Consider the following 144,179-nt stretch of genomic DNA (forward strand, 5'->3'; position numbering starts at 1 on the left):
ATTTTTCCTGTATGTTGTGATTTTAACTCATCTTGTGAGTTTTTACCACGTTTGTGATTTTAGCTTGTGATTTTAACTTATCTTGTAAGTTTTTACCATATCTATGATTTTAACTTGTCATTTTGAGTTTTTACCATATTTTGTGATTTTAATTCCTTTTTTGAGTTTTTACCACACTTATGATTTTCACTTGTCGTTCGAGCTTTTATCATACGTGTTCTTATCTCATTTGTGATTTGAACTTTTTGCTAGATTTCAAATACTTCCTTTTCATCATTAAACTTAGCTTTGACACTTTGTAAAAGGATGGCGGAACAAACCTTATTATTTCATGCATTCCTCATATACGAGGGAATTACAACGAAACAGAAAACTGAAAATAGCTTTAACAAAACACTTGAAGGAAAAGAAATACTTAGAAAAAACAACTAAATCTCGCTTATCTAATGTGTCATCGGGCGAGGTGCTCTTGCAAATGGAGCTTATTAGACCAGACAATTGCTTTTACTGATAGTACTTTTTGAGATGTTCCATGTTCCAAGGATGAGGAAGTAGATTGCCTTCCAAATCCTTCAAATAATAGCAGCCTCATTTGAAGTAATGAATGACCTTGTATGGACCTTCCCAAGTAGGCCCTAACTTCCCTTGTGTTGGATCCCTAGTAGCTTGGAGGACTTTTCGCAGCACCATGTCGTCGGGGTCGAACCTTCTGAGTTTTACCCTCTAATTGTAGTACTTTTTCTTTTTTTGTTGGTATCGAGCCATTCTCAAGGCTGCCTCATCTCTGACTTCAGCCAAACAATCCAAGTTGAGCCTTAGCTCGTCATTATTTGTACCTTCGTCGTAATGAGCTTGCCTAAGACTGGAGACTCGTATCTTGGCTGGAATAACTGCTTTAGTTCCAAAGGCCAACTTGAATGGAGTTACTCTTGTTGGCGTTCTTGCTGTTGTCCTGTAAGCACATAATACCTCAGGCAACTCTTCAGGCCATGCACCCTTTGCCCCTCAAGTCTTGCTTTGATGAGTTTAAGTAAAGTATGATTTGTTACTTCTGTTTGCCCATTACCTTATGGATGCCCAGGTGGCGAGTAGTGATTTTGTATCCCTAGCTCTGCGTAAAACTCTTTGAATTTTCGACTATCAAACTGATCACTATTATCAGATATAATCGTCCTAGGGATCCCAAACCTACAGATGATGTTCTTCCAAACGAAGGTCTGTATCTTGTCTTTGGTTATTACTGCTAGTGGTTCTACTTCGACCCATTTGGTGAAGTAGTCAATGGCTATGAGTAGAAACTTCACTTGCCTTTTTCCCAAAGGGAGTGGGCCGACGATGTCTATTCCTCATATAGAAAATGGCTAAGGTGAGGAGATGCTCATTAGTAATTCCCTAGGTATATGCTGCATGTTGCCGAACTGTTGAAATTTATCACATTTCTTCACAAGTTCAGTTGCATCCTTCTACATAGTTGGCCAAAAGTAGCTTGCCCTAATCGTCTTTCCCACTAGAGATCGAGGTTTGAAATGGTTACCATAGACAGCTTCGTGTATTTCTCGTAGCACATACGTCGCTTTGTCGGGGGCCAAACACTTTAGGTATGACATCGAGAATCCTCTTTTGTAGAGTTCTCCGTTCAAAACAATGAACCTTGCTGCTTGGACTCTGACCTTCTTTGCTTCTGATGAGTCTGATGGGAGTTAGCTGTTTTTGATGTAGGATATGAATTGTTCCATCTAGTTACATTTTTGCTGGATCGAAAGGGCTTGCAATCCATTAATACTAGGGGTTGTCTGAACTTCCATGAGCAAGCCTTCCGTTGCTGAAGCTTCTTCGGTTAAGGCAAGTCTAGCAATCTCGTCAGCAATAGAGTTTTCTTCCCTTGAGATTAGCTCGAGTTTAACGTTATCAAACTCGTCAATGAGTTGGCTCATCAGCTGTAGGTATTTCTTCATTCTTTCCTTCTTTGCTTCATATTCGTTGGTTATTTGTCCAACAATCAGTTTGGAATCAGACCTCAATCTCACATTCTTTACTCCCAAGGCTCTTGCAACCCTTAAGCTGGCAAGGATAGCTTCATACCTTGCCTTATTGTTTATTGCTAGAAATTGGAGCTGAACCCCATATTTAAGGACATTATTCTTTGGTGACATCATTATGACACCGACGCCTCCGAGTCCTGTTACAGACAAGCCATTTGAACAAACTGTCCAATATTTTGCTTCTTGATCAAGGTTTGGAAGAGTAAATTCCACAATGAAATCCGCTAAAGCTTGTGCCTTGATTGCTGTTCTTGGCTTGTATTTAATGTCAAATTGGCTTAACTCAACCACCCACTAGACCATACGACCTGTAGCATTTGGTTTGCTCATTGCTTTTCGGATTGGTCGGTCCATCATAACTACAATGGTATGAGCCTAAAAGTACGGACGAAGCTTTCTCGAAGCCACGATTAATGAAGAGGCCATCTTCTCCATGCGTGGTTACTTTGCTTTGGCACCCTGAAAGGCCTGACTTATGTAATACATTGGCCTTTGTATCTTGGATTCCTCGTGGATCAAAGCTAAACTGACGGTTGTTTATGATACAGCTAAGTATAAAAACAAATCTTCTCCTTCTACTAACGGGCTTAGTAATGGAGGCTTGGCCAGATACTCCTTGAGGTTTTGGAAGGCTGCTTCACACTCGTCCATCCACTGAAAAACCTATTTAAGAACTTTAAAGAAGGAAAGACACTTGTTAGTGGCCTTTGAGACAAACTTGTTTAATGCTGCTATGTGCCCCGTCAGTCTTTGCACTTAACTGTCTTGGGAGATGCCATGTCAAGTATGGCTTTGACCTTCTCTGGGTTCGCCTCAATTGCTCGCTGAGATACCATGCAGCTTAGGAATTTTCCTGAGGAGACTCCAAAAAGGCACTTCGTAGGGTTGAGCTTCATTTTATACCTTCTTAAAGTATCGAATGCCTCTTGAAGGTCTACAAGATGGGTTTTAGCTTCCCTGCTTTTCACAAGCATATTGTCTATATAGACTTCCATATTCCTCCCTATCTGCTTGTTGAACATCTAATTCACCAATCTTTGATAGGTGGCGCCTACGTTCTTCAGTCCGAACAACATGACTTTGTAGCAATACAAACCCTAGCTAGTGACGAATGCAGTTTTCTCCTAATCTTCTTCCTTCATTAGGATTTGGTTATAACCTAAAAAAGCATCCAAGAAGGTCAGTAGCTCATGGCCAGCTGTTGAATCAACAAGCTGGTCAATTCTAGGAAGGGGAAAACTGTCTTTGGGACATGTGTTGTTCAAATTAGTGAAGTCCACACACATTCTCTATTTTCCATTGGACTTCTTTACCATAACAATGCTAGCAAGCCATTTTGGATAGTAGACTTCTCTAATGAACCTAGCAGTTAAAAGCTTTTCCACTTCTTCCATGATTGCTTTATTCTGCTCTGGAGTGAATACTCTTCTTTTCTGTTAAACGAGCTTCTTTGTTGGGTCGACGTTAAGACTATGCTCTATCACTCGTCTGTCGATCCTTGGCACGTCCTCATGGATCCATGCAAAGACATCCAAGTTCTTTTTCATAAACTTCACCAACTCGTCCTTCAAAGTTTGTTGAAGTTCCTTTCCTACCTTAGTGGTTTTGGATGGATCTCCTTCTACTAGCACTACATTTTTTGCCTCTTCCATGGGTTTGGGTGGTTCTTCTTCTACCATCCAAGTGTGATTTTCTCTAGATGCTAAGACCTTTTGGTAACATTCCTGAGCCAAAAGTTGGTCCCCTATGATTTCTCCAGTTCTGTGGGGGGTCGGGAATTTCACTTTCAGGCAATATGTGGAAGTTACTGCCTTAAGGAAATTAAGGGTCGGTCGCCTAAGAATCACATTGTAAGACGAAGGGCAATCGACGATCAAGAAGTTTACCATTCTCATCACGTCAGCGGGATAGGTCCTTGCTGTAATCTGTAATGAAATGATGCCTTTTGGATATACACAGTCTTCATTGAAGCTAACTAACAGAGGTCCGAAAGGCTTGAGGCGTTTTGGATCCAACTTTAGTTACTAGAAAGCCGTCATATACATCACGTCTGCCGATCTCCCATTATCTACCAGTACTCTTTGAGTGTTGAACCCCTCAATGGCTAGCATAATGATTAGGGGTCATCATGGGGCTGCTTGATCCCCTTCACATCTTGCTCGGAGAAGAAAATGTCATCATTTCCAGTGCAACGATGTTTTTCCATTGGGTGGTTGACATGGATGCTGTTCACCTGCCTTTGCATTGCCTTCCTCAAGGACCTGTATGATCCTCCAATGACTAGTCCTCTAGTGATCGTCCTTATCTCTCCTACAATAGGTTTGAGATTGTCCCGATCTTCCTCTTTGTGGGTTTCTCCTCTGTTTGCTAGTGAGCTTGATAGTCTTTCTTAATAAACTTTTAGAGCTTTCCCCTTTGGATTAATTCTTCTATATGTTCTTTCAAATATCTGCATTTGTTTGTATAATGACCTTGGTCCTTATGGAAGCGGCAGTACTTCTTCGGATCTCTTCGCTTTGAGGACGAGCTCAATGGCTTAGGCCATTTCAAGGCAAGGTCATCCTTTATCTGCATGAGAATCTTGGCTACAGGCATTATCAATGGGGTGAAATTTAGCTTCTTCTTTGATGATGCCTTCAGACTACTTTTGCTAGCCTTAGCTTTCGTAAGACTATCTTTACGCTCCTTTTTCTTGCTTTAGGACTCTGTACCTTCGTCTTTCTTTCGTTTGCCCGTCAATCCCTTTGTTGTCAGTGCGTCTTCCCATTCATGTATTTTTACGCTTTAAATAGCAGATCTGTCGTCGAGGTTGGAGGAGTTTTCCCTAAGGAGAAAAAGAGGCTAGGGTTTATCAACCCGGCCTGGAAGGTCGTCATTATCACTTGTTCGCCAGCCTCATCAATTTCTAGGACTGCCTTGTTGATTTGCTTCACATATTCCCTCATGGTCTTTCCTTCTTGCTGTTTCATAGTTAGCAAATAGGAAGTGGGCCTTTTATAACATTGGCCTCCAATGAAGTGACAGATGAAGGAGTCACTTAGCTGGTCAAAGTTTGCAATGGACGTTACGGGCAGTTTACTGAACTATACCCGTGCTGCTCCCCTAAGGGTTGCTAGGAATGTCTTGCAATTAACATCATCTGAGGTCTACTGGAGACTCAGAATTGTTTTGAATGCTCCTATATGGTCCAAAGGGTCCTTAGTGCTATTGTAGACCTCTAACTGAGGGAGACAAAATTTGGGAGGCAAGGGGCACTCCAGAACACTAGTGGTGAAGGGTGAGTCCCTCTTGATCCTGCCATCCAAGTTCATTGTTGTCTTTCCCTTCATGGTGTTCTTGACCTCGTCCAACTCCTTTCTCATGTTTTTCATCATTTGATCACTACCACGAGTTGACAGTGCGGTATGTTCAGAAGTATCTTTTCTGCTATTCTCTAGACTATAGGCCTTGTCGTTGTTGTCATTGTGATTGCGTCAAGACTGCGACGTAGTTGGAGTCCCAAAGCGTGCCCTTCGCTTCAATTCTTCATTTTGTTTCATCAATTCTTGCACGTTAGTAGAGAATGCTTGAATCTTTTGGGCCATTATGGTTAGGTTCGTAGGAGGTGATGAAGTGGAAGTGTCCATGTGTCTCGAGGAACTTAGTTGGTAGAGATACGATGATTTCTTGAGAAAATTGCAACTCAGTCGTTTCCCACAGATGGCACCAAACTGATGAAGTAGAACACTACAATTCGTCAGTACGCTTCTCGTCAGTATGATGGACAATTTGTAAAACCTGTGTCACAAAAAGCACCCAATAGATAAGGGTATCGGTTTGGGGCCTGCCAAGGACCTTCCGATGCTTAAGTTAGCTTATTCTCTCTGGAAAAATTGTAATTTGTATAGAAGTTGTGTGTTTGTGTCCTTTTACTTGTTTTTCCTAGTTTTATATAGGCTTAGGCTGAGTTAATACTCAGTAAAACATTATGTTACAGCTGGGTAATCAATGCTTAATGATTGCAATTTAACTCCAACGTTTTCTATTCGTAATCGATCCTTATTGGACGATAGTAACGGTTTTCTGCTATTCATTACTCAGCTATTGATTGCTACCTGGAGTTAATAAATATACACTCGTCCATACCCTTACTCGTCACTATCACTGATAGTTTACAAGTAATGGATGACCATTTATATGCTACTCCTCAGGCACTATTGAAAACAATTCACTAGTGCCAATAGTTGCAATATATAATACATATGAAGCCCTTTAAATCTAATTTATGTACTCAAGCCCTTCAATCTCTTGCTAGCAACAAACTTTGAGAATCTTATCTCCACTCTAGCTACCGGATCCACAATTGAATACCAATTGCATCTTCAAGCCTCCATGGCTAATTTGTGGTAGTTCCAATTATTCCCAAAAACTTTAGTTAGCCCTCATAACACAATGGTAATGATGGGTGGGAAGGGTCTAATCTCATATCAAAGTATTTGCTTGATAAATACAAAAATTTTTTGACAAAGAGTATGCCAACACAAAATAAAGCCTAACAATTTTGATAGGTCCTACACAACATATACTTTTCACCTCCTTTGGTATCACACATTCTACAAATAAACAATCAGTAAAGTGTATCTAAATGCACTTTGCATCTAAATGCACTTTGCATCTAAATGCACTTTGTCGATTCAAACACTGTAATTTAGGCAAAAACTCTAGTTTTGAAAAAGGCTAGATATCTTAAATATTTTAAAACAGTACCTTTGAATTAAAAAAAAAGGTATTACTTGACGAAAATCCTAAATAAAATTATAAAATAAAGCAATTTTTTTTTTTTGGTATATTCTATTCTATGCACATCTATATTTATATAATATCTAAAAGTCGAAGTGTAACATTTAATGTTGTTACGCTCCTATTAAACCACATCATTAGCCATATTACCATTTTTTTTTTATTGATTTGTGAAAGCTCAAATGGTGTAAAACACTAAAGCCAATTTAGACCCCAATTTTAAATTACAGCTTAGTTGCTTTTACTCTAATTTAACTAAGTGCAGAACAAAAGTAAATGATACGCAATAAAACTGGAACACTACTCTAAGGCATAAGCAAGTACAATAAAAAATAAATGTAAAGCTTAAAGAGTAGGGAAAAGAGATACAAATACAAGATAACACCGAGATGTGTTATCGAAGAGGAAACCAAAGTACTCGGCGAAAAACCTCTCTATAACCCTCCAAGCTGAAATCGATCCACTAGTGAATAGAGTTGGAGAATCCACCCAATCACCTTAAATCTTCCAAGTTCCTACTACCAATGGGCTTCATGGAGCCATATCTTCACTAGTTGTTCGAATCCCATAATTAGCTCCAAATTGCATCTGCCACTCAATGGCTTTTTCCAATGCTTCCCATATGCATCAAAACTTCTCTCAACACTAAAAATGGGTAAGATAAGTGTTTGGGCTAAGAACCTCTCAAGAATGTGTAGATGGAGAGGCAAGAGTAAAGGAAATGGTGTAGATGATTGTGGGTGACAGGCGTGTTTTTTGCCACAAACATCAAGGCCGATAAAGTGGACGAGACCTAACAGGCAAAACTGATGGGTCCTAAGAAATTTTCAACCTCACAAGAACCTAGGGAAACCGACATCCCTGAAGATGGACTAGTGGTGAAGCTAACAGGCACGTCACCCATAAAAATCGATGGAAGACCATTAACTAACAGAAAGCACATCGGCAGATCCTGTGTGGCCTTACTTGATCCTCACGCATATTCATATATGAAAACATCTTGCATATCACGCACAAAAATCCTACTATGCACCCATATCTTCCTTGTATGGAAAGACACCCTAAAATCTCAGAAACCCTGATACTAGATCTTCCCTACAAGGAAAAAACCCCACTTTTAAGGGATCTTGGTTCACTACTCACCACTATATAAGAACCAAACCTCTTTTTTTCTTAGGTACACAGAAAAATCCCTAGCTCTCTCACTATAGAGTTCTTAGAGATTTTTCATTGACTAACTTAACTTTTAAAGGGTTTTGGTTGGTACCACGCTGGTACCTTTTGTTTGGTCCTTGTGTTCTTGTTTAATAGGTGCCCATTAGCGTGATTTGGAGCCAACAACTCATTGACGATTTTCATACATCATCAGTTAGCGTCGTCTGTGTGAAATGAGTGATTAGCCATATCATCACTTCTAAGACAAAGAGTTACATGGTCCAGACGCGTTTAATGGCTACCATCAACTAGGAAGCAAGGAATCCCTCCAACACCTTGGAAAGACAAGTGCAAACCTTGGCTGTGGCAGTAGAGCGGCTTACCTAGTGCAACTAGGAGTTGGAGCAACAGCTAAACCAAAGGAACGAGCGACGTCTAGAAGACCAACGCGACGAATAGGACAATGATGAGTAAAATGGTAGTCACTTGCCAACGGGAGACCGTCAGGAGAGGAAAGACTAGGAAGAAAGCAATGTCCCTAGTAGATGGGACGGGCTGGAGGACACTAGCCCCCCTTCCGAAATTGAGATTAGCATGATGCGTATGGCCCAAGATATATAGATGATGAAGGAGAAGATGGATGTGATGATAAACGCCATGAGGGGACGGGTATCCACCAATTTGGATGAGTTAGTCTAGCGGATGGACTCGCCCTTCATAGCCTAGGTGATGTCTTTCCCTCTCCCTATAAAATTTCGAATGCCACAAGTGGAAATGTACAATGGATCAAGGGACCTGCTCAGCCATTTAGAGTCATTCAAAACTCTCATGCTTTTGTAGGGGGTTCCAGATGAGATTATGTGCAGGACGTTTTCTACTACACTCAAAGGGCCAGCACAGGTATGGTTCAGCAAGCTGGCCCCCAACACGGTGTCCACCTTCAAGGAGTTAAGTGGGCATGTTAGTAGTCATACACTGTGATTCACAAGTTGTCATCAGACATATCAACAGTGACTACGAGACTAAGAGGGAACAGATGAGAGAATATCTGAGGATGATCAAAGGAAAGGTAAGCAAGGAATTCTTGGCCAAGTTTGTGCAAATCCTAAGGGAAGAGAATGAGTAGGCAGACCGTCTGGCCAAAGCTACATCTACAGAACATATGGTCGTCACTAATCAGGTACTATCCTTTGTTCAATATTCTCCTACCATTGACAAAGTAGATGTACATTTAATTCCCATGGGAATCGACTGGATGACATCAATCGTATCCTACCTTAAGAATAGGATGTTCCTAGAAGACCATAATGCTTCCCACAGGTTGAAGGGGTAGTCATCACGTTTCGTACTAATTGGAGATTTACTTTACAAGAGGGGTTTCTCCTGTCCATATCTTAGATGCCTAGTCCTTGCGGAAGCAGACTATGTCATGAGAGAAGTTCACAAAGGAGTATGTGAGAATCACTCATGAGTGCGCTTATTGGTCCACGAGCTGATACGTGTAGGATGCTATTGACCCACTGCGTAGAAGGACACCCAGTCCTATGTAAAGACGTGTGACAAGTGCCCACGCTTCAGTAACATCATACGGCAACCATCGGAGGAACTTACACCAATGAGTGCCCCCTAGTTGTTCATCTAGTGGGGGCTAGACATAGTAGGACCTTTCCCCATCGTGATGGGGAAACTCAAGTTCCTGATTGTAGGGATCGACTACTTTATCAAATGGGTAGAGGCAGAACCACTGGCCACTATTAAGGAGAAAAATATTCAAAGTAATTTGAAAAAGTATAATTTGCCACTTTGAAATCCATAGGGTCTTCGTCTCTAACAATGGAAGGCATTTCGACAATGACACATTTAGAGATTTCTGTCAACAGTTGGGGATAAAGAACCACTATTCCTCCCCCGCCCACCCTAAGGCCAATGGACAGGTTAAGGTTACAAATTGATACTTGCTCAAGATGATCAATACTTGGCTTAAAGGGGCAAAGGGTATATGGCCGGATGATTTACCCATTGTCCTTTGGGCATATAGGATGACGGCTCGCACACCTACAGGGGAGACACCTTTTCTCCTTGCGTTCGGAAGTGAGGCTGTCATCCTAGCAGAAGTTGGACTGACCAACTACTGGATATCCCACCATGATGAAGAAAGGAACAAAGAAGGGATGCGCCTACAGTTGGACCTTTTGGATGAAGTTAGAGAGACGATTAAGCAATGGATCGCTTGTTATCAGAACTTGATGGCAAAGCACTACAACACCAAAGTCAAGCCTTGACATTTTTAGGTCAGGGACCTAGTCTTGAGGAAAGTGACGATGACCACCAAAGACCTTGCATAGGGTAAATTGGGCCCTAACTGGGAAGGACCTTACAAGATTGACGACTACCAAAGAAAGGGGACCTAATACTTAGAGACCCTCGATGGACAAAGGCTCCATCACCCATGGAACACTAAGCACCTAAGGAAATACTACTAGTAGTAGACAAGTGTAGACTATGTTATTGCTTTCTTTTTTTATTTATGTTAAAATTGGATACTGAAAGATGTTGAAGTTTTAAGGATATTAGGTTTTTTTCTAAAGCTTTTTTTATTATTAATAAGACTTGGAAGGTTTACTAGATGTTCTACTTTATCATTCAGTAAATTATCCACAATTTTACATAGTCCTAACTACAAGGTTGATGGATGACCAAAGATACTAGTGGGTTCCTGGTCACAAATTTGACTAAGTCCTACCTATAAGGTGGACGGACGACCAAGGATACCAATGGGTACCTGGTCACAAAAATTTACTTAGTCCTACCTACGGGATGGATGGAGAACCAAGGATACTAACGAGTACTTGGTCACAAATTTTTACTAAGTCCTACCTATGGGCTGAACGGACGACCAAGGATAATGACAGGTACCTGGTCACAAAAATTTACTAAGTCCTGGGTGGATGGAGGACCAAGGATGCCGATGGGTACTTGGTCACAAAAATTTCTACTTACAGAGATGGAGGACCAAGGATATCGACGGGTGCCTGGTCACAAAAATTCTTAAAAAGTCCTTCCTATGAGGTGTACAGATGACCAAGGATACTAATGGGTACCTGGTCACAAAAGTTCTACCAAGTCCTACCTAAGGGGTGGATGGATGACCGAGGACCCTGACGGGAACCTAGTCACAAAAAATTCACTAAGTAAGCGCATAAATAATACTATAGGTAGACAGATGAAATAAAATACTAACGGCTAGCAAAGGCGCAAGCATGATTAAGTATTTATGACGGATAGAGGGCATGTCCACAATTACAATAAACATACAAAGCGATAAAATGACAAGTAAAAGAAACAAATAAAAAGCTATAGATATAAGTAAACCCAATGAGGTAAATGTTTTTACATAAGGCCCAAAAGAAGGGGTGTTTACCATTGTCTTACAATTAAACTTACAAAAATAAAGAAACATTAAGACAACCTAAAAAGAAGGGATATAATCAGGACGGGGGAGCGTTGAAGAGGGACTGACCCAAGGTAGACGGGCCATTAGCAGCAGACGGACCCTCAGGAGCTGCCTGGCCTTTAGGGGTAGACTTAACAATGACCTTGGCAGTAGGGTCCTTCACCTCGTCCTTAACAATGTGGACGGAGTCATTGGTTTCATCACTAGTAGTGTCGGCACCCCTAGGGGTCGGCGGGATAGTGTCATCTATGACCACTTGGGATAAGTCCAAGTCTAGGTGGACGACTGCCACTTGTTTCAAGCAATCATCTAACCCATTGCCACAGTAGCCACCGCACTCATCAAAATATGGCTACGAGGTATGGAACGCCGCCATAGCATCAGCTTTGGCCTTTTCCATCTATTCGTGAAGGGAAACCAACTTCGTCATCAGGTTGGTGGTCATTTTCTCCAACTCCTCATGATGACGGGTCTCCTTCTCCAGTAGAGTAAGCTTGGCTGTTAGCTCTATATTGAGAGTACAGACGACTTCCTTGTACTTGTCCCTCTCCTTGTTCTCAATCTCTTGATGTTTGCAAAACTAATGGATCACCCCCTTGTTGGCCACACACTTGTCTTGAAGGGCCCTTATCCACACCATCGCCTAAAATGAAAGAATGACAATTAGAATAAATAGATAGAAAATATGGAGTACTAAAACTAATAGATACATACCCTTGAAAGGTCATAAAGGCTAGAAGCCCCTAGATCCTCTGAGGCATGCTCACCACACACGTCCATATTCGTCTCCTTGCTGATCAAATTGACCATTTCGATGACATAGTCCTTGTGGGTTACCAACCATTAGACGGGGTCGGGGATGACGGGGACCTTCCCCGCCAATAAACCCTTTCCAGCCCCATGATGAGGAGGTGAAGGAGATTTCTATTGTTGATCCCCATGGTTAGCTCCAACAGATGGGCTCGTCGCTTTCTTGGACGGACGGTCATCCTTAATGTTACTTTTTCTTTTGGGGGCCACTTTGGAGGCCGATGCAGCAGCCGACTTCCTCACCATCGCTCTCTGACAGCTTGCATCCATCTCTGCAAAAGGTGACAGATGGAATTAGATAAAGAGAGACGAAAAAAAGGTAACTGACAAAAGGTAGATGGACAGAAAGAGAAAACTATGATTGTGTGAAAAGACATCAAGTTGTTAGGCTTCGGGTGTCAGTACTAGACCTCCGCAGAAAGTGTGGAGGGTATCAAGGGTCACAAGGTCCTTCCACTTCCTCTAATCAAAAGGGGTCACCCAACCTCGCCAAAAGAAACTCTCCTACTCGTCGGTTATCTGTGGTTGACTTGAGCTGAAAAACAAAGAGTAGAAAGTTAGATAAATGATTAAAACTGATGAGGTGACAAGAAATAGATACCGACAACTCATTAGACTCCCTGTAAACACTCCAAGTATTGTCAAACTCGTCGGTTATGCTATCCCACTCCTCCAGTCTGCAAACCTAGTTTGTCCCATTTACACAAAAAAAAAAAAAAAAAAAAAATCTGTTCTTCTAATTCCTATTAGAGTCAGGCATATTAGACACCAATTTAAGTGACGACTTCCTAGCTAAGAAGTGGTAGATGCCCTTTGATAAGGAAATCTATTAAGGCTTATAACAATAAAAAAAATTGGTTGAAGGTAAGCCAAAGGTTTCCCTCACTTAATTGACCCTATATCACTTTAGCACCAATAAAGATTTTACAGATGTTGGGGGCAAGTTGACTGACGGACAAGCCAAAATAGTAGGCAAGTTGACGATGCAGCTCCACAAACGGCAACCTCAATCTCATGGTGAACATGGCATCGTACATGCCTATGTTTGTCGTCTTTCCTGAGTAGAACCACTCAAACTTCCTTGGAAACTGAAGAGGGATATGTTCAAGGATTTGATAACGATCGCGAAGAGTGTTGAAAACTTTTGGAGACATAGTAAGGTAAATAATATTCATCGTCCATATTAGTGGAAGGAAAAACTTTCTATGGCCACTACCTTCTGTCTAGGCCACAGCCCTGTTGCCCTCCCTATGGCCTTCTTCACCACAGTTTCCCTCTCCCTCTTCCTCTTATTCTCCTTCTTCCTCTCTCTCTTCCTTATCCCCTTCTTCCTCCTCTTCCTTACCTTCTTCTCCATCTCCTTCGTCACTTATGTACTCTTCCTCCTCAATAGGGGAGTGAGCAGATGGTTCCCTTTTTGGGGACCAAGTAAAATCCTCCATGGGCTCGCATCCTGATAGGTAGATTTCGTTGTAACCCGCTCCCTCATGGACTAACGATGACTGTTAACTCGTTGCTTTTCTACCACTTGACATCTATTTACCTATAAGTGATGAAGGTATTCTAAGAACCTATTTGATGGGTCTTACAAAAGAAAAAAGAAAAGAATGATGATCAAACTAGAAAAACAATAAAATACAATAAGGGAGAAGAGACTTGCAAAAAAAGTCGATGGTTGATCAAGGTGATGGGTTACTTACTGATGAAGAGTGATGGACAAAAGTACAGACAGAATAACGCGGTAGCAAGGAGGCTTTAGATCACAATTCTTCAAAAAGCAAAGATAAAATAAATGGAACATTTGAGGAACTAAGAACTATTTACAGAATGGAGGGGCGCGATATATGAGGCGATGCTTATGATTAGAAACAAGGCCAACTAGCGAGTGCCACACGTTAACTAGCATTCATTCTCGAGGTGACATACGCCATAAAAGACACACTCCTCAATAGGGCATTTAATGCTCATAAAAACCCTTAATTACTTTGAGACCCATCGACCATAGATGACAAGACCACGAAGTTGGGGGTAGCTGATGGAGGTGTTTTTAGGCATAAACATCAAGGCCTATAAAGTGGACGAGACCTAACAGGAAAAATTGACGGGTCTAGAGGAATAATTAGCGTCACAAGAACCGATGGTTTCCGTAGGAAACCAACGACCTTGATGACGGACTAGTGGTGAAGCTGACAGGAACTTCACCCCTACAAATCGATGGAAGGCCATTAATTGATGGACATCACACTAATCAAAAAGGGTCACCCAAACTCGCAAAAAGAAACTCTCGTACTCGTTGGTTATATGTGGTTGACTTGAGCTGAAAAACAAAGAGTGGAAAGTGGGATAAATGATTAAAACTGACGAGGTGACAAGAAATAGATATCGACGACTCATCAGACTCCCTGTAAACACTCCAAGTATTGTTAAATCCGTTGGGCATGCTATCCCACTCCTCCGGTCTGCAAACCTAGTCTGTCCCATTTACAAAAAAAATATTTGTTCTTCCAATTCCTATTAGAGTCAGGCATATTAGACACCAATTTAAGCAACGACTTCCTAGCTAAGAAGTGGTAGATGCCCTTCGATGAGGAAATCTATTGAGGCTTATAACAATAAAAAAACTAGTCGAAGGTAAGCCGATGGTTTCCCCCACTCAATTTACCCTATATCACTTTAGCACCAATAAAGATTTTACAGACGTTGGGGCCAAGTTGGTTGATGGACAAACCTAAATAGTTGGCAAGTTGATGATGCAGTTCCACCAACGGCAACCTCAATCTCGTGGTGAACATGGCATTGTACATGCCTACGTCTGTCATCTTTCCTGAGTAGCACCTCTCAAACTTCCTTGGAAACTGTAGAGGAATATGTTCAGGGATTTGATAACGGTCGTGAAGAGTGTTGAAAACTTTTTGAGACATAGTAAGTTAGAAAATATTCACCGTCCATATCAGTGGAAGGATAAACTTTCTATGGCCACTACCTTCTGTCTAAGCCACAACCCCATTGCCCTCCCTATGGCCTTCCTCACCATAGTTTCCCTCTCCCTCTTCCTCTTATTCTCCTTCTTCCTCTCTCTCTTCCTTGTCCCCTTCTTCCTCCTCTTCCTCACCTTCTTCTCCATCTCCTTCGTCACCTATGTACTCTTCCTCCTCGGTAGGGGAGTGAGCAGATGGTTCCCTTTTTGAGGACCAAGTAAAATCCTCCGTGGGCTCGCGTCTTGACAGATAGATTTCGTTGTAACCCGTTCCTTCATGGACTGACGATGATTGTTTACTTGTTTCTTTTCTATCAATTGACATCTATTCACCTATAAGTGACGAAGGTATTCTAAGAACCTATTCGATGGGTCTTACAAAAGAAAAAAGAAAAGAATGATGATCAAGCTAGAAAAGCAATAAAATAGAATAAGGGAGAAGAGACTTGCAAAAAGAGTCGACGGTTGATCAAGGTGATGGGTTAACCGCTGATGAAGAGTGATGGACAAAAGTAATGACAAAATAACGCGGTAGCAAGGAGGATTTAGATCACAATTCTTCAAAAAGCAAAGATAAAATAAATGAAACATCTGAGGAACTAAGAACTATTTATAGAATAGAGGGGCTCGATATATGAAGTGATGCTTCTGATTAGAAACAAGGCCAACTAGCGAGTGCCACGCGTCAACTAGCATTCATTCTCGAGGTGACATACGCCATAAAAGGCACACTCCTCAATAGGGCATTTAATGCTCATAAAAACCCTTAATTACTTTGAGACCTATTGACCATAGATGACGGGACCACAAAGTTGGGGGTAGCTGATAGAGGTGTTTTTTGGCACAAACATCAAGGCCTATAAAGTGGACGAGACCTAATAGGAAAAATTGACGAGTTTAGTGGAATAGTTAGCGTCATAAGAACTGACGGTTTCTGTAGGAAACCAACAACCTTGATGACGGACTAGTGGTGAAGCGAACGGGAACTTCACCCCTGTAAACCGACGGAAGACCATTAATTGATGGAAATCACACTGATAGACCCTATGTGGGCTTACTTAATCCTCACGCATACTCATATATAGAAACATCTTGCATATCACATACAAAAACCCTACTACACACCCATATCTTTCTTGTTTGGAAGGACACTCTAAAATCTCAGAAACCTTAATGCTAGATTTTCCTTACAAGGAAAAATCCCCACTTTTGAAGGGATCTTGGTTCAATACTTGCCACTATATAAGGACCAGACCTCCTTTTTTCTCAAGTACGCAGAAAATTCCCTAGCTCTCTCACTATAGAGTTCTTATAGATTTCTCATTTACTAACTTGACCTTCAGAGGGTCTTTGGCCAATACTATGCTGGTGCCTTTTGTTTAGTCCTTGTGTTCTTGTTCTGCAGGGTAGCATGATTTGGAGCTAACAACTCACTAACGATTTTCGTGCATCATCAATGGGTAAATAATCTCTAACTCTTAAGTGTTTGGCTAGGGTTTTCTCTCTTAAATTTTCTTTGAAAAACTCCTTGTTTCAATTTTGTGGGTAATGAAGGTTGTTGGTACCATATTTTGTCCTCCCTCAATTTACGTGTCGAACCCCGAAAAATCTGGAAATATTATTTTCTCTTCATGGGGCCATGAGAACATCCAAAATGATGTGGCACAACTCATTCGGGCATCAGAGTACTTGAAGTGCCTTTTTCAGCTAAAATGACTAAAATGCCCCTAATCAACCCTAGGTTTGACCGAAGGTCAAATATGTCAAAATCCTCACAAAATAACTTTTTTTTTTTTAATAGTTTTACATCAAACTCGAGCTTGTTGGAGATTTTTAACAACTTTGACCAAGTTTGAGTTGAAGTTGATCTTGGGTGGGCCCAAAAACCCTAATTTTGATTCGACTATCAGAATAGGTTGAAACCAATGCCATTATGAAGATATCAAATTCTCATTTTTACTACTGTTCATGGGTCAAAATCAGAGTTAGGAATGCCGAAATATCATGAAAACCGGGATGACACACTAATTGATGCATCGTTAACTTCCGAGAGCCATAACTTTCGATCCAATCGTTGGATTTTCAAGGTCCACACCTTTTTAGAAACAAGAAGTCAAGATCTTTCCATGAGTGTCAAGATCAACCTGATCAGAGGAGGTTTGAGGTTGTAGGGCCACTGCCTCAAAAAGTGTGCCTAGGGCTATCAATAGCCCCAGACACTCCTCAAAACAGGAGAGACCATTTTTTTTTTTTTTGCTAAGTTTTGCTCTCTGCCTAGTTTTTCTACACGTTTGTCTCTCTTCCAAATACCAAAAAACACCCAAAAACACATCAAAGCTTCTTGATTATTCTCTCTTCATCAAAAATACAAGGTATTGTTTTTATACCTAATCATCATTTCCTTGGTTCTACACTTGGTATTTGGGGTTTAGGGGTGTGGATGAAGCTTTTTTAGCTACCATCCACACCCCTAACCTTCTAATTCTTTTCCTAGCATTTATTTTTCTCTTTTGCCTTAAAAACATGATTTATTGCTTTCTTTTGCATGTTTCTTGCTTAGATCTATGTCCTTACATTCTTATATGTTTAGATCTACATGCTTTAGGCTTTATGTTTTGTACCTCTTTTTGTTGTAGGTCGTTAGGGTTACATGCTCACATGCTTGTATGATGTTGTCAGCTATGCCTTGCTTGGATCTACGTGTTTTATGTGTTTATTTTCATGCTATGTGGTTAGATCCTTGTCTTCACATGCTTATATGCTTGGATTCATGTACTTCCATTTCTATGTGCTAAGTTTCTACATGTCTACTTGTATGTTTCTATGACTATATGTCTAGATCTATGTTTTCACATGCTTGTGTACTTGGATTTATGTTCTCTACACACTTTATGTTATCTTCCATGTGCTTGTGTGCTCCATGCCATGTTTGTACGCCTAGATCTAGGCTATGTTTGTCATGCCATGTGCTATTGTAGCCCTTTTGTTGATTTGTCTTTCGTTCTTGTGTTTTGACCTAATGGTTAGGACTCGATCTAGACCCTGTAGTCTTTGTCATCATCCATACACCAAGGCCCACATCAAAGGGTTTGGATCCCCCTTTTTGCATGTCTATGCTTGCTTGCTTCGATGTTTTATGCTTATGATAGCCTCTCTTGTTCTAGGCTTTGTCACGCTTGACGCCATTAGCAGGTTTGTGGTTGTGTGGTTACATTCGACGCCCATGAGGCCTTGTTTGGATGTAACAACTTAGGATGCATCACCATGATGTCGGTTGCTTCGTGCATACCTTTCCCCTTTTTCGCTTCGCACGATGCTTTCCTTACCATGCTTAGTTGTGCCACCTGTTGGCTTTCTATGCATCTTTACATGCTTGCTTACATGTCCATGCATGAGTCTAGCTTGCTAGTGTGTCCTCCATACTTCAATACAATGAAGCTATGGACATCCGATCCAAATCTACATTTGTCCCCCGTGGACACCACCTTTTGTTTGCTTTTTCCCTTGTTTGCCTTTTTGCTTGTTTGTTTGCTTTCTGGCTTCTTTGCTTACCATGCTTATCATGCTTATTCACTTTATGCCTTTTCATATGCTCTTTGCATCTTTTCCTTCCCTTGCTTGTTTGTTGGTTTCTTGTCTTTACCTTTGCATGTACACACATGAAGTGAGGACGCTTGGAGCTAGGGCATAGTCACCCAGGTGCAAGCAAAAAGGGCATGAATGCAAGCATGTGGAGATATGCCATGTAGCATGTTCAATAGATTTAGGATTTTAGCCTTTCCTTTTTGGTTATGTACTTTTCTATTAGGTATATCATGCCATGTACCATTCGTCCTCATCTCTAGAGTATGGCGACCCTTATTTATTTTCCTGCACCTATATTTTGGGCCATGCTCTAGGGATGTAGGCATTTAATTTCCTGCTCTATGTGCTTGCATTGTGCATGATGTATGTATATATATACCTGCTCACCCTTTTCGGTGTGATTGTCACAGTCCATGCCACCTAAGGCCAAGAAATTCCTAATTTCCGTAATGAAAGTAAGGTAACATGTTGCTGGATTTTCGCCGTGGAAATTTGGTATTTTTCCCGAATGCCTTAGGAAAGCATAGATTGGGACCACACCCATTCAAAGTTAAACCTCAAAGCCCCATGCATGCTAACCCTTGAAAGCCAATGCCAAAATCATGTTTTTTTACTACCAATCTCCGAAAATTAAGGTTTTATCAAAACAAAGGATTGTCCTTGGATAGGCGTTGTGGGGTGCCTAACACCTTCCTCACACGTAACCAAACTTCCGGACCTATGAATCAAGATTTTTTGCCATCTACATTAGATTAGGAAAAATGCCCTTTTTCTTAGCCTATGATTGGTAGTAAAATCAACTGAAAACAAGTGACCAATCACATCTTAGAAAAACCCAATGATTGGTGGCAACTCTACTTACCTTTGGTAATCTCTTAAAATTTGGCCCAGGTTCTTGCCATAACACTAAAGGTAGACCTACCTTCCTCCACTGAGAGAGAGAGAGCACCCGAAGCCCCGCAAAAACCACGCCACACACCACACACGCACACACTTGCAACATCATTCACTTGGGAGGGGCCTCCAACGGGCCCCCGCGTGCGTGGAAGCATTGCCACGGCGGGTGGTTGAACGAAGGCCCATGACGGAGGCGGTGGTTTTTTGCTACCATTTTTCGAGGCCGAGCATTGACAAGGGTTTATATAGTATTGGTAAAGGTATGTGAAAAGACATACTTAAAGTCATCAAGCAGGGAGTTTCACGGGTCATTGCAACTTGGCCTGAGTCACGAAATCTACCTTGGCAAAGACTCTTCAAATTCTAGCATGTGCTTCTCACATGGCCTTTTCGTGGGCTGGCACTTGCGAGCTAATCGTGAATTCTTCATCTTTACAGAATCTTCAACAATCTTTCACACACAGCCTTTACATTAAATCCGACAAAAATACAGGGAAGTGATTAAATAGAATTATAATCAAATTTGACACGGAATTATAGCCAACATAAAAATATAGTTGTAAATCACAACTTTACAATTTGTTCCTTTACTTTAATTTAATTTAATTTAATTTTTTTTAACAATTGTTATGATATTAATCAATTGACTTTATAGATTTATCTTGGATGGCTTTTTTCTCTAATTATATCTTGGACCGTCTAACTTTATATATACTTTGTTTTTACACATTCATCTTACTTTAATTTATAAAGAACTCCTTCCACACATTTTTTTTTCTTCATTACTCTTACTCAATTCATTGCTTCTCCCTTCCACATTGTTATATGGCACGGCAACCAAATAAGGGAAAAAAGAAAAGAAAAGAAAAGAAAAGAGAGGCTATAAATGGTTATTTGGGCTACATGGGGTGCTGGAAATACGCTGATGTATGAACCTTCACAAATCCAGTTTACCAGAATTTATGACTCGGTCATGAAGCTAGCTATTAACATATTACCAGTAAAACAATTTTGCATTTAAGATAAAGCTTCAATGGGTAAATATTTGTAGTACTTTCAATGCTTTGTAATGATTACTAAAAAAAAAAAGAAAAGAAAAATTACATACTAGATTCTTTCTCTCTCTCTCTCTCTCTCTCTCTCTATATATATATATATATATATGACGCTTTATTTTCAATCTTTTTTTATAATATTTCAATAAATTTCTATCACTCCCCCCCCCCCCCCCCCCAAAAAAGTATGGTCACATGTAAATTTGTCTGTAACTAAATTAAGGTATTGGATTGTTACTGATACGTGCTTTCAAATTTGGTCCATTTAGTCTACTTCAGTCTTGGTAACAATTTGGTCGGTTAATTTCGGTCCACGTCAGTCCATTTCAGTCTATTTGGATCACTTTGGTCCCTTTTAGTCCAAGATTACAAAAATAATAATATTATTTTAATTCAATGATTTGTGGTATTATCTTTCTTTACGTTCTCTCCCCCCCCCCCCCCCCCCCTCCCCCCACCCATTCCTAACTGATATTTGCATTTTAGTTTTTGAGTGAATTACATAATTTTAATGTTTTGATATGATATAATTTTAATTTGAAGACCAATTGAGGATATATTTTTAATTTTTAATTTTATAAAGGGATAGGAAATTTAAAGATTTATGATATTAAGTTCAGTATTATAATCTACAATCTTGCAATGTATAAGTTATTCAAGTTCAACATACCATGGTAGAAATTCATTTATTAATAAATTTATTTTCCTCTCCATTCTCTAATAGGAATTAATGATCATATACATTTTTATACTAGCACTCAAAATAGTTGATAAGATAAGACAAGGCTTCACGAAATAAGTTCTTTATGTTGATGGATTATGTTGCGTGGATAGAAGAACCAAACTTTTTGCTGAACTATATTGACACTAAAAATTGTAACTGTATGATGCATTGTGTGAACCCCCGGCTAGTAAAAATAATTTGCGTGACTATAGTCTTTTATTGAAAGAGCTCTTTATGTGGCATCATTTTATTAGCTAAACTAAACATGTGTGACAATTTTATTTGGTACTAAACTGAAAATATGGATGGAGGGACTATTAATGCAAGCGGAATAAAACTTTAAGAGGTAAAATCTAAATTCTAAAATTTCAAAGTTTGAAACCTAAACACTTCCAAACACATGACTATCATCTTTTACTAAAAAAAAAAAAAAAGGATACTAATGAGATTTATTTATTTATTTATTTTGGAGAGGATTTCAACCTATGGCGTTTGCATCTGTTAATAGCTATTTATCATCAAATCAAGACACCAATCGGTTTTTGGTGTAGGCGGGATTGAATTCTGATACTAATGAGATGAAACAATGGTTCTTGATGCTTCATATATATGGGCATTTGCATTAAGTTTTGAAAATAGTTCCTATGACAATTGGTAACGGATTGAATCTGTACAACTCTACTTTCCAACTCAACCAAAAACAATGTGTTGAATAAGTATTTGAAACTAGAATTTGATGTAGTAATTTCACATTGAAAGAAATGTGATTGGTTCTTTGAGGTAGTCTTGGCCAATCAATTTACGTAAGTCTTAAAAAGATGCTCCATTCCAACTTAACCAAAACATATACATATACCTTTTTTTTTTTTTTAGAGAGAGTTTCAACCTATAGCGTCTGCGGCTATAGGTCATATCCAATAAAAACGCAGTTAAAAACACTTATAAACGTGGCTATAGCTTGTGTTTTTTTATAGTGTGATGACTCTTTATCATCAGACTAAGACATCAATCAGTTTTTGGTGTAGGCGGGGATAGAATCCCAGATCTCTTATACAACCATCAGAGACTTTACCAATTGAGCTAATTGAAATTCACAACATATATGTATACCTTAAAGAGCAAACATAGAACGTAAATCAGAAATATTAAAGAGCAAAACAAAACCGTAAGCTTCACCACTGTATCGTGTTTGGCTTCACCACCAAACATAGAGCGCAATTCAGAAATATTCTTTATTATTCTTTATTCCCCAAAATACACTGTCCCAAAATGTCTAGGGAGCCTATTTGAGGGTGGCTCCCCAAACATTTTGGGATAGTGCATTTTGGAGAATAAAAAATATTTCTAATTTATGTTTTACGTTTGGTGGTGAAGCATTTGGTTTTGTTTGTACTTTAATATTTTGTTGTTCAACTTCATGTCCTACACTAAATCCATTCCGTTTGAATTGTGTGTGTTTGTTTCCATAGAAAATATGGGAAAATGAGTAATATTTGGGATGAACTCTTATTTTCGATCTATATTTTTTGGGCTTGTGCGTGTGTATTTGTTTCCTAAGAAAATCAAACGAAAAAGTGATGGTATGGATAAATAAAATATAGTATAAATAATATTTTTTATGGACGTGGACAAAGCCACATTGTTTAGAGCTGAAGGGCTTCTAATCAAAAGATTCAAAACGATAGGTAATGTTAGGGGACTAAATTAAAATTTTGCAAAACTCGATTTCGCCACCTAAGGGTTCTGGAAATCACCACCAAGTGAGGAATAACTCTAATAAGAAACTTCCTGTATTCAAAATGCACTGCCTCAAACATTTGAGAAGCCTCCTAATAGGCTGAGATTACAATCAGGCCTTAATACATCGTAAATTCCTCAATTGCAATAAAAGAAAGTATTTAAAACAAATGTCAATTTATAAAATGAGAAATAATTTGAAACAATAAGTTTGAAAAAAAGGGGTTGTAAATGACGTCCCCCACGTGGAAACTATGAAAAAAAAAAAAAAAAAAAACCTTGTGTCCTTGCTTTGGTGTTTGCACCAACTCCCTCTAGGTGGGAAAGACTCGACCCTGTCAAGTAAAATCCTGCGTGGTGCTGTAGCAAGTCACTCAATAGGAAATGAACTGCCATCGTACACCCCTAAGGTCATTGGGTGAATGCTACAACCCGTGTCTCCTGTAAACTCGCGTGATAGTTGGGCAAAATCCATGATTTAGTGGTGCATTTGTGCCACTCTGGTAGTGCTCAAATAAATCTGAATCAAATTGCTATTGGTCGTCTCTGGTAATCCAAGTTCAATCTAACTTTGGTCGTCCTTGCTAGAGAACCAAGAAGCTGTGAATCACTCAATCCCTATTGAAAACAACTTGCTTATCCATAATAGCATTAATGGATTCTTTATGCGCTTGTGGTATTTGTAGTGGGACAGGATCAGGTGTAGGGCTGGTGGTAGGGCTTGTGGGGGTTCAACAAATGGGTACTCAGGAATGGTTGTTGGACCTTTGCAGGGAAGTAAAAGTTGGTGTGGACACCAGAGCATGAATGCTAGTATATATGTTTTCATAGTTTCCATATGGGGATGTCATTCATTGCCCCTTTATTGTTTCGGATTTTTTCTCATTTTACCAGTAGAATTTTGTTTTTTATACTTGCTTTTATTGCAATTGAGGAATTTATAATGTATTAATTGATTGACTGTAATCTTTGGAGCTCCTTAAACATTTGAGGCAGTGCATTTTGAATAAAGAAAATTTCTGATTAGAGTGATTCCTTGCTTTGTGCTGGTTCTAAACACCCATAGGTAGTTAGGTGGTGAAACCTAGGGTTTTCATTTTCCTTTCTTATTTCCCATAACACATCCTACACCAACTTGGTATGAGATTGTCTGATGCACTCCACCTGCTTCAAAAATAGTCAACAAAAAATCAAAGCTCCCACACCTAGACCACACTTAAAAAAAAAAAAAAAAAAAAAAAAAAAACCAAAAACATATCTTAGAAAACCATGCAAAGCTCCTTTCAACTGTTGATGCCCAAGGAGAGTTGTGCTACTGCCAAAGCTGCCGCTGCAGCTGCTTAATCTGCCACTGCTCCCAAACCTATCAAGAATGCCACCACAAAACCCCAACCATTCCTGAGTCCCACAATCCTTACCTGCTTTGAATCCTAGAGTCCTGCCCTTTCAAAACAAGAAACCCAACTTTTAAAGCCAAAACTCAACCCACAAAAATTTCCTGCATCACTGCTCTGGTGTCCACACCAGAACACCTCTGCATTGATGCTGCTGTTCTGTGATGGCTGAACAATAGTGGGGCTTTCCTCTTTTTATTTTTCTTCTTTTTTTCCTAGGTTGAAAATCATCTTTGGCACAAAATGTCAAGGCGATTACCATTATACAATGTCTCATTTTGTTTGTAATTCCATCCAAAATCTGTAAAGGCGGATTGAACAATTAAAAGCAACTCCTAATTGAAGGTTCAACCCTTAGTTCATTTCTTTCCTTGTTGTCTAGGAAACGGCCAGGGATATTCTAAAGAATGCTCCAGGTGTTGTGGTTATTGATGATCGGGTATCCAATCACTTCCCTACTTCATTGGAGGTGTCAAACAAAGATGATGTTGCGGTTGGTAGGATCCGCCGTGACGTGTCCCAGGAGGGCAACAATGGGTCAGACTATTTTTTATTTTTTTTCTTTGATCGTTACTTTTCCACTTTGACAAATCTTAACACTAACAGAAAACTTTCATGCAGGTTGGACATATTTGTCTGTGGTGATCAAATACGCAAGGGAGCTGCGCTTAATGCTGTTCTGATTGCTGAGATGTTGCTATAGTCCATAATTGGTTTCGGAAATATGATTTGGTTTTATGGATTTATCAGTATGGTGAGATACGGCGCTTTTAAGTTATTTACTATCATGTAACCTTCATATGCGGCTGTTGCCCTTGTATTGAGTCTTTTAAAAATTGAGTATGTTCACATGGGTTAGATTTATGGTTAAGTGATTAAATTCACCATTTCCTAATAGTTTAAGCTTTTGGGATAATTGGTAGTTTAACAACATATATGTTTGGATTAGATTAGGTGCGTGTTTGGCAATCTGGAAAAAACAGAGTATGTTTTCAAAGTTTTTTGAGCTTATTTTGATGAGTTCTACACAACAAATACTTTTCCCCTTATTTTGTATCATACTTCCAACAAATAAAAAAGGTATTACTTCACCAAAAGCCTCAATAAACTTATTAACTAAAGCAGTTTTTTTTTTTTTTTTTTTCTTCTTCTTCTTCTAATTTTATGCACGACGCAATAAGGGTAATACTTATTGAATACAAGCTATTACACAGTTTTATACACACTTATTTTTAACTGAAAATGTGACTTGGAGTTAAGATTTTCAAGTTCAAACGATTTTCAAGTCATGATTTCAATTAAAAAATGGAGTGAGGGTAAAGTCGTGTAACAGTTTGAGTAATAAATACAACCTAAAAAATAATATGCATGGCTATCTTCTTTTACTGAAAAAAATGATACTCCTGAGATGAGATAATGGTTCTCGATGCTTCAGATATATGGGCATTTGTATTAAGTCTTGAAAATATTTCTCGTGACAATTGGTATCAGAATGATCAATCTGTTCAATTCTACTTTCAAACACAACCAAAACAACGTGTTGAATAAGTATTTGAAACTAGAATTTGATGTAGAAGTTTCACATTGAAAAAGAAATTTGATTGGTTATTTGAGGTAGTCTCTCGGCCAATCCATTTACGTAAGTCTTAAAAAGATGCTCCATTCCAACGCGTTAACAAGGTTCATGAGTGTAAAGTACTAAGTATTTAGTATAAAGTGGAATAAAGGTCAATTCACTCTCATCACCCTTTCGGTTCGATTAATTCTTGCATCGCAAGGAGGGATTTCCCATGGGGCACAAAACCTACTCCCTCTCTCTTGTTAGTTTCAGAGTAGGGAAATCTTGTAACTGATTGGTCTCACATCATTAAAGTTTTTGGCCTAACTAAAAAAAAGAGAGTTAATTGTAATGGTTTTAGAAATTAGAATCAGACTATCATGCCCTTTTGAGATCGAATTAGTTACTTAAAAAATAACCATATGAACCAATATGATTGAGCATTGTGTCTTTTAGTTGATATCTTTTGATATTTTCAAATGAGACATTTAGGATTTTTTTCAAAAAAAAGGTCCATAGTATTTATTATTATTATTATTTTTTTTTAAGAATAAAGACGTTGCAGATCAAATCATGAGTATGTACCTAGTTAATTGCGATTTGGCCAAAAAGCCATTGGCAGGTTTGCTTTATAGAAATAGAAATATATATATATATATAGAGAGAGAGAGAGAGAGAGACACACACACACACATACAGTGGCGGAGCTAGGATTCAACTCCAGAGAGGCAAAATTTTTATAAACATATATGCACATGCATGCGTGCGCACACACATAATACTTGAGACAAAAAGCAATCCAAGTTTATACTTAAGTGATTTCTAAGGTTCTATTAGTTTTTTATTTATTTTATATATATATATATATATATATATATATATATTACCTTTCAAAGGTAAGAGTAATAATAATGTTATTTTTTCCCATTTTGTTTAAATCTTATCGTCATTATAGAAAAACTAATATATCAATAAAAAAATACATTAGAGAAATTCACCCAAAAATAAGAACAGGAAAAAAATTATAATTGAGAGAAGGGGCAAAGCTATTATTATTATTGTTATTGTTTTGGATAAAATGTAAAAAACTTTTATTTCAATCTATATGTGTAATAAAGTACAAGCAGCCAAGTTATATCATGAGGGCTCCTACTTAAAAAGTTTTAAGACAAGGCCACGTTATGCTTAGAATAAGTGCAACGTTATAACATATACTTAAGTTTCAAATTGTTTGGGTTTGATGTTATGACTCAGTTGCCCTTTTTTTGATATTTTCAAATAAGACATGTAAATCTCTCACTTATTGTAGTCGAAAAAAAAAAGTCCATAGGATATATATATGTCTGGTTTGGACTGCTTTTGGACAATCTAACAGTAGAAGTAGAAAACAAAAATTTGTACGGTTGTGGTGATGGGTTCCACTCACCATCCAGCTTGTAGGCTCTTCACACTTAGCTGATTTCTCAGTCTGGGCTTTAGCTGGGTCAACAGACAGTCCCCTAAGAGTCCACATGTTGGTCCTACCCTCCAACTTCATCTCACATGAACTCCATAATACTTTACTCTTATTTATTTATTTATTTTCTTTTGCAATTTTTCATTTTTTAGATTTCTTTACGTTTTCCTTTTTTTGGGCACCTTAATGTGTAAAAAATCTTAAATACTAGATACTAAATTTTATATCCTAAATTCTAATTGAAAAAAATTAAAAAATCCTATAATACCATTGACACTTTTTAATATTTTTAACGAAGACATTAGGGTTCAAATCCTCCCTTATAATTTGGATGTACTTAGAAATATATATGGCAAAGAATGAATGACTTCAAAGCCAAGGAATTGTATTCGTTTTAATATACTTGCAGTAATTAAATAGTCTAGATTCTTCATTTCTATATAATCCCTTATATTTTAATAACACAAAGGAAAGAAGTAGAGCTTGTTTTTTAAGAATCTTCTATGCACATAAATAAGTGTTGGCCAATGTTGAAAATGCTCAAAGCCAAAGAAGCAAACAATATTCTCCTTCTTCCCAAAGTTTCCACTTTACAGAAGAAAATAATAAGTTATTAGAAAAGGGTTTGCAACAAAAGAATAAAAGTAATTTTGAGGAATCTGATGTATTAACGTTGTGATTCAGATTTTCTCCAACCTTGGTCTCTACGTTTCACAACAAAAGAATAAAAGTTAAAACAAAAGAACAACCTTTGACAATGTTCCACGGAAAGAAATCATATGCCGCCATGTGTCAATTACCTCAGATAATGTCTACGTCAGCTTCATATATCACGACAGTTCACTGCTCTCTACTCTGTCTATATATAGTTTGATCATTAGCCTTACTTCTTTCACCGCAACATATTTTCTCTACTTCTCTCTTTGCTTTGCTTTTTCACAGTCTTCTTCAATAATCAATACCAGTTTCTGTGCTCTAGATAATATACCATGTATAATATAGCATTGCACCTTGGTTATCAGACTTCAAGGGAAAGTTTTTCTGTGCTCTGGAAACAGGAAAATGTTTTTGTCGAATTTGACTCGAAGAAGAGAAATTTGTACTTCCATTTCCCTTATCTTTCTGAAAAGTACAAGCTTGAAATCTCTTACGAGAACATTTGGCAGATTCAGCACCATCAACCACGTGGTCAAGCTGAAAAGTTTCTTCTCATTCAGGTTAGATAGTTTAAACATTAATTATAATTTTTCACAATTTTCTGCTCATGCACCATGCTTTTTGTAGTTAGTTTACATTCTAACAAATTATTTTTCATTGCAATGTTAGTTACTTGGAGCTCCTCGGATTTATGTGAAAGATCATACTCGTCATTGGGTCCGAGAAGTTGATTTCACTCCGTCGTGCTGCATTGGCCAATCTTCTGCTCTATGTTTGGAGGTTCCACAGAAGGAACAGATTCCAAAATTTCATGGAGATTTTGTGTCTTATAAGAAAAATGAAGGCCCTTTTGTTTTGAAGCGAGGTTCTACTCTCTCTTGCAACTCCGGACTAGTCCCTATTGTGAGTCCTCCAGAAGGCTTTGACTTGCCTTATAAAATCTTGTTTAAGATCAACTCTTTAATTCAGCATGGTTGTCTTCCTGGCCAAGAAATTGATGCCAATTTTTATCGGTTGGTCGATCCTAAGAGAATATCAATTGTTGAGTACATAGAAAGTGCCTTGGACAAACTGTCTAATGTGAAAGAATGCTGCTTTGAACCTGCAAGCTGGGTGGAGGATCAGTATAAGAAATATGCCAGTTCGAAGCGACTTCCCAAACCTACTGCTAAGTCTTTAGATGATGGGTTTGTATATGTACACAGGGTTTTAATAACTCCATCTAAAGTATATTTCTGTGGTCCAGAGGTGAATCTCTCCAATCGTGTGTTACGCAATTATCATGAGTATATTGATGACTTTCTTCGTGTTTCGTTTGTTGATGAGGACTGGGATATACTGCACGCAACAGTTTTATCATCGTGTGCATCTTCGGCAAAAGGGGAGAGGCGAACTGGCATTTATGACAGGATACTGTCCATTTTACGAAATGGCATAGTTATTGGTGCTAAGAAGTTTGAGTTTCTTGCCTATTCAAACAGTCAATTACGAGAAAATTCTGTTTGGATGTTTGCTTCAAGAACTGGCCTGACTGCATCAGATATCAGAGAGTGGATGGGTGATTTTCGCGAGATTAGGAATGTGGCAAAATATGCTTCCAGATTGGGTCAATCTTTCGGCTCTTCAAGAGAAACAGTGAGCATTAGTAGGCAGGAAGTTGAAAATATTCCTGATGTAGAAGTTGTAAGGAATGGAATCCCATACTGTTTCTCTGATGGTATAGGCAAGATATCTGCAGAATTGGCTAGAGAGGTGGCTACAAAATGTGGCCTAGAAAATTCTGTTCCATCCGCATTTCAAATTCGATATGGTGGGTACAAAGGTGTCGTGGCAGTTGATCCAACTTCTTCAAAGAAGTTGTCATTGAGAAAGAGCATGTGTAAGTACAAATCAAAAAACAGAAAACTAGATGTCTTGGAATGGAGTAGGTATCGACCTTGTTTTCTTAATCGTCAGATAATCACTCTATTGTCCACCCTCGGGGTTAAGGATCGAGTTTTTGAAAAGAAGCAAAAGGAGGCTATAGATCAACTAGATGCCATGTTAACAGATCCGTTGAGCTCACAGGAAGCATTGGAATTGATATTCCCAGGAGAGAGGACAAAGGTTCTAAAGGAAATGCTTTTGTGTGGTTATCAGCCTGATACAGAACCATTTCTTTCAATGATGCTAGAAACACTTCGTGCATCTAAGTTGATAGAATTACGGCTCAAAAGTAGGATATTTATTCCAAATGGAAGATGTATGATGGGATGTCTAGATGAGACCGGGACATTGGAATATGGTGAAGTATTTGTCCAAATTTCTCGCTCTAGTAGGCAGCTCTCTAATGGTTTCTCCGATATGTTTCGCACTAGCAACTCAAACCCGAACAATTTAATTTTTGAGGGTAAGGTAGTTGTTGCTAAAAACCCATGTCTACATCCGGGAGATGTGCGTGTTCTAAAGGCTGTTGATGTGCCGGCTTTGCACCACCTGACAGATTGTGTTGTTTTTCCCCAGAAGGGCAAAAGGTAATAATGTGACATCCCATACTAGATAGGGTTTGACTTTCCTTAAGTATTTTTTAAAAGAAATCTCATTTTATTTTAATGAAAAATTATCACATCATCTATTAACTAAATAAACTGTGGGAATTAAAACTCATTACTACTTGTCATTGTATATTTAGAGTTTATACATAATCCTATGCTAGCATTAGTTTATACACGTTTATGTGTACCTTTACCTACTTACAGAGACATGCATATGTAAGATATATAATGATCCATTTGTACTTGTATGTTGCATGCATAGATATAATATGTATCTTATTTAAATGATATGTAACATATTCTCCTCCAGTAGGTTTATTACCATGATCATAGGTTGTCTGGTTATATGTCCATATATAATATTAGCCTCTGAGCATGTGCTCACATGCCTGTTATGAGACTCTTCTATTTTTTTGAGTAAAGGTTAATAATTTGTATCTATTTTAATTTAAAAATATATACATATTTTTTTATATTTAAAACAAATAAAAAGGTTAAACTTTAGAGATAAGTAGTAACTGTAATTTCTTTTTTAAACGAGAAGGGAGAAAAAAAATCCTAAATTTTAGGAGTTTTCTTTTTGAATTTAAAATAAAATTTTTTATTTAACATTTGTGACCCTGTTTCTAAATGAAGTTATCCTTCATTAATAAAGGTATTTTTGAACCTCAAAAAAGTCCAATTGAAAGAGGAGAATCCTCTTATATATATAGTATAGATATAGATGTTGCTATCTTAACTTAATTTTAAGTTTGTAGACATAAAATGTCATTTCACCACTTCTGGAATGGAAAAAATCAAACTTTTTAGGCATGCTTATCAAATAATTTTATATTGTACTTGCATACTGGGTTGTTGTGTTATTTGTCTTTATTTGTTCTCTTGCCTTGGCAAGACATCACCTAGTTAAATAAAAAAATTCTTTGGGAATACTCTATTCACTAACATTAGTTTGAACAATTGTATTAGACCTCATCCGAACGAATGCTCTGGGAGTGACTTGGATGGAGATCTATATTTCGTCTGTTGGGACCCTGATCTTATTCCTCCTCGACAAATTCAACCAATGGAGTATATCGGAGCAAAAACTATGCCAGTTGATCATGATGTTACAATAGAAGTAATCTCAATTTATATGTAGTAACAAGCCATGCATATTTTGAGCACAACACATTTTAATTTGATTCTGCAATTAATATATGCATAAAACTGCACTATAAAAGTAGGGTATAATAGCTCTTTCTGAACAAATGTCTATTCATTTGCTTATACCACTTGATGAGAAGACACCGTGTTTCCATCATCTAGCCTTTGCGATCTTGGGTTTTCTATATGTTAAAGACAATTAAAGCATTTAATTTATATGTGGCTGTGTATATTCTTGTGCATCTAATGAGCAGTCATTTACGAAACTGTTTCTGAACTTTTTTTATGTTAAGAGGGAAAAGTATTGTTTCCATACTCATAAACAATTATCTTTTCTGTTCATGTTATATTATTCGCCAATGCACTGTGTTCTTTATTTTATTAATATGAGTATGGAAACACATATGTACATATCACATATGCTTGATTGAAACACTCTTTTTTGGATATTTAGGATCATTGAGAAAAGTCTGCAATAAATATGTTTGATTTTGTTAAAGGCTCTGTCTTGCTATTCTGGAATTAGTTTGGAATCTGGAAATTCTAAGCAGAATTGCCTTATCATGATCAAATCTAGAAATCCCAGGCCTTGTGGTCATTCCATTTGTTCTTCTTGACAATTTGAGTGATAAAGAACTCTAGGCTGGTGTGAGATACTTTATGGTATTAATTCTCTCTACTAGGTAGTAATGCACCACACGTTCCACACTAATGCATTTAAAGATTTCATTGATTCCTCATATTTTCCATCCCATTTTTAACAACATCCTTTTATACCTTACATAACAAAGCATGTCACCCTTGTGCTACAGGAAGTTCAAGAGTATTTTGTCAACTACATACTCAACGACCGTCTGGGAATCATCGATAATGCCCACATTGTCTTTGCAGATAGTGAGCTCCGTAGGGCAATGAGTCCTGAATGTATTGAGCTTGCACAACTACACTCAATTGCTGTTGACTCCCCAAAAAGTGGTGTTGTTGCCAAAATTCCCCATTATTTGCGTGTTAAGAAATATCCAGATTTCATGGAAAAGTCTGATAAACGCACCTACAAATCAGAACGTGTGATTGGAAAGCTTTTTCGAGAGGTGAAAGACCTTGCATCGCTCACGAGCCCTATGACACCCTTCACCTCAGAAGTAGCAAAGCAGTGTTATGATCCTGACATGGAAGTAGACGGCTTCAAGGACTACATCAGTGATGCTTTCTATTACAAAAGGGAGTATGATCGCAAGTTGGTGAGTTTGATGGATTATTATGGGATCGAAACTGAAGCTGAAATACTCAGCGGGCACATATTGACAATGTCAAAATCTTTTGGAAAGAGGAGGGATATGGAACAGATTAATTATTCTGTAATGGCACTAAGAAAGGAAGCAAAGAGCTGGTTCAACAAGGGAAGTGAGTCAGATTCTGACACTGATATTGTTAATACAAAAGCAAAAGCAAAAGCGTCGGCTTGGTACTACGTTACATATCACCACAGCTATTGGGGTCGCTGCAATGTGGGAATGGATGGAGCTCATTTCCTCAGTTTTCCATGGTGTGTCTCTGACAAGCTTATCCAGATCAAGAAGGACAAAATGAGTAACATAATAGCTTGAGACATGTTGGAATTGAAGCGTTAGTTAAGTCATGAATTGCGCTCGGATTGAGAAGTTTAGTATAAGATCCTAAGTATGTATTTAAGAAAATTGCTTGTGTGACTACTAGTTATCTTTGCTTATTGTTATTGGTATATGCTTGTTGATAAAGCACATGTAAATGCTCCAGGCAGATGATTGGGGCTATAAATTATGTTACAATTCCTGTTGGAAAATATATGTATGGTTTCTTATCATATTTTCTCATTCTTTAACATTGTTAGTTCTCCGTTTTATTTTCTCATTTGAGATCGAACATAGACAAGAGATAGCTATCCCTCGCCTAAGATAGCATTATTTCAAATTGGAAAAAAAATTGTAGTAAGTAAATAATTTCTAATCTCTTTCTCTCTGTTTTTTTGGTCAGTATAATCCTAGCATGTTTCATCTTTCGTTTCCTTTTTATTCTTTTTGATGAATGTATTGATCAATTCCAATTTTTCTTTTCTTATTGATTCTTTTCCAATTAAGATGCATCGCTCTATGAGTCTATATGTCTATATCATGGGCAGAGCCAGGGGGTGTAGTTCTTATAGTAGCCCTGCTAGTGTTCGTTGTAACACACCTACAGATAAAAGTGAACATACAGCCCATTATCTTGTTCATCATACCCGGATGGCTGGTGACAAGGTGGTATGGAAAATGGATAGAGCCATAGAGGATGCTCAACCGTGTGCTTTTGGCAAGCGAAAAAGTCATTTCTAAAATTTTTTTAAACTTAATTTTGAGAATGACCAAGTACAATTATGGTAATGATTTAGACCACAATTTTTAAATTACAACTTAATCAAGATTAGGCTAATCTATCACTTAACACTAATTTTAAGTGATTAACCAATTGATATAAGTATGATGACAACATATACATGGATAAACAAATTTGAGCATATAAAATGGATAACCATAGGAAGTGAAAGACATAATACCACAAAGATAACATCAGATGTGTTATTGAAGAGGAAAACCCGAGAATCAAGTGTAAAACCTTTCTACGGAACTATTGAAAACATTTCACCAGTGTAAATAGATGCAATATATAATACATATAAAGCCCTCTAAGTCTAATTTATGTATTCAAGCCCTTCAAATTCTTGCTAGCAACAAACTTTGCGAATCCTATCTCCACTCTAACTACCGGATCCACAATTGAATACCAATTGCATCTTCAAGCCTCCATGGCTAATTTGTGGTAGTTCCAATGATTCCCAAAAACTTCAATTGGCCCTCATAACACAATGGTAATGATGGGTGGGAAGGATTTAATCTCCTATCAAAGTATTCACTTGATAAATACAAGATAATTTTGACAAAGGATATGCCAACACAAAATAAAGCCTAACAACTTTGATAGGTCCTACACAACATATACTTTCCCCCTCCTTCTCTATCACACATCCTACAAATAAACAATCAGTAAAGTGTATCTAAATGCAATTTATCGTCTAAATGCACTTTGTCAAACCAAACACTGCAATTTAGGCAAAAACTCTAGTTTTGAAAAAGGCCAGATCTCTCAAATATATTAAAACAATACCTTTGAATAAAAAGAAAAAAGAAGGTATTACTTCATGAAAATCCTAAATAAAATTATAAAATAAAGAATTTTTTTTTGGTATATTCTATTCTATGCACATCTATAACTATATAATATCTAAAAGTCGAAGTGTAACATTTAATGTTATTTCACTCCTATTAAGCCAATTCATCAGCCATATTACAATTTTTTTTAATTAATTTGTTCCTCTAATTTTTTTGATAATAGTAATTAAATTAATCAATTGACTTTGCAGATTTATCCTGGATGGTTTTTTTCTTTAATTATATCTTGGACTGTTTAACTTTACATATACTTTGCCTTTAGACATTCATCTTACTTTAATTTATAAAGAACTCCTTCCAAACTTTTTTTTTTCTTCATTACTCTTACTCAATTAATTGCTTCTCCCTTTCACATTGTTATATGGCCACAACCAAATAAGAGAAAAAAAAAAAATATATATATATATATATATATATGGGTAATTATTAGGTACTCCCGGAGTACTATAAATGCATATTCCCTTATCTCACATGATTGTGGGTTCCACTAATTAAATTTATAGTGGGACCTACAATTCATGTGAGAGGAGGGAGTACACATTTATGGGACTCTCGGAATATTCAATAATTTTCCTATATATATAGGCTATAAATGGTTATTTAGGCTCCATGGGTGCTCGAAATACCCTAATATATGAACCCTCACAACTCCAGTTTACCAGAGTTTATGACTTGGCCATGAAGCTACTGACATATTACCAGTAAAACAATTTTGCATTCAAGGTAAATCTTCAAAGGAGAAATATTTTTAGTACTTTCAATGCTTTGTAATGATTACTAAAAAAAAGAAAAGAAAAATTACATATTAGATTCTTTTTTATATATATGTGTGTGTATATATATATATATATATATTATGACGCTTTATTTTCAATCGTTTTTATAATATTTCAATAAATTTCTATCACTTCCAAAAAAAAAGTATGTACACGTGTAAATTTTCTTGTAATTAAAATGTACACGTGTAAATTTTCTTGTAATTAAATTAATGTATAAGATTGTTATTGATGCGTGCCTTCAAATTTGGTACACTTTGGTCCATTTAGTCTACTTCGGTCTTGGTTACAATTCGGTTCATTTCGGTCCACGTCGTTCCATTTGAATCACTTTGGTCCATTCGGTCCACTTTGGTCTAAGATGACAAAAAGTAATATGATTCAATGATTTGTGGTATTATCTTTCTTTATGTTCTCCGCCCCCCCCCCCCCCATTCCTAACTAATATTTGTATTTTAGTTTTTGAGTGAATTACACAATTTTAATGTTTTGATATGATATAATTTTAATTTGAAGACCAATTGAGGATATATTTTTATAAAGGGATAAGATATTTGAAGATTTATGATATTAAGTTCAGTATTATAATCTACAATCTTGCAATGTATAAGTTATTCAAGTTCAACATACCATGGTAAAAATTAATTTATTAATAAATTTATTGTCCTCTCCATTCTCTAATAAGAATTAATGATCATATACATTTTCATATTAGCACTCAAAATAGTTTATACGATAAGACAAGGCCTCACGAAATAAGCTCTTTATGTTGATGGATTATGTTGTGTGGTTGGAAGAAGAACCAAACTTTTTGCTAAACTATATTGACACTAAAAATTGTAATTGTATCACGCATTGTGTGGACTTGCGACTAGTAAAAATAATTCGGATGACTATTGTCTTTTACTGAAAAAGCTCTTTATGTGGCATCATTTTATTAGATAAACTAAACATGTGTGACAAGTTTATGTGACACTAAACGAAAAATATGGATGGAGGGACTATTAATGCATGCGGAATAAAATTTTAAGAGGTAAAATCTAAATTCTGAAATTTCAAGAATAAAATCCAAACACTTCCAAACACATGACTATCATCTTTTACTAAAAAAAAAAAATGATACTAATGAGATGCTTCATATATATGGACATTTGCATTAAGTTTTGAAAATAGTTCCTATGACAATTGGTAACGGATTGAATCTGTACAACTCTACTTTCCAACGCAACCAAAACAACGTGTTGAATAAGTATTTGAAACTAGAATTTGATGTAGTAATTTCACATTGAAAGAAATGTGATTGGTTCTCTGAGGTAGTCTTGGCCAGTCAATTTACTTAAGTCTCGAAAAGATGCTCCATTCCAACGCAACCAAAACAAGTTTCCTGAGTGTAAGTACGAAGTATTTAGTACACAGAGGAATAATTAAGGTCAATTCAATCTCATCACCCTTTTGGTTCAATTAATTCTTGCATAACAAGGAGGAATTTCCCATGGGAACAAAAGGTTGTCCCTCTCTCTTGTTAGTTTCAGAGTAGGGAAGCCTTGTGACTGATTGGTCCACATCATTAAGGTTTGTATGAATGTGGTGATGAGTTCCACTCACCTTCCAGTTTGTAAGCTCTTCGAACTTATATGGAAGAAATTAAAGCTGATTTTTCAAGCTGTGGCTTTAGCTGGGTCAAAACTCAAAAGACAGTCCCCTAAAGAGTCCACATATTGGTCCTACCCTCCAACTTCATCCCACCTAAACTCAACAACACTTTACTCTTATTTATTTTATCCTCGTAAATTTTCCTTTTTGGGCACCTAATGCGTAAAAAGAAGTGTTAGTTTATCTAACACTTTTTATTAACTAGATGTGCTTAGAATTGTATTCTTTTTACTATACCTGCAGTAATCATATGGTCTAGATCCTTCTTTTTCTTTTCTATTTAGGGTCTATTTGTGTAGAGCGGTTGCATTTACGTTTGTTTCCCTTGCGTTTTTTTTGGCTGGTCCATGGCACTGTTTATAGACCAGCCAAGTGATAAAAACGGGTGAATAGTAATTTGTAGCAATAAAAAATATTTTGCTATAGTGTTTTCAGCAAAAATATTTTTAGTTTTCAGCAAAATAAGCGATATGAGCAATCACATCAGTGGTTGCAAAAATGTGCAAATATACAAAATTGCTTTGCAAATGAACAGTAGTCGTGCATATATGCACAGTTAATGTTCATGTGTAAATGATTTTTTTATTATTTTTTTCTCTCTCCCCGTCATGTTGCTCTCTCATCTGTCTTCTTCTCACAACAATGAAAGAAAAGGGTGGGTGGGGCCATGTGGATAGTAGTTTGTTTGATATAATAAAAAATTAAAGAAATATTATTATTTAAATAAAATAGATGATAGAATAGATAAATTGATGTTGGTGTTTTGTAAAAGTAAGTGTGTAAAATAAAAATAAAAATATTTTTTTAAAAAAAATAGACAAGAATTTTGCATGTACTGATGCAATTACTCTAATATATTTTAATGACACCAAGGAAAGAAGTAGAGCGTGTTTTTCTAGAATCTAATGCACATAAAGAAGTGTTGGCCAAAGAATCAAACAAAGTTCTCCCCCATATTACTATAAGTCTCCGCGTCCTTGTTCCCAAAGTTTCCACTTTTCTCTATCACTTAAGAGGTCAACAAAAATTCCATTCCATCACTGTTTTTAGTGTTGTACTATCATTTTTTTTTTTTGGTTAATTCCTTGCAGGTCAAGAAGGAATTCAGCATCATGGATAGCAAAAGGCACTCCTTTCTTGTTGTTAGTTTCAGTGTGGAACTTTACATTCTGCTTGGCCCACAAAAGAAAAAAAATTATACAAGTTAAAAATTAGAATTAGATGATTCCCACTTCCACGTGAGACAGGCTTTGCAACCTTTTCTATTAAGCTCGGCATAAATCAATGTATAAAATAATAATAAATATGTGATTAATTATGTATTAAATTTTACAGCATTTTCATTTTCAATGTACAAAATCAAAATTAATGAGTTTGTTAGAAAATTATCTTCTATTTTTTTATTGCGAAACTTAATTTTGATAATATTCATAGTTAAAAAATACTCATTCCACAGTTGCATTAGAAGTGGTAAGAACAAGTAATAAGTGCAACAACTATATAAACAAATGAGTTTTTGGTCCTTACTAGTCATTAGCACAATTATGCCGAAATACATAATGCTCATAATAGTGTGTTAAGAATAAGCAATGCTACCAATCATGTACTGCCACCTCATAATGCTACAAAGTGATACTTGTACTTAACTTTGCTGACATGTTCTCAAATCTATGGCTTGGAGGGGTGTGAAGTTTCTGCAACTCTCACGCTAGATCCTTCCTCGTCAACGGCTCAGAGACCAAGTGTCTGAGATTCTTTGAGGAATCTGATAATGAAATTTGTAACAAGAAAAAAAAAAAAAAGACAGACATCATAGGTTTTGACAATGTTCCTTGGAAAAGCAATCGAATGCCGCCACGTGTCAATTACCTCAGAAAATGTCTACGTCAGCTTCACATATCAGTAGAAGTAATTCTTATACTATAGTCCCGTGAAGCAGGGAATCATGACAGTTATCTTGTATCAGAATCTAAGTAAGGATGAAGTTACCAAGACCAGTGGCAAGAGCAAAGAAGCATCCAGCAACACAAAAGACCAAAGACTCACTCACAGAGCTGTTGATTCTATAACAGAGCATAAACGGCAAGGCTGCATAAGTGAAGGTTGATGTACATACGACTTGTAGTTTTTAGTCTGTTCAAGTATTCACTTAAGTGTTAGCACGTGAGGAAGTTAGTTAAGGCCTGTAGCTTGCACGTGTAATAGTTTGTTAGTTCTGTTAGTTGGTTAGTTTTGTGTTCACACCTGTATAAACCAGTATATATATGTATTGCTTGTATTCTTGAATCAATGAATGAAATATATAGTTTTCAATTCCTGAATTTGTGATATGGTATCAGAGCAAAATTCCTAAATTCCTGTAGGATTTTTTTGCATTTTTTTTTTCTCTTTCTTGTCTTTCTCAATTTTCCGAGAAAATTTCTCTCTGTTCTTGAGAAAATTTTGTCTTCTGGAAATTGAAGTTGATTCTTCAATCGCTAATTGTCATCTATGACTTCTGCTACAAATACAAATGATTCTACAGATGCTTCCACATCTGTGAATCCATCTTCTTCTCCTCAAGAATCTCCAATGGATAACCCTCTGTTTTTACATCATGCACAGAATCCAAGTCTAGTCCTCGTTACACAACCATTGTTAGGTGGTGAAAATTATGCAGCTTAGGCTCGTGCAGTTAGAAAAGCTTTACTCACCAAGAATAAACTAGGGTTCATTGATGGAACCTTGACTCTTTCATCACCATTGGTATCAACTCCTTCGAATGTACAAGCATTGATAAGATGTGATAATATGGTTGGGACATGGCTAACCAATTCAGTCTCACCAAAGCTCCAATCAAGCATCATTTATGAAGATACTGCCCTAGAAATTTGGAATGACTTGAAGAATCGTTTTGCTCAAACAAATGGACCTAGAGTTTTCAATCTTCAAAAGGACATAGCTGAGCTTCATCAAGGTGAATTGTCTATCACTGACTTCTTTACTCAACTAAAGGTGTTTTGGGATCAATTACAGAACCTTAGTCCGTTTCCTACTTGCACATGTGGTAAATGCATTTGCAATATCAACAAGAAACTCACTGATTTACAAATGAGAGAATCTACCATGAAATTTCTCATAGGATTGAACGATTCTTTCTCCCAAGTTCGATCTCAGGTTCTGCTTATGGATCCAATTCCATCTCTTAGTAAGGTGTACTCCTTGCAAATTCAAGAAGAGACACAAAGATCAGTACCTAATTTAGCTTTTGTCAAGGTTGATTCTACTGCTTTAGCTGCTAAATTGACCAATGACCATCTTGGTTCATTTCTTGGTGGTGCTATTGGGAAAGGGAAGGAAAGACCAACTTGCACAAATTGTGGCAAGATTGGTCACACAATGGATAAATGCTATAGAAAGCATGGTTTTCCACCAGGCTTCAAGTTCAAGAACAAGCCATTTATGGCTCATCAAGTGTCTTCAGATATGCTAGTTGCTCCTGCTCCAATTGCTTCACCAATGCATCATCAGTCTGTTTTCACTCCTAAACAGTATCAACAACTTCATGCTTTATTTGGGGCTTCCACTTCATCCACTCTACCTTCTGCTCTAGTCAGGGATGCTTCAATGGTAAATGTAGCATCATCTTCTACATCTATCACTACTCCAATGTCAGGTATTGACCTATCTCATAGTGTCTTCTCTGCACAAGTAGTGAATAGAAGAATCTATGATCAATGGACATGGGTGTTGGATACTGGGGCTACTGACCATTTTGTTTGCTTAGTTGATCTATTGACTTCAATCACTACTACTATACAATCCTTGGTTCACTTGCCTAATGGGGAATCAACTCAAGTCACTCATATTGGCACTGTTATTCTTTCCCCTTCACTTACACTTACTAATGTTCTTTGTGTTCCCTCATTTAGTTTCAATCTATTATCTGTTAGTACACTCACATTATCTCAGCCTTATTGCCTTGTTTTCCTCTCCAATTACTGTTTTATTCAGGACCTTTTACCTTGGAAAATGATTGGGATGGGCAAGGCTGTTGATGGCTTGTATTTGTTGCAGTGTGACAGTCTCCAACACATTCCTCCTTCTTCCCTTGTTGATTACTTCAGCAGTCATAAGTCCACTGCCTCTTTTCCTCCTTTTTCTGCAGCAACTTCTGCTGGTTGTACATCATCCTCTCTTTGGCATGCCAGATTAGGACATCCTTCAGATATGAAGCTTAAAGCTTTAGGTCCTAATCTTCCTTCTTTACAATTTCTTTGTAATAAGACTTGTCATATTTGTCCTATGGCCAAGCTTAAACGATTACCATTTCCTTTCAATAATAAAATCTGTGCATGTGCTTTTGATTTAGTTCATATGGATGTTTGGGGACCTTATTCAGTTCCTACTTTGGATGGTCACAAATATTTCTTGACCATTGTGGATGATGCAACCCGAGCCACTTGGCTTTTTCTTATAAAATCCAAATCTGATGTCAGACCTTTATTTCAATCCTTTTATGCTATGATTGTTACCCAATTTAGTCAACATATTAAAGCTATTAGGACTGACAATGCCAAAGAGTTTGCCATGACTGATTTCCTTAGTTCACATGGCATTATCCATCAAACTAGTTGTGTCTATACCCCACAACAAAACTCTGTTGTAGAGAGAAAACACCAGCACTTACTCTCCATTGCTAGGGCTTTACAGATTCAATCCCAAGTTCCCTTGTCTTTTTGGGGTGATTGTGTTTTGACTGCTGCATACCTCATCAATAGGCTTCCTTCTCCCTTGCTACATGATAAAACACCTTTTGAGCTCTTATTTCATAAGCCCCCTGAGTACAATCATCTCAAAGTCTTTGGCTGCCTGTGTTTTGCCTCTACCATTGTTCATACCAGAAACAAATTTTCACCAAGGGCAAGAAAATGTGTTTTCCTTGGCTACCCGTGTAATGTCAAAGGTTATAAACTTTATGACCTTGATTCTCATGTTGTCTTTGTATCCAGGGATGTTGTTTTTCATGAATCTGTATTCCCTTTTGTCTCTTTTTCCAATAGTTCCATTCCTCTCAATTCCTTGCCCTTGCCATGTGCTTCACTTGTTCCTCCCTTACATGATGAGGCCTTTCTGTTTCAACCTGCCACTTCTGCCTTTCCTCCTCATTCTATCACTCAAGTTCATCATAATATTGATAATGACTTACTTGATGATGTCCCAGAAGCTCCCCTTGATCCCACTGCAGATCCTATTCCCATTAGAAAGTCTACTAGATCCATTAAAAGACCTTCATACTTACAGGAGTTCCACTGCAATAATGTCACTTCTGTCCAGCCCTTGCCTTCTTCCCAGTTAGGTACATCTCACCCTCTTTCTTCTCATATGTCATATCATCATCTTTCTCCCTCCTATAAGACCTTCTGTTGTGCCATTTCTTCACTTGTTGAACCTCAGTTTTACTATCAAGCTGTCTTTGATCCCCAATGGCAAGCTGCCATGGATGCTGAGATAGCAGCACTTGAGGCTAACAATACTTGGACCTTGACACCCTTACCTCCTGATAAGAGGTCCATTGGCTGCAAATGGTTGTACAAAATCAAGTATAAGGCTGATGGATCCATTGAGAGATACAAAGCTAGGTTGGTGGCTAAGGGCTTCACCTAAAAGGAAGGCATTGATTACTTTGAAACCTTCTCTCCAGTAGCTAAAATGGTGTCTGTCAAGGTTCTTCTTGCTGTTGCTGCCATTAAGGGTTGGTCTCTTAGTCAATTGGATGTCAATAATGCTTTTCTTCATAGGGATTTGGATGAGGAGGTGTATATGGCTCTTCCACAGGGGTTTCACGGCCAAGGGGAGGTTGTTTGTAAGCTCAACAAATCCATTTATGGTCTCAAGCAAGCTTCTAGGCAATGGTTTGCAAAGTTTTCAAACACTCTAATTCAGCTTGGTTTCATTCAATCCAAGGCTGACTACTCTTTGTTTACTAGAAGACATGACAACATTTTCATGATTCTCTTAGTCTATGTAGATGATGTTTTGATAGCTTGCAATGACAAGGCTGAAGTGGATAAGTTTAAAATCATGCTGGATGATAAGTTCAAGCTTAAGGATTTGGGTAATTTGAAATATTTCCTTGGTTTGGAAGTTGCAAGATCAGACAAAGGAATTGCCTTTTGTCAACGGAAATACACCCTTGAGCTGCTTAATGATGCTGGCCTACTGGGCTGTAAGTGTGCTAAGACCCCTATGGAGCACAACTTAAGACTTAGCAAGTTTGAAGGAGAAGAACTTAAAGATCCCAGTCATTACAGAAGGCTTATGGGCAGGCTCTTGTACTTAACAATCACAAGACCTGACATCACATTTGCTGTCCATAAACTCAGTCAGTTTATGTCCAAGCCAAGGAGACCCCATTTGGATGCAGCACATAGAGTGTTGCAGTATTTGAAAGGTGAACCGGGCAAAGGACTTATGTTTTCTTCTAACACAGACTTGCATTTGAAAGGATTTGCAGATGCAGATTGGGCTGCATGTCCTGACACTAGGAGATCCGTGACTGGCTATAGCATCTTCATTGGTGATTCTTTAGTATCTTGGAAATCCAAGAAGCAGTCCACAGTGTCAAGATCATCAGCTGAGGCTGAATACAGGTCCATGGCAGTGGCAACATGTGAGATAGTGTGGATTTTGTATTTTCTCAAAGATATTGGTGTGAATCATGACAAGGAGGCCTTATTGTTCTGTGACAGCCAAGCTGCATTGCACATTGGTTCCAATCCAGTCTTCCATGAGAGGACAAAACATATAGAAATAGACTGTCATGTGGTTAGGAATAAGGTGTTGGAGAAGGTGATTAAGTTGAATCATGTTAGATCAAATTGTCAGTTGGCTGATCTGCTCACTAAAGCTTTGAATTATAATCAATTTTCCATTCTTAGTTGTAAAATGGGGATGATTAGTATACATGCACCTGTTGCTCTTGAGGGGGAGTATCAGAATCTAAGTAAGGATGAAGTTACCAAGACCAGTGGCAAGAGCAGAGAAGCATCCAGCAACACAAAAGACCAAAGACTCACTCACAGAGCTGATGATTCTATAACAGAGCATAAACGGCAAGGCTGCATAAGTGAAGGTTGATGTACATACGACTTGTAGTTTTTAGTCTGTTCAAGTATTCACTTAAGTGTTAGCACGTGAGGAAGTTAGTTAAGGCCTGTAGCTTGCACGTGTAATAGTTTGTTAGTTCTGTTAGTTGGTTAGTTTTGTGTTCACACCTGTATAAACCAATATATATATATATATATGTATTACTTGTATTCTTGAATCAATGAATGAAATATACAGTTTTCAATTCCTGAATTTGTGATATCTTGGCGCCACACTACTCTCTACTCTGTCTATATATAGTTTGATCATGAGCCTTACTTCTTTCACTGCAACATATTTTCTCTACTTCTCTCTTTGCTTGGCTTTTAAGGTGAGACTCTCTTGCTTACTTTCAACCATTCACTTCCATTTCTCTTAATCACACTTTCATATATATGGTTGACGAATGTCAAGAAAAACAAGAATTTGAAGCCTCTAATCATCCTGGTTGAAGAATTAATATTTCTTCGAGATTTAATTTCTTTGAAGTACATTAATATGCATTGAATATTTGTCTAGTACATGTGTTGAAATTTTGAAAATGGTTTTGATGATTTGATTGCATCAATGTTGCAACCTTTGCGTTTTTGAGCATGACAGTCACCTAAATTTGATATTTGATTTTCACTCTCAAATGCACATGAAAGAAGAGTTTTTTTTTTTTTTTTTTTTTAAGTAGTTTTCAAATGTTTTCCTGTTTATTTTTTTGGGGCTCCATTTATTATTATTATTCTTTTTTGGTTTTGAAAGATATCTACATAGTCTCTTTGATTTAGTTTTGTAGGTTCTCTTTTATTAGTATATGATAATAAATCATGTGTAAGGTGCGGTGATATGTAAAACTTGAACTAGTATTACTTGGCTAGGCTGTTAATATTTATGCAGTTTCATTTTAGGTTGATAGGCTTTATAGATATAGTTTTAAACTTTTGTTTTAGTTCTTCACCTACCTGGCTAATGGTCTTACTGGTTGAAACCAATCCATGGAAAGACTAAATGCATCTAAGTATTTGGAACTACTGTAAACCATTCCTAGACAGTGATATAACCAGCGAGGACATATATTTAAAGACTCGGAAAAAAATGGAATGCGGATATTTGAACCCCTTTCAATTTTCTTTTTATTTGTTTTTGTTCAAATTATTTACATTTGTAAGCCTGTCTAATTTTTTACTATGATTAATAGTTTTTGAACTTTTTTCATTGAATACCTTAATTAAAAATGTGGTTCTAATGATAGTCAATTTGCAGAATTTAAGAAATCATAGTCTTCTTGGATAATCAACACCTGTTGCTGTGCCCTAGATAATCTACCATGGATAATATAGCATTGCACTTTGGATATCAGACTTCAAGGGAAACTTTTTCTGTGCTCTGGAAACAAGAAAATGTTTTGTCAGATTTGACTCGAAAATGAGAAATTTGTACTTCTATTTCTCTGATCTTTCTGAAGATTACAAGCTTGAATTCTCTTATGAGAACATTTGGAAGATTGAGCTCCATCATCCACGTGGTCAAGCTAAAAAGTTTCTTCTCATTCAGGTTAGCTGGTTAAAACATTAATTATAAATTTTCACAATTTGCTGCTCTCCATGCTTTTTTTAGTTAACATTCAAACAAATTATTCTTCTTGTTGTTATTTCCTTTGCAAAGCTATGAGGAATAAATTGACATGGGTGATAGTTCTAATTTGGAAAATTTTAATAAAGTAGGAAATGGCTTAGCACATCGCAATGTGTGGTGTGTTCATAGTTTTGCAGACACGCATAGAGTTAGTAATCATATTTATCCCTTAATTATGGTTGTTGCTTGTAACAGTGAGTTGTGTGTGTGTGTGTGTGTTAACATGTATTGAGTATACTAATCATATTTTAGCATATATGACACCTTTAACTTGTAACTACAGTTCGTAATTACTTTCTGAAGTGTTCCATCTGGATTTAAGGAATAAGGCAAACTACTAGCTATATAAAATGAGAAAGAACTCCTTATATTATTCAACCTATCTCTTGTTGATCAAGAATGTGGTAGTAAATGGTGTAAAGCCACTAGAATACTGGAATTTGGTCTTCCTTGGAAACAAGTGTTGTATATCCTTACAATGGGAGTTAAAAGGACCTAATTTAGGCTTCTTAGCATGTGTAAGCATTCATGCTCCGCTATTCATGTCTTACTTTAAGGTTTTTCGTAATTAGTCGTATTTATCATCCTGTTGATGGGTTGGAGAAGAATGGTTGGTGAAAGTTTCAATTTTCAACAAAATTTTGGTTATGAAAGCATTATTGGCTCCCTTTTCAGATGTCGGTACTCCATATTGTTATGTGTTAGTAATATAAATATTTCTTGAGAAGTAGAATTAGGGAAACTAAGATTAAGGTTCTAGTGTGATTACTTTTTACATAATAGACTAATAGAGAACTACATTGTACACCTTTTAAATGCACTTTGTAAGGGGGAAACAAAAGCTTTTTATGATTGCCTTCTAGTTGGATAGTTCAATCCTGCTCTAGAGCATGGTGTGTTTGTGATTTACCAATTACACAACCTATCCAAAGGTTTCTTGTTATTCCTCTTTGATCTACTATAATTTTCGTGTAGTCCTAAGGTCTAGTGGTTGTGCTACTTTAAGAAAGCAATTTCCACAAGGCAAGTGGACTCTTATTTTCACCTTGGTTTTATTATTATTATTATTATTATTTCACATTACAACATTGACTAAGAAGATTAGAGGAAAAGCTAATGCTTGCTGTGTCTCCATATCTTGAAGTGGACTTCTTGAGAACTCTTCCGTGAATTTTAAGATAAAACCAAAAGGATATTCATTTTATTTGTTTGACATCTCTCTTCCCTTTAGCCTAAATACAAAGATCCCATCCCAGCTATATATGTCTCACATTCCACAGCTTAATATTGGTTGGTTGGACACCCTACCCTGTGGCTCCAGTGTTAGTTGACTTCATAAGGTGGAGGTCACCACATCACAACATCAAAGGGCATCCATGACACAAATCTGACTACCAATCCTTCTCTTTTGATTTATATACCATGGGCTGATCCTTTCTCTACCCACTCAAGATATGAAGATATATATAACTCACCCCTGTTCTTTCCCCCATTAAGTGTAACTCAAACTAGATGTCTTGGAATGGAGTAGGTACCAACCTTGTTTTCTTAATTGTCAAATAATCACTCTTTTGTCTACCCTCGGAGTTATGGATCGAGTTTTTGAAAAGAAACAAAAGGAGGCTATAGAACAACTAGATGCTTTGTTAACAGATCCGTTGAGCTCACAGGAAGCATTGGAATTGATATTCCCAAGAGAGAGGACAAAGGTTCTAAAGGAAATGCTTTTGTGTGGTTATCAGCCTGATACAGAGCCATTTCTTTCAATGATGCTACAAACACTTCATGCATCTAAGTTGCTAGAATTACGGCTCAAAAGTAGGATATTTATTCCAAATGGAAGATGTATGATGGGATGTCTAGATGAGACGAGGACATTGGAATATGGACAGGTATTTGTTCAAATTTCTCGCTCTGTTAGGCAGCTCTCTAATGATTTCTCCCATATGGTTCGCACCAGCAGCTCAAACCCGAACAATTTAATTTTGGAGGGTGAGGTAGTTGTTGCTAAAAATCCATGTCTGCATTTAGGAGATGTGCGTGTTCTAAAGGTTGTTGATGTGCCGGCTTTGCACCACCTGGCGGATGTTGGGCTTTGTGGAGCCTAGTTTTGTTTGATCCGGTTCGACGACCTAACCTGACCTGAATAATATTGCGTGGTTTTTAATGGGAGATTTATTGAGGCTTGTTCCATGGAGTGGAGGCTTGGGCCGATAGGCCCAAGCCAGAGCGCTCATAGACAAGCCTTTTGGGGGTCCGGGGCCAACGCCCTAGGGAAAATTTTTTTTGGCCCATTCAGCCCATTGTGGAACCGACTTTGGTGATTAGGGTTACTATTGTGAGTCGGTTTCTGTGTTTTTAAATAGAGAAAAATTGAAGCCGCACTGTGTATTGTACTTTTCCTTAATAATAGTGAAATCCCTACAACTCCGTGGACGTAGGCAAATTGTCGAACCACGTAAATACTGTCTTGTGCATGTGATTGTTTTTCTTTGGCATGTGTTTTTTCTATTTTTTTTTGGTTTCTCACAGGTTGGGATTTTGAGTTAATTACTTGCAACTGATATCAGAGCCTAGGGTTAGGTTTGAGTGGGAACAATGGCAGAGGAAGCAGGAAAGGCGTCTGGAATAGAAAAGTTTGATGGCACAGACTTCGCGTATTGGAGGATGCAGATTGAAGATTATCTCTATGGGAGGAAATTGCATCTGCCTCTTTTGGGGACAAAACCTGAGGCTATGAAGGCTGAGGAATGGGCGCTTCTTGACAGACAGGTTTTGGGAGTTATTAGGTTAACTTTGTCTAGGTCTGTTGCACACAATATTGTAAAGGAGAAGACCATAATAGATTTGATGAAGGCTTTGTCTGGTATGTATGAAAAGCCGTCCGCAAACAACAAGGTGCATCTAATGAAGAAATCGTTCAATTTGAAGATGGTAGAGAATGCATCAGTAGCACAACATTCGAATGAATTTAATACTATCACAAATCAATTGTCATCTATAGAAATTGATTTTGATGATGAGATCCGTGCACTGGTCGTTCTGGCTTCTTTGCCAAACGGTTGGGAGGCAATGAGGATGGCAGTAAGCAATTCTATGGGAAAGGAAAAGCTGAAGTACAATGACATCCGAGATTTAATTCTGGCTGAGGAGATGCAGGTGAAACCTCAGGATCTGGTTCTGCCCTAAACCTTAAGACAAGAGGAAGAGGTAATGACAGAAATTCAAATTGGGGTAGATCAAAATCCAGAAATTCTAATTGGAACAGAAGCAAATCTAGATCAGGCCAACAAGTACAATACTGGAACTGTGGGAAAATAGGTCACTTTAGGAGGCAATGCAAAAGTCCTAATAAGAAGAATGAAAATAATTCTGCTAATGCTGTAATAGAAGAGGTACAGGATGCATTACTTCTTGTAGTAGACAGTCCACTTGATGATTGGGTTTTGGATTTAGGAGTTTCGTTTCATACCACTCCACACCGAAAAATCATTCAGAATTATGTTGCAGGTGATTTTGGTAAGGTGTATTTGGCTGATGGTTCAGTCTTGGATGTTGTGGGTATGTGAGATGTCCGAATATTGTTGCCCAATAGGTCTGTTTGGTTACTGGAGAAGGTTCGACATATTCCTGACTTGAGGAGGAATTTGATTTCTGTTGGACAACTTGATGATGAAGGACATGCAATACTATTTATTCGTGGTTCTTGAAAGGTTACAAAGGGAGCTAGGGTATTAGCTCGTGGAAAGAAGACCGGTACTCTATATATGACCTCAAGTCCAAGAGACACAATTGCAGTTGCTGATGCAAGGACTAATACAAGCCTATGGCATCGCAGACTTGGTCACATGAGTGAGAAAGGGATGAAGATACTGTTGTCAAAAGGAAAACTATTAGAATTGAAGTCCATTGATTTTGACATGTGTGAAAGTTGCATCTTAGGAAAGCAGAAAAATGTGAGCTTCTTGAAAACTTGTAGGACATCGAAGGCTGAAAAATTGGAATTAGTACATACTGATTTATGGGGGCCTTCTCCGGTTGCATCCCTTGGAGGTTCAAGGTACTACATCACTTTAATTGATGACTCAAGCAGAAAGGTATGAGTTTATTTTATGAAAAATAAATCTGATGTATTTGAAACTTTTAAGAAGTGGAAGGTCATCATTGAGACAGAAACATGTTTGAAAGTAAAATGTTTGAGGTTAGATAATGGAGGAGAGTACATTGATGGAGGGTTCAGTGAGTATTGTGCTGCATAGGGAATTAGGATAGAGAAGACCATTCCTGGGACATCATAGCAGAATGGTGTGGCTGGGCGCATGAACAGAACTCTCAATGAGCATGCTAGGAGTATGAGGTTGCATGCTGGACTACCAAAAACTTTTTGGGCTGATGCTGTTAGCACTGCAGCTTACTTGATAAACCGAGGACCATTAGTTCCCATGGAGTTCAGACTTCCTGAGGAGGTTTGGAGTGGTAACGAGGTAAAGTTTTCACATTTAAAAGTTTTTGGTTGTATTTCTTATGTTCATATTGATTCTGATGCTCGTAGTAAACTTGATGCAAAGTCTAAAATATGTTTTTTCATTGGCTATGGTGATGAGAAATTTGGCTATAGGTTTTGGGATGAACAAAACAGGAAAATCATCAAAAGTAGAAATGTGATATTTAATGAATAGGTTATGTACAAGGACAGGTCAACTATAGTGCCAGATGTTACAGAGATAGATCAAAAGAAATCTGAGTTTGTTAACTTAGATGAATTGATTGAAAGTACTGTCCAGAAAGGGGTGAAGAAGATAAAGAGAATGTAAATTCACAAGTAGATCTGAGTACACCTGTAGCTGAAGCTCGTAGATCTTCTAGGAACATTAGACCTCCATAGCGTTATTCACCTATTTTAAATTATCTCCTGTTGATTAATGGTGGTGAGTCAGAGTGTTATGATGAAGCCTTGCAAGATGAGAATTCAAGCAAGTGGGAGTTAGCCATAAAGGATGAGATGGATTCCTTGTTGGGGAATCAGACATGGGAACTGACTGAATTGCCAGTAGGAAATAAGGTTTTGCACAACAAGTGGGTATATAGAATAAAGAATGAACATGATGGTAGCAATCGTTACAAGGCCAGATTAGTTGTTAAAGGATTCTAGCAGAAGGAAGGCATTGACTATACAGAAATATTTTCTCAAGTTGTGAAGATGTCAACAATCAGACTAGTACTGGGAATAGTGGTTGCAGAAAACTTACATCTTGAGCAGTTAGATGTGAAGACGACATTTCTTCATGGTGACTTGGAGGAAGACCTTTACATGATTCAGCCAGAAGGGTTCATTGTTCAGGGACAAAAGAATCTAGTCTGCAAACTGAGAAAGGACTTGTATGGCCTAAAACAAGCTCCTAGATAGTGGTACAAGAAATTTGACAGTTTTATGCATAGAATTGGGTTCAAGAGATGTGAAGCTGATCACTATTGCTATGTTAAGTTTTTTGACAATTCTTACATCATATTATTGTTGTATGTGGATGATATGCTTATTGCAGGGTCTAGCATTGAGGAGATTCATAATTTGAAGAAGCAATTGTCTAAACAGTTTGCAATGAAGGATTTGGGAGCTGCAAAGCAAATCCTTGGTGTGAGAATCATTAGAGACAAGGCTAATGGTACATTGAAGCTTTCACAATCAGAGTATGTGAAGAAAGTTCTCAGTAGGTTCAACATGAATAAAGCTAAACCAGTGAGCACGCCCTTGGGTAGTCATTTTAAACTAAGCAAAGAACAGTCACCGAAGACAGAAGAAGAAATGGACCATATGAGCAAGGTGCCCTATGCCTTAGCTATTGGCAGCTTGATGTATGCTATGGTGTGCACAAGGCCAGACATTGCACATGTAGTAGGAGTTGTGAGTAGATTCATGAGTAGGCCTGGAAAGCAGCATTGGGAGGCAATTAAGTGGATTCTGATATATCTGAAGAGTTCATTAGACACATGTCTTTGCTTTACATATGCAAGTTTGAAACTGTAGGGTTAGGTAGATGCTGATTTTGCCGGTGATATTGATAGTAGAAATAGTACTACTGGGTTTGTTTTTTACTTTGGGAGGTACAGCTATATCATGGGCTTCAAATCTATAGAAGATTGTTACTTTGTCTACTACAGAAGCTGAGTATGTTGCAGCAACGAAAGCTGGAAAGGAGATGATTTGGCTACATGGTTTCTTAGATGAATTAGGTAAGAAGCAGAAGATGGGCATTCTACACAGTGACAGTCAGAGTGCAATTTTTCTTGCTAAAAATTCGGCTTTTCATTCAAAATCGAAGCATATATAGACAAAATACCACTTTATCTGTTACCTTGTTGAAGATAGGTTGGTAATACTTGAGAAGATTTGTGGATCTAAGAACCCGGCAGACATGTTGACTAAAGGTGTCACTATTGAGAAGCTGAAGCTATGTGTAGCTTCATTTGACCTTCTAGCTTGAGGACAGGAGGATGAGTTGCAGGGATGAGGGGATTGTGTTTTTTGGAGGATTGCGGTTGATGTTGGTGATTGAACTAGTCTCCAAGTGGGAGATTTGTTGGGCTTTGTGGAGCCTAGTTTTGTTTGATCCAGTTCGACGACCTAACCCGACCCGAATAACATTGCGTGGTTTTTAATGGGAGATTTACTAAGGCTTAGTCCATGGAGTGGAGGCTTGGGGAGATTGCGGTTGATGTTGGTGATTGAACTAGTCTCCATGTGGGAGATTTGTTGGGCTTTATGGAGCCTAGTTTTGTTTGATCCGGTTCGACGACCTGACTCGACTCAAATAATATTACGTGGTTTTTAATGGGAGATTTACTGAGGCTTAGTCCATGGAGCGGAGGCTTGGGCCGATAGGCCGAAGCCGAAGCGCTCACTGACAAGCCTCTTGGGGGTCCGGGGGCAACGCCCTCGGGAAAATTCTTTTTGGCCCATTTAGCCCATTGTGGAACCAACTTTGGTGATTAGGGTTATTATTGTGAGTTGGTTGCCGTGTTTTTAAATAGAGAAAAATTGGAGCCGCACTGTGTATTGTAATTTTTCCTGATAATAATGAAATCCCTGTAACTCCGTGGATGTAGGCAAATTACCGAACCACGTAAATATTGTCTTGTGTATGTGATTGTTTTTCTTTAGTGTGTGTTTTCTCTATTTTTTTTGTTTCTCACAGGTTGGGATTTCGAGTTAATTCCCTATAGCGGATTGTGTTGTTTTTCTGCAAAAGGGAAAAAGTTAATAATGTGATATCCCATAGTAGATAATTCTAAGGCATGAAATCCTCTAATATTTGCACAGAGAGATTCACATACGTATGGAGTTTATACATAATCCTATACCAGTATCAGTTTATACACATTTATGTATACCTTTACTTACTTACATATACATGAATATGTAAGATATATAATGAGCCATTTGTACTTCTATGTTGCATGCATAGATATAATATGTATCTTATTTAAATGATATGCAACATATTCTCCTCCAGTAGGTAAATGACCACGATGGTAGCTTGTCTATTTGTATGTCCATATATAATATGTTGTTATCTTACCTTATTTTATATTAAGTTTGCAGACATACAATGTCCTTTTTCACCATTTCTGGGATAGAAAAAATCTAACGTTTTTGGCATTCCCATCAAATAATTTTATGTTGTACTTGCATACTGGGATTTTGTGTTATTTGTCTTTATTTGTTCTCTTGCCTTGGCAAGACACCTCCTAATTAAATAAATAAATAATTTACTAACATTAGTTGAACAATTGTATTAGACCTCATTCAAATGAATGTTTTGGGAGTGACTTGGATGGAGATTTGTACTTCGTCTGTTGGGACCTTGATCTTATTCCTCCCCAACAAATTCAACCAATGGAGTATATTGGAGCAAAAACTAAGCCACTTGATCATAATGTTACAATAGAGGTAATTTCACTTTATATGTAGTAACAAGCCATGCATATTTTGTGCACACCACATTTTAATTTGCCTCTGCAATTAATATATGCATAAAACTGCACTATAAAAGAAGGGTATAATAGCTCTTTCTGAACAAATGTTTATTCATTTGCTTCTACCACTCGATGAGAATACACCTTGTTTCCATCATCTAGCCTTTGCGATTTGGGTTTTCTATATGTTAAAGACAATTAAGCATTTGGTTTATATATGGCTGTGTATATTCTTGTGCATCTAATGAGCAGTCATTTACGATACTGTTTCCGAACTTTTTTTATATCAAGAGGGAAAAGTATTGTTTCCATACTCTAAAACAATTATCTTTTCTATTCGTGTTATATTATTCGCCAATGCGTTGTGTTCTTTAATAATATTAATGAGCACAAAAGAATAAGCTAGGCACATATCACATATGCTTGATCGAAACACTCTTTTTTGGATATTTAGGATCATTGAGAAAAGTCTGCAAAAAATATGTTTAATTTTGTTAAAGGCTCTGTCTTGCTATCCGGGAATTAGTTTGGAATCTGGAAATTCTAAGCATGAATTTCCTTATCTTGATCAAATCTAGAAATCCCAGGCCTTATGGTCATTCCATTTGTTCTTCCTGAGATTTTGAGTGATAGAGAAATCTAGGCTGGAGTGAGTCATACTTAATGGTATTAATTCTCTCTGCTAGGTAGTAATGCAGCACACGTTCCACACTATGCGTTTAAAGATTGCATTGATTCCTCATATTTTCCATTCCATTTGAACAACATCCTTCTATACCTTACAAAGCATGTCACCTTTGTGCTACAGGAAGTTCAAGAGTATTTCGTCGACTACATACTCAACGACCGTCTAGGAATCATCGATGATGCCCACATTGTCTTTGCAGATAGTGAGCCCCGTAGGGCAATGAGTTCTAAATGTATTAAGCTTGCAAAACTACACTCAAAAGCATCGGCTTGGTACCATGTGACATATCACTATAGCTATTGGGGCTACTGCAATGAGGGAGTGAATAGAGCTCATTTCCTCAGTTTTCCATGGTGTGTCTTTGACAAGCTTATCCAGATCAAGAAGGATCAAATGAGTAACATAATAGCTTGAGACATGTTGGAATTGGAGCGTTAGTTAAGTCATGAATTGATCTTGGATTGAGAAGTTTAGTATAAGATCCTAAGTATGTATTTAAGAAATTTGCTTGTTTAATTACTATATATCCTTGCTTATTGTTATTGGTATATGGTTGTTGATAAACTACATGTAAATGCTCCAGGCAGATTTTTGGGGCTATAAATTATGATTCAATTCCTGTTGGAAAATTATATATGTATGGTTTCTTGTCATATTTTCTTATTCTTCAACATCTAGTGGTGCATTCAGATCCATTTCTCCTTGTCAATAAAGCTTGATACTATTTGAGCATATGCTTGACAATATCTTGGCACATTATATCAGACGGCTCATATGTCAAGATTCATGCCCGGATGGTTGATAAACGAGGTGGTACGAAGGGAGGGGCCCTGGTCCGACGTGTATTGCTGCTATTGTGCTGTGCAAATGTAAAATTTCATAGAATGCCCAAACTTTTGCTATTAAGCCTAAACTAAAAGTCAAGTAGTGACTTAGTCCAAACTTTTGGTTTGGTGGTGCGTTGCTCCTAATTGTAAGAGCATCAACATCACTACATCAGGCTAGATCTTGGATGCTAAAAATATACTCCCTCCGTCCCACTTTGTTTGTCCTCTATTCCATTTTGGGATGTCCCAAAATATTGTCCTGTTTCTAAAAATAAAAGTCATTAGTTTACTAATATTCCTATTATACCCCTAAGCCTTATTAAGAATAACTCATTTTAAAAAAAAGCTGATAAATTTATTTAAGGGTAGTTTTGTAAACTTATACATTTTTATAAGACAAACAAGATAATAAATGATGTTCCCTTAAAATGTTTGACTTTTCAAACAGGACAAACAAAGTAGGACGGAGGGAGTAGCTAAAGACCCTAAAAAATCTCACATATCAGCCTGTTTTTCCTCCTTTTTCTCAGGCCGTGCCTCTTAGATCTGGGTTGTTGCGGTTTGTGTTTGTGAGGGAGAAGGTGGTTTTGTGTCTGGTGATGGTAGTGGTGCGTCTATGAAATGAAGGAGAAGGTAGTGTTGTACGGGGAAGAGAATAAAAATATTTATTTTTGGAGATAAAAATAATATTTAAATAAAGTAGAGAAATAAATGTTTAGAGTGATGTATGTGGTTGTTTGTTAAATAGCAGAGGCTGAGTTTTTTGGGTTAGTTTAGCTAAAATTCTTATTGAGGTTGATGTAAATGCTCTAAGACCTTTGTTTTATATGAAGTTGCTGAAATTTCCCTAAAAAAAAAAAAAAAAAGTTTAATTGAAAAAATGTAACCAAAAAAAAAAAAAAAAATGCTGTGTATCAATGTTTTTAGAACTTAAAAGTTATAAAAAGAAAAAAAAATGATAGAAAAAAATTTTAAATGAAGAAAAAAAAAGTACAAAAATTATTGTTACCTTTAAAAAATGTTAGGACTTTTATATTATTTATGTAGTAATTTTTTGTTTTTGTTTTTTATATATAAAATTGTGTATACAACAACAACAATAAATCTTAATTTCAAATTTTAGTGTTGGCTATAAATTGTCATTAGATTAGTTGGAGTTTGCCACATATAAAATTATGTAAGTAATAAAATTTGGAAGTAATTATATAATAAATTTATAAATTGATATTTTTTCAAGTTAAACTATAAAATTATAGACCACAAAATGATTACTACATGGTTTAAAAATGTTATAATTTAATTATTTTATAAGTTCAACAAAAATTTATATAAGTTATAGGCTTATCTAATTTCTAAAATTATTATAAGAGGATTAAATAATTTCCACTCTAAAAAAATTACAACACAACTCATTTAGATTTAATAAAATCTAACAAATAGATACAATTTAATCGTTATGATATCTTTTTTTTTTTTTTTTATGGGTAATTAAACATTAAATTATCACTTAATATTCACGTAAGTGGTATTTTATTATACAAATTTGTATTAAGTATTTTATATATAATGCATGTGTGTTGTGTTCTTCCATAATGTGTACAGAATTACATAGGCATGCAAATGTATAAATGATAAGGTAAGGCGAAGGACAACTAAAGCATATCTAAGGCTCTCAAGCAAAGAGGGTATCTCTTGCATTCAATTAATATATGCATCTTCCCTTTTATGATGTCTAGGTGGAGGAAGTTGGAAATATACTTATTACGTGTATTTTTCTCTTATAGGAGATTAAAATCATTCAGCATACAAACATACAGCCAAAAGAATACAAGGGTCAAGATCAATTGGAGCATGGTTTTTGAAATATTAAATAAGTCAAAAGAGTATGAGAATAAAAAAGGGAGGAAAGAAATTCCTTTAAGCCAAAATTGGAAAAATCCTGATATGGAAACATCCTGCACTATTTCAGTATTTTTGTCATAACTTCTTAGAAAATTATTAGGTACTCCCGGAATATCATAAATGCGTACTCCCTCCTCTCACATGAATGGTGGGTCCTACCATAAATTTAATTAATGGGACCCACCATTTATGTAAGAGGAAGGAGTATGTAGTTATGGTACTCCGGGAGTACACAATAATTTCCCTAACTTCTTACAAAGATTTTTGATTGACCTGATTCTTATGGTCAAGGAAAGAAGACTCAAATATCTACAACTTTGTAGTTTACTACAAATTCCATAAAAATATTTTTGAAGGTCAAAAGTGGGCTGGAAGCAAGGGAAATTATTGTGTACTCTCGAAGTACCATAAATGCGTATTCCCTCCTCTCACATGAATGGTGCGTCCCACTAATTAAATTTATAGTGGGACCCATCATTCATATGAGAGAGGGGAGTATGCATTATGGTACTCTAGCTAGGAGTACCTAATAATTTTCCTGGAAGCTGAAAGTAAATAAAATTCCGAAAATTATGGGATTCCCATCCTAAATTTGAGGGATTCCCTTTTTCTTTTGATGGGGACTGAGGTTATAGGAGGGAAAAACCGTAGAATGTTTTTCATCTTTTATTTTATTTGTTTTTAGATGTTTAGCATTGTTTTTATGGATTTCTTTTGCATAACTATGTATGGCTAAACTAAATCTCTAGATAGGGTTAAAGGTGAAACCTAATATTTTTATCATGTGTTTTTGGGATTTTCTATGAGCTTTCTATGGATTGATGATTGAATTTTGAGATTGATTTACTATTTGGAATAATTGCATGTTGACAAGTTTTTTTAGATATAATATGATTTTTATCTATATCGACTGTTTGAACTCCTTGATTAGTTATGATTTAAGAATATATTGAATGCTTAATCTCCCCAGTAACATGACAATTGAATGATTTGCTCAATCACTCATATTCAATCTATTTTATACCTTGTTTGGGTACTTTATATTGTTTTATCTTCTGATTAGGTGATTTGGCTCTCTTCCCTAATTAAGTTAAAAATAATCCAAGTTCATATGGTAAAATATTAGGTGGATCCTTGATCCCTAGTGTCTTCTCTCCATTAATTTCTCTTAGATTTATTTTGCTATTTTCAATTTAGTTTCAATATGATCTTGCTCCATTTATGGGTGGAAAAAAAAAAAAAAAAAAAAAAAAAGGAAAAAAGAACAACTGTTTTTATTTACTACTTAAAAATAGAGGTTTTGACATTAGTGTTAATCATTCCTTGTGGATCAACCTCAAACTCACCGAGATATTATAACTTGTGAAAAATTTGCACTTGGGTTTGCATTATTTTAATTGCAACAGGAAATCTAAAATTGATTTAATTTTGTGGGTTTTGTTTAGTTTGAAATGGAGATGTGGGTTTACATTAATTGTAGATTGCAGTTCCGTTTTTCCTTTGCAAGTTGTCTATACGATGGATGGTGGCCATGGTGAGTTGTTTGAGGTCGACATTGATGGTTAGCTTTGTGAGTTCTATGGGTGCAACGATTTCCTCCCTAGGAAAGGGGAGTACGCCTTAACTGAGTGGACCGGAATGGAGAAAAGATGGAGTCACCACCTAGATTAGGTCTAGGAACCATAAATATAGCACTCTTATGTGGAATGACTAATCTTACTACCAGAGTATGAGTTTGGAGTTTAGGTGTGGGGATGGGAAGCTCTTAGACACTTAACCCCATCCGACCCGTGGGTTGGCTTCCAGTCATTGTGTCTTACGACTTAATCTCATTATAGGTTCATTCAAAATTGTTATCTATACTCACACACACACACTAGCATACATCTAGCAATCAACATGGCATCAATCATCCTAAAACCCTAACATACATCTATCATGGCAAGTCATATCAAACCTAGCATACATCTATCATGCATATCATATCATTTCATCCAAGGTAGCCAACAAATAAGATATCATCAGGGCAGAAACATAGACATGGCAGTAAGGTATTAAAATCAAATATAACTCAAACATCTAAACATAGTATCCAAGCATCAAACAGACATATTAATTGTGTTCATCATCCAAAATGCATGTTCATGTGAATCCATGACTTACCTCACTTACCTTACTACATCACAGCACCTATGCATCAATGGATGGACATGTGAATGCATGTTTATGGCAAAACAAAGAAAACATTAAAGGGAAACCCTAATCTAACATATGAAGAACAAACAAGTAAACAGAGAGACAGAGACTCAAAAACATAAGACAGTGTCAAAACAGAGGCATATTACATGAAAAAAAAATAAAGAAATAGAAGCAGAAAACTCAGATTAAGGTTTCTAGGCAGGAGTATGCGTGCACAAATATAAGCCTGCGTGCACGAGCTAGTTGTATTCGTACGCATGCTTTGAGGATGTGTACACATGCAGAAGCATGCGCACGCATACATGCCTCAAACCTTAACCCAGAAACTAAATGTAGAAAAACAGAGTGGAAACTTAAAACAAAGAAACTAACAACCTAAACATGCTTCTAATATAAAAATAAACAACCTAAACTAAAAACAAAGATATCCAAAACAAAATCTATTCCTAAACATGCATTGGATCTAACAATAGACAAGAACAACACTTAACACAACAAAACATGTTTATCAATATATCCAATCATTCAACTCTTCAATCAAAACATGATGAGACACAATAAAACAAAATAAAACAAAGCAAAACATATTTCTAGGAATATATAACATATAAATCAATTAAGAACAACAAGAACACAAGTTATAAAAAACCCTAATCAAGGAAAATCCATGAAGAGAGACTCACCTTACTTATGGAACACAACTTGATTGATATTTAACTAGCCTCTCAGTGCCTACACAACAAGATTCAATGAGATATCAAAGCAAACAGAAGATTTCAGCATTTTATAGATAATCACAACTCAAAAACAAGATTAGTTTTGAAAAAGTTTTGAGAAATCCAAATGAAAACAAGTTTCTGCTTTAAAACTAATTAAAGAGAGGTTTTTTTATGATTAAAAAACGTGCTTGGCAGCTATGTACAAAAGATGCAGAGAAAAGAAAGAGTTTTTTGGAAGAGATTAGGTCAAAAATCCACTCTCTCTAGCTAGGGTTTTGATTTGGAGGCACAAGGTTGTATTTATATGTTTAAACTAGGGTTTTCAGACTCATTTAGAGGGTTTTTGACGTTTCAAAGGCTCTAAGGGCCAGCCCACATCAAAGAATGATGTTTTGGGCCCCTAAAACTAAATTTATAGGCTTCTGGAAAAGGCCTTGCATGCGCAGGTTTGGGGATGCACATGCATGCATGCTCCCTACGCACGCATGTGTCCTCAGAAACCCTAATTTTGACTGTTTTGATGGCCCAACTTCAAACAACCATAACTCACTTAATATAAATCCAAATTAGGTAAAATTTATGTTCAAATTGAAGTCCAAGATATCCACTTTCCAATACTACAAACTTCACTCAAATACTCTTTGTGGATCAAAACTTATAGTAAAAAGAGTGAGCAAAAGTCATTTTTCAGTATCGTTTTTAAAGTGATTTGAGCACTTTTGAGTTATGATTACTTCCAAACTATCAAAATAACTTCAATTACCTTTTGTAGACATGTCAAGCTTATCATTGGGACCGAAGACTAAAATTTATTAACGGGTACAAAATGCGGTATCTACAGGTTCGTCACTCTTAGTTGTTTGGGTTGCTAATGATGGTGGCCAATGGCATGGGATTACAATGGGTTAGTGGATGACGATGACTGTGGTGGCTGGGTTTGTAATGGTTGGTGGTGGCTGTCTTTGCAATGGTCGATGGTGGCTGGGTTTGTAATTGTTGGTGGTGGCTGGTTTATGATGTGATTATAGTGGGTAGGTGGATGACAATGATTGTGGTGGCTGGGTTTGTAGTGGTTGGTGGTGGCTAGCTTTGCAATGGTCAGTGGTGACTAGGTATGTGGTGGTTGGTGGTGGCTGGTTTATGTTTGCATTCTCAAATGTTTAGACCACAACAAACACTTGCCAAACACTTAAAAATGAAAATATTTTACTTTGAGACAAACGGAATGTAAATAAAACTTTTAAATACATTGAAAAATCTAATCTAGATTTATTTCTACATATTCCATAAAATTTGGCACCGTAAATATATATATATATATATATATAAAAGCCAACTATTGTCCTAAATTTTATTTTTTGAAAAAGAAAACTACCAACCCATCCCTTAATCAAACGCAAATTCATATCTCAAACCTAACTTCCCAGTTCCCACTAAGTCGATCATCCCACGTTTTTACTTATTATTTTTTTCTTTATCATTTTTTCCTTTATCAAGTTTTACCTGCTTCTTTTTACTCTCTTTTTCTTTTCGGTTTCCTTAGCAATAACCAGTTATTTATTTATTTATTTTATATATAAATGTTATGTACAATTTTTTTTTTCTTGAACATATCTACTCATCTGTTTCCGCTAATTTTATACTCTCAATAATGAGCATTTTTTTAATTCCACGTTTCTTTCTATCTTTATCATCTTTTCCTTTCTTCCGCAAATTCTAAAAAACAAATCTAATCCTATACATCTATTCACACATTCCCACTATCCTTTTTTTTTTTTGAAACCGAACAATTCATTCATTCATTAATATGTAAAAAATCTTGATACAAAGCATCCACAACAGGTGGTGGAGAGTCTTCCATCCAATACATTTCATCACTAATTGTCCTAGCATGTCGAGCTAAAAAGTGTGCAACCATATTACCACCCCTTTTACACTAATTTCAAAAGAAGACAATCACTCAAAATTCAATTAAGAAGTTATGAACATACCATTTGTTTATAATAAATTTCATTATATTGCTTTCTCTTTACCTTTGTTTTTCTTTGTCTCTATTTCTTAAATTGCTCCACCGCATCCATAAAAGTAGGCACTGCATGAATGGAAAATGTGTAAACTTCAAACTGGAATAAATGGAAAATTAAAATACTAAACCCTCCCAAAAAAAAAGACCCTCCTCGTAAGCATGAAGCACGTGTGATGTGACTAGTTAATATAATGATGTAAGAAAGTTTTATTTTTTGAAAGGGACAATAATGCCCCCAATTTAGTACCCCTTAATTACATAAAATTTTCTAATAAAGTTCTTTTTTTTTTTTTTTTTTTTTGAGCTTATTTTGATGGATCCTACACAACAAATACCATTCCTCTTATCTTATACCCCTTACACTTTCAAATTTCAACAAATAAGCAATCCACAAAGTGTATCTAAATGTACTCTCTTAACTCTTTTTTTTTTTTTTTTTTTTTCTTAGATACTCTCTCAAACTAAACACTACGTTTTTTTTTTTTTTTTTTGGGGTGGGGTGGGGGGGGGGGGTGGAGAGGCTAGTTTTAGAAAAGGCCATCTCAATCTCAAATATCTTAAAAATGAGGTGATGCTTCACATGGGCATTGCATATGGTTCTAGTAATGAAATCTTCAACACTAAGCCCAAGGTGATGCCAACTTTCCAACGCAACCAAAACAAAGTTTTGGGTAAGTTTTGAAACTAGAATAAGATCTTTATATATATATATAGAAAGAATAAGATCTAGTTTATTCAAAATAAATGTGAGCCAATCAATTTACATTACTCCTAAAAAAAACAGATGCTCCATTCCTATGCATCCAAAACATTGTTTCAGAGTGTAACAAGATGCCCCATTTAAAATACTAAGGCGCTGTTTGGTCACCATGTTTAAACACTAGTGTTTAGTGTTTAAACACTGAACACTAGTGTCCAAAAACAAAAACAAAAAAATGTGTTTGGTGTACCAGTTCTGTCCCTGTTGTTTGGAAAACATTGTTCAAAAACCAATGTTATAAAACCCATTTTTGAAATCAACTCCGGTTAGTTTTTAAACAATAAACACTAGTGCTTAGTGGCAATTCCGTAATTATATCAAACAACAAACACTAGTGCTCCGGTCAGCTTTTTCATACTTTCATCAGTTTTTTTAAAATGTTTTGGCTCTCTCCTAATTTATGGGCCCACCATGTTCTCTCTCTTAATTTAAAATATATTTATTTTGTACTTTAGTCAGCTTTTTTTATTATTCAAAACACACATACTAAACACATATTTTATATTTTTTTGAACATTGAAAAATGTTGTTTAAACCATGATACCAAACACATTTTTTTGTTTTATTCACACTAAAAATACGTTTTTCAACAACACTTTTTAAACCACAATTTTCACATCTTTTTAAACAACAATTTTTGAAAACTATGTCCAAACGAGCCCTAAGTATTTAGTACGTAGAGGAATAAAGGTCAATTCAATCTCATTGCCCTTTTCGTTCAATTCTTGCACAGCAAGGAGGAATTTCCCTGTCACGCATGGGGAACAAAAGTTACTCCCTCTCTCTTTGTTAGTTTTAGTGTAGCTAGCGAAGCCTTATGACTGATTGGTCCACCTCTATAAGGGGTTTTGTCCAGCCTAACTGAAAAAAAAAAAAAAAAAAAAAAAATTTAGAGAGTCAAGAATGGTTTTAGAAATTAGAAATTTAGAATTAGACCAACATGCCCATTCTATTTGAAATCGAGTTAGCTAATAAGAGCATTCACTGGTGAGATTGTATATATTGAAAGCTCGAAAATGTGTTAAAAACACAAGAGCTGTTTAGACACCCAAAAAAAAGTTACAACTCAACAGATTTTAAACTAACTTAATTCTAATTGCGGAATAGTATAAATGCAAGCGGATAAATAGTGACGGAACTACACTTGGGCTGGGGGGGGGGGGGGGCATGGCCCCCCTTAAATTTTGAAAAATTAACTAGTAGTATGTATAGGCTATACAAAAATTCTAACTTTTGACCCTAAATTGTATATACTTGCCCCCCTCCCTAAATATTTTTATAAATTGACCCATGAAATTTCCCAAATTGTTTTAATCAAACCATCCCTTTGCTGTGTTGCCCCAAAAATATCAAGAAAATCCATTAGACAAACTAACAAAACAATTCATAAACTTGGATAATTAGAAAAACCTTTAGACAATCACAAATCTAGTAAAAAAAAAAAATATATATATATATATATATATTTATATATATACCAACAAGATAAGTACAAATGACAAATCCTTAGCAAAACAATCCTTTAGTGCAGCACCACCACCATCATCTTCTTCTTTGCCCGGCTGCATTTCTGCTGCCTTCTCCTTATTTATATTTTTTTTATTTTTCTACAAATATGATATTATGATGTGTATGCATTTTTTTGGTTAGCTAAAATCAACACTTGCGAAATTTTTTTTTGGTTATGCTTGCCCCCTTCAGGTTCAAATCCTGGTTTCGTCCCTATGGATAAACAAACAAGATACTCTAACACATATTCATATAATCACAGCAGTAAAATGAAATGCAAAAGAGTAGGGAAGAAGAAAGCAAACACAAATAATACGCCGATGTGTTATCGAAGAGGAAATCGAAGAACTTGGCGAAAAACTTCTCCACCGCCCTCCAAGCGGTAATCGATCCATTAGGCAATCAGTTGGGATACATGGGTTAGCAAGAGACCCTCTGAGCCTAATATACCCTTGTACCTAAGCCCTCCAAGCTCCTACTCTAAGAAGGCTTCTTGGAACCATGTCTTGTCTAGCTCTCCGGATCCTACAACAAGCTCCATGTTGCATCTGCCATCATTGGCTTCTTCCAATGCTTCCCAACAACACCAAAACCTCACTTGACACTCTGAAAGGGTGTGGTAAATGTTTGGGCTATCAACCTCTCAATGGTATGGAAATGGAGAGGTAAGAGTTGAGGAAATCCACAAGCTTATGTGTAGAGATATATGGGTATTATAATCTCTAACTCTCAAGTTGTTTGGCTAGGGTTTTCTCTCAAAAGCACTCCTTAATATTTGTGGGTAATGTGGGTATATATAGTGTGGGTATAGAAAGTATGTATCAAATAGTACAGTCTGACAGAACAAAATGTTTCGTGGGTGTCTCACGGGAAGGCCTTACCCGCGAGATACTCACGAAACACAGCTGTCTCCATCTGTACTGACTCTTTGCATTCCAGTCATGTGCAAGGCACATGCTTCACTTCGCGGGAGGCTTAGTTGCGAGCTACTCACAAGAAATCTTCTGGCTTCAATTGCTTGAGTCTTCACACTCTTTCTTTCTATCACACAACCCTTACAATCAAATCCCACAATAAATACATGGTACAAAAGATTGAATAAAATTACAATTAAATTTGGCACAGAATAAAAGCCAACAGAATACATATTTGTAAATCACAACTTTACATATATGAACTAGTAGGGTCCGAGGATTCGCCTTTAAAAAATTAGCTGATATTCTAAGCAATGCATTTTTGAAAAATTTATAAGAAATTATTTTAAAACTCACTGGGTTTATCAATACTATTATTCTTAGTCACTATAGTCTCGAGTCAACGAAGTTTGTTAGTAAAACTAAATTCAAACTAAACCATAGTCTCTAGTCATATTTCAATTGCAAGACTAGGTATCCTTTGTTATATAGTGTAAGAAGGGGACGGAGACAAATACATTTACAATGTTTGAGAAATTATTGACATCAACATAAAAGAAAAGAAGTACCACCGTCCATGTTGTTTATTAATTACAAAGAATATATATTTATTCATTACAATCCAACCCATTACCCACATGTTTACAATGAATAAATAAATACATCAAATCTCATCTTTTTTCATTTTTTTACACAATTACATTTGGTTAAATTAAAAATGTAAGATGTATACAAATTGAAGGGATAAAACACAATTACAAAATAAAAATTGTAAAACATGAAATAAAGAATATGCCTAGCAATTGAAATTTTGAAATTGGTAGAGATTTATAAATCCCAAACACCCTTTCTCATCACTGGTAAACCAAAACATAATTTGTCATGGTTTGACAATACCAAAACACATAAACCTAACAATCTCCCCCTTTGTCAATCCATGACAAAATCTCAATACAATAATAAAAAAATTACATAAAATGAACCCATATTCAAATACACTAGCCTAATCTTTAAAAAAAAAAAAAAAAAAAAAAAAAAGTCCCAAGAAATCATAGCATAAACTAGAATTGACTGTCTTGATTGGCTCCATACTAGTCTTCCTGAAAGCACTTAACAAACACATTATGCGCACTATGTGGAAAGCAATGACAAATAATAAACAAGTAAAAGTTCAAGATTATGTATACAATATACATTTAAAAATGGGTGCACAACCCCAAAGTACATATTGCTCTCCTACTAAGCAAATAAGACACATTTCCTACTTAAACAAATATGTATTACTCCCCTTAACATGTAGAATCTCTAAAAACCACATTTTCTCCCCCTTTTTGTCATGATTGACATGGGGTACAAAAAGCTATAGAGTTTCACAAGGGAAACATAAAGATGATCAAAGGGGCATAAAGAATCCATAAAAAAACATGAATAGAATGACAACAAGATACTATGGAAACGAAGGGGACACATACATGGAAAGCAAACAAATAAAACCCCCCCCCCCCCTCCCAATGAAGCGAAAATTATATGATGTACCCGACATATATGCCGGGTCTCTCACATATAGGCGGGCCCCACAGTGTGTGGGACCCACAAGTCTGTGAGTGACCCAGCATATATGCCGGGTACACCATTTTTAAGGATGACCTCGTCCAATGGTGGATTGTGTAACAAAACAAACCGTCCACTCGTGGACTTAACAATTTTAAGGCTTCCTAATGGGAGGAACTCGTCAACTTGTGGATTTATAATAAACCCGTCCATTTGTGGACTTCATAATTTTAATGCACCCTAATGAGGTGAATTCGTCTACTTTTGGACTTAATAATGAGCCCGTCTATTTGTGGACTTTGTGATAACCCTGTCCACTTGTGGACCTAGTATTTTCAAGGTTGAACTCGTCCACTTGTGGACTTAAATAATCTCATTTCGTCCACTTTGTGGACTTTGTAATAAACTTGTCCACTTGTGGACTTAAGAATGAACTTGTCCATTTGTGGATTTGATAATTTTGAAGCATACTCATGGGATAAACTTGTTCACTTTGTGGACTTACAAAAGTAGTTTTGTAGAGGCAAATATATATGTAGGTCATATCTGAATAACTCCTCTTATTATGATAAACGCGTGCATAAGTAAAAAATTGTTCTTAAAAAGGATAAAAAACCTACCCTTTAGGGCTTAGAAAATACTGTAAGCAAAATTTAACAAAAAGAAATAAACTAAAAATGAGGAGTGTCGCCCTCCTATTGTCATCTATTGGTAGTATTTCTTGAGATGCTTGATCTTCCATGGATGGTGCAACTTTTGTCCGTCTAGCGTCTCCAGGTGGTACGTGTCTTTCCTTTGCCATGAAGCGATTCGGTAGGGTCCCTCCTAGTTAGGACCGAACTTTCCTTGGGTGGGATCTCTAGTGGCGTCCGTCACCTTCCTCAAGACGAGGTTTCCAACCTTGAAGTCTTTATGTCTAACTCTGGAGTTGTAGTGCTTGGCCATGAGGTCCTGGTATCGCATGAGCCTCTGTTCAGCTGTCGCCCTAACTTCATCCACTAGGAAAAGCTGTAGATGCATGGCCTCGTCATTCCTCCTTTCATCATGATTATCCAACCTATAGCTTGTGAGCCTGACCTTAGTTGGGATAATTGCCTCGCTTTCGTATGTTAGTCGGAACGGTGTCTCCTCCATGGGTGTTCTGGCTGTCATTCGATATCCCTGAAGGAGTCTTTGTCTAATTGTTTCCCATTATCTGAGACCAAGATCCTAGGGATCCCATACCTACAGATAATGTTCCTCCAGACAAAGCTTCTCACGTTTTTCTCTATGGTGGTGGCCAAGGCTTCAACTTCTACCCATTTGGTGAAATAGTCTATGCCGACTATAAGGAAATTCAGCTGTTGTATTGCTACTGGGAATGGGCTTATGATGTCCAGTCCTCATTGAGTGAAAGGCCATGGGGTCGTCATTGGGGCGACTTCTTCTATCGGCTGTCTGATGATGTTGTTGAACCTTTGACATTTGTCGCAGGCTTTGACATATGCCTAGGCATCCTTCTGCATAGTAGGCCAATAGTATCCCGCTTGAATCAGTTTGTGTACTAATGACAGCAACCTTGAATGGTTCCGCAAATACTTTCATGGACTTCTCTCATGACATAGTCCACTTTTTTGTGGCTTAAGCATCTTAGGAACGGGCGGGAGAAGCCTCTTTTGTATAAGATGTCCTTTATTAGGACGAATCATGCTGCTTGGACCTTCAACTTCCTTGCAGCCTCTTTACTGGTAGGTAGTGTGCTGTTTTTCAAGTAGGAGACTAAAGATGTGGTCCAGTTGCTTTCAGAACCTATCTCTTGCACATCGATGGGATCTATCAATGGTGAAAGCTGAATAAAGAAAAGTACCTTGACGAGGATGATCATGTGTTCTGCTGATGCAACCTTGGCAAGATGATTGGCTTGCTTGTTTTCTCCTCTTGGGATTTGAATAATCTTAGCCTGTAGGTCGTCCATCCTTTTCTTTACTTGCTCTAGGTACTTTTTCATCCTCTCAACCTTACATTCGTAATCACCGTTCACTTGGTTTGTGACGACCTGGGAGTTGTAACGAATAACCATACTCGTGGCCCCTACTGTTTTAGCGAGATCTAGTCCTGCTATTGGCGCTTCGTACTTTGCTTCATTGTTGGTTGTAGGGAAGTCGAGACGAACCATGCATTCAATCTCGTCCCCTTTGGAGAACGAAGTACAATACCCACTCCACCAGCTGCTTGTTGGACGATCTGTCCGTGTGTATACTCTATTAAGGATACTCTTCTGCCCCCTAGCCTTCCATGTTAGTGAACTCCGCAATGAAGTCAGCGACCACCTATCCCTTAATGGCAATATACGGGTGGTATTGTATGTTGAATTCGCTCAACTCTATTGCCTATAGTGCCATTCGTCTGGCGGCTTCAGGATTGCTCATTGCTCGCCGTAGGGGCTTGTCAATTAGGACGATCACCATGTGGGCCTGAAAGTACGGCTTGAGCTTGCGGGCCGCTGTAACTAAAGCGAAGGTGAGCTTCTCCATTGGTAGGTATCTCTCCTCTACACCATGGAGTACCCGGCTAGTGTAGTACACGGGCTTCTGCACCTTGTCTTCTTCTCTAACCAATGCTGCACTAACAGCAGCTAGGGATACGGCCAAGTAAAGGAACAATTCTTCCCTTGGTTTGGAGGGACTTAGCAATGGTGGGGAAGAGATGTAGGCCTTTAGATCCTCGAAGGCTTGTTGACACTCGGCCATCCATTCAAAAGATTACTTTAGCATGCGGAAGAAAGGTAGGCACTTGTTCGTCGCCCTTGACAAGAACCTATTAAGTGTGGCTACCTTGCCATTGAGGCTCTGGACTTCTTTCATGTTCTTTGGTTGTGCCATCTCTATTATGGCCCGGATCTTATCTAGGTTGACTTCGATATCTTTTTGAGACACCAAACGCATACTTGCTCGGATTAAGCTTCATGTTGTAAGATCGAAGGGTGTCAAAGGTTTCCCTGAGATCGTCCAAATGGTCATCCTCCATTCGGCTTTTTACTAGCATGTTATCAACGTAGACCTAGACATTTCTTCCAATCTAATGTGCAAATATCTTATTCATGAGCCTCTGGTATGTTACGCCTGCGTTCTTGAGGACAAATGACATTACTTTGTAGTAGAAGAGGCCTTGGCTAGTGACAAACGAAGTTTTTCTTGGTCAGCTTCATCTAGTCTTATCTGGTTATAACCAGAAAAAGCATCCATAAAACTCAACAACTGGTGTTGGGCTGTAGTCTACTAAGACATCAACTCGTGGGAGAGGGTAGCTATCCTTAGGGTATGCCTTATTCAGGGCTGTGAAGTTTACGCACATTCTCCACTTCCCGTTGGCTTTCTTGACCATAACTACATTGGCCAGCTAGTCAGGGTAGTAAACTTCTTTAATGAAGTCCGCCTCTTACAACTTGCGGACTTCTTCCGCTATAGCTTAGTCTCGTTCATGGGCAAACACCCGCTTCTTCTAACGGATAAGTGGAAAAGTGGATGACACTTTCAACTTGTGGACCATGACTAAAGGATCGATCTCGGGCATGTCTTCATGGCTCCAGCGAAGATGTCTTGGTTCTCTTTGAGAAAAGTCGTGAATGCTTGGCGGATTAGCAGATTGGCTAGGGTGTCGATCCTAGTTGTTCAATTTGGTTTGGAGTTGTTGAAAAGTATCTCTTCAAGTCCTTCAACGGGTTCTGCCACCATCCAATGCTCTTTTATGTTCATCTTTTGTAAATGATTGTCCATCTCCAACATTACTATATAGCACTCACGTGCAGCCACTTGGTCTCCATGTACTTCTCATACTCCATACTTAGTGGAGAATTTGATCATCAGGTGGTAGGTTGAAGTTACAGCCTTCCACAAGTTGAAGGTAGGTCATCCTAGGATGGCATTGTATGCGGACAAGCAATTGACAACAAGGAATGTAACATCCTTAGTGATTTGTTGAGGATAATCACCAACCATTATGGGCAACGTGACTGCGCCAAGGGAGTATACTTTTGTCACACTGAACCCAACGAGCGGGGCGTTGGTAGGGACCAGCCATTCTCTGTCAATCCTCATTTGTTGGAATGCTAGGTAGTAAAGGATGTCAGCAGAGCTTCCATTGTTAACCTGGACCTAGTGTTTGTTATAATCTCCTACCCCTATGCTGATGACGAGTGCATCGTCATGCGGGTGGTGAAGACATCAAGCATCTTCCTCTAAGAATTCAATGATAGGATTGTTGATCCGCACCATCTTTGGTACGAAGCCCATCAGCTGGATGTTCTGGACCATCCTGAGGGAAGTCTTACGGGCCTTTTTTAACGAGCCAGAGGCCGCTGTGCCTCCCACAATCATCCTTATGTCTCCTATGGGCAACCTAGAACGCTCGTTTTCTCGTCGAGAAACTTGCTCTTGTGGTGGGTCCGCTTTTTCCTTACTGACGAACCTCTGCAACTTTCCTTGCCTGATGAGAGCTTTTATTTGTTGCTTCAAATCATAACAATCGGATGTGTCATGAACGTGGTCATGGTGAAAGCGGCAGTACTTGTCTCTGGACCTCTTATTGGGGTCTCCCTTCAGCTTTCCGGGAAATGTCAGGGCTTCTTCGTCCTTAATTTGCATCAGGACTTGGTCGATCGGGGCAATCAGCGGGGTGAAGCATGTAAACCTCCCTGTGGATGGCTTGGAGCACCTATCCTCCCACTATTCTCCAGTCCTAGCCAAATTTCGCCTCTTATCATGCCGTATGTCCTCTTGTCTTTCCCTCCTCTTGGGCTTTTCTTCTCGGGCTAGCAGTGCGTCTTCCGCGTTCATGTATTTAGTAGCCTTGTAAAGCACATCTGACATGGTTTTTGGGTTGTTCTTATATAGAGAAAATAAAAACTTATCCTTCCGTAGCCCATTCGTGAATGCAGCCATGAATATCTTTTCATTAGCTTCATCAATTGAAAGGGCCTCTTTGTTAAAGTGGGTTGTGTAAGACCTTAGCGTCTCATCCTCTTGTTGCTTAATGTTCATTAGGCATGCAGTGGACTTCTTATACCAATGTCCCCCGATAAAGTGTGAAGCAAATTGGGTGCTTAACTCCTTAAAGGTTCTAATGGAGTTGGGTGTCAGCCTGCTGAACCAAATTCTTGTGGGGCCCTTCAGCACAGTGGGAAAAGCCCTACATATGATCTCGTTTGCTACTCCTTGCAGGTACATTAGGGTCTTGAAAGACTCTAGGTGATCTAGGGGATCCTTAGCTCCGTCGTAGGTCTCTACCTACGACATACAGAACTTTAGTAGAAGAGGGAATGAAGTGACGGATGCAGTGAACGGTGAATCAGTTTGATGGACCAAGTCATCGAGGTCACTAGACGCCCGTCCTCTGAGGGCATTCATCATGAAGTCCATCCGTTCCTTCATCATCTACATTTCTACGACCATGTGAGATGGAGTTGTATCTACAGCAGATAGACTTCTCGTGTCCTATCATTCAAGTCTGCTTGGAGTGTTGCTACCTTTCGGCCCCTCTTGGTCCCTTCTCTCAGCGCTAGTGCCTTCTTGGTCCTCCTCCTGAATGTTAAGCCCCGCATTCTTTTGGTGTAGTTACTCTTCTAGACCATTGTTTTACTTGGTGAGGCGTTCTATGGCAGCGACGAGAGTTTGAACCTATCTTTTGAAGGTGGTGGTGCATGGTTCGTCTCCTTGGACATTGTTGGTGGTCGCCGTCGAGCAAGTAAGCACTATGTAACTCTTTGTTTGGGAAGCGATAGTATGGCTTACAAGTCAAAATGTTTCCCACAAACGGCTCCAACTGATGATGTCGAAAATTATCAGTAAGTCATATAGTCCTCACGTACTCGAGACAACACATGCGAAACAAAGAAGAAGGAGAAGACCTTAAGAGAGTACCGGTGTGGTACCGGCCAAATACCCTCTGAAGATCAAGTTAGAGAACTTTTACAACTCTAGAGTGCTAGAACTGGGAGTAATTATGTGTACCTTGGTTTGTAAAGGTTTGGGAGTTTTTATAGTAGGTAGGGTTGACATTCGATCCTTGGCATAGAGGGCCTTTCCTTGTAAGGAAGATCCTCATTACCATGCATATTTTGTAGGATCCTTTCCTTGTAGGAATTCTCTTGATTAGGGTTAGTCGTGGAGCACAAGATGTTTCCTTATATATATATATATATATATATATATATATATATATATTTATATATATATATATATATATATTGGAGGCCAAGCAAGGCCATTTTAGACTTGTCAAAGGTTTACTTATCCCCGTTAGCTTCCTTCCGTCAGGTTTTTATCCTGTCTATGCATTCTAGTCGTTTTATTCAAGTGTTGTTGATCTCGAGGCACACCCGTCAGCCTTGTGGTGGAATCATCGGCTTTATTGTGTTGTTGTTTATGAAGACACAAGCAAGGTTGTCGGGTTCGTTAGGACCATTAGCTTTGTTTCATGTGAATGAGTTTATCAAACTTTCAGAGTTACCCTTATCAGCTTATAATGTCCTTTAAATACTGGTTCAAATGGGTCTCAATTTAGGCATCAAACAAACAAGTTTTGATTTTTTTCGCGTTACTGATTTTTGTTGAAACGCGAAACTCGATAGAACGAGAGGTATCAAGTTTGCTATCAACGAGTCATAAGGTAATCTCGATAGATCGAGAGGTATCAAGTTAGCTATCAACAAGGCATAAGGTAATCTCGATAGATTGAGAAGCATCATGATAGTTATTGAGAGGTATCGAGCCAGCTATTGAGGTACATGCTAAAAATGCACTTTTCTTGAGCAAACTTTTTATCTTTAACTTGTTCTTCAATTACAACTTTAAGACACATCAAAACTCAATAAATTAACATAACTTAACATGGTTTGACAATACCAAAACACATGAAACTTACAAAGATGTGGTGGATCCAAAAGCATATATATATATATATATATATATATATATCCACCATAAGCGCATCTCTAACAATCTCTTCAAATTTTTTTTTTTTTTGGGTAGTTTCATTCTCTAAATTTGGATGAAAAATTGGTTGGAAAAGCCTTCTTGAAGATGCTCTAAAGATGTAGTGAATTGTGATTAATTTGGCTAAAAAGGCCATTAGAGAATTTGCTTTACAAAGACTAGCCTCTAAGCACGCGCGTGCTCAGAGGCTCTTTTATTTTTTGGATAAGAGTTAATTTAGAGTATTTATTATAATTTGAGATTACTACATTTTCTAATCACAAAAAAAACCTAGGGGTGTGATGAGTATTATGTGTGGTGAAATAATTTTTCATCACACCCCTAGGTTTTTTTTTAATGATTGGAAAATGTAGTAATCCCAAATTATAATAAATGCTCTAAATTAATCCTTACCCAAAAAATAGAAGAGCCTCTGAGCACGCGCATGAGCGCGTGCATAGAGGCTAGTTTTTTTTTTTTTTTTTTTTTTTTTTTTTTTTTTTTTTTAAGAATTTGAATTTAAGAAGATATACATGTGTTGCATATTTTTAACTTCCTTAAGTTTTTTTAGTAGTAGTTATCCAAAAGTTTTGTTAAATATTTAAAAGTAGGGTTTTTTTTTGGGATAGATTTGAACGTGGGTTTTTTTTTTTTTCTTTTTTGGATAGAAGTTAAACGTGGGTTTAAATGTGGTATTTGAAATTTTTTGGATTTCTTTTGGATATGATTGATTTCTACTTTTTAGTATATTTTTTTCTTCCAAAAAAAAAAAAAGAAAACCAAATCTATTATGATATGATTCACACAATTGTAGGTATCCAAATCTATCATGTAAAAGTTCGATAAAAAATTTATATTATAATTTTAACACTCCCTCTTCTGTAAGGTCCAAAGTACAAAATTTTATAAAACTCAATATTCAAACACATACTATTTGTTGTGATACCGTGATAAATAATCATTGGTATAATCCAATTCAGGCAATTTGTGTGTTTGTTTTTAGACTCCTTAAAACACAACTAGATTAACCTAGTTATTTAGCTAAGTGATTACTTAGTCAAATTATCAGATCTAGATTAACACAAATATATCATATCATTGTAAAGTGTGGAAAATAAAGAACACAAAAATATGACGACCCAAGAAACTACATCGGTAAAAACCTGGGGAGGATTTAACCTAGCTATCCTCAAGGTAAACTGAATCCACTTTGAAAGAATCGAAGTCTTACAATAGCGACTTAGACCACTAACGTCCTATTGCTACCTCATGTAGAAAACTTACTACCACGACCACGTGACAGCTCTAAGATCATGGACTTCTTCTTTCTTGGATTCCAAGCAAATACAAGCACTCCCGCTTGTGTATCTTTAAGCTTTTATTGCAGCAACTGAATGACCATCAAGCTCTCAATGAAATCTTCTTCTTGATAATCCTAAGCATGTGTGAAGGCAACCACCTCTCAGATTTCACAAGAGATTCACACACATAGCAAAATAAAGCCACATAAAAAATGTGGCTAGGGTTTCCCTTTTATACCTAGGGTAAAACATAAAATCCTACACGACATATGGGCTTAGGGCTGAGTTGGAAATTCTGCAGAAAAAACATTCTGCCCGACTTTCGATCGGTCGAGTCTAATTCTCAATCGATCGAGCCAGATTGAATTGCACAATGAATTTTGCAGCAGCTCGATTCCAACTTTACATAAAAACACATACTTTGAGCAAGTCGAAAACAAGATTAAAAACTTGTTTTGATCATGGTTTGCCAACAATACAAATTAGAGTTCTAATACATTAGTTCCTAAGTACTTAGAACCTAACATTGTGTATTTGTGCTGACCCTTCCACACTCTAATATCAAAACCCAATCATATACTGCCACCTCACAACTTTGCTGACATGTTCTCAAATTTCTGGCTTGGAGGTGTGTGTGAAATTTCTGTAATTCTCACACTAGATCCTTGTTCTCAAATGCTTAGACGTTGATAGTCTTAGAGAGTCTTTCAATCTGATAAGGAAATTTTGTACTTTGAAAAAAAGAAAAGAAAAGAATGTATAGAAAAAAGTGTGGCAAAATGACAAAGAACAACGTTGTGGATCTTGGTCACTACGTTTCACAACAAAAGAATAAAAGTAAAACAAAAAACAAACCTTTGACAATGTTCCTTGGAAAGCAATCATATTACGCCACGTGTCAATTACCTTAGATAATTATTGTCTGCTCTCACTCTCAGCTCTGCCTGTATATAGTCGATCATGAGCCTTACTTCTTTCACCGCAGCATAATTGTTCTCTCTGTGTTTTGCTTTTAAGGTGAGACTCTCTCATGCTTACTTTCAATTATTCACTTCCATTTCTCTTTATCACACATTCGTATATAATGCATGGTTGAAGAATCAAGAATGTGAAGCTTCTTCATTAATATAAAAGCAAAAGAAGAATTTGAACCTTCTTTCATGCTGGTTTTGAATTGTTTGATTTCAATAGTAAGGAAAGTTTTGGTTTCTGAGTATATTGCTGTCAAATTGTATTGTTTCCATAATGTAACTAGACAACATAATTTATGGCTATATTCCTTTTTTATTTAATGTTTAGGTTATTATTTTTTGATTTTTAATTTCTTTGAAGTATATTAATTTGCATTGAATAAATTTTTAGTGAATGTGTTCTACTTTCTTAATTGACACTGTTGACTCTGTGTACTGACTTATTTTGAACATGATAGTTGCAAATTTGAAAATGGTTTTGATTATTTGATTGCAACAATGATGTTGCAACCATTGAATTTTGAGCATGACAGTGAGCAAAATTTGATGGTAAATTCAAATCAACATGCTTGTCTACACTCCTGCGATTTGATTTTCACTTTCAAATGCAAATGAATGCTTTCAAATGCAAATGAAAGCAGAGTTTTTTTAAGTAGCTTTCTAATGTTTTCCTCTTTTTTTTTTTTTTTTGGCTCCATTTTTTTTTTCTTGAAAGATGTCTTTGCAATCACTTTGGTTTAGTTTTGTAGGTTCTCTCTTATTATTTATACTAGCTTGTAATCCTATGCATATGCATAGATATACTTAAAAGATATACATTGAGATGCATATAGTATAATTCTTACATATATATTTAAATATTATTAATAATCATTCCTATATAATTTTTTTAACTCTTTAAAATGTCTTGTAAGAATATTATTAGGTAAAAAAATGTAAATTGTCCATTTTTTAAAAAATTCTTTTATATTCATTAATTCTAAACTCTTTGGTTTTTATACACAATAACTCACTTGGATGGATATTTATGATGTGGTTCCATATTTGACTCCAATATTAAGAAATAAAACTCTCTCTAAAACTAAATAATTTCCAAAAGCACTTATTAGCACCCTAAGAAGTGGCAAGGAGAAACCTGATAAACCATACCCCCCCCCCCCCACACACACACACACACATATATATATATATATATAGAAAAAAATCATACCTTAGATTAGATGTTAGTTATAGGTGCATTAAGTAATTACCAAAAAGGCCTTATAGTTCCAATAGCCAATATTTATTTATCCACAAATGACAAACCATGATGATCCTAGACATAACTTTTGGCAACAAAATTAGAAACTTAAATCATAGAAGAGAATCATACCTTAGATTAGATGTTAGTTATAGGTGCATTAAGATAATTACCAAAAAGGCCTTATAGTTCCAATAGCCAATATTTATTTATCCACAAATGACAAACCGTGATGATTCTAGACATAACTTTTGGCAACAAAATTAGAAACTTAAATCATAAGTTAAATCATGTTCCTAGTTGTATTCATAAATCAAATCTCTTTATTATCACACACACACACACACACACACACACAAACTTTTGCAAACCCAACAATAAATGAGCTCTAGGAGGCTTTTATGTAAAACACGTCACAATGCCTCAATTTTGCACCCTATAAAAAATTTAAGGGGCTGTTTGGATTTCAAAAAATGCTCACTCATCACTCAAATATCATCACTTATCACTCTATAACTCATCACTTATCACTGAAAATGCCTCAACTTCCTAACGTGGCATGTTTGACACTTGTTTTTAATTTTGATAAGTCAGAAAATTTTACTTTTTGTGAGACCCACGGATTAACTTGGTGCAGCTTTTACTTCTTTTTTTTTTTTTTTTTTCTTCTTTTTTTTCTTCAAACCTCAATACCCATACTCACTGAACCCAGTGGAAAAAAAAAAAAAAAAAAAAAAAAAAAAAAAAAAAAAAAAAAAAAAAAAAAAAACAACCAAAAACCAAACCCAGAAACCCAATGTGAAAAGGACAGAAAAAAAGAAGAAGAAGAAGAGAGAAGCCAAGCCTAGATCCAATGTGGAAACAAAAAAAGAAAAAAAGAAGAAGAAGAAGAAGAAGCAAAAGAAGACAACGTGTATTGGAAAGAGCAAAAGGTCTGACCGGATTTGACTACTCTTTGACTGTGGGTCCCTCAAATATGTGTGTATTTACCAAAATGCCATCATTACTCTGTTTCTATAACTCAAAAACACCTAAAAGTTGTTTTCAATTTTTATAACTCATCACTAAAAAATCAGAAAATTGAGTGATGAAAACAAAAACTGAAAACAAATCCAAACAAACCAAACAGCTGTGGGACCCACCAGTTTTGAGTTATGGGTGATGAAAATAGAGTGATGGGTGATGGAAAACATTAAATTCAAATAGCCCCTAAGTATCTAGAAACACAAATTTACATCTAGAGAAATGGTAATGCGATCAATGGCCACAATGATAGATTTTCTTATATATTAAGAAATAGTACATACATAACTTATCCAAAGGAAAAAATGTTAATATATATATATATATATATATATATATATATATATATATATAAAACACAAAAGGGGGAATGCTTTACCGAGGTGAGTCTTTCTTGCACAAGCACCTACACTCATACTTCCACATAAACCTTAAAACTGGGGGAAAAATCTATAATAAAAAGTACATTGTACAATCTAGGGATAATATGGTTTTAAAATTGGTTTTAAATTTTGTTTTAGTTCTTTCCCCTCCTTGGCTAATGGTCTTGCTGGTTGCAACCAATCAATGGAAAGACTAGCTTCATCGAAGTATTTGAAACTATTCCTTTAAAGTGATATAACCTGTGTGGACATCTTAGAAAGATTTGGGAAAATAAAAAAAAGGGGGGGGGGAGGGGGAGGTGGGGGAGTTGCTAATTGAAACCCTTTCAGTTTGCTTGTTATCTGTTTTTATTGAAGTTATCTACATGGCTTTTGAACTTTTTCAATTGAAGACTTTAATTGGAAATGTAATTCTAATGACAACCACAGATTTCTGAAATCAGACTCCTTGGCTAATCAACACCTGCTTCTATGTTCTGGACAATATAGCATGGATAATACAGCGTTGTACTTCGGGTATCAGACTTCAAGGGAAAAATTTTCTGTGCTATGGAAACAGGAAAATGTTTCTGTCAGATATAACTTGGGAAAGAGAAAATTGTACTTCTGTTTCTCATACCTTTCTGAAGAGTACAAGCTTGAAATCTCTTATGAGAACATTTGGCAAATTGAGCAATATCGTCCACATGGTCAAGCTAAAAAGTTTCTTCTAATTCAAGTTAGCTGGCTAAAACATTAATTATAAATTTTCACAATTTGCTGTCCTCCATGCTTGTAGTTAACATTCAAACAAATAATTCTTGTACTGGTTGTTTTCTTGGCAATGCTATGAGGAATAAATTGTCATGAGAGACGGTTATAACATGAAATTTTTTTATAAAGTAGGAAATGGTCAAATACATCACAATGTGTGGGCAAGTTCATAGTCATGCAGACAGGCATAGAGTTAGTAATCATATTTCTCCCTTAATTATGGTTGTTGCCTGTAACAGTGAGTGAGTGTGTGTTAACTTGTATTGAGTCTACTAATCATATATTTTAGCCTATAACTTTAACTTGTAACTACAGTTCGTAATTACGTTCTAAAGTGTTCCATGAAGATGTAAGGAATAATGCAAACTACCAACTATTTAAAAAGGGTGAAGAAATCCTTATATCATACAAACTATCTCTAGTATGTAGAAGTATATGGTGTAGAGCCACTAGTGAATATTGGAATTTGGTCTTCCTTGGACATAGGTGTTATATACCCTCAAGATGAGACTTAAAATGACCTAATTTAGCCTTCTTAGCATGTGTGAGCATTCAGGCTACATACGCTATTCATTCCTTACTTTAAGGTTTTTCCCAATTAGTCATGCTTATCATCTTGTTGATGGGCTTGCAGAAGAATGATGAAGTTTTCATTTTCAACAAAAGTTTTGTAATGAAAGTATTATTAACTCTCCCTTTTTAGATTCTAAAACTCCATATTTTAATTTTTAGTTATTTAAATATTTCATTAGAAGTAGAGTTTATATATATATATATATATATATATAAGTGAAACTGAGAGAAAATCCGATTAGATTTTAAATTGGAATTCAATTAGAGTCTAGTTTTAATGTTTTATGCCACGTGTTCCATCTAATAAAAAATTTTAAATTTTTAAACCAAGTTAGTTAGTTCCGTGTAAAAATTAGATTTCAATTAGAGTTTAATTTTACGACACATATTCCATCTAATAATTTTTAATTTTTGTGTCAAATGAATTAATTTAGAGTAGAAAACAACGTGTCTAATATAAATAAATCATAAAAAACATAATCATATATTTAACACTATGTATAAAATTAGAGGAAGAGAGAGTTTGAATGATTTTATATCTATGAGCCTTTTTTTTATAACTAAAAACAATTCATATGACACAAAAATTATATATATATTAATAGGTAAAGTTTAAAGAAAATCCAATTAGATTCTACAATTGAAGTCCAATTTTTCGCCATGTGTAATAAATTTTATTTTTAGAGAGTTTTATTTCTTAATTTTGGAATCAAATGTGGGACCATAGCATAAATATTCATTCAAGTGAGTTATTGTGTACAAAAACCAAAGAGTCTAGAATTAATGAACATAAAAATATTTAAAAATGGACAATTTACATTTTCTACTTAATAACAATCTTAAAAGACTTTTTAAAGAGTTAAAAAAATAAATTAGAATGACTATCAATAATATTTAAATTATATAAGTAAGATTATAATACTATGCATTTTAATGTGTATCTTTTAAGTATATCCATACATATGTATAAAGTTACAAGTTAGTATATATAGAGATACACACAGTGGTGGAGCCAGGATTTAACTCCAAAGAGGCAAATTTTTATAAACATACAAGCACATGCTCGCGTGCGCACACACATAATACTTAATACAAAAAGCAATCCAAGTGTATACTTAAGTGATATATCAATAAAAATAAAAAATAAAAAATAAATAAAAATAAAAACATTAGAGATATTCACCCAAAAATAAGTACAGAAAACAAATTATAATTGGAGAGAAAGGGAAAAGCTATTATTATTATTATTATTATTATCATTATTATTTTGGATAAAATGTAAAAACTTTTATTTCAATCTATATGTGTAATAAAGTACAAGCAGCCAAGTTATATAATGAGGGCTCTTACTTATAAAGTTTTAAAACAAGGCCACGTTATGCTTAGAATAAGTGCAACGTTATAACATGTACTTAAGTTTCAAACTGTTTGGGTTGATGTTATGACTCAGTTGCCTCTTTTTTTTTTTTTTAATATATTTTCAAATAAAACATTTTTTTTTTTTTTTTGATAACCAGCCAATTCATTAAACTAAGAAGAAATACAAAAGGTACTCCAATCTTGCCTACAAGCTTTCAAGATAGGGGGAGGCAAATCATAGTTATTACACAAGAAGCTTGCCTTAAGAGCAACAACATATTTAGCAGCTGAGTGAGCTGCTAAGTTCAAAGATCTCTTAACCCAGTAAAACTTACAATTATCAAAAAATACACTCAAAACAGCAGTATCCCTAGTGATGGAGGAAATGGACCAATCGGATGGTTCTTCAGCTTTGGATAGGGCATCTAAACATATTTTTGAGTCTCCCTCCACAACGATGTTGCTCTAGTTTTCATTGATAGCCAACTTTAGAGCCCACTGAATTGCAGCTGCTTCAGCTTGAGTAAGAGAGCATAAATCATGAATTTTAGTTCATACCTTTAACACCTTGCCAGGCTCATTTCTTGCTACCACAGCTAAGGAGGTGAAAGCCTGTGAGATAGCAACATCCACATTTAGTTTTATATAGTTTCTTGGAGAGGGCATCCATGAAGTTAATTCCTCACTTCTATCTTTGTCATGCTCATGGTCCAAAGCCATAAGATATTCCTTTACTCTGTTTTCTGTATTGCATATGGTAGAGATAATGTTCACCTCACTGCCATTATGCCGAACCTGATTCCTGAGGTGCCAGATAGCCTCCATGGTGACTGCCATTTGAAGAGTACTCAACTCATCCAAATTCAAGACTATTTTTAGGATGTCCTTGTTTGATGCAATACTCATTTTGTCAGTTCTTGTGCCCCAACTACATCCAAACCATATGGCCCTAGCTACTTGGCAATGAAAGAATAAATGAGTTGTTGTTTCATGTTCACTACCACAAAGCACACAGTTTGGATCAGATGTCCCTATTCTTAATGCCAGGTTGTTTTTGGTTGGTAGAACATTGGACCCAATTCTCCATAGAAGCATTTTGATTCTGTCATGAGCTTTGATCTTCCATATCTTTTGCCACTGAACTGTGGAGCTTCCACAAGGAGGGTCTTGGTTGGCCTTATAAATAGATTTCACAGAAAATGCCCCTTTGCTATCCGGGACCTAGATAAGTTTATCAGCTTTGCTCCTCAAAGGAATATGAGTTTTTTTGATGGCTTCAACTGACTCAGAATTAAACAGCTCATTAAGTAGAGGTAGATTCTAGAAATGGTCCTCAGTAGATATCAAGTTGGATACCATCAAAGGGTTTCATAGAATTGAGTCATCCTTTGGAGCTGGTTTAAACCCATCTAGCCATGGGATCCATGGGTCCTCCCATATATTAATTGAAGTACCATTTCCAATAAGGTAACAAGCACCTTTAGCAATAAGGGGTTTGGTTTTCTCAATAGCTTTCCAAGTTGGGGAAGCATTTTTAGAAGGTTAACTTTGGATCCAATTCTTCCTTACCTTGTATTTGCTTCTTAGAAGGTTCATACACAAACTATCCCTATTTGAAGCAATCATCCAAGCAAGCTTAGCCAAAAGAGCTTTATTAAAATCACTGCTCTTTCTGAATCCCATCCCTCCACTCCCTTTAGGTAGACAAAGTTTTTCCCAAGCCACCCAAGCCAAATACCTTCCATTTAGGTTTTTTGGATTCCACCAAAATTTCCTAGTCAAAGCATCTAACTTGTCACACACCTTAGTGGGGATGTCAAAGGTAGACATTGTGTATATAGGTAACACTTAGGCCACCATTTTAATTAGGGTGGATCTTCCCGCCCATGATAAAGTCTTACTTCTCCACCCATTCAGTTTGGCTTCCAATCTCTCTTGTAAGAACTTAAAGTCCTTTGTTGGAGCCTTAGTAAGGAATAAAGGAGCCCCCAAGTAAACAGAGTTTGTTTTAATACTTTTCATCTGTAGAATATGCTTTATGCCCTTGCGAGTCTGTTGGTGGGTGAGCTTGGAGAAAATAATCCTTGATTTTGCTCTGTTAAGCATTTGTCCAAAGAACCTACGATATTTTTCCAGGCATTCATTAATGCCATTAGCTTCCCTTCTACATGCTTTTGAGAATAAAACAATATCATCAGTGTACATTACATGCGTGATGGGAGTGCTGCCAATACTAGCCTTAACCCCACTAATATTCTTCTCCATAAAATCTTTCTCCAAAATTCTTGAAAGGACTTCTTGGCATAATATGAAAAGGTAAGGGGATAAAGGGTCCCCTTGCCTTAACCCTCTTTTAGGTCTAAATTGTCCTGTCTTTCCCCCATTTGTTAGTAACTCAAAGGACACTGTTGATACACATTCAAGTATCCAACTCACAAATTTTCCATCAAAACCGAAGTTCTTGAGTACTACTTGGAGGAAGTTCCAATTCACTCTGTCATAAGCCTTTTGAAGGTCAATTTTGATAGCCATTAACCTAGATTTAACTTTCCTTGTCTTAAAACTATGTAGCATTTCATGGACAATAACCTAGTTCTCGGCAATCCATCTTCTTGGAATAAATGTTGCTTGCCTCATCTGGCATTCTCCCTGCTTGAAAGAAAAATGTGACAGCTCTTGTAACAGACTCCCCCACAATTGCCCAATATTTTTTGTAGAATAGAGCAGGAAAGCCGTTAGGTCCTGGAACTTTTAGAGATTGCAACTGGAATAGCTCCTTCTTGATCTCAGACTGAGTTGGAATTCTGCATAACTCCGTATTTTCTTCTTTAGTGATGCATGGGGTGATTAGATTATCTAGATTTTCTGGAAAGTCCACTTCCTCTTCATTAAATAAGGTCTTGAATTTTTCCACAAAGTGCTTATGAATCTCCCTTCTGTTTTATGATCCATTCCCCAGAATCATTCTTTATTGCATTTATTGAATTTCTTCTTCTCCTTATGACGATAGATAGATGGAAAAATTGAGTTCTTGTCCCCTTCCTTGAGCCAAACTTCTCTGGATTTTTGTTTCCAGAGAATTTCATTTCTTAGGAGCCACTCATTCAGTTCAGCTTGGAGATGTGCTTCCTTTCTACAGTTCTCTTCCATGCCATCCTTCTTTTGTATCTCTTGGATTTTGGTTAGAAGCACTTCTATTCTCCTTTGGTAGTGACCAAACACTTCTTTGTTCCACCTCTTTAACGCCATTTAAGTGTTTAGTTGTTTCGTGCATAATTTTAAGAGATCTGAACCCTCCACCTCTTCTTTCCAAGCTTCATCAATAATTCCGAAGCACTTTGTATCCCTTGTCCAAGCAGCCTCAAATCTGAATGGCCTAGGAAGGTAATGATCAGCTGGCTAAGTGTCCAAAAGGATAGGGCAGTGATTAGAATTTATGGCACCCAAATGTTGAATGGTTGCCTTTGGAAAAGCTAATCTCCAGGACATGCTAGAGATACCCCTGTCCAGCCTTTCCCTTAATACATTTTTTCCCCATATCTTTTTCCTCCAGGTGAACCTACTTCCAGAGAATCCCAAATCAATTGCTCCCAATTCAAACAGAATGTCCTTCAAAAAATTAGGGGACATAGAACACTCAGCTCTTCCCCCATCCTTTTCTTCACTATCCATAACAATGTTGAAGTCCCCAAAGCAAATCCAAGGCTCTTGAAATGACTCCAACAAAGCACAAAGGTTCTCCCAAGCCTTTCTCTTCTTGGCTGCATAAGGGGGACCATAAAATCCAACCAAATTCCAGTCTCCACCAGGGTCCAAAATCTTAACCGCAATCAAATACTTATTAAACTCCACCACTTCAATTTGCACATTGTTTTTCCACATTAAGGATAATCCCCCTGCTTTACCCTTCGCCTCTATAACCACCTTTTCATTAAAACCTGCCCTTCTCTTTACATATTCCATACGTTCTTCATTTACTTTTGTTTCACACAAAAAAATTATATCTGGCTTATGACCTCTATTTTGAGCTTTGAGGGCTCTCATGGTTGAGGCATTGCAAATGCCTCTACAATTCCATCCTAAAGCTCTCATTACAGAAACCCAATACCCCACCAATACACCCAAAACACAGCCAATACACAACCAATACACAGCCAATACACAGTCAATAAGTACCCCAACCCTTCTATTATAGAAACCCTTCTATTATAGAAACCCACAACAACAAAGCTTGAGGCCAGAGGAGCAGCGATTTATCTTGCATGTATCAATTGCCGTCGAACTGAAGAACCAGACACAGCAGCTATTAGCCCCACTTAGGGGTAGAAAAATGACCAACGCCGGCCACAAGAAAACAGCCCACAGATAGGGCAAAGCATACCCACTATGGCGTCGGGAGACCCACTCCAGGCCGGAGCACACAGGCGGTGCATGACCCGCTGAGATGGGTAGTCCAGCCAACCAAAGAGGTAGATGGGTTACACTTTGGAGCACAGCTCATGAACGCAGCAGAAATGGCTCGGGCGTACAATAGCCAAGAACTCCTATCGTGCATCGAGAGAGATAGCTCCTATGAGGGAAAGTTCTTGGGATTTTCAAATCAAACATTTAAAATTCAAATCTATCACTTTTTTTATATTTATAACTTTTATATCTGGAAAAGGTACAGAATGTATATATACACACACACGTATGTGTGTGTCTGGTTTGGACTGCTTTTGGACAATCTAACAGTAGAAGTGAAAACAAAAATTTGTACGGATGTGGTGATGGGTTCCACTCACCATCCAGCTTGTAGGCTCTTCACACTTATATGGAAGAAATTAAAGCTGATTTCTCAACTTGTGGCTTTAGCAGGGTCAAAAGACAGTCCCCTAAGAGTCTACATGTTGGTCCTACCTTCCAGCTTCATCCTACATGAACTCCACAATACTTTACCCTTATTTATTTTTGCAATTTTTTCTTCTTTAGATTTCTTTTGTGTTTTCCTTTTTTTGGGCACCTTAATGTGTAAAAAATCTTAAATTCTAGATACTAAATTTTATATCTAAATTCTAATTGAAAATAGTCAAAAGTCTTGTAATACAATTAATATTTTTTAATATTTTTAACGAAAACGTTTAGGTTCAAATCCTCCTGTTAGAACATCTCCAACGGAAGAGGGATAGGCAAAATATAGAGAGTACAACACCCAATTCTCTACTGTTCATGCTCCAACAGCCTCTCTAAAACTCAAATTTTTTTTTGCTAATGAACAGTAGCTCATCAGGTCTGATGAGCTACTATTCATTCTTCAAATCTTTTTTCTATTATAATAATCAAGGTGTTGAATAAAAAAAATGTTGGAAGATGTGTAGTTGTTAAAAAAATAATAAATAATGAATGAAGAAATAATATTTTAATGAGATAAAGAGTTTGTTGGAAAGTGTATTTGAAAAAGTGGGTAGGCAAAAGGTAAAATGTACTGTTCACTTCCAAACAGGCAAAAATTTGCCTAGACTGCTGGGGATGCTCTTATAACTTGGATCTACTTAGAAACATATATGGTAAATGACTTCAAAGCCAAGGAATTATATTCATTTAATATACTTGCAGTAATCAAATAGTCTAGATCCTTCTTCATTTCTATATAATCCCTCATATTCAGGGGCGGAGTAAGGAATTTTTGTTTGGGGGGCCAAGTTGCAACACTAATATATTTATCAAGACAACCCTCACATACATATATATATATATATACACACACATATACACACGCGTTTTTTTATTACACACACACACTTTTTTATTTGATAAGTTATATATATACACACACCCAACCCAAAAAAAAAAAGAGCCAAGCATTTTCAATCAAAATTATGTTTGATATCGATATTTTATAAAATAAAATTCATTTTGTCCATTTTCATGATGAAATTCTTAGAAAGTTTCATTTTAAATACAAATTATCAAATTTTATACTAAAGTAAGTAAAAAAATATTTCAATTGAACTAATGAAATTTTCAAAAACATGAATGATCCAAAACTTGGAGGAATAAATTAATCTCCAAACATATTTAAAGTTATCTTGCTCTAATCTATTATGTGGCAACTAAAGACACATTTCATGTATAGTTTTAGTGACAAGATTTTTTTAATGAGTTAATGACTTGTTAATCGCCATATAATGGGTTAAAAAAATTAGATTCAAACATGTTTGATGCCAAACTTTATCAAATATTTAATAGATATAAGAGCATATTTTACAATAAAAAATAGAATTACAAAAAATAAAGTTATATCTTTATAACTATTAGACCAATTATTTTTGTAAGAGCATTATTGGACTAATTCAAATATTTGGAAGGACCAACTTTATTTTTATAGACTAAATTTTGAAAACATTAAAATAATAATATATATATTTAAAAAAAAAAAATTCAAAATTTTGGGGGCCATGCCCCCACCCTTCAACACAGCTCCGCCCCTGCGCATATTTTAATAACACAATGGAAAGAAGTAGAGCGTGTTTTTTTAGAATCTTCTATGCACATAAAGAAGTGTTGGCCAATGTTGAAAATGCTTAAAGCCAAAGAATCAAACAATGTTCTCCTTCTTCCCAAAGTTTCCACATTACAGAAGAAAATAATAAGTTATTAGAAAAGGGTTTGCAACAAAAGAATAAAAGTAATTTTGAGGAATCTGATGTATTAACGTTGTGATTTAGCTTTTCTCTAACCTTGGTCTCTACGTTTCACAACAAAAGAATAAAAGTTAAAACAAAAAAGCAACCTTTGACAATGTTCCACGGAAAGAAATCATATGCCGCCATGTGTCAATTACCTCAGATAATGTCTACGTCAGCTTCATATATCACGACAGTTCACTGCTCTCTACTCTGGTCTATATATAGTTTGATCATTAGCCTTACTTCTTTCACCGCAACATATTTTCTCTACTTCTCTCTTTGCTTTGCTTTTTCATAGTCTTCTTCAATAATCAATACCAGTTTCTGTGCTCTAGATAATATACCATGTATAATATAGTGTGCGCGTCAAAGATAGGGTTACTGGATTGAACCCCGCTTGAGCTCACAACTAATTTGTATGGTGGGTTTGGGTTTGCCGAGCAATATGTGAGCTGGAATCCACTGTCCGCTTCTCAGGCATTTGAACAACACCCAACTTAGGCTCATAGCTTTTGTGGGCTCGGGCTGAAATCCTAAGCAAAACGAAGGTTGGGCCCCTGGGCCATACTATTGATCCATGGCCCAAGGCCCAAATGGACTTGGACGTGAGGGGCGTACATCTAGCATTGCACTTTGGATATCAGACTTCAAGGTAAAGTTTTTCTGTGCTATGGAAACAGGAAAATGTTTTTGTCCAATTTGACTCGAAAAAGAGAAATTTGTACTTCAATTTTCCTTATCTTTCTAAAAAATACAAGCTTGAAATCTCTTATGAGAACATTTGGCAGATTCAGCACCATCAACCACATGGTCGAGCTAAAAAGTTTCTTCTCATTCAGGTTAGATAATTTAAACATTAATTATAATTTTTCACAATTTTCTGCTCATGCACCATGCTTTTTGTAGTTAGTTAATATTCTAACAAATTATTTTTCTTTGCATTGTTAGTTACTTGGAGCTCCTCGGATTTATGTGGAAGATCATACTCGTCATTGGGTCCGAGAAGTTGATTTCACTCCGTCGTGCTGCATTGGCCAATCTTCTGCTCTATGTTTGGAGGTTCCACAGAAGGAGCAGCTTCCAAAATTTCATGGTGATTTTGTCTCTTATAAGAAAAATGAAGGCCCTTTTGTTTGAAAAGAGGTTCTACTCTCTCTTGCAGTTCAAGACTAGTTCCTATTGTGAATCCTCCAGAAGGCTTTGACTTGCCTTATAAAATCTTGTTCAAGATCAACTCTTTAATTCAGCATGGCTGTCTTCCTGGCCAAGCAATTAATGCCTATTTTTATCGGTTGGTCGATCCTAAGAGAATATCAATTGTTGAGTATATAGAAAGTGCCTTGGACAAACTGTTCAATGTGAAAGAATGCTGCTATGAACCTGTAAGCTGGGTGGAGGATCGGTATAAGAAATATGCCAATTCGAAGCGACTTCATAAAACCTACTGCTAAACCTTTAGATGATGGGTTTGTATATGTACACAGGGTTTTAATAACTCTATCTAAAATATATTTCTGTGGTCCAGAGGTAAATCTCTCCAATCATGTGATACGCAATTATCATGAGTATATTGATGACTTTCTTCGTGTTTCGTTTGTTGATGAGGACTTGGATAAACTGCACGCAACAGTTTTATCATCGTGTGCATCTTCAGCAAAAGGAGAGAGGCGAACTGGCATTTATGACAGGATACTGTCCATTTTACGAAATGGCATAGTTATTGGTCCTAAGAGAAGATCAATTGTTGAGTATATAGAAAGTGTCTTGGACAAATTGTCTAATGTGAAAGAATGCTGCTATGAACCTGTAAGCTGGGTGGAGGATCAATACAAGAAATATGCCAATTCGAAGCGGCAGAGTCACCATGAAACTGTTGCCATATCATTTAAAGATATGGCAACAGTTTTCATCAATTGCTTGCCCAGGAAGATAACCATGCTGAATAAAAGAGTTGATCTTAAACAAGATTTTATAAGGCAAGTCAAAGCCTTCTGGAAGACAAAATCACCATGAAATTTTGGAAGCTGTTCCTTCTGTGGAACCTCCAAACATAGAGCAGAAGATTGGCCAATGCAGCACGACGGAGTGAAATCAACTTCTCGGAACCAATGAGGAGTATGATCTTCCACATAAATCCGAGGAGCTCCAAGTAACTAACAATGCAAAGAAAAATAATTTGTTAGAATGTTAACTAACTACAAAAAGCATGGTGCATGAGCAGAAAATTGTGAAAAATTATAATTAATGTTTAAACTATCTAACCTGAATGAGAAGAAACTTTTTAGCTTGACCACGTGGTTGATGGTGCTGAATCTGCCAAATGTTCTCATATTTCAAGCTTGTATTTTTCAGAAAGATAAGGGAAATCAAAGTACCCATCTAAAGTGATGGGTTGGAATATATACACAGGGTTCAAATAACTCCATCTAAAGTGTATTTCTGTGGTCTTGGGAATTGAAGTGTTAGTTATGTCATGAATTGCACTCGGATTGAGAAGTTTAGTATAAGATCCTAAGTATGTATTTAAGAAAATTGCTTGTGTGACTACAATTTATCTTTGCTTATTGTTATTGGTATAATAAACTACATGTAAATGCTCCAGGCAAATGATTGGGGCTATAAATTATGTTTCAATTCCTGTTGGAAAATATATGTATGGTTTCTTATCATATTTTCTCATTCTTTAACACTGTTAGTTCTCCGTTTTATTTTCTCATTGAGGTCAAACATAGACAAGAGATAGCTATCCCTCGCGTAAGATAGAATTATTTCCAATTGGAAAAAGAAAATTGAAATAAGTAATAATTTCTAATCTCTTTCTCTCTGTTTTTTTGGTCAGTATAATCCTAGCATGTTTCATCTTTCGTTTCCTTTTTATTATTTTTGATGAATGTATTGATCAATTCAAATTTTCTTTTCTTACTGATTCTTTTCCAATTGAGATGCATCGCTCTATGAGTCTATATGTCTATATCATGGGCAGAGCCAACGGGTGTAGTTCTAATAGTAGCTCTGCTAGTGTTAGTTGTAACACCTACAGATAGAAGTGAACATACAGCCCAATATCTTGTTCATCATACCCGGATGGTTGATGACAAGGTGGTTTGGAAAATGGATAGAGCCATAGAGAAGGCCCTACCGTGTGCGTTTGGCAAGCGAAAAAGTCATTTCTAAAAAAAATTTAAACTTAATTTTGAGAATGACCAAATACAATCATGGTAATGATTTAGACCACAAATTTTAAGTTACAGCTTAATCAATATTAGGCTAATTTGTCAATTAACACTGATTTTAAGTGATTAAAAAATTGATATAAGGATGATGACAACATATACATGGATAAACAAATTTAAGCATATAAAATGGACAACCATTGGAAGTTAAAGACATAATACCACAAAGATAACATCAGATGTGTTATCGAAGAGAAAAACCCGAGAACCAAGTGTAAAACCTTTCTACAGCACTATCGAAAACAATTCACTAGTGTAAATAGTTGCTATATATAATACATATGAAGCCATCCAAGTCTAATTTATGTACTCAAGCCCTTCAAACTCCTGCTAGCAACAAACTTTGCGAATCCTATCCACTCAGCTATCGAATCCACAATTGAATACCAATTGCATCTTCAAGCCTATATGGCTAATTTGTGGTAGTTCCAATGATTCCCAAAAACTTTAGTTAGCCCTCATAACACAATGGTAATGATGGGTGGGAAGGATCTAATCTCCTATCAAAATATTTGCTTGATAAATACAAAAAATAAAAAATAAATAAATAAATAAATAAAATGACAAAAAATATGCCAACACAAAATAAAGCCTAACAATTTTGATAGGTCCTACACAACATATACTCTTCACCTTCTTTTGTATCACACATTCTACAAATAAACAATCAGTAAAGTGTATCTAAATGCAATTTGTCATCTAAATGCACTTTGTCGAACCAAACATTGCAATTCAGGCAAAAACTCTAGTTTTGTAAAAGGCCAAATGTCTCAAATATTTTAAAAAATACCTTTGAATAAAAATAAAAAAAATAAAAAATAAAAGGTATTACTTCACAAAAATCCTAAATAAAATTTAAAATGAAGCAATTTTTTTTTTTTTTTTGGTATATTCTGTTCTATGCACATCTATATTTACATAATATCTAAAAGTTGAAGTATAACATTTAATGTTGTTACGTTCTTATTAAATCACATTATTGGCCATATCACCATTTAGGATTTTTGTGAAAGCTCAAATAGTGTGAAACACTATTGCCAATTTAGAACCCCCAATTTTAAATTACTGCTTAGTTATTTTTACTCTAACTTAACTAAGTGTGGAAAAAAAATAAATGATATGCAATAAAACCGAAACACTACTCTAAAGTATAAGCAAGTATAATAAACAATAAATGTAAAGCTTAAAGAGTAGGGAAGAGAGATGCAAATATAAGATAATATCGAGAAATGTTATCGAAAAGGAAACCAAATTACTCGACAAAAAACCTCTCTACGGCTTTCCAAGCTGAAATCGATCCACTAGTGAATAAAGTTAGAGTACATGAATAACGAAGAGACACTCTAAGCCTAATCTACCCAATTACCTTGAACCCTGCAAGTTCCTGCTACCAACAGGCTTCATTGAGCCATGTCTTCACTAGTTGTTTGGATCCCGCAATTAACTCCAAATTGCATCCACCACTCAATGGCTTTTTCCAATGCTTTGCATATGCACCAAAACTTCTCTCAACACTCAGAATGGGTGAGGTAAGTGTTTGGGCTAAGAACCTCTCAAGAATGTGTAGATGGAGAGGTAAGAGTAAAGGAAACTTTAGAGAAATGGTGTAGATGATTGTAGGTAAATAATCTCTAACTCTCAAGTGTTTGACTAGGGTTTTCTCTCTCAAAAGTTTTTTTGAAAAACTACTTGTTTCAATTTCGTGGGCCATGAGAGTTTATATAGTATTAGTAAAGGTATTGAAAAGACACAGTTAAAATCATCAAGCAAAGAGTTTCACAGGTCACTCGTGACTTGGCCTAAGTCGCAAAGTGACTCACAAAATCTAGCCTGACAAAGACTCTTCAAATTCAAGCATGAGCTTCTCACGTGGCCTTTTCGTGGGTTGGCACTCGCGAGCTAGTTGCAAGCTAGTCGCGAATTCTTCATCTTCACAAAATCTTCACCAAGCTCTCACACACAACTCTTACATTAAATCCTAGAAAAATACAGGGAAATGATTGAACAGAATTACAAACAAATTTGACATGGAATTAAAGCTAACATAAAAACATAGTTGTAAATCACAACTTTACAATTTGTTCCTCTAATTATTTTTTATAATAGTAATTATATTAATCAATTGACTTTATAGATTTATCTTGGATGGCTTTTTTCTGTAATTATATCTTGGACTGTTTAACTTTACATATACTTTTCCTTTACACATTCATCTTACTTTAATTTATAAAGAACTCCTTCCACAATTTTTTTTTCTTCATTACTCCTACTCAATTCATTGCTTCTCCCTTTCACATTGTTATATGGCCACGACAACCATATAAGAGAGAGAGAGAGAGAGAGAGAGAGAGAGAGAGAGAGAGAGAGAGAGAGAGAGAGAGAGAGAGAGAGAGAGAGAGAGAGAGAGAGAGAGAAGGCTATGTTATTTGGGCTACATGGAGTGCTCAAAATACATTGATATATGAACCCTCACAACTCTAATTTACCATAATTTATGACTCAGCCATGAAGCTAGCTGTTGACACATTACCGGTAAATCAAATTTGCATTCAAGGTAAAGCTTCAATGGGGAAATATTTTTAGTACTTCCAATGCTTTGTAATGATTACTAAAAAATAAAAAGAAAAATTACATACTAGATTCTATTTTATATATATATATATATATATATATATAGTATGATGTTTTATTTTCAATCGTTTTTGTAATATTTCAATAAATCTATCACGCCAAAAAAACTCTCCTCGTGTAGGAGTCTTCTTTCTCGACTAGTGCGAGACTTCTCTCTCCCTTAGGCTCCTAAGGGCTTGTCTTTTCTTCTCTTTTGTTTTAGGGTTCTGAATTGTCGATCATGGCAGAGGACGTGATTAATGGTTTGGAAAATATGAGGCTGACAACGGAGGAAGAAGAAGTGATTACAATATTGGATGAAGGTTGGAAGGAGGAAATTGAGAGCTGCTCTCTAAGTCTACTTGGCAAGGTTCGAATCTTTTCTAGTTCAAGTTCAGTAGAGAATTTGATATGGACAGAGTTCTCAAAAGGGGTCCCTAGTCCTTTCACAATCAAGTGCTTTTGCTTCGAAGATAGCAACTTGGTATGACAGCAACGAACATCAAGTTTTATTTGGTGGCTCTCTGGGTTCAGATTTGGGGGGCGCCCTTTGATATGTCATCACCTAAAGTAGCTTTTGAGATTGGCAATCATTTGGGGGAGGTGGTGGAGGTAGAAAAGAGGAAAAGTTCAGATACCCAGAATTTGTTTATGCGAGTTAAGGTGGCAGTCCCACTATCCAAACCCCTTCGAAGGGGAGGTTTCATTGGGGGATCGGATGGACAACGTTCATGGGTTGATTTCAAATATGAACACCTTCCTTTGTTTTGCCACTTTTGTGGTTTATTGGGTCATGATCTCAAACACTGTGCTGAACACTATGCACGTAGTAGGAATAGGGACGAGGTGTTCTACCAATATAGGGAGTGGTTAAAGTTTGCAGGGGGACGCTCTCATTCACCATTAGGAAAGGGCTCAACCACGAATTCGTAACCTCTAAACGAAGCTTGAACTAAAGCATAGGTTGGGAATAATAGTCTGGAGGTGTCAACGGTGGAGTACAAAATCATGAATGAAAACCCTAATGAGGAAGACTCACATGCAATTGGAAAGAATGTGAAATCAGGGATATCCACAGTTTGCATGGAGAGTGCTTCTAAAACTAAAGGAATAATTATGGAAAGCTTAGGACCACCTTCTTCGATGAGTAACACAGAGGCACCAATTTTAAACTGGGAAAATATCTCGCATGATTTTGTTTTGCAACACGTGGATGTGATGCTGCCAACCTCATTTGTAGGGCACATGGGAAGGAAAGAGCAGGCAAGGCCTCATGTTTTAAAAATAAAACCTACTTGGACAAGGATGACACAGATGGATTGTGGGCCGAGGAAAGAAAGAACTAAAACAAGCCCACGTAAGCTGGGAGAAAGGGCTGGAGGAAGCTGAGTTAGAGTTAGACACAGAGACCGAAGGAAAAGTGGGGAAACGTGGGAAACATCAAGAAGAGGTTCTAAAGAATGAAACGGCGAGGGTGTAGGAGCATCCTTACCGAGCACGATGAGGCTATTAAGTTGGAACTGTCAAGGGGCTAGGAACTCTTGGACAATTCGTAGCCTTCACAAGTTGGTGAGGGATCAAGCTCCTATAGCGTGTTTTTTTATGGAGACACGTTTAGATAAAGAGGGTTTTGATAATCATTGTAGAGAACTACCATTTATGAACAAGTTTGTAGTGAAAAAGCCAAATGGTGGAGGTGGCTTGGCTCTCATTTGGAAAGCAAAGGTTAACATGGAAGTTATAAATTTTACGGACCACCATATTCTAGTGAAGGTGGAGGAGGAAGATAGTTTCGCATGGATGTTGACCTACTTCTATGGATGACCTGAAGCAAGCCAAAAACACAAATCGTGGGCCCTTCTTAATCATCTATACTCCTTTGTTGATGGCGCATGGTGTTGCATAAGGGATTTTAATGCTATCCTACACTCCTCTAAGAAACAAAGTAGGTTCCCTCCCCCATTTAAACAAATGGATGAATTTCATTCTTTACTAGATGGTCATAGCTTGGCAGACCTAGGTTTTGTAGGATATCCTTACACGTGGAATAATAAATGACCAGGGTGGAAAATACAAAGGAAAGGTTAGACAAAGTTGTGGCTAACACGAGTTGGAGAGATATATTCCAAGGCAATTCGATCACTCACCTATTTTCCTATACATCTGATCACCGACCTATCCTTTTACATGCTCGGACAGATTTAAGGTGTCGTGGCAGAAGCACAAGGTCATTCAAGTTTGAAAAAGATTGGTTGATGAGGGACGATTGTGAAAAGGTAATTAATGAGGCGTGGGGTTTTATGGGAAACATGGAACTGGGTTTGAGAAGTGTGAAGGAGAAAATCAGCAGGTGTGGATCCGATTTGGAGGCTTGGGGTGCTACTAATACTTACCCGGATGAGGAAGAAATCAAGAAAGTACAAAAAAAGGGTTGAAGATCTTAGCATGGCTGAACCAACGATGGAGAACAAATCTGAATTTTTGGCAGCAAGTAGGATTCTTGATGACTTGCTTCTTAAATAGGAGATATATTTGGCACAACGATCTAGGGCCTCATGGTTAAAGCATGGGGATAGGAATACCAGATATTTTCACTCCAAAGCCTTTCAAAGGCAAAGGAGAAATTTCATTCATGGAGTTAGAGACTAAAACAATGGATGGGTGAAAGAGCCAGAGGAGGTTGTTGGGGTGGCAATTAAGTACTTTGAGAGTATTTTTCATTTAGGCATATGTCAAAGAATGGAGGAATATCTTAGTGCAGTGTAACATAAGGTGACCCCGAACATGCGGGATATTTTGTCTAGTGATTATAGTGCGGGGGAAATCAAAGCAGTGTTGTTCCAAATAGGACCAACAAAAGCTTCTAGACCTGATGGTATGAATGGCCTTTTTTACCAAAAATATTGGCATATTGTTGGGGATGATGTGATTGCAGCTATTCTAGATTTCTTGAATTATGGTAATATGATTCCTGAAATTAATTATACTCATATTGTGCTTATTCCAAAGGTGAAGTCTCCTGAAAAATTTCAGATTTTAGACCTATTAGTCTATGTAATGTTATTTATAAAATTATTTCAAAAGTTATGGCTAACAGACTGAAACTGACTCTTCCTAAGTTGATAGCTCTTACTCAGAGTGCTTTTGTTCCAGGTAGACTGATAAATGATAATGTGCTTGTAGCATATGAGACCTTGCACACCATGCATTGCAAGAAAATAGGCAAGAAGGGTTCATTAGCACTGAAATTGGACATAAACAAGGCCTATGATCATGTTGAATGGGACTTTTTGAAGGGCATAATGGTCAGGTTGGGTTTCACTATTTATGGACTGAAAGGGTGATGTGTTGTGTCTCCATACCCTCATTTTCAGTATGTATCAACGGCAAAGCATATGGGAAAATAATGCCTTCAAGATGACTTCGCCAAGGCGATCCACTATCTCCTTATCTATTCTTGCTATGTGCAGAGGGGTTCACTGCTAGAAGAGGAGGGGTGGCTTAAAGGCGTGGTAGTTTGTAGAAGTGCACCTCAGATATCCCATCTCCTTTTTGCTGATGACTCATTACTATTTTGTCAGGCTTCTCTGAAGGAGGTGCAGTACGTTGCAAATATTCTTCAGTTATGCGCGGATTCATCTAGTCAGTGCATCAATTTTGAAAAATCATCTATGTACTTTAGTAGCAACACGAATGGTGGGCAAAGAGAAATCATAAAATCTATGTTGGGGGTGAAGGAGGTGGAAAGATTTGAGACATATTTGGGGCTACCCATGCTTCTTGGTCGATCAAAATATCAAGCTTTCTCTTTTTTTGAAGGATAGAGTCTAGAAAAAGGTGCAAGGATGGAAAGGGAAAATGTTATCAAGAGCGGGCAAAGAGGTGTTGATAAAGGCTATAGCCCAATCCATTCCCACATATATGATGGGGGTATTCTTGCTACCTGCTAGGCTTTGTAATGAACTCAATGCTTTGTGTGCAAGATTTTGGTGGGGTCAGACAAGAGACAAAAGGAAGATCCATTGGAAAAATTGGGGGGTGTTATCTCATCCAAAAAAAGAAGGCAGTATGGGCTTTCGTGACTTGAAGGACTTTAATTTGGCTATGTTAGCCAAGCAAGGGTGGAGGTTGATTCAAGAAAATGACTCTCTGCTCTATAAGTGCTTTAAAGCCTGGTACTTCCCAAGATTTCACTTTCTAGATGCCTCAGATGTCCCTAATAGCTCTTACATGTGCAAGAGCTTAATGGCTACCCAACCAAATCTCAAACAAGGATGTTGTTGGAGGGTGAAGGATGGGTCTGCCATCCGGGTTATAGCTGACAAGTGGATACCGCATCAGATCACAAACCAGGTACTTTAACCATCAGTGGAGGAGGAATAGGAGTGACGGGTTTTGGAACTTATTGATTGGAGGACAAATTCTTGGGACCGTGAGATGGTTGAGACTAAATTTCATAGGTCAGATGCAGAGGCTATTTTGCTCATTCCCTTAAGTCACAGACAAGCCCCAGATGTGTTATTTTGGTTGCATACTAAGAGTGGGGATTACTCAGTGAAATATGGATATCACACGGCTAGGCTTATCTCAAAGTAAGAAGCTGATAAAGGCGGGAGTTCAGGGGTGGTCTTTGGAAGCTTGGTTTGGGCGAAGATGTGGAAACTTTAGATACCAAACAAAATAAAAGTGTTTGGTTGGAGGGTCTGCCTGGATATATTACCTACTCGAGTGAACTTGGCTCGAAGGAAAATCCTTGAGGATGACAGGTGTGAGGTGTGCTTATTAGCCAAGGAATCTAGATATCATGTATTGTAGGAATGTGGGTTAGCCCAAGATACATGGGTTGGTTATCCAAGCTATTTGCAGAAGGGAACGACTGGGCATGTGGATATAATGCAGCTGGTAGAACATATGCAACGCCAACTGAGGAAAAACTGGAACTGTTTTGGGTTAGTGTTGGTTAATCTGGAACCAATGAATTCTATAGTGCATGGGGGCGTCATCCAAGATCTTGGCAGATTGAACCAACAGGCTAAATATTATCTAGAGGAGTTTTGGGTGGCACAAGTGCATTTGATTGTTTCGAACACTGTTGATTCAGTGAAGACATGGCGATCTCCATTGGGTTCATCATACAAATTGAATTTCGATGCCGCAGTGTTTGCCGATACAAGTTCATCAAGGTTTGGGGCGATTATTCAAAACAACATAGGGGAGGTTATGGCTGCCATGTCAGCCAAAGGGCTTGCAATTGTTGATAGTGAAGAGGCTGAGGTGCTTACGTGTCAGAGAGCTTTGGAGTTCGCTGTGGACGCTGGTTTTGAGGAGCTAGTGATAGAGGGTGATAATGCTACCGACATGAAATCCATTACTTCCTTGAAGGCTTTACGGTCTAGAATGGGTAATATTTATACGGATATCCGTTTGCTAGCTACAGGTAGTAGATGTCAGTCGTTTAGTTGTGTCAAACGTAATGCTAATACTGTAGCCCACTCCTTAGCTCGCTATGCTAGGTTGATAGATGAGGATATTTTTTTGATGGAGGAGTCTCCACCTCTAGCCCTTGACGCTTTGTACTTGGACTCCATTTCTCTTAATGAATGAATATGTTTGGTTTGGTTTTCAAAAAAAAAAAAAATCTATCACTTCCCAAGGAAAAAAAAGAAGAAAAAAAGTATGTAAACATGTAAATTTGCCTGTAACTAAATCAATGTATAGGATTGTTATTGATACGTGCCTTCAAATTTGGTCCACTTTGGTCCATTCAGTCTATTTCAGTCTTGGTTACAATTCAGTTCATTTTGGTCCACCTCATTCCATTTCGGTCCATTTGAGTCACTTTCGTCCAAGATGACAAAAAGTAATATTATTATTTTAATTCAATGATTTGTGGTATTATCTTTCTTTCTGTTCTCTCTTCCCCCCCCCCCCCTCCCCCCACCCATTCCTAACTGATATTTGTATTTTAGTTTTTGAGTGAGTTACGAAATTTTAGTGTTTTGATATGATATGGTTTTAATTTGAAGACCAATTGAGGATATATTTTTAATTTTTATTTTTATAAAGGGATAAGAAATTTAATGATTTATGATATTAAGTTCAATATTATAATCTACAATCTTGCAATGTATAAGTTATTCAAGTTCAACATACCATGGTAGAAATTCATTTATTAATAAATTTATTGGCCTTTCCATTCTCTAATAGGAATTAATGATCATATTCATTTTTCTACTAGCACTCAAAATAGTTGATACAATAAGACAAGGCTTCACGAAATAAGTTTTTTATGATGATGGATTATGTTGTCTAGTTGGAAGAAGAACCAAACTTTTTGGTGAACTATATTGACACTAAAAATTGTTACTGTATCATGCATTGTGTGGACCCGCGACTAGCAAAAATAATTCGCATGACTATAGTCTTTTATTGAAAAAGCTCTTTATGTGGCATCATTTTATTAGATAAACTAAACATATGTGAAAAGTTTATGTGGCACTAAATGGAAAATGTGGATGGAGGGACTATTAATGCAAGTGGAATAAAACTTTAAGAGGTAAAATCTAAATTCTGAAATTTCAAAATTTGAAACCCAAACACTTCCAAACACATGACTATCATCTTTTACTAAAAAAGAAATGATACTAATGAGTTTTTTTTAGAGAGTTTTAACCTATGGTATCTACTCGTAATAATAGCTTTTTATTATCAGATCAAGACATCAATCAGTTTTTTATATAAGCAGGGATTAAACCCTAGTAATGAGATGAAACAATGATTCTCAATGCTTCATATATATGGGCATTTGCATTAAGTTTTGAAAATAGTTCCTATGACAATTGGTAACGGATTGAATCTGGACAACTCTACTTTCCAACGCAACCAAAAACAACGTGTTGAATAAGTATTTGAAACTAGAATTTGATGTAGTAATTTCACATTGAAAGAAATGTGATTGGTTCTCTGAGGTAGTCTGGCCAATCAATTTACATAAGTCTTATTTCTCAAAAAAAAAAAAAAAAAAAAAAAATTTACATAAGTCTTAAAAAGATGCTCCATTCCAATGCAACCAAAACAAGTTTCCTGAGTGTAAGTACCAAGTATTTAGTACACAGAGGAATAATTAACGTCAATTCAATCTCATCGCCCTTTTGGTTCAATTAATTCTTGCATAACAAGGAGGAATTTCCAATGGGAACAAAAGATTCCCCCTCTCTCTTGTTAGTTTCAGAGAAGGGAAGCCTTGTGACTGATTGGTCCACATCATTAAGGTTTTTGGCCTAACTGAAAATTAAAAAAAAAAAAAAACAAAAAACAAAAAAAAAAAACAAAAAACAAAAAACAAAAAAAAACAAAAAAAACCAAAAAGGGAGAGAGTTAATAGGAATGGTTTTAGAAATTAGAATTATATCATCATACCCATTTGAAATCGAGTTATTAGTCACTTAAAAAAGTAACTTGTATATATGAACTAATATGATTGAGCAACGTAACTTAGTTGTCACTTTTTGATATTTTTAAATTGAGATATTTAGGATTCAAATATTTTTCTCTATTATAATTGAAAAAAATTATATAAATAAATATAAAGGTACATAAATTTTATTTTTTTTTCCCTTTTAAGATGGAGATGTTGTGGATCCAATCGACGGATATATAACCAGTTAATTGTTGATTTGGCCGAAAGGCCACTGGCAGATTTTATTTTTTAATTATTTAGAAGTACTGGACACATAGTATGTATGGTTTGGACTGCTTTTGGACAATCTGACGGTAGTAGAAAACGAAAATTTGTATGGATGTGGTGGTGGGTTCCAGTCACCTTCCAGCTTGTAAACTCTTCGAACTTATATGGAAGAAATCAAAGCTGATTTCTCAAGCTGTGGCTTTAGCTGGGTCAAAACCCAAAAGACAGTCCCCTAAAGAGTCCACATATTATTGGTCCTACCCTCCAACTTCATCTCACCTAAACTCAACAATACTTCGCTCTTATTTATTTTATCCTAGTAAATTTTCCTTTTTGGGTACCTAATGTGTAAAAAGAAGTGTTAGTTTAACCAACACTTTTTATTAACTTGATGTGCTTAGAATTGTATTCGTTTTAATATACCTGCAGTAATCATATAGTCTAGATCCTTCTTTTTCTTTTCTATTTAATCCCATAATATATTTTAATAACGCAAAGGAAAGAAGTAGAGCGTGTTTTTCTAGAATCTTATATGCACATAAAGAAGTGTAGTTTGGCCAAAGAATCAAACAAAGTTCTCCCCCATGTTACTAAGTCTCCGCGTCCTTGTTCCCAAAGTTTCCACTTTTCTCTATCACTTAAGAGGTCAAAAAAATTCAATTCCATCATTGCTTTTAGTGTTGTACTATCATTTCCTTTTTTTTGGCTAATTCCTTGCAGGTCAAGGGGGAATTCAGCATCATGGATAGCAAAAGGCACTCCTCCTTTCTTGTTATCAGTTTCAGTGTGGAACTTTACATTCTGCTTGGCCCACCAAAGAAAAAAAATATCCAAGTTAAAAATTAGAATTAGATGATTCCCACTTCCACATGAGACAGGCTTTGCAACCTTTTCTATTAAGCTTGGCATAAATCAATGTATAAAATAATAATAATAATTTTGTGATTAATTATGTATTAAATTTTACAGCAATTTCATTTTTAATGTACAAAATCAAAATCAAAGAGTTTGTTGGAAAATTATCTTCTTTTTTTTTTTTTTTTTTTTTGCGAAACTTATTTTTGATAATATTCAGAGTTAAAAACACTCATTCGACAGTTGCATTAGAAATGGTAAGAACAACTAATAAGTGCAACAACTATATAAACAAGTTGATAAGCAAATGAGTTTTTGGTCCTTACTAGTCATTAGCACAATTATGCCGAAATACATAATGCTCATAATAGTGTGTTAAGAATAAGCAATGCTACCAATCATGTACTGCCACCTCATAATGCTACAAAGTGGTACTTGTACTAACTTTGCTGACATGTTCTCAAATCTTTGGCTTGGAGGTGTGTGAAGTTTCTGTAACTCTCACACTAGATCCTTCCTCGTCAACGGCTTAGAGACCAAGTGTCTGAGATTCTTTGAGGAATCTGATAATGAAATTTGTAACTAGAAAAAAAAAGAAAAAAAAGACAGACATCATAGCTTTTGATAATGTTCCTTGGAAAAGCAATCGAACGCCGCCACGTGTCAATTACCTCAGAAAATGTCTACGTCAGCTTCACATATCAGCAGAAGTAATTCATATACTATAGTCCCCGCGAAGCAGGGAATCATGACACTTATCTTGGCGCCACACTGCTCTCTACTCTGTCTATATATAGTTTGATCATGAGCCTTACTTCTTTCACTGCAACATATTTTCTCTACTTCTCTCTCTGCTTAGCTTTTAAGGTGAGACTCTCTTGCTTACTTTCAATCATTCACTTCCATTTCTCTTAATCACACTTTCATATATATGGTTGAAGAATGTCAAGAAAAACAAGAATTTGAAGCCTCTTTCATCCTGGTTTCAATTGCTGTCAAAATGTTAATTTTTTTCCATAATGTAACTAGACAACACAATTTATAGCTATTCCTTTTTACTTTTTTATTTTTTTATTTTTTTATTTAATGTTTTGGGTTAGTATTTCTTTGAGATTTAATATCTTCGAAGTACATTAATGTGCATTGAATATTTGTTTAGTACATGTGTTGAAATTTTGAAAATGGTTTTGATGATTTGATTGCATCAATGTTGCAACCTTTGCGTTTTTGAGCATGACAGTCAGCTAAATTTGACATTTGATTTCCACTTTCAAATGCACATGAAAGAAGAGTTTTTTTTTTTTAGTAGTTTTCTAATGTTTTCCTGTTTATTTTTTTGGGCTCCATTTATTATTATTATTATTCTTTTTTGGTCTTGAAAGATATCCATGTGGTCACTTTGATTTAGTTTTGTGGGTTTTCTCTTATTAGTATATGATAATACTTCATGTGTAAGGTGCATTGATATGTAAAACTTAAACCGGTATTACTTGGCTAGGCTGTTAATATTTATGTAATTTCATTTTAGGTTTATAGGCTTTAGAGATATAGTTTTAAATTTTTGTTTTAGTTCTTCTCCTACCTGGCTAATGGTCTTACTAGTTGAAACCAATCCATGGAAAGACTAAATGCAGCTAAGTATTTGGAACTACTGTAAACCATTCCTAGATAGTGATATAACCAGCGGGGACATATATATAAAGACTTGGGAAAAAAATGGAATGGGGATATTTGAACCCCTTTCAATTTGCTTTTTATTTGTTTTTGTTCAAATTATTTACATTGTAAGCCTGTCTAATTTTTTACTATGATTAATAGTTTTTGAACTTTTTTCATTGAATACCTTAATTGGAAATGTGGTTCTAATGACAGCCAATTTGCAGAATTTCAGAAATCATAGTCTTCTTGGATAATCAACACTTGTTGCTGTGCTCTAGATAATATACCATGGATAATATAGCATTGCACCTTGGATATCAGACTTCAAGGGAAACTTTTTCTGTGCTCTGGGAACAAGAAAATGTTTTTGTCAGATTTGACTCGAAAATGAGAAATTTGTACTTCTATTTCTCTGATCTTTCTGAAGAATACAAGCTTGAACTCTCTTATGAGAACATTTGGAAGATTGAGCTCCATCATCCACGTGGTCAAGCTAAAAGGTTTCTTCTCATTCAGGTTAGCTGGTTAAAACATTAATTATAAATTTTCACAATTTGCTGCTCTCCATGCTTTTTATAGTTAACATTCAAACAAATTATTCTTCTTGTTGTTGTTTCCTTTGCAAAGCTACGAGGAATAAATTGACATGGGTGATAGTTCTAATTTGGAAAAATTTTAATAAAGTAGGAAATGGGCTAGTACATCACAATGTGTGGGTGTGTTCATAGTCCTACAGACACGCATAGAGTTAGTAACCATATTTCTCCCTTAATTATGGTTGTTGATTGTAACAGTGAGTGTGTGTGTGTTAAAATCTACTAATCATATTTTAGCATATTACACCTTTAACTTGTAACTACAGTTCGTAATTACGTTTTGAAGTGTTCCATTTGGATTTAAGAAATAAAATGGGCAAAGAACTCCTTCTATTATACAACCTATCTCTAGTTGATCAAGAATGGTGTAGAGCCACTAGTGAATACTGGAATTTGGTCTTCCTTGGAAACAGGTGTTGTATATCCATACAATGGGACTTAAAGGGACCCAATTTAGGCTTCTTAGCATGTGTAAGCATTTATGCTCTACTATTCATGTCTTATTTTTAAGGTTTTTCGCAATTAGTCATACTTATCATCCTGTTGATGGGGTTGGAGAAAAATGGTTGGTGAAGTTTCAATTTTCAACAAAATTTTGGTTATGAAAGCATTATTGGCTCCCTTTTCAGAAGCTGGAACTCCATATTGTATGTGTTAGTAATATACATATTTCTTGAGAAGTAGAATTAGGGAAGCTAAGATTAAGGTTCCAGTGTGATTACTTTTTACATAATAGACTAATAGAGAACTACATTTTACACCTTTTGAATGCACTTTGTAAGGGGGGAACCAAAGCTTTTTATGATTGCCTTCTAGTTGGATAGTTCAATCCTGCTCTAGAGTATGATGTGTCTGTGGTTTACCTATTACACAACCTGTCCAAAGGTTTCTTGTTATTCCTCTTTCATTGGCTATATTTTTCTAGTGGTCCTAAGGTCTAGTGGTTGTGCTACTTTAAGAAAACGATTTCCACAAGGCAAGTGGACTCTTATCCTCACCTTGGTTTTATTGTTATTATTATTATTTTTTCACATTACAACATTGACTAAGAAGATTAGAGGAAAAGCTAATGCTTGATGTGTCTCCATATCTTGAAGGCGGACTTCTTGAAAACTCTTCCGTGAATTTTAAGATAAAACTAGAAGGATAATCATTTTATTTGTTTGACATCTTTCTTCCCTTTAGCCTAAATACAAAGATCCCATCCCAGCTATATATGTCTCATATTCCACAGCTTAATATTGGTTGGGTGGACACCCTACCCCGTGGCTCCAGTGTTAGCTGACTTCATAAAGTGGAGGTCACCACATCACAACATCAAAGGGCATCCATAACACAAATCTGACTACCAACCCTTCTCTTTTGATTTATATACCATGGGCTGATCCTTTCTCTACCCACTCAAGATATGAAGATATATATAACTCACCCCTATTCTTTCCCCCATCAAGTAGAACCTAGTATCACTTAGTGATTAGAGATAACCACTAGCTTATTCTTCTTCTGTTTTTTTTTTTTTTTTTTTTTTTTTTTTTTTTTTTTTTTTTAAGCTAATACCAAAAGATGAAATAAATTGTACTATACCTCAAAAGGTATAGTCAGGTAATAGTTGAGGCCTCATAGTTGTTTATAAAGCTTAGATTGACCTAGTATATACTTGATGTAGACTTAGACCCACACAGCACACACTCAACGAATTCAATTCAATATCCAATCAATCCAGGGTATCGCAAAAATATACTTATTTACATTTTCAAGTCAAGAATGCTTAACTTCATTACTTTTGAAATAATGCCTGTCAATGTTATTGGTAGAGCCCCTTGTCTTCTTTTATATAGGTTGAACCTGCATAGATTTATGTGATATTGAAAATTGAATTCTTTTTTCTTGTCTTAATTAATTTTTCTTTACATTGTTAGTTACTTGGAGCTCCTCGGATTTATGTGCAAGATCATACTCGTCATTGGGTCCGAGAAGTTGATTTCACTCCGTCATGCTGCATTGGCCAATCTTCTGCTCTATGTTTGGAGCTCCCACAGGAGGGCCAGCTTCCAAAATTTCATGGAGATTTTGTCTCATATAAGGAAAATGAGGGCCCTTTTGTTCTGAAGCAAGGTATTGCTCTCTCTTGCAGTTCAGGACTAGTCCCTACTTTGAATCCATCCGAAGGCTTTGACTTGCCTTACAAAATCTTGTTTAAGATCAACTCTTTAATTCAGCATGGTTATCTTCCTGGGCAAGCAATTGATGAAAAATTTTATCGGTTGGTCGATCCTAAGAGAATAACAATTGAGTATATAGAAAGTGCCTTGGACAAACTGTCTCATTTGAAAGAATGCTGCTATGAACCTGTACGCTGGCTTAAGGAGCAGTACAGAAAATATGCCACATCGAGGAGACTTCTTAAAACTGTTGCCATATCTTTAAATGATGGGTTGGTATATGTAAACAGGGTTCAAGTAACTCCATCTAAAGTGTATTTCTGTGGTCCTGAGGTGAACCTCTCCAATCGTGTGTTACGCAACTATCCTGAGGATATTGATAACTTTCTTCGTGTTTCGTTTGTTGATGAGGACTTGGATAAACTACACGCAACAGTTCTATCATCGTGTGCATCTTCGGCAAATGGGGAGAGGCAAACTGGCATTTATGACAGGATACTGTCCATTTTACGAAATGGCATAGTTATTGGTGGTAAGAAGTTCGAGTTTCTTGCCTATTCAAACAGTCAATTACGAGAAAATTCTGTTTGGATGTTTGCTTCAAGAACTGGCCTGACTGCAGCAGATATCAGAGAGTGGATGGGTGATTTTCGCGAGATTAGGAATGTGGCAAAATATTCTGCCAGATTGGGTCAATCTTTCAGCTCTTCAAGAGAAACAGTGAGCGTTAGTAGGCATGAAGTTGAAAATATTCCTGATGTAGAAATTGAAAGGAAAGGAATCTCATACTGTTTCTCAGATGGTATAGGTAAGATATCTGCAGAATTGGCTAGAGAGGTGGCTGCAAAATGTGGCCTAGAAAATTATGTTCCATCTGCATTTCAAATTCGATATGGTGGGTACAAAGGTGTTGTGGCTGTTGATCCAACTTCTTCAAAGAAGTTGTCATTGAGAAAGAGCATGTGTAAGTACAAATCAGAAAACATCAAACTAGATGTCTTGGAATGGAGTAGGTACCAACCTTGTTTTCTTAATCGTCAAATAATCACTCTTTTGTCCACCCTCGGAGTTATGGATCTAGTTTTTGAAAAGAAACAAAAGGAGGCTATAGAACAGCTAGATGCTTTGTTAACAGATCCGTTGCGCTCACAGGAAGCATTGGAATTGATATTCCCAGGAGAGAAGACAAAGGTTCTAAAGGAAATGCTTTTCTGTGGCTATCAGGCTGACACAGAACCATTTCTTTCAATGATGCTACGAACACTTCGTGCATCTAAGTTGCTAGAATTACGGCTCAAAAGTAGGATATTTATTCCAAATGGGAGATGTATGATGGGATGTCTAGATGAGACCAGGACATTGGAATATGGTGAAGTATTTGTCCAAATTTCTCGCTCTAGTAGGCAGCTTTCTAATGATTTCTCCCATATGTTTCGCCCCAGCAGCTCAATCCCGAACAATTTAATTTTTGAGGGTGAGGTAGTTGTTGCTAAAAATCCATGTCTGCATCCGGGAGATGTGCGTGTTCTAAAGGCTGTTGATGTGCCGGCTTTGCACCACCTGGCGGATTGTGTTGTTTTTCCGCAAAAGGGAAAAAGGTAATACTGTGATATCCCATTGTAGATAATTCTAAGGCATGAAATCCTATAATATTTGCACAGAGAGATTCACATACATATAGAGTTTATACATAATCCTATTCCAGCATCAGTTTATACACATTTATGTATACCTTTGCTTACTTACATATACATGAATATGTAGGATATATAATGAGCCATTTATACTTCTATGTTGCATGCATGGATATAATATGTATCTTACTTAAATGATATGCAACATATTCTCCTCCAGTAGGTAAATTACCATGATGGTAGCTTGTCTATTTGTATGTCCATATATAATATGTTGTTATCTTACCTTATTTTATATTAAGTTTGCACACATACAATGTCTTTTTTCACCACTTCTAGGATAGAAAAAAATCTAACCTTTTTGGCATTCTCATCAAATAATTTTATATTGTACTTGCATACTGGGATGTTGTGTTATTTGTCTTTATTTGTTCTCTTGCCTTGGCAAGACACCACCTAATTAAATAAATAAATAATTTACTAACTTTAGTTGAACAATTGTATTAGACCTCATCCAAATGAATGTTCTGGGAGTGACTTGGATGGAGATTTGTACTTCGTCTGTTGGGACCCTGATCTTATTCCTCCCCGACAAATTCAACCAATGGAGTATATCGGAGCAAAAACTAAGCCACTTGATCATGATGTTACAATAGAGGTAATTTCACTTTATATGTAGTAACAAGCCATGCATATTTTGTGCACACCACATTTTAATTTGCCTCTGCAATTAATATATGCATAAAACTGCACTATAAAAGAAGGGTATAATAGCTCTTTCTGAACAAATGTCTATTCATTTGCTTGTACCACCTGATGAGAATACACCTTGTTTCGATCATCTAACCTCTGCGATCTTGGGTTTTTATATGTTAAAGACAATTGAGCATTTAGTTTATATATGGCTGTGTATATTCTTGTGCATCTAATGAGTAGTCATTTACGAAACTGTTTCCAAACTTTTTTTTGTCAAGTGGGAAAAGTATTGTTTCCATACTCTAAACAATTATCTTTTCTATTCATGTTATATTATTCGCCAATGCATTGTGTTCTTTAATAATATTAATGAGCACAAAAGAATAAGCTAGGCACATATCACATATGCTTGATCGAAACACTCTTTTTTGGATATTTAGGATCATTGAGAAAAGTCTGCAACAAATATGTATAATTTTGTTAAAGGCTCTGTCTTGCTATCCGGGAATTAGTTGGGAATCTGGAAATTCTAAGCATGAATTTCCTTATTTTGATCAAATCTAGAAATGCCGGACCTTATGGGCATTCCATTTGTTATTCCTAACATTTTGAGTGATAGAGAAATCTAGGCTGGAGTGAGTCATATTTAATGGTATTGATTCTCTCTACTAGGTAGTAATGCAACACTTTCTCAAAAAAAGAAAAAGAAAAAAAAAGGTAGTAATGCAACACACGTTCCACACTAATGCATTTAAAGATTGCATTGATTCCTCATATTTTCCATCCCATCTGTAACATCCTTCTATACCTTACATAACAAAGCATGTCACCTTTGTGCTACAGGAAGTTCAAGAGTATTTCGTCGACTACATACTCAACGACCGTCTAGGAATCATCGATAATGCCCACATTGTCTTTGCAGATAATGAGCCCCGTAGGGCAATGAGTCCTAAATGTATTAAGCTTGCAAATCTACACTCAATTGCGGTTGACTTCCCAAAAAGTGGTATTGTTGCCGAAATACCCCATTATCTGCGTGTTAAGGTATATCCAGATTTCATGGAAAAGCCTGATAAACGCACCTACAAATCAGAACGTGTGATAGGAAAGCTTTTTCGAGAGGTGAAAGACCTTGCATCGCACACGAGCCCTGTGACACCCTTCACCTCAGAAGTAGCAATGCGGTGTTATGATCCTGACATGGAAGTAGACGGCTTCGAGGACTACATCAGTGATGCTTTCTATTGCAAAAGGGAGTATGATCACAAGCTGGGGAGTTTGATGGATTACTATGGGATTGAAACTGAAGCTGAAATACTTAGTGGAAACATATTGACAATTTCAAAATCCTTTGATAAGAGGAGGGATTTGGAACAAATTAATTTTTCTGTAATGGCACTAAGAAAGGAAGCTAGGAGCTGGTTCCTCAAGGGAAGTGAGTCAGATTCTGAAACTGATATTGTCAAAGCAAAAGCATCGGCTTGGTACCATGTGACATATCACCATAGCTATTGGGGTTGCTGCAATGAGGGAATGGATAGAGCTCATTTCCTCAGTTTTCCATGGTGTGTCTTTGACAAGCTTATCCAGATCAAGAAGGATCAACTGAGAAACAGAATAGCTTGAGACATGTTGGGATTGGAGCGTTAGTTGAGTCATGAATTGATCTTGGATTGAGAAGTTTAGTATGAGATCCTAAGTATGTATTTAAGAAATTTGCTTGTTTAATTACTATTTATTCTTGCTTATTGTTATTGGTACATGGTTGTTGATAAACTACATGTAAATGCTCCAGGCAGATGATTGGGGCTATAAATTATGTTTCAATTCCTGTTGGAAAATATATGCTTAGTTTCTTGTCATATTTTCTTATTCTTCAACATCTAGTGGTGCATTCAGGTCCATTTCTCCTTGAGAATATCTTGGCACATGATATCAGATAATCAAGAACTAGATACCTTACTCATTGTTTTAAGAACATGTGGCTGCTGTCTATTCCACATTAACATGCATGAATATTCGGAAGAGCAAGTGTCTGACTAAACCATAATAACCTTGAAAAAATTGGAAGGGTATATTGTCTTTTTTCTTAAGGTACCTTGTAATTTGTGACTAAAATAAACTAATCCTTCCATTTTTCAGCAACAGCAAAATTCATGTCCGTTGTGATGTTGTAGTCTATGAGTACACATTGTTAGTTCATCATTTTATTTTCTCATCAAGGTCAAACCTAGACGAAAAAAAAAAAAAAAAGCCAGTTTATATATATAAGTTGAAATTTTAAATTTTGGTCCTAATAGCCCCCAAAAAATAAAAAAATAAAAAAAAAATAACAGGCAAATCTTTTAGTTTAAACGAATTAAATTGTCTACAGTATAACATCAAATTAAGTACAAAATAAAAAATAAATATGGACTGAAAACCTAAATTAAAATTCTCAAATTTTTAGTCTAACCTCACTCTTCCTCCACTCGAGACGACCTCAACGCCTCCATCACTGCTAGCCTGCTGCTGTTCTTTTTCCTCAAATCAGATTCAGTGTTACTGATGCTGCTGCTGCTCCTCAGATCCTTGATCTACATCTGCTGATGTTCACACTCATCTCACACACGAGTTGAATCGGCTAAGGCATGGTTAATCTGAGAAATTTCTCTCCTCTCTCAAGTTCATATTTATGTTTTTTTTGTCTTTGCCATATTGCTCTGCCTCTGACCCTCTGCCCTCTACCCTCTGCGTTTGTGTTGTGTTTGTGACTTTTTATGAACTGTGACTGTGATGTGTTGTGTTTGACTTTTTATGAACTGTGACTGTGATGTGTTGTGTGGACCGTAGTTTGTGACTTTGTATTGTGTAATTGTGACCTTTTGTGTGGACCTGTGTTTGTAACGTTTTTTTTTTTTTTGACCACTGGGACGTGAGTAATGATTGTGAATTTGTGAAGAGAACAAAAATTGACAAAAGCACCCTTGTGCAGCTGAGCTGTTGCTCAACGTTAACTGGTTTTTGTTTTCTCTTTTTTTTTTTCTTTTTTTTTTAATAAGCAAACTGGGTTTTTGTCTTTGGTGTTTTTTTTGGTCATTTTCTGTTCAAACGTTACTTTTTTTTTTTTATATATAATATATTTTATTTCCTACTTTGGTTTTTGTTTTTTTCTATACTTCACTCTGTTGATCTTTTTTTTTTCTTTTTCTTTTTCTTTTTTCCGTGTTTCATTCCTTTTTATTTTTTTTTTCCTTTTTTTGGGTTCATCCCTTCTTTCTTTATTTCTTTCTTTCCTAATTTGCTACTTTTTTTTCCTTTAATTTAGTAAGGACATAAAAATAAACCTATACAAACTGAATTTTCTACCTTTCTACTTTTTCATCTTAAACTAAACATTACGAGAGAGAATTAAAATATTTTTTATCCTTCCACTTTTTTATCCTTTCTTTATTTTCTATTCTCCTACTGCCTCATTCTTCCATCGAAACAGATCCTTAGTGGGTACAGAACTGTAGAGGACCTTCTGACATAGTGTGTAATAGTTTTCTCGCATGGGTAAGCATGTAGTGGCGGAGCCACATGAGGACCGAGGGGGAACTTGGCCCCCCCAAAAATTTTCCGCTTTGCCCCTCCAAAATTTTTTTTAAAAAAAAAAATATCTTAAATAATTTGAAAATTCTTAAATAATTGTCATTTTGGCCCCCCCATCCCTGATAATATACCTATATAAAGTCTAAAAATAAATACAATTTTCATTTCAATAAAATATAATCCACAAATACATGTAAACAAATTACAATAATTACACATTTAACATCTTTAAAACGAATACAGGTATTTTAATAATCACCTCAACAAATTAGGCCAAAAAAACAATTATCTCAACAAATAAAAGAGAAAAAAAATTCTAATTTTCATCCCAATGTATCTAGGGCTTACTTGTACACGGCAAAAAAAATTGAAAAGTCTGAAACTTTGTCTCTCCCACACGTCGCCACACAGTTGCAGCAGTCTTGCAGTTGCCGAATAGAAAAAATCTTTCAACAAGTGACTCTCTCTCTCTCTCTCTCTCGCTCTCTCTGTCTCCGTTGAGGACTTGGGCTTTGCATTCTTCTTCTTTTTCTTCTTTCAGTTCTTTCTCTTTGCCTTCAGCCTCCTTCAGTCCTTCTTGCCACAGCCACTGCACTGCCTTTGCCCTCTTCTTCTTTCTTTTTTTTTTTTTATCTTTTCAGATTTTAGTTCTTTGCTTTTCATCCCTTTGTTTAAAAGTAAAATTTTTGTCTCTTTGTTTAAAGGTAAAGGTTTTGTCTCTTTGTTTTGCACTTTCCAGAATTGCAATAGTTAAATATATGTACTGTGTTCAATTTTTCTTGGGTAAACGTGATATGTGTTGAACTTAAGACCATAAAAAGTGACTAATTTTGTCCCTTTCTCATTACAATTGTCAGTAAACTATTTATGTGGACCCCATAATTTGTGACTCAATTTTGTGAAGCTTCTGTGCTTGTGCTTGTGCTGTGTCACCGTGTGCTCCAAGTATTTGTTTTTTTTTTTTTTTTTCCTGTATGTGTTTCTGCTTTAGGGAACAAGAGCACTGTTCACGCACTATTCATACACTGTTTAGCACTGTTCACAAGTTAAAAAATATTAAAAATGGGTCCCACGATACTATTCACACATTTAAAAATAATTTTGCTACAATGTTTTCAGTTTTCAGTTTCAATAAAAATAAATTGTATCCAAACGGACCAAAATATCATCCACGTTTTTTTACTTATTTACTACAATATTTTCAGTTTTTAATTTTTGCAAAAATAAATTATATCCGAATGGATACTTACTTACCAATAATTTCAGTACTATCTTGTCTTTGACACTTTTACCCTTCTGTAAGAAGATTTTGGAGAATACTGTGATGGTACTAATGAGGAATTGTGTGTGTATTGTTTGGTTTGTAAAAGGGGTGTGACTTGTGTACAGTGAAAGTTTTCACTGGACACGTCCTCAAATCCGGACGTGTCCAGTGAAAACTTCCCCTGAACGCAAGCCCCTCCCTTCGAATGATGGATGAAGTGGAGTCCATATTCATAAAGCACTTGCCGTCAATGGTAGAAAAAAGTCAATGAAGTTCTTAAGGCTCCAGCAGAGAAAAGCATCTCACATGGTGACCTTCTTTGTTGGTAGAGCATTAGCATTGGGGAATGCTAATGCCATATCTAAGAGGAATTTGACATTTTAAACCTAAAAACCTCCTGCATCAGTGAATGTTAAACAGCAGTATTGCAAATTTTTTTGCAATATTGCTACAGTACAATTCTAAACATAGAATTGTACTGTTCACGAATTGCAAAAAAAAATAATAATATTTTATTCTCCTATTTACCCCGGAATTTCTCTCTCATCCCTCTCATTTTTCTGTGCTCTTCTCACTCTTCCTTCTCTTTCTCCATCTGCTCTCTCCTCTCTGAAACTTCATCACCAAAATTTCTCACCCATCTCACACGGCCACTCTCTCATCTCTCATCGCACGGCCTCTCATCTCTCATTGCACGACTTCTCTCTCATTGCACTGGTGCTGGGTTTTGGATTTTTGAGGTTGGAGGTTGGATCAGCGTGGATCGGTGAGTTGGGTTTGGATCGTTGGGCTGGGATCGGTTGATGGTGGGTTTGGATCGGTTGATCGGTGGGTTTGAAATGGTGGATCGATTGATCGGTGGGTGGATCGTTTGGGTTGATCATCGGTAGCTCCGGTGATGATTTTTGGGTATTTGCGACGGCCTGGGTTTCAAATCGGTGGCATGGGTTTGTCAATCGGTGGCTTGGGTTTGCTGATCGATGGCTTGGGTGGTGGGTGTGGTGGCCGTTGTTGGCTCCAACTGGTCTGATGGTTTGTGTGTGTGTGTGTGTGTGTGTGTGTGTGTGTGGCTCTGTTGATGGTTTGTGTTTGTGTGTGTGTGGCTTTGTTGTGGTTGGGTTGTGGCTGAAGTGGCTGGTTATTCTGGGTTTTCGATGAGTTTTTTTTTTTTTTTCCTTCTGTTGTGATGCTGGGTTTTTTTTTTTTTTTGTTTTTTTAATATGGGTTTTTGTTCCGATGGGATTTTGGTGAGCAGTGGGCAGTGGTGGCTTGGGTTTTTCTAGGTTTTTGTTCCGATGGGTCGGTGTGTGTCACACAGGTGTTGAGGGAAAAAGAGAGGAAGGCTTTGTGTGTTGAACCGGTGTTGAGGGAGAAAGAGAGGAAAAAAAGACTGTTGGAAAGCCTAGGAAAACAAAAGTTTCGGCTAGAAAAAAAATAATAAAGAAAGATTAAAAGATAATATTTTAATAAAAATAGAAGTTTGGGATGTGGAGGGATTGTAAAATAAGATCGTATAAATGATAACGTGGTTTTTAGAATTGTAAAATAGGATAGCATTAGCATTTTCCAATGCTAATGCTCTAATGATCCACATATATATGCTAATTCTCCAGACAACCCTGACTCCTCGGCACACAATATTACACAAAACCCAAAACTCAAGACGCCTCTCTCTCTCTCTCTCTGACCATTTCTCACTCTAGAAAGCATGGACACCTCCACACTCTGTCTCACCCCAAACACTTCGACTTGGCCCCACCAACCTTCACCGGGATCCACACTACCGCCACCACCACCAACAACAAAAACCGTTTGACAATTGCCGCCTCGAATGAAAGTCTCGCCCGAGTCGCGGAAATACAGACGGCGGTGGCGGTAGTGTGGATCCCCGTGAAGGTACCGAACCGCACCGTTACAGACGGCGGCGGTGAAGACAAATCCGAAGCAATGTGTTACCTCACCAACATACTCTCCTCTAAGGTCTATGACGTGGCAAACGACTCGCCATTGGAGCTCGCTACCAAGCTCTCCAAGCGTCTCGGCGTCGAGGTTTGGCTCAAGAGAGAAGATTTACAGCCTGTAAGTATTCTTATTTTCCTTTCATTTCTGAAAACTTTTGCCGAATTTCGAAAAATTCCTTGATATTATATGTAAGGACGCGATTCGTGGCGGACCGTAACAGTGTCGGGTTCGCACGTAAAAAGGCTCCTAACAATATCATTTGTAGAGCGTGGGTTTGGAAGGCTAGGCCCTGGTTGACAGGCGGTGGGTTTTTCGCGGTGTTCGTACAAGTTTAAGTTTTCCTTCACCCCTAGAGTCTTTCTCCTGGAGGTGGGCTGGGAGGCTCTAGTTTTTGGCCATTTTTTCCAACCCCTTCTTTAGGTTACTTCTTTTTCCTTTTATCTTTTTCTGTGTTCATTGTCCTTCGTCCACGTATAGGATCAACCTTTCCAAGATTGATACTTGTCCCATCAGCCCATATTCAAAGTCATCAGGGGTGGTTGTAAAAGCCAAAGAATGCGGCTCTGTCAGGTTCAGAGCATTGAATGGCAGTAAGGGCAGCTTTCCCTGGATATTTTAGATCTTTCTTCCTAGTTTCAGTCCTATACCGTTTTTACCCTTCTTTCAGGGGGGGACTTTGGGTCTGCCGAGGACTGAGTTGTCCTCGGCGGTATCCAAAGGCTATTTTGTCGAGCTTGGGCCATAGCCCTCCTCGGCTTGGGCCTTCGGATTCTCCCCGGGTAGAGGGGCCTGGCCCATAAATCATTTGGGCCCCACATTATACAAAATGTTTGTAATGTTAATTTAATTTGTTTATCTGTTTTCACTGAGTTTTGAGACTTTTTGAATTGTAATTTTGCTTCAGAAATTTATATATATATATTTGATGAACAGAGTTTGATGTGGAAATATATTGATTAAATTTCTAGATACAAGGAATTCAATGAAAGTAAGCTCATCCAAAATTCCAAATAGGCTGTACAGTTATTTATTTATTCTAATTATAATTTAAATAGGGAATCCAACATTTTTTTTTTTTAATTTGTTTTAATTTATTTAGTTTCTATTTTAGCACACTGTTTTTTTCAGTGGAAAACATTTTCTAGAAGACTGGCTCGTTTAATGTTTGATTGTGACCATGAAAATGATTGGTTTGCATGGGAAATCACTAGAATTTCTTGTAATTTCAAAAAATTATATCAAAGGCAGAATTTAAATAGGAAAACATTTTCTATATTATGGGCCAAAGCTTCAAATGGGAAAAACAGACCCCAAATTCAGAATATGTGCAAAAATTCCAGGTGGAAAGTGATTTGTTTTGGTAAAACGTTTTCCGCTATCACAAAGCAGGGACGAGTTTTTGGCTTTTTAAGGCTTGTTTCGTTGACTATAGAAAGCATTTTTAGTTACCAAGCAACGGAAAATATGGAAAACATTTTCCAGATAATTTATTATGCTGAAACAAACCGAGTTTAAATTCAAGTAGGTTTTGACTATAATTTACCGGACTGTTGTGTATGACTTCTAATCTCTAAGTGATTTATATGATACATTCATTCCTTTCCTTTTTCCTTGCAGAAGTTCCATTGTTGTCATTTTTTTTTGGTGGTATGGGTTTATTTGTGTTTGAATAGCAAATTCAGGTTAATTGAATGCTCATGGTTTCATTGCTGTGGTTTGCAGGTTTTCTCGTTCAAGCTGCGTGGAGCTTATAATATGATGGCGAAACTTAAAAAAGAACAGTTGGATAGAGGGGTCATTTGCTCATCAGCTGGAAATCATGCACAAGGTGTTGCATTAGCTGCCAAGAAACTTGGCTGCAACGCCGTGATTGCTATGCCTGTTACTACGCCAGAGATCAAGGTACATCTTGTACAATGTCAAATTTATGGTTGTATTGAGAAATATGGCTTCTTAATTGAACTGTGGATTTCTTCATTTTGCAGTGGCAATCTGTTAAGAAGCTGGGCGCCACAGTTGTTCTTGTGGGGGATGCCTATGATGAGACACAAGCATATGCCAAAAAAAGGGCCATTGAGGAAGGCCGTATCTTCATACCTCCTTTTGATCACCCGGATGTCATCACGGGGCAGGGAACTGTTGGGATGGAAATTATTCGTCAAATGAAAGGCCCGTTGACAGCAATATTTGTGCCTGTGGGTGGTGGCGGGCTTATAGCCGGTATTGCTGCTTATGTAAAGAGGGTTGCTCCAGAGGTATGCTGATTGTTTTTTTTTTTTTTTTTTTTTTTTTTTTTTTTTTTTTTTTTCCAATGTAGTTTTGGGTTTAAATTTGTTTAATATGTTTTCAAGATTTCCTAATAATTTGCTAAGCAATTAATATTTAGGGTGAAATTTTGGCGCAGTTCCTTAAGTGTAGTGGATTAGGTTCTCCAATTAAATTGAAACACATGGTTGCATTGACTAATAAAGTACAAACAATGTCATCTTTCCAAGGACAATAGAATTCAGTGCAATTATGTGTTTGAATTTAATTGGGGAATTTACTTCTCAAAATTTAATGGGGGAATCTAATATTCTAATGTACTGATATCTGAGTTTTTACCCTTTATGTTACTGTGTTATTCCTGGAAGCATCATTTGGATCTTGTAAAGTGCTTAAGGCAAGACACCATCTGCATGCATCTTATAATCAGAAGTAGACTGGGCGATTATGTATAAAAAGCCTTAAAGGCTATGCTGTTACAAGTTTCTGTACTCGATGTGAATACATCTAAAGCTTGTTGGACATCTTCGTACTTTATGTTGAGTCCAACCTGATCTGTATTTTTCTTTAGATAAATATGCCGAAACTGATCTGCATGACGTATAGTAGTCTGAAAGAGTAATGTGATTTGGCCCTACATGCTTTTTATATCTTACTCCATGTGTTTAATGGTCGAGGGAACCTTTGTGATCACATCAATTGAAAATTGAAATTAATTAAGATTAATTCTTTTCCACTATATAAATCTTTTCATAGTTTTGTCTTATCATCAAAAGTCACCCCCTTTGCCTAAGTCGGGGGAGTTGGAAGCAATCTGACCATTGCAACAGTTCTGGCCCTATCTTTTTTTAACCAATATCAAACTTTTCTCCACTTATACCACGCATGCCTTCTTCAGTTCTTACCTCCTGTGAGGACTTAACCTTCTTGTCGTTATTGTTCATAATGTAACACAAAATTTGTCAATGAGCTCTAGCTCAAATGGCACTTTCTCATCCGTCAATAATGGGATGGGTGGGGGGATAGGTCTTAGGTTCAATACCTACGGGGTGCTTGTGTAACTTACCCATACGAAAAAAAATCTTAACAGATATATTTTCTTGGTTCTTCCCTTTTTGAAAGATTTTGTGTGCGGTTGACTTGTTTCTTATTACATGACTAATTCATAATGGACACTTTTTTTGGTATATTTTATTCAGGTAAAGATTATTGGGGTGGAGCCTTCTGATGCAAATGCAATGGCACTGTCCTTACATCATGGTCAAAGAGTGATATTGGACAAGGTTGGAAGTTTTGCAGATGGTGTAGCTGTTAAAGAGGTTGGTGAAGAAACTTTCCGCTTATGTAAGGAATTGGTAGATGGTGTGGTACTTGTAAGCCATGATGCTATCTGTGCCTCAATAAGGGTGAGATTACTATCTTGTTTTAAAGTTTGTTTGCAAGCTTCTCAGTTTTAATAATGATTATGCATTGATGGGTGTTACTGTGCAAGGCAGTGTGGTAAACAGTGTTGAAAGTTGAATTTCTCTCTGATTCAACTGTATTTCATTGGAGAGCTTAAATCTTTAAAATGGTATATGAGAGTTGCAATATTATTATATTCATGTTGCAGGACGTGTTTGAGGAGAAAAGGTGCATTTTAGAACCGGCAGGTGCTCTTGCTCTTGCTGGAGCTGAAGCATACTGCAAGTTCTATGGTCTTAAGGGGGATAATGTTGTAGCAATAACTAGTGGAGCAAACATGGATTTTGATAAACTGACGGTGGTGACTGAACTGGCTAAAGTTGGTAGGCAACCAGAAGCTGTGATTGCAACTGTTATGCCAGAGGGGCCTGGAAGCTTGAATTGATTTTGTGAACCGGTATGTCAATGAAGCTTTGATGAACTTTTCTTACAGAACAGCTTTCTTTTCCATGGCATGTAATGAACATGTGAATTGGCAGGTAGGACCGCTGAATATCACTGAATTCAAATATAGGTTTAACCGTTTAACTCTGACAAAGAAGCTATTGTTCTGCCTTTCAAAAAAGAAGCTATTGTTCTGTACACGTAAACCCCTTGTCAATCTGTATTAATTACAAACAAATGCTAAATCTTTCTGTTGACATTTATTTCAATGAAAGCAAACTTTTGCCGGTATCCATCTTTTGGAATTTGGGAACATTTTCTTCTGTATGGTTTAAGTATCATCACTACGGGTTACAGGTTTCTGTAAATAATCTGCCCGTGTATATGATGGGGTCCATCAGTTCACTAATATTGCTTTTATAATGCAGGATTCTGGGGGATGTTTTCATGGGTCGCTATCACACAGTGTTCGACTATGGGAATTCAAGAGTTGGATTTGCTGAAGCAGCTTTTGTCAAGCCTTCTATCTAAGTTCTATGTTCTATTTGTAAATATACCTGTGTAGAAACCTCTACTTAATTGTAGGGTTACAAACTTAAAAATAGAACTTAGAGCATCTCCAGTAGCCTCTCCAAATTTTTGCCTAATTTTTGTCTGTTTGGAGAATGAACAGTGACATTTAGCTTTTAGCTACCTACTTTTTTAAATACACTTTCCAACAGATTCTCTATCCCATTCTCTATCTCATTTAAATATTATTTCTTCATTTATTGTTTATTCTTTTTTAATCATCATTTATTCATTTTTTAACAACTATATTTTTCAATAAGAAGTGTTATATTCATAACATTTTACGCAATACTTTCACAACAAAATTTATGTGGAAAGTTATTACTAGTTTTAATTTGAACCCACCACTGAAATTATTTTTTTACTCGTCAATATTAACTAATAACAATCTATTATTTAAAATTTATTGTGAAAATATTGTAAAAATATTGTGGTAGTATTTTTCAATTAGAATTTTTTATTTTTCCCTTATCTCTTTTTTTCCTCCACACGTTTCTTTTCTTTTCTTTTTTCCTCTTTTTTTCCTCCTCCACACCTTTCCCTTATCTCTATCTTCTCTAGCACTTTCTCTGGAGCACTTTTTTTTTTTTGTTCTTTTCTTCTCTAGCAGCACTTCGGCTGGAGCTCTAGGAGCACTTTTCTTTTTTTCTTTTCTTCTCTAGCGGCACTTCGGCTGGAACTCTCTCTCACACATGAAGATCGTCCGCTTGTCCTTCTCCCACCACCGCATATCCTCCTCCCCACCAAGGCTCAGATGGGTCAGCTTTGTTTTTTTTTTTTGTTCTAATTTCATTAGTTTTAAAATTGTGATTTGAGTTTGTATTTTGATTGAGATTGAGTTTAGAGATGTTTGAGAGAAAAGATCAAGAATAGTTCTGTTGTTACCGTTGTGATTATTGAGTGAAAATTAAAAATTTTGATCGGTTGTGATTATTGAGATTGAATTAATTATTTTGCTCATGAATAGGTCTCTTTTTTTTTTTTTTTTTTTTTTTTTTTTTCTGATTTCATTTGGTTTATAAGAAAAATTGTTTTCGTGTTTGGATTGTATTCTGCGTTTTGTAGCCGTTGAGATAAAGAAGAGAGAAAGAGAGTGAAGAAGAAAGAGAAAGGAAGTAAAGAGAAAAAAAATATTTTTTTAATTCAACCGGTATTAGTTTAATGAGAAATAATATTTGCAAAAGTTACAGTGATTGCTACAGTGCTCTCCAGACTTGGAAAGCTACTGTAGCAAATCTAAAATTTTTTTTGGAGATAGAGAGGCTGTTGGAGGGCTGTTTTTGTGTGAACAGTGGCTTTTCTCTCCAAAATTTGGAGATGGCCAGCCCTGTTGGAGATGCTCTTATCAAGTGATAGGCCTCGATCTTAAACACGTTATCTATAAATATATCAAGACAAAGTGATTGTTATTATTAGAAAAAAATAAAATGGTGGCACCTTATGAGATTATAAGTCTCTGAATTGTTAGCTAGCATGATCTGAAACCCACTTTAAGACTTCAATTTGGAGCCGCTGAGCTTGGCCTAGGCTAACTTTTCAAGCTTTGGTATTTTCTTTATTTTTTATGTATCCCTTTAAATGGTCAAAATTTTGCACATGAGATTTACTCATTCTGTGGGGGTGTGTTATAAAGTCTGTTTGGATAGAACTTATTTTGCTGAAACTGAAAACTGAAAATATTGTAGCAAAATAATTTTTAAATATGTGAATAGTATCGTGGGACCCATTTTTAATGAAAAAGTTGCTCAAAAGTGGAATTTGTGAGTCTGTAAACAGTGCATGGATGCACTGTTCACTATGGAAAAGTCAACAAATGCAGGCTAAAAAAAAAAAAAAAAGGAAAACGCGAAAGAAGCAAAATGTAGACGTGATAAGGTGGATCCAAACCGGCACATAATCAAGTAATACCAACAATCTAATTATGATTGGTAGCAAGTTCTTGCTACTAGGAATCTTGAATTTGAGTTATGGCAAAAAGAGAAGGGTGGGTTCGATTTTGTTAGGTACTTTGAATTTTTAATCTTTTAATAATGATGATATGAAATAGGTTTGTTTTTTTTAGATGTTGTAAGGACCCGACTTGGCTTCCTTGTCCAGCACGTGGACAGACTTAGACCCAAAATGCCCAAAACAATGAATTTGTAGAGGAATGGGTTGGAAAACTGGGCTTTAGTTTGTCAAACAATGATCTAGATAGGCTTGATGACAAAAAGATAAAAATGGACAACTATAAAATGAAGAAAGAATGTCCTAGGCGAAGTCCGAGGACAATAGTTCTTATATAATGCTCTTAGATAACGTTACAAGTTTGATTGTGGATTACTACAGTATTTCTTTACTCAATTCCCCCTCCCCCCCTTCTCTCTTGTTTCCTCCTTCTTCTTTTATACTCTCCCCCCTTTTCACCTCCACCGCCCACCTGTATGCTAGATGGTTAGAGCTGATACTTGTCCCATCAGCCCTTCTCATAAGTCCTCAAGTAGTAGGTATAAGACTGAAATACACTATTCAGGTATCACTTCTACATTAATGCGGCCAGGGGATTAGCTGCAGTGCATTTAATGCGGAGGTAGCAGCTTTCTCCCCAAATATTTTGGGGTTCATTTTTATCTTATATCTTTGTAGTGCTTGTTCGCCCCAAATGAATTTCAAGGGTTGTCATCTTTGCTGTCAATTCATTTTCCAGGACCTCAACCGAGGAAGTTTTCATCCTCGACACACTCTCCGGAGCCTTTAGGACCAAACCCCACCTTTTATTCATCAACGCAATCTCCTCTAACGAAGACATCTCCTCCTCAGGTAGATCTTCGTTCTCGGCTTGGGCCACAGGCCCAATATATGAATAAATAATGAACTTCTGGGCCCAAGAACCCTACAATAGCCCCTCAGATTCCCCTTTTTGGCTCTTCAGTAAGAAATGTGGATTTTGATGTCTCTAAATTAGCTCCATGCCTATTTCGCTTTTCCTCTACTTATGAAGACGCCCTTTTGTCTGCCCAAGACACGGTCCTGGCGTTGTAGCATTCGAGGTATGTCCTTATTAAATTCTGGCAGCTCTTTGTCCCCCACATTCTACAGCATGATGCAAATCGTAAGGTTGAGGGCTTCGTTGGGAATTGAGCGGGAACTTTCCCGCTCTCTACTCTCTCCTTGATATAAATATCTATTAAATCAACTTTTTTCCTCACTTTAGCATTCATTTCGTTTTAGCGCTCATACCTTGAACCTGCACACTTTTTCAACCTTCTTGAGCCCTTACAAATACTAAGGACCCGTCCAAGGACACCTTTACTCTTATCATAAGTCTTCTTAAACTTTTGCTCTTTAATTTTCTACATCCTCCTCTTTTCTTCACGTTCTTTCTTTTTCTCCTCGGTTCTAATTTTCTTTCTCAATCTCTTTAGTTTTCCCAACCTTTTCTAGGAATAGGTAGATTTAAGAGTTTAGTAGATTCCGAGGAGGGGATAGAAAGCTTTAGGGCTCGTTATAGTATCCCTTTAGGAGTAGGAATTAGATACTGTGATAAGAGTCAATGGCACGAGGATAAGCAAGTCGGGGAGGTGGTATCCCGATGATTGCATTCATAGAAGGAGGGATGAAAATCCCCATGGGTGGAGTCACTAGAGACTACCTTAAAGCTTATAGGTTGGCTCCCACTCAGTGTGCCTCTAATATGTTTAGGATCCTAGCTCTGTATATGCCCTCAACGAAAAGATGGGTTTAGGTCTAACCCACCACGATGTCAATTGGGTCTATAACCTTCACCGCCTAAAGGGACGGGGATACTACTTGAAATCAAGGTATCTCAAGGTTAGGCTCATTCAATGTCTCCCCGAATCCAACAAGGGGCTGAACAAAGACTTCCTGATCTTGTCAGGGGAGTGGAGTGATGGTCTCCCTTATCCGCCGAGAGAAGGAGAACTAGGTGGGGTATTAGGCCTAGGGTATTCATTTACAAGTCCTTTCTTTAATTTATTGTATTTTTATATTTGACAAGATTTTATTTCACTGATGGATTTGCAGACAGACGCGCTGCTGAACCGAATTTCAACCTGGTCAACAAGGATAGCCTAGACAAAATCCTTAAGGCCAAAGTATTTGTGAATTCGGACGGCCAGTTACGAGCGGGTCATTTGATCCTAGGATACACGCCAATCTTGTCTAGCTTCCAAGCTCCAAAGTGGGTCATAAGGGCAAGAGACCCTCGCCTACATTGGATAAGCTTAACTACTCCAGGTTTCCTTCTTCTCGGTCCAAAAGTAGAGATCGAAGAAATCACAACCCCTATTCCTGAAGGTATACCAACAATAGGGGCCTTGTCACTACAACAGACAACCAGTGCGGCCACTTCATCTTACTACCCCAACATACAAGAAGAAGAAGTGGTAGAAGTAGCTGATTTCGAGGACGAGTTTGAAGTTTTCAACTGAGTATTGTCCCTAGAAGTTTCAAATCCTGATCTCAGCCTTCCATTCTCAACAATAATCAATGAGATGGGGATACAGCGCAAACCAAAGTCCAGTTTTCTTGACTTAATAGAGTTTTAACCTGGGAGGGATGCACCTGGGAAGGCTACCCAGACTAAGCTTCCCACTCCACCCCAGACTAGGCTTTCCACTCCTCCACCTGCCTTGCCCTCTCAAGTGGCAAAACTAAAGAGGAAGAGAGAGTCAAAAGGGAAGGAGGTGATGGGAGCTAGACAAACCCTTCCCCCTTGCGAGGACGAGGTTCAAAGGGCGTCCAAACAAGCCAAAACAGGGCAGAGAGGCAACGAGAGGGTTACCGAGAAGAGGAGCGATCCCCAGATTGGGCCTCCAGCCTGGCTCCCTGCCCTAATGCTGAATGGGAACCTCTCCTTGCTAACGCCTCAATTTGCGATTTTCAAGAAGGAGTAGCCGTTTATGTGGCCGACGCAGTGGAGCAAGCTTTGCTGCTCCCTGATGACATGGCCGAGCTACGAGACATGAGGAGATATGAGGTTTTTCTCATTCTCAAAAGATATCTAGCTATGGTACGTCCCCCTCCTTTCTTTCTAACTTATTCTCTTCACTTTCCTCTTTTGATTCTTTTTTCTTTCCTTGGCAAGTTATTCAAGCATCTTTCCAGGCTGAAAAGATAGCCAACTCCTACCATCGACAAATGAAGGAGGAGGAAGGGAGGTGCAATGCTGCTGTGGACTTCTTTCATGTGGCCGAGAAGAGTATTCAGGAGCTTAAGAAGAAGTTGCAGGAGGAGGAGAAAGAAAGGAAGTATGCAGCGGCATCCCTAAAGAGTGTTGAAAAACAAACTGAAAGCCAAAGGTTGCTGCTGCGTACTGCTGAGGACAACCTGGCCTCTTCCAAAACTCAGATTATTGCATTAAAAAAGAAACTAAACTTTTTTCTTTCCTTGGCAAGCTGTTCAAGCATCTTTTTGGGCTGAAGAGATAGCCAACTTCTGCCATCGACAGATGAAGGAGGAGGAAGGGAGGTGCAACGCTACTGTGGACTCCTTTCATGTGGCCGAGAAGAGTATTCAGGAGCTTAAGAAGAAGCTGCAGGAGGAGGAGAAAGAAAGGAATTATCCAGCGGCATCCCTGAAGAGTGTTGAAAAACAAGCTGAAAGCCAAAGGTTGCTGCTGCGTACTACTGAGGACAACCTGGCCTCTTCCAAAACTCAGATTGCTGCATTAAAAAAGAAACTGAAAGAGGTCAAGAAGGCTAGAGGTCTTGTCGAGAAGGCCCGAGAGGAGGTAGAGAAAGCCAAGATGAAGTAGAGTAGCATGGTTATGACGTAGGCATGGCCAAGACTGAGGACGCCTTAGGGCTGAGGTCCTTGCCATTTGCAGAACTCACTGCGCCTAGACATAGGAAGAAGCCCTCAACCAGGCTAGGGTTGAGGTCTCTTCCATGCTCAGGAGGACAGAAAGTATCTACTACCCACTAGCCATACGCCTTGCGAGCTCTTCGGATTCTAAGGTTGACTTAGCGCCCTCGAAAGCAGCTGAAGCCCAAGGAAGTCCACCCAGAGCCCCTCCTGCAGCTAATACTTCTTCTGAGGGTAGGGAGCAGGTCGAAGACACTACAAAAGCTAGGGATGCCAACCAAAGCACAATCCAAGGCGCTGACTTAGCTCCAACTGTTCCAGGGGATTTCCTCAGAGAAAAAGAAACTTCTCAGAGCATGGAGTTGGTGTTGGCAACCCTTGCCATACCCCCAAAAGTGGACCCAAGGAATAAGACTCAAGTACACCCCACAGCAGTGGATACCCAACCTCCCAAAGATGTAAAGGAAAAACTTGTAATAAAGATGAAAAAATAATTGTATCTTTTCCCCGTTATTTAGCTGCCATTGTTAGAGGCCTAAACTTTAATGGAAGTTGCAAATTTTCTTTTTATGATTTTGCTTGTTGTGATGGGATATATCCTGAGTGACCAATCCGTCTAAGTAACAACACATACCTTACGCAAAAATATGATCAATATTAAAACAAATTGAATCTGCTAATTTAAACACCTCAGCCATGCTTTTTTTTTTTTTTTTTTTTTTTTTTGAAAAACTTACGCAACATTGTGACGTGAGCATCGGTTTTAAAGTTACAACTTGCCTTACTTAAAAACAACTTTATAGGAGCTGAGTGACAAACCACTTTCATACAGACATGGGCATGCCTGCAAATACTTTAAGTGATGCTCATGAACATCTAATTGAGACCATTGTAACTGTACCCAAAGTATGTCATGCTTAGACACTTAGGTAATGGTCAAGACGTGTTAACTTTCCTAAGGCAGATGGTCCGAGTAACTATGCTTAGCTAAGGTTCTATTTAATACTTAGAATAATTTATAAAGTTATCAATTTTTCTAAGGCATGTGGTTCGAGGAGCCAAGCATGGCTAAGGTTCAGTTTGATTCTTAGATAGATGCCAATGAGTATTAATTTTCCCAAAGCAAATGGTCCGAGGAACCAGGCATAGCTAAGGTTCTGTTTAATACTTAGAATAATGAATAAAGTTATCAATTTTCCCAATGCATGTGATCCGAGGAGCCAGGCATGGCCAAGGTTTAGTTTAATACTTTAATAGATGCCAATGAGTATTAATTTTTCCAAAGCATATGGTCCGAGGAACCAGGCATAGCTAAGGTTCTGTTTAATACTTAGAATAATGAATAAAGTTATCAATTTTCCCAAGGCATGTGGTCCGAGGAGTCAGGCATGGCCAAGGTTCAATTTTATACTTAGATAGATGTCCAGAACACATGACAAGCAATATAACAAACCCAAAATGGGGTGAAGAGAATCTCCATTAATAATAATATCTCCTTAGGTTATATACATTCTAGGGGCGTGGTACGACCCTTTCTTCTAGATCTTCTAGATAATAAGCACCAATCCCGGCCATTGATGTAATACGATAGGGCCCCTCCTAGTTAGGTCCTAACTTCCCCCATGTTGGGTTCTTCGCAGTCCCCATAACTTTTCTTAGAACCAAATCTCCAGGTGCCAGTGGCCTTAGCTTCACATTAGCATCGTATTTTTGTTTGAGCTTGTGTTGATAATAAGCTAATTGGACCCTGGCATTTTCTCTCCATTCTTCAATTAAATCTAGGCTCTTTTCCAATAGCCCATCGTTGCCTTCCAAAAAAATCAATCCACTATAATAAAGAAAAGTTTAATATCTAGTACAAAATCTTTGTCCCTAGACTCTATAATCCTAGTAGATGAACTTACAGTAATAATCTTTTACGGCATTAGAACCTCTAAACTCTTCAATATGTGAACCCCTTGACAGATGGCGCACTTGCAATCATAATAGGAACCTCCGAATGACTTCAAGAACTTCTTGAAAATTTTCTTTATAGCAACAAGTCTATAGTGGCTGCTATGCCTTTAGCTTCTTCATCAAACGAACTTCAAATTTAATTTGAAACTTTTTTGTATGATTAATTTGAGAGAATTTGGTTCAAAAACCATAGATGCACAAATGATGTGTTTCTCTCTCTCTAAAAATCTTTCTAATAGATGGCTTATAATGTCCTTTAAATACTTATTCAAACAGATTTCTCTTTAAGCTTCAAATAGAAAATTTATGGGCTTTTTTGCGTTACCGATTTTTGTTGAAATGTGAAGCTCAATAGATCGATAGATATCGAGCTAGCTATAGAGGAGGCAAAAGGTAATCTCGATAGATCGAGAGGTATTAAGGAGGTATTGAGATAGCTAATGAGAGTTATTGAGCTAGCTATGAGGTACATGCTGAAAATGCACTTTTCTTGAGCAGACTTTGTTTCTTCAACCTAACCTTAAATTTCAACTTTAAAACACATCAAAACTCAATAAAAAAAAAACATAATTTGTCATGGCTTGACAATACCAAAACACATAAACCTAACAATCTCTCCCTTTGTCAATCCATGACAAAATCTCAAGTACAAAATTAAGTTCAATACAATAATAAATAGATTACAAAGAATGAACCCATATTCAAATAAACTAGCCTAATCTAAAAAAAAACCAGTCCCAAGAAATCATTGCATAAACTAAAATTGAATGTCTTGATTGGCTCCATACTTGTCTTCCTGAAAGCATTTAACAAACACATTATGCGCACTATGTGGAAAACAATTACAGATAATAAATAAGTAAAGCTCAAGATTATGTATACATTATACCAATAAAAAATGGGCACATAACCCCAAAGTACATATTGCTCTCCTCCTAAGCAAATAAAACACATTTCCTCCTTACACAAACATGTATTACTCCCCTTAACATGTAGAATCTCTAAAAACCACATTTTCTCCCCCTTTTTGTCGTGATTGATATGGGGTACAAAAAGCTATAAAGTTTCACAAGGGAAACATAAAGATGATCAAAGGGGCATAAAGAATCCATAAACAAACATGAATAGAATGACAACAAGATACTATGGAAACTAAGGGGACAACACATACATGGAATGCAAACAAATAAAACTCCCCCCCCCCCCCAAAAAAAATAAAGAGCAATGGCTGTAAAAACAACTTTTTCCCATTTAAAAATTAGAAAACAATTGTTGGAGATAAACATTTTGAGGAGATACATTAAAAATAAATAAATAAAAAACACACACACACACACACACACACACACACACACACAAAAGAAAAAATGACTTAGGAAAACTGATGAATCAAACTAGTTTCACAATAAAAAAAAACTTAGGGGAAAATCTTCCCAAAAGGCAATCTACTATACTAAAGAAAAGTTTAAGATTTGGTAAAAAAAAAAAAAAAAAAAAAAAAAAAACCTTTGTTCCAAAACTCTACAAATCCCAATAGATAAACTTACAGTAGAAACCTTCTATTGCATTAGAACCTCTAAACTTTTCGATATATGAACACCTTGACAGATGATGCACCTGCAATCACAACAGGAACCTTCAAATGGCTCCCAGAACGTCTTGAAGGTTTTCTTCACAGCAACAAGTTTGTAGGCTTTAGCTTCTACATCAAACGAACTTCAGATTTACTTTGAAACTCTTCAGTATGTTGAAATTGAGAAAACTTGGTTACAAAAACTCTAGCCACACAAACAGAGTCTCTCTCTCTCTCTCTCTAAAAACCTTCTAATAGATGGTTTATAATGTCCTTTAAATACTGGTTCAAACGGATCTCAATTTCAGGTTCAAACAAACAAGTTATGAACTTTTTCACGTTGTTGATTTTTGTTGAAACACAAAGCTCAAAAGATCAAGAGGTATCAAGTTAGCTATCAACAAGGCATAAGGTAATCTCTATAGATTGAGAGGTATCGAGTTAGCTATCAACAAGGCATAAGGTAATCTCAATAGATCGAGAGGTATCAAGATAGATATTAAGATATATTGAGCCAACTATCGAGATACATGCTAAAAATGCACTTTTCTTAAGCAAACTTTGTGTCTTTAACTTGATTTTCAATTACAACTTTAAGACACATCAAAACTCAATAAAATAACATAATTTGGCATGATTTAACAATACCAAAACACATGAAACTTACAAAGATGTTGTGGATCCACAGGCACACACACACACACACACACACACACACATATATATATATATATATATCCACCATAAGAGCATCTCACGCCATCTCTTCAAATTCTTTTTTTTTTTTTTTTTTTTCTTGGGTGGTTTCATTCTCTACATTTGGATGAAAGTTTGGTTGGAAAAAGCCTTTTTGAAGATGCTCTAAAGATTTAGTGAATTGTGATTTGGTTCAAAGGCCATTTGAGGATTTGCTTTACAAAGATAGGGAAACAATTAACTGGATATATATAGTATGTCTAGTTTGGACTGCTCTTGGACAATCTGACTAGAAGGTTTAAACAAAAAATTGTATGGATGTGTTGATGGGTTCCACTAACCAAACAGGTTGTATGCTCTTCACACTTACGGAACAAGTTAAAGCTGATTTCTCATATTATTGGTCCACATATTGGTCCTACCCTCCAACTTCATCTTACATGAGCTTACCAATAGTTTATTCTTTTTTCTTTTTCTTTTTTTAAAAAAAAAAAAATTGTTTTAAACAGTCTAGAACCTCATTTTTATTTCCATTTTATCCCTATATTTTACTAACACATTGGAAAGAAGTAGAGGTGTAATCGTGTTTGTCTAGAATCTTCTATGCACACAAAGAAGTCTTGGCCAATGATGGTCTTTTAGGAAATACCCCATGCCAAAGAATCAAATAACAATGTTCAATTCTCCCCCATTAGTAAGTCTCTCTACGCATTCTTGTTGCAAAAGTTTTCTCATTTCTCTATCAACATTCAATTTCATCACTCTTTTTAGTTTAGTCCTTGCTCACAAAGGAGGAATATTCAGCATCATAATTCATAGGTAGTAAAAGGCACTCCCTCTTCTTGTTAGTTTCAGTGTGGGGTAGCTTTGTTTATAACTTTATATTATGATTGGTCGCACTACAAAGTTTTCTATGCAATCTCTGGAAATGGGTTCTGCTTGGCCCAAAAAACAAAAAACAAAAAAAAAAAACATAGTTAGAAATTAGAATTAGATGATTCCCACTTCCACCTGAGACCGGGTTTGCTAATTTTCTATTAAGCATGGCATAAACCAATCAGCTTCAAGGATTTGTTTTCTTTTCTACCATCACTATCAAAATTCAGGGCGTGATGATTTTTTTTTTTTTTTTCTTTGGGAAAAAAAAAGTATATGTATTATTTTACAATAATCTATAATTGAATAACTTTTTTTTATACATGTATTTGGTGATAACACATGAAAATAATCAAGTATTTATTTTACATTTTGGTATAACATGATACGATAATAGAATGGAGTAATATTCTGATCAAAATTTTTTAATTACACTTATAAAATTATATTTATACTCTTTATGGGTTTTACTTAACATTCAATTAAGTATAATTTAAATAATTGTGTAATTAAAATCATTACCCTTTGTTCAAAATTACTATCTCTATATATAAATATATAAATATATATATATATATATATATTTTTTAAATTGACGATATCTCCCCTAAATATTAAATTTTAAGCACTTACAAAATTCACTTAATTGAATAAAATGATGATATATAAAATAAGCTTGAATGGAACTAGTGTTCTTTTAAATCCTGAAATTATATATGAATGTATTAAATTTTGCAATAATCTTATTTTCAATGTACAAAAGCAAAAGATCATCTTTTTTTGTTTTTTTGTTTTAACGCGATACTTGATTTTGATCATAATAATAACTAAAAATACCCATTTCATAGCAGCAATGAAAACAATAAGAACAAGTATAAGTGCAATGACTGCATAAACACGTTGATAATCAAAAGAGTTTTTAGCACAATTAAAAAATATTTAGCAATTTTTTGAAGCAATTGTGATCTCATACATAATCAAGATTTGCCTAGGACATGCTTGAACAACAAATTCATATAATCTAATCTGATATGATTCTAAATCTATCATGTAAAAGTTTGATAAAAAATTTATATTATAATTCTATCACTCCCTCTTCTGTAAGGTACAAAGTACAAAATTTTATAAAACTCGATATTCAAACGCATACTATTTGTTGTGATACCGTAATAAATAATCACTGGTATAATCCAATTCAGGCAATTTGTGTATTTGTGCTGACCCTTCCACACTCTAATATCAAAACCCAATCATGCAGTGCCACCTCACAACTTAGCTGACATGTATATGTAACTCTCACACTTAGATCCTTGTCCTCAAAGGCTTAGACGCTGATAGTCTTGGAGAGTCTTTCAATCTGATAAGGAAATTTTGTACTTCGAAAAAAAGAAAAGAAAGGAATGTATAGAAAAAGTGTGGCAGAAGGACAAAGATCAACGTTGTGGTTTTCTCTCTAATCTTGGCCACTACGTTTAACAACACAAGAATAAAAGTAAAACAAAAAACAAACCTTTGACAATGTTCTTTGGAAAGCAATCATATTACGCCACGTGTCAATTACCTTAGATAATTAATGTCTGCGTCAGGTTAATAAAAACAGAGAGACAGAGACACAGAGAGACAGAGAGCTCTGTCTGTATATATAGTCGATCATGAGCCTTACTTCTTTCACTGCAGCATAATTGTTCTCTCTGTGTTTTGCTTTTAAGGTGATACTCTCTCTTGCTTACTTTCAATTATTCACTTCCATTTCTCTTTATCACACATTCGTATATAATACATGGTTGAAGAATCAAGAATGTGAAGCTTCTTCATTAATATAAAAGCAAAATAAGAATTTGAACCTTCTTTCATGCTGGTTTTGAATTGTTTGGTTCAATAGTAAGGAAAGTTTTGGTTTTTGAGTATATTGCTGTCAAATTGTATTGTTTCCATAATGTAACTAGACAACATAATTTAATGTTTGGGTTATTATTTTCTTGAGATTTAATTTCTTTGAAGTACATTAATTTGCATTGAATATACGTTTTGTGCAAGTGTTCTACTTTTCTTAATTGACACTGTTGACTCTGTGTACTGACTTATTTTGAACATGATAGTTGAAAATTTGTTAATGGTTTTGATTATTTCATTGAGTTTTGAACATGACAGTGAGCAAAATTTGATGGTAAATTCAAATCAACATGCTTTTCTACACTCCTGCAATTCGATTTTCACTTTCAAATGCAAATGAAAGCAGAGTTTTTTTAGTAGCTTTCTTATGTTTTCCTGTTTATATTTTTTGGGCTCTATTTTTTTTCTTGAAAGATATCTTTGCAGTCACTTTGATTTAGTTTTGTGGGTTCTCTCTTGTTATTTATATGATAATAATTCATGTGTAAGGTGCAGTGACATGTAAAACTTGAACCGCTATGACTTGGCTAGGCTGTTAATATTTATGTAGTTGATTGTATGCTGATAGGCTTTGGAGATATGATTTTAAAATTTTGTTTTAGTTCTTCCCCTCCTTGGCTAATGGTCTTACTGGTTGGAACCAATCAATGGAAAGACTAGCTTCATCAAAGTATTTGGAACTATTCCTTCAAAGTGATATAACCTGTGGACATCTTAGAAAGATTTGGGAAGAGAGGGGGGGGGGGGGTTGCTTATTGAAACCCTTTCAGTTTGCTTGTTATCTGCTTTCATTGAAGTTATCTACATGGTTTTTGAACTTTTGCAATTGAAGACTTTAATTGGAAATGTGGTTCTAATGACAACCAAATTGCAGATTTCTGAAATCAGTCTCCTTGGCTAATCAACATCAGTTTCTGTGTTCTGGACAATATAGCATGGATAATATAGTGTTGTACTTCGGCTATCAAACTTCAAGGGAAAAATTTTCTGTGCTATGGAAACAGGAAAATGTTTTTGTCAGATATAACTTGGAAAAGAGAAAATTGTACTTCTTTTTCTCATACCTTTCTGAAGAGTACAAGCTTGAAATCTCTTATGAGAACATTTGGCAGATTGAGCAATATCGTCCACATGGTCAAGCTAAAAAGTTTCTTCTAATTCAGGTTAGCTGGTTAAAACATTAATTATAAATTTTCACAATTTGCTGCCCTCCATGTTTATTGTAGTTAACATTCAAACAAATAATTCTTGTCCTGTTTGTTGTCTTTGCAATGCTATGAGGAATAAATTGTCATGAGAAACAGTTATAACAAGAAAAATTTTAATAAAGTAGGAAATGGTCAAATACATCGCAATGTGTGGGCATGTTCATAGTCATGCAAACTGGCATAGAGATAGTAATCATATTTCTCCCTTAATTATGGTTTTTGCTTGTAACAATGAGTGTGCGTGTGTGTGTTAACTTATACTGAGTCTACTAATCATATATTTTAGCCTATAACTTTAACCTGTAATTACAGTTCGTAATTACGTTTTAAAGTGTTCCATGAAGATTTTAAGGAATAATGCAAACTACTAACTATTTAAAAAGGGTGAAGAAATCCTTATATCATACAAACTATCTCTAGTATGTGCAAGTATATGGTGTAGAGCCACTAGTGAATATTAGAATTTGGTCTTCCTTGGACACAAGTGTTGTATACCCTCAAGATGAGTCTTAAAATGACCTAATTTAGGCTTCTTAGCATGTGTAAGCATTCGGGCAACGCTATTCATTCCTTACTTTAAGGTTTTTCCCAATTAGTCATGCTTATCATCCTGTTGATGGGCTTGCAGAAGAATGATGAAGTTTTCATTTTCAACAAAATTTTTGTAATGAAAGTATTATTAGCTCTCCTTTTTAGATTCTAAAACTCCATATTTTAATTTTTAGTTATTTAAATATTTCATGAGAAGTAGAGTTAGGGAAGCGAAGATTAAGGTTCCAATGTTGTTACCTTTTACAGTTTTACTTAAGAGACTCATAGATGATTCCATTTTAGATTGCCTTCAAGTTGGATAGTTCAATTCTGCTCTAGAGCATGGTGTGTGTGATTTGCGTATTACACCACCTGTCCAAAGGTTTCTTGTCATTCCTCTTTGATCTGCTATAAATTCTTTCTTCTGACATCAACCCCCAGCTCGTTTTATGGTCCTATATTCTAGCAGATGTGCTACTTTAAGAAAATGTTTTCTACAAGGAAGGTGGACTCTTATCCTCGCCTTGGTTTTATTGTTATTATTATTGTTAGAAGTATGTGGTTAAATGATTAAATTTACCATATCCCAATAGCCTAAGCTTTTGGGAGAATCAGTAATTTAACAATTATTATTATTATTTCCACATTACAACAATGACGAAGAAAATTAAAGGAAAAGCCAACACTTGCTATGTCTCCATATCTTGAAGGTGGACTTTTTGAGAACTCTTTTGTGAATTTTGAGATAAAACCAAAAGGATATTCATTTTCTTTGTTTAACATTTTTCTTCCTTTTAGCCAATATTCAAAGATCCCATTCCCAGCTATATATCTCTCACGTTCCATAGCTTAATATTGGTTGGTCGGAAACCCTACCCCATGGTTCCAGTGTTAGCTGACTTCATAAAGTGGAAGTCATCACATCACAACATGGAAGGGCATCCACGACACAAATCTGACTCCCATGGACTGATCCTTTCTCTACCCACTCAAGATATGAAGATATAACTCACCCCTCTTCTTTCCCCCATTAAATAGATCCTAGTATCACTTTGTCTTTAGGTGGAAGAAGTAACCTTCAGCATTTCTTAGTCCTAAAAGATGAAATAAATTATATTATACCTCAAAAGGAATAATCTAATAATAATAATTGTGATCTCGTAATTATTTATAAAGCCTAGATCAAGTATACCCCTGATGTGGGTCTCAACACACACTTAACTAATTCAATTTAGTATCCAATCAATCTGGAGTATCACATAAATATACTTGTTTATATTTTTATGTTAACTATGCTTAACTTCATCACTTTGAAAAAATGTCTTGAATTAGTTAGTATCCAATCAATCTGGAGTATCACATAAATATACTTGTTTATATTTTTATGTTAACTATGCTTAACTTCATCACTTTGAAAAAATGTCTTTCTATGTCATGGGTAAACCCTCTTGTCTTCTTTTATATAAGTTGAAGCTGCTTTGATTTATGTGACATTGAAAATTGATTTTTTTTTTTCTTAACAATTTTTTCTTTGAAATGTTAGTTACTTGGAGCTCCTCGGATTTTTTTGAGAGATCATACTGGTCATTGGGTTCGAGAAGTTGATTTGACTCCGTCGTGCTACATTGGCCAATCTTCTGCTCTATGTTTGGAGCTTCCACGAAAGGGCTGGATTCCAAAATTTTATGGAGATTTTGTCTCTTATAAGAAAAATGAAGGCCCTTTTGGTCTGAAGCATGGTTCTGCTCTCCCTTGTAGCTCAAGTCTAGTCCCTATTGTGAATCCACCTGAAGGCTTTGACTTGCCTAACAAAATCTTGTTTAAGATCAACTCCTTAATTCAACATGGCTGTCTTCCTGGGCAAGCAATTGATGCCAGTTTTTATCGGTTAGTTGATCCTAAGAGAATAAAAATTGAGTATATAGAAAGTGCCCTAGACAAACTGTCTCATGTGAAAGAACACTGCTATGAACCTGTAACCTGGCTTAAGAAGCAGTACACAAAATATGCCACATCGAGGCAACTTCCTAAAAGTACTAATATGTCTTTAGATGATGGGTTGGTATATGTACACACGGTTCAAATAACTCCATGTAAAGTATATTTCTGTGGTCCAGAGGTTAATCTCTCGAATCGTGTGTTACGCAATTATCCTGAAGATATTGATAACTTTCTTCGTGTTTCTTTTGTTGATGAGGACATGGATAAACTGCATGCAACAGTTTTATCTCCATGTGCATCTTCGGAAAATGGGGAGAGGCGAACTGGCATCTATTACAGGATACTGTCCACTTTACGAAATGGTATAACTATTGGTGGTAAGAAGTTTGAGTTTCTTGCATTTTCAACCAGTCAATTACGAGATAATTCTGTTTGGATGTTTGCTTCTAGAGCTGGCCTCACTGCAACAGATATCCGAAAGTGGATGGGTGATTTTCACGAGATTAGGAATGTAGCAAAATATGCTGCCAGACTGGGTCAATCATTCGGCTCTTCAAGAGAAACATTGAGCATTAGTAGGCAGGAAGTTGAAAATATTCCTGATGTAGAAGTTGTAAGGGGTGGAATCCGATACTGTTTCTCTGATGGTATAGGTAAGATATCTGCAGAATTGGCTAGAGAGATGGCTACAAAATGTGGCCTCAAAAATTCTGTTCCATCTGCATTTCAGATTCGATATGGTGGGTACAAAGGTGTCGTGGCTGTTGATCCAACTTCTTCAAAGAAGTTGTCATTGAGAGAGAGCATGTGTAAGTACAAATCAGAAAATATAAAACTAGATGTCTTGGCATGGAGTAGGTATCAGCCTTGTTTTCTTAATCGTCAGATAATCACTCTTTTGTCCAACCTTGGAGTTATGGATCGAGTTTTCGAAAAGAAGCAAAAGGAGGCTATAGATCAACTAGATGCTATGTTAACAGATCCGTTGAGCTCACAGGAGGCACTGGAATTGATATTCCCAGGAGAGAGCACAAGGGTTCTAAAGGAAATGCTTTTGTGTGGTTATCAACCTGATGCAGAACCATTTCTTTCAATGATGCTACAAACATTTCGTGCATCTAAGTTGCTAGAATTACGTCTCAAAAGTAAGATATTCATTCCAAATGGAAGATGTATGATGGGATGTCTTGATGAAACCAGGACATTGGAGTATGGTCAAGTATTTGTGCAAATTTCTCACTCTAGTAGGCAGCTCTCTAATGATTTCTCCCATATGTTTCGCACCAGCAGCTCAAACCCAAACAATTTAATTTTTGAGGGTGATGTAGTTGTTGCTAAAAACTCCTGTCTACATCCCGGAGATGTGCGTGTTCTTAAGGCTGTTGATGTTCCGGCTTTGCACCACCTGGCAGATTGTGTCGTTTTTCCGCAAAAGGGGAGGAGGTAACACTGTGATATCCAACTGTAGATAATTCTAAAGCATGAAATCCTATAACATTTGCACATATACATGAACATACATACAGAGTTTATGCATAATCCTATACCAGCATTAGTATATACACATTTTTGCGTCAGTTTACACACATTTATGCATACCTTTACATGCTTACATATATGCATGCATATGTATGACATAATAACCCGTATGTACTTCTATAATGCATGCATTGATATAATATGTACCCTATATAGATTATATGAAACATATTCTCCTCCAGTAGGTTAATTTCCATGAAGGTGGCTTGTCTATTTATATGGCCATATGCTATTATCTGAACTTATTTGATTTTAAGATTGCTGACTAAGCAATGTCTTTGTTCACTACTTGATGGAAAAATTATAACGTTTTTGGCATGATCATCAAATAATTGCATACTGTACTTTCATACTGGGCTGTTGTCTTGGCAAGACACCACCTAATTAAATTAAAATAATTTCTTTGGGAATACTCTACTCACTAACATTAGTTTAACAATTTGTATCAGACCTCATCCAAATGAATGTTCTGGGAGTGACTTGGATGGAGATCTATACTTCGTCTGTTGGGACCCTGATCTTATTCCTCCTCGGCAATATCAACCAATGGAGTATATCGGAGTACCAACTAAGCCACTCGATCATGACGTTACAATAGAGGTAATATCAATTTATAAGTGATAACAAGTCATACATATTTTGAGCACACCACATTTTAATTTGCCTCTGCAATTAACCTATGCATAAAACTGCAATATAAAAGTAGGGTAAATTAGTTCTTATTGAAAAATATCAACACATTTGCTTGTACCACTTGATGAGAATACACCATGTTTCCGTCATCTAGCCTTTGTGACCTTGGGTTTTCTATATGTTAAAAACAATTATGCATTCAGTTTATATGTGGCTGCGTATATTCTTGTGCATCTAATGAGCAGTCATTATGATGCTGTTTCAGAAATTTTTTTATGGCATGAGGGAAAAGTATTGTTTCCATACTCACAAACTATTATCTTTTCTGTTCTTGTTATATTGTTCACTAATGCACTGTGTTGTTTAAGAAAATCAAACAAATATTAATATGTGCACAGAATAATAAGCCAAGTACATATAATTGATTGAAATGCTCTTATTTGGATATTTAGGATCATTGAAAAGATTTTTTTAACAAATATATTTGATTTTGTTAAAAGGCTCTGGCTTGTTATAGGGGCATTAGTTAGGAATTTGGAAATTCTAAGCATGAATTGCCTCATTATCAAATCTAGAAATCCCATGACTTGTGGTCATTCCATTTGCCTTAATGATACTGCTTCTCTCTGCTAGGCATTAATGCATCACACTAATGCATAATGAGTAAGACATTCAAAAGAAACTTTCTAATATTTTTGACTCATGCGATGTTCTGCACTCGTTAAATTTTAGTAACCTGTTAAAAGATTACATTAGTTCCTCATATTTTCTGTCTCATTTGCAACATCCTTCTATAACTTACATAACAAAGCATGTCACCATTGTGCTACAGGAAGTACAAGAGTTTTTTGCCGACTACATACTCAACGACCGTTTAGGAATCATCGATAATGCCCACACTGCCTTTGCTGATAGGAATCACAGTAGGGCAATGAGTTCTCAATGTCTTAAGCTTGCAGAACTACACTCAATTGCGGTTGACTTCACAAAAAGTGGTGTTGTAGCCGAAATACCCGATTATCTGCGTGTTAAAAAATATCCAGATTTCATGGAAAAGCCTGATAAAGGCACCTACGAATCAAAACGTGTGCTTGGAAAGCTTTATCGAGAGGTGAAAGACCATGCATCGCTCACAAGCCCTGTAACGCCCTTCACCTCGGATGTAGCAAAGCAGTGTTATGATCCTGACATGGAAGTAGATGGCTTCCAGGACTACATCAACGATGCTTTCTATTACAAACAGGAGTATGATTACAAGCTGGGGGGTTTGCTGGATTATTATGGGATTGAAACTGAAGCTGAAATACTTAGTGGGCACATATTGACAATGTCAAAATCTTTTAATAAGAGGAGGGATCTGGAACAAATTAATTATTCTGTAATGGCACTAAGAAAGGAAGCTCGGAGCTGGTTCAACGAGGGAAGTGAGTCAGATTCTGACACGGATATAGTCAATGCAAAAGCAAAAGCAAAAGCATCGGCATGTTACCATGTTACATATCACCATAGCTATTGGGGTCGCTGCAATGATGGAATGGATAGTGCTCATTTCCTCAGTTTTCCATGGTGTGTCTTTGACAAGCTTATCCAGATCAAGAAGGATAAATTAAGTAACATCATAGCTTGAGACTTACCAGAATCGGAGCATTAGTTGAGTCATGAATTGCGCTTGGATTAAGAAGTTTATTATAAAGATTCTAAGTATGTAATTAAGAAAATTGCTTGTGTGACTACTATTTATCACTAAGAAAATTGCTTGTTGATAAACTACATGTAAATGCTCCAAGAGGATGTTTGGGGTTATAAATTATGTTTTAACTCCTGTTGAACAATATATCTATGATTTCTTATCATATTTTCTTATTCTTCAACATCATGCTGTGCATTCAGATCCATTTCTCCTCGTCAATAAGCTTGATGCTGTTTGGGCATATGCTTGAGAATGGCTTGGCACATGAAATCAGGTAATCAAGAACTAGATACCTTACTCAATGCTGTAGGAACATAACGCTGCTATCTATTCCTCATTATCATGTATGAACAATTGGGAGGGCAAGTATATGACTAAACCGTAATAACATATATAAACACTAGTTAATAAATGCAATTTCTTTATCTATAAAGAAAACACAACGGTTGCAGCCAATAATTAACTTATTGGCAAGAGCTCAAAAATCAACTCTCCCAAAACCTCAGATCTAGTCTACAAGTAGTGTATATATATACTGCAGCTTTTTTTCTTACATATATTTTGTACTCGTAGTTGGTGACCAAGGTGATATAGGATCGTTAAGAGTTTCTAAGAAACTCTGAACTTTCTAAAATCCTTACACCTCTTTCGTAGTAAAAGGTTTAGAATGACTATTATGTTGGAATTATCCTGGTCAAGATATTTTTGGTGAGTGTTCTTTATATGTCCAGTTCTATAAGTAATGGTTGATTGGACAAAGTATGGCTACAAACTTATTAGTTGTAGTATAAGACTACAACTTCACTTAATAGATTTTTATTGAATGTGAATTTTAACAAATCCACTATAGAAATTTTTTTTTTATCTCCTCCATGCTTGTAAAATTTCCAAAAAATAAAAAATTAATAGTTATGTCATCAATTTAAATTTTAAGTTTGTGCAGTCTAAAATTATGCATAAAAAATAAATTTATGAATCGAATAGTAAATAACATCCAATTGACACGAAGTTTGGTATGTGTGTTAATAACATAAAAAATATGCAATCCAACAGATAAATTTTTAAAATATGTAGTTATTTTAAATTTTTTTAGTGGGAATTGTAGGTTAAGTTTGAAGCCAAACTTTGTCTAGAGAGATAAGCTTGATGGTTTAGTTTAACAAATGTAGGCCTATTTGATATTTGTTAAGCCTGGAAATTACAAATCTGATTCAAATAGTTACGATAATTGGGAAGAAAAAAAAATCTATGCAAAGTGATATTGCAATGGTTCAAGTAAGAAGTGGTGTAGTGGATAGTTCCCTTCAAATACTTAGGGAAGAAGTTTGCAATTTTCAAAGACTCAATCAGTGCTTTGTGGACAGGACGATCAGGATAGGTCTCCCCCACATTAAACTTCCACAAGAAGGAGAGAATTCCCCCTCATTGGGCAGCAGGGTGACCCCCCCATGAAAGTTTCCAAAGTAGTATTAGGGAATTAGCACTATAATACAAAAAAGCTTGTTGTCCGTGACTTTTCCTTAAGCCAATGGGAGATTTCTTCCTTTTCATTACTGGTTCACCTATGGGATATAGCTCATTATTTTCGGTTTGTACGGAATGTGATAATTTCCTAGTGTAATCAAAACCTTTTTTTTTTCTTTGGTAGAAATGGGTATTTATTTAGGCCATGCGTTTTGAGAGCCTAAAAACAGATTGTTTTTAAAATTCAAAACTCTTTTTCATAACAATAACTGTTCATAAAGTTTTTCCAATGCTTATTTTAAACTCAAAATATCGTTTTGCAACAACATAGAGCAAATACATCAAGTTTGTCCATTTGACACCAACAGCTAGTGTCTAAATCCAGGATTCATAGGACACTCTTGGAGTACCGATACAAAAGAAAAGATGGACAATAGGAACACACCTCTAAAAAGGTTTTATTTATTTATGAGGGGTAAAATTTTTCTGTAATTGAATTGAGGCAGCTATATGGATTTTGGGGCTTAGGGTGAAGATTAAAGTGAAGCTTTTTATTTTATATGTTTAAATTTTTTTTGTTAATTTAAGTTTATTCTACTCACTTTTTTAGATGCAAAATTACTAATTAAATTTTTGTATTAAAGTTCCTCTAACATTTTTTTTCCAATAGAAAATATGGCTAATTCACGTGACCTTTCTTTTTCACTACATCACTCAATAAATTGAATACATGATCTTTGGCAAAAATGGAAAAATACCCCTTTCACCTAAAAGTTCTAACAAAATGTCCTTATTCTGAAATTATCTAGTGATATGCCCCTGTTTTGAAACTCAGCTTTCTAAAAACTGAGTTTCAATGTAAAACTTGATTTGTAGAAAATCAAGTTATAGACAATCAAACTTAAAAAAAAAAAAATTAAAAAAAAAATTATGGAACCCAAGTTCCATTTGAAATTTTTCAAGGAACTCAAGTTCCATGAACTCAAGTTTCTTACTAAAATTCGATTTTTAGAAAATCGAGTTTCAAAACAAGAGCATTTTTCTAGATAGTTTCAGAACATGGGCATTTTGCTGAAACTTTTAGT

General features: G+C 36.4%; 5 protein-coding genes across 5 annotated transcripts; all 5 read left to right on the forward strand.

The window, feature by feature from the left end:
- Positions 1–28,612: 28,612 nt before the first annotated feature.
- On the forward strand, positions 28,613–33,567 carry LOC115980826 (probable RNA-dependent RNA polymerase 1). The gene is made up of 4 exons (XM_031103037.1): positions 28,613–28,840; positions 28,950–30,793; positions 31,784–31,934; positions 32,773–33,567. Exons 1-4 carry the CDS (start codon positions 28,613–28,615, stop codon positions 33,565–33,567), a joined length of 3,018 nt encoding a protein of 1,005 aa, XP_030958897.1.
- Positions 33,568–48,235: 14,668 nt separating this feature from the next.
- Positions 48,236–69,001, forward strand: LOC115980827 (probable RNA-dependent RNA polymerase 1). Its single transcript, XM_031103038.1, has 5 exons — positions 48,236–48,482; positions 53,607–53,638; positions 54,181–54,333; positions 55,168–55,319; positions 68,668–69,001. The coding sequence occupies exons 1-5, from the start codon at positions 48,236–48,238 to the stop codon at positions 68,999–69,001; spliced, it is 918 nt and encodes a 305-aa protein (XP_030958898.1).
- Positions 69,002–104,837: 35,836 nt separating this feature from the next.
- On the forward strand, positions 104,838–112,060 carry LOC115981607 (probable RNA-dependent RNA polymerase 1). The gene is made up of 4 exons (XM_031103883.1): positions 104,838–105,235; positions 107,235–109,075; positions 109,619–109,769; positions 110,651–112,060. Exons 1-4 carry the CDS (start codon positions 105,008–105,010, stop codon positions 111,431–111,433), a joined length of 3,003 nt encoding a protein of 1,000 aa, XP_030959743.1. The 5' UTR covers positions 104,838–105,007; the 3' UTR covers positions 111,434–112,060.
- A 3,564-nt stretch (positions 112,061–115,624) lies between these two features.
- LOC115980828 (threonine dehydratase 1 biosynthetic, chloroplastic-like) lies at positions 115,625–121,402 on the forward strand. The gene is made up of 7 exons (XM_031103039.1): positions 115,625–115,680; positions 116,348–116,723; positions 118,329–118,508; positions 118,592–118,861; positions 120,071–120,277; positions 120,484–120,732; positions 121,148–121,402. The coding sequence occupies exons 1-6, from the start codon at positions 115,625–115,627 to the stop codon at positions 120,718–120,720; spliced, it is 1,326 nt and encodes a 441-aa protein (XP_030958899.1). The 3' UTR covers positions 120,721–120,732; positions 121,148–121,402.
- Positions 121,403–133,816: 12,414 nt separating this feature from the next.
- LOC115980829 (probable RNA-dependent RNA polymerase 1) lies at positions 133,817–141,567 on the forward strand. The gene is made up of 5 exons (XM_031103041.1): positions 133,817–133,904; positions 134,963–135,251; positions 137,371–139,211; positions 139,757–139,907; positions 140,773–141,567. Exons 2-5 carry the CDS (start codon positions 135,024–135,026, stop codon positions 141,565–141,567), a joined length of 3,015 nt encoding a protein of 1,004 aa, XP_030958901.1. The 5' UTR covers positions 133,817–133,904; positions 134,963–135,023.
- Positions 141,568–144,179: the final 2,612 nt, after the last annotated feature.

The sequence above is a fragment of the Quercus lobata genome, chromosome 3 (assembly GCF_001633185.2).
Source record: "Quercus lobata isolate SW786 chromosome 3, ValleyOak3.0 Primary Assembly, whole genome shotgun sequence".
Taxonomy (NCBI): domain Eukaryota; kingdom Viridiplantae; phylum Streptophyta; class Magnoliopsida; order Fagales; family Fagaceae; genus Quercus; species Quercus lobata.

Coding starts and splice junctions, on each gene's coding strand:
- LOC115980826 (XM_031103037.1), top strand. CDS start 28,613: ATGTATAATATAGCATTGCACCTTGGTTATCAGACTTCAAGGGAAAGT. Junction 28,841..28,949: donor AAAAGTTTCTTCTCATTCAG/GTTAGATAGTTT, acceptor TTGCAATGTTAG/TTACTTGGAGCTCCTCGGAT. Junction 30,794..31,783: donor TTTCCCCAGAAGGGCAAAAG/GTAATAATGTGA, acceptor CAATTGTATTAG/ACCTCATCCGAACGAATGCT.
- LOC115980827 (XM_031103038.1), top strand. CDS start 48,236: ATGGGATGTCTAGATGAGACGAGGACATTGGAATATGGACAGGTATTT. Junction 53,639..54,180: donor TTTTTCTGCAAAAGGGAAAA/AGTTAATAATGT, acceptor AACAATTGTATT/AGACCTCATTCAAATGAATG. Junction 54,334..55,167: donor ATCATAATGTTACAATAGAG/GTAATTTCACTT, acceptor TTTGTGCTACAG/GAAGTTCAAGAGTATTTCGT.
- LOC115981607 (XM_031103883.1), top strand. CDS start 105,008: ATGGATAATATAGCATTGCACCTTGGATATCAGACTTCAAGGGAAACT. Junction 105,236..107,234: donor AAAGGTTTCTTCTCATTCAG/GTTAGCTGGTTA, acceptor TTACATTGTTAG/TTACTTGGAGCTCCTCGGAT. Junction 109,076..109,618: donor TTTCCGCAAAAGGGAAAAAG/GTAATACTGTGA, acceptor CAATTGTATTAG/ACCTCATCCAAATGAATGTT.
- LOC115980828 (XM_031103039.1), top strand. CDS start 115,625: ATGGCTTGGGTGGTGGGTGTGGTGGCCGTTGTTGGCTCCAACTGGTCT. Junction 116,724..118,328: donor AGAGAGAAGATTTACAGCCT/GTAAGTATTCTT, acceptor TGTGGTTTGCAG/GTTTTCTCGTTCAAGCTGCG. Junction 118,862..120,070: donor TAAAGAGGGTTGCTCCAGAG/GTATGCTGATTG, acceptor TATTTTATTCAG/GTAAAGATTATTGGGGTGGA.
- LOC115980829 (XM_031103041.1), top strand. CDS start 135,024: ATGGATAATATAGTGTTGTACTTCGGCTATCAAACTTCAAGGGAAAAA. Junction 135,252..137,370: donor AAAAGTTTCTTCTAATTCAG/GTTAGCTGGTTA, acceptor TTGAAATGTTAG/TTACTTGGAGCTCCTCGGAT. Junction 139,212..139,756: donor TTTCCGCAAAAGGGGAGGAG/GTAACACTGTGA, acceptor AATTTGTATCAG/ACCTCATCCAAATGAATGTT.